General features: G+C 54.9%; 4 protein-coding genes and 1 long non-coding RNA gene across 8 annotated transcripts; 1 reads left to right on the plus strand and 4 right to left on the minus strand.

Moving 5' to 3' along the window:
* Window positions 1-496: 496 nt before the first annotated feature.
* Window positions 497-18211, minus strand: BTBD1 (BTB domain containing 1). 2 transcript variants are annotated; one of them, XM_028502223.2, is made up of 8 exons: window positions 17732-18209; window positions 16549-16705; window positions 12107-12212; window positions 11088-11285; window positions 8386-8578; window positions 3550-3637; window positions 2696-2842; window positions 497-2065 (listed from the first exon to the last, which is right to left on the minus strand). In XM_028502223.2, the coding sequence occupies exons 1-8, from the start codon at window positions 18127-18129 to the stop codon at window positions 1910-1912; spliced, it is 1443 nt and encodes a 480-aa protein (XP_028358024.1). In that variant the 5' UTR covers window positions 18130-18209; the 3' UTR covers window positions 497-1909. The 2 variants fall into 2 exon arrangements, with proteins under 2 accessions (XP_028358024.1, XP_028358025.1); XM_028502224.2 differs by lacking the exons at window positions 497-2065; window positions 3550-3637 and having other exon boundaries at window positions 2740-2842; window positions 17732-18211.
* A 4923-nt stretch (window positions 18212-23134) lies between these two features.
* On the plus strand, window positions 23135-47452 carry TM6SF1 (transmembrane 6 superfamily member 1). Of its 3 annotated transcripts, none has more exons than XM_036013169.1 (10): window positions 23135-23296; window positions 33293-33396; window positions 34135-34232; window positions 35907-36010; window positions 37400-37482; window positions 38206-38327; window positions 40116-40220; window positions 41912-42004; window positions 42548-42667; window positions 46558-47452. In XM_036013169.1, the coding sequence occupies exons 1-10, from the start codon at window positions 23232-23234 to the stop codon at window positions 46747-46749; spliced, it is 1086 nt and encodes a 361-aa protein (XP_035869062.1). In that variant the 5' UTR covers window positions 23135-23231; the 3' UTR covers window positions 46750-47452. The 3 variants fall into 3 exon arrangements, with proteins under 3 accessions (XP_035869062.1, XP_028358028.1, XP_035869063.1); XM_028502227.2 differs by lacking the exon at window positions 23135-23296 and adding an exon at window positions 28266-28588; XM_036013170.1 differs by lacking the exons at window positions 23135-23296; window positions 40116-40220 and adding an exon at window positions 28266-28588.
* Window positions 26932-28277, minus strand: LOC118497736. The gene is made up of 2 exons (XR_004900271.1): window positions 27278-28277; window positions 26932-26998 (listed from the first exon to the last, which is right to left on the minus strand). It is a non-coding gene; the product is annotated as an uncharacterized LOC118497736 (long non-coding RNA).
* Window positions 47453-48155: 703 nt separating the features above from the next.
* HDGFL3 (HDGF like 3) lies at window positions 48156-76135 on the minus strand. The gene is made up of 6 exons (XM_028502233.2): window positions 75906-76135; window positions 58192-58268; window positions 56350-56488; window positions 55856-56014; window positions 52089-52235; window positions 48156-49374 (listed from the first exon to the last, which is right to left on the minus strand). The coding sequence occupies exons 1-6, from the start codon at window positions 75987-75989 to the stop codon at window positions 49369-49371; spliced, it is 612 nt and encodes a 203-aa protein (XP_028358034.1). The 5' UTR covers window positions 75990-76135; the 3' UTR covers window positions 48156-49368.
* A 14961-nt stretch (window positions 76136-91096) lies between these two features.
* On the minus strand, window positions 91097-113915 carry BNC1 (basonuclin 1). Its single transcript, XM_036013172.1, has 5 exons — window positions 113822-113915; window positions 99726-99825; window positions 98471-98706; window positions 94677-96547; window positions 91097-92650 (listed from the first exon to the last, which is right to left on the minus strand). Exons 1-5 carry the CDS (start codon window positions 113828-113830, stop codon window positions 91963-91965), a joined length of 2904 nt encoding a protein of 967 aa, XP_035869065.1. The 5' UTR covers window positions 113831-113915; the 3' UTR covers window positions 91097-91962.
* Between the last annotated feature and the right edge of the window lie 26082 nt (window positions 113916-139997).

Consider the following 139997-nt stretch of genomic DNA (forward strand, 5'->3'; position numbering starts at 1 on the left):
CTGAACCACAGGGGGACGGTCGTCACACTGCCACAGGGTCAACGGCAAGCAGCCCTCACTTTCCCACCTCCTGCCATGACCACGGGGGAGAACAACCGACACCACAAAAGCTGGACCGAGAACAGACACAGCAGATGTTACTGCTGCAGTTCCCCCGACCTCCTTCACGGCAGCGGGAGGCGCTGTTCCTCTGTGTTGCGTTACTGCTCGTAAATGAAGGATAAAAGTTCAACCTCAGGGAACGGGAACCCTCGTTCCAAAACGGCATCTTACTCTCAGCTTTTAGAAGAAAAAGACGAACGACCAAAATAAAATAATAAATGGATAATATTTATTTTTAAAAACTCCAGGGACGCCCCGTGTCAGTGAACAGTTCCGTCTCCGGTGCCGCCCACAGCTGCCCTCAGCGCGCCCCCAGCTCAGTGCAGCACAGCGCAGGCGGCTGCAATGCCCCGAACGCCAGAACCCCGGCCTCCTCCCTCGCACACCGCCCTCCTTAAGGCAGAACGTTCTCCGTAACGGCTAGTGCAGCGTGTCTGCTGGTTAACCGCACCACACATCATCCCACGGAGACTCCAGGGGGCTGAGGGTTACATCCACAAGGTCATGGTACCGGGGACAGAAAAAAGTCCCTTTTCTTCAGCTAAGAGACCTCAGCCACGAGCATAGCACACTGCCTGCTTTGAAATATAAAATGAAATGCTACTGTAAATGAAAAAATTTGATATCCTAAGTGACTATTATTTAGAAAAAATTCTATTTAAGTTGATACTTAAAAGAATTGTGATTTTTTTAACCGTCTTGGACAACTAGTTGATATACCTTAAACTTAATTACACGTTTTATTAGGTATCGCTTTCAAAAGAAAAAAGATGTTTATATAAAAATTTTGTCTTATAAAAAGTGTATAAATGTCATTCTGTCACATGTCCTCCCTAACACAGTGTACCTGTGACATCTGTGAGACCATAAATATTAAACATGTTTTACTGCTGGGATAGAACTGTGTAGGTGACAAGGGATGGCGTCACTTCGGCAGGAGCGATGCTGCTGGACATCTTTAAAATTCTGAAGTCGTTGTTGGGAACGTATTCTATTCTGCCTCTGGCTTGTGCTCACCCATCTCCACCGGCATCACCACGCCCCGCCTGGACCCCAGGGACGCTCGGCAGCGCCCCCTGGACAGAGAGCGGCGACAGTGCACTTTGGTGACAAAGGATCTCGTCTGAGACTACACCTTCAGATCCTTTGTGACTATCACATTATTGCGAATTTGTACAAACGCCATTTGTACTTTAAAGCTGTACTATGTAACACGTTACTATGCTATCACAAAATACCCTTTTCTGTAAATGCATTGGAAATTTTCTTGGGCATTCTATTAGACCTATTTTCTAGCGACATTCCTGATGCTAACAACCAGGTATTTCAAAACTCCAAATTCAAGGTCAGTTTTCTTAACTGTCTGAAATTAGTTACTTGCGTTAACAGGAGCCCACAGGAGTGCCGACCCTGTGTGCCTCCATCGTGTGTCCATCTCATGGAGCCTCCGAAACAGTTCAAACAAAACCAACCAGCCAAGTGACACGAAAACCTTTCCATTATAAAACTGCCGAGAGATCACAAGTCAGCTGATCCACAAAATGATACAGGATAAAGCCGAAATAGCTGTGTTTTTTCCGAACAATTGAACCCAGTTTTCCTTTCCCCTAAGGTTATAAGAAAGTGGAAAATCTGCCTTTAAATTATGCAGAGATTTAAATAAGCATTTATCTATCTCCCCTAAGAAACTAAAATGTTTCTTTTCTTAGAATTATAAACATTCATAACGCTCAACCTCTCCTCTGTGGCCAGTATGTTTTTTATGCCTGCTCGACCCCCTGCAGCCGAGGCGGGCCGCGCCGCCCAGCTATGTGTAGAAGATGATCTCCGGGATCTGCCCGTCTTCTATGGAGGTGCCGTTGTTGTTGCCGGGCGAGCTGAGGAAGAAGAACACGGTCTTGCCGGCGGGCGTCTCGTGCACCACTTTCTTCAGCCCCTTCGTGCCGTAGTGCGAGTCCGGGCCCTGAACGAGAATGGAGGCTCATCGGTCCTTTTCCTTTAACAAACACTCAGTTCCCGGCGGTGTCCTAATTAGATTAACGATCCGGTATGCTGCCTTATAGCTCCTATATAAAATCTGATGCCAGGTCATTTAATGAAAAATGACATTTTTGCTACTCAGCTAACTGGTGACTAAAATCACCGAACAGGGAGCTCAGGTACTAGAGAACAGTGACGGTTTTAAGAAGACGGGTAGGCCCTGGCCGGGCGGCCCAGCGGGCAGAGCACCACCTGGGTACCCCAGGGCTGCGGGTTCGATCTCTGGGGTGGGCACATACAAGAACCAACCAGTGAGTGCACAAGTCAGTCGATGTTGCTCTCTCTCAAAAACCAATGAAATAAAATATTTTACAAAGTTATTTTATCTCTGTCAATCACTCAATCTCGTACTCCAACAAAGAGCTACTTCTTAACGAAGAACCACTGCCTTCAGAGCAGAGCTGTGTCCTTTCCCTGCCCCTCCCGCCCCTCCCCCTGCGGGGCTCCCAGGCGCTGACCCAGGCCCTGCGGGAGACACGCTCCACCACGGAGTGCCGGAGGACGCCACGGGCCCCACCGCGGCCCAAAGTCTGGTGCGTGCAGGACGACTTACCTTGAGGGTCGCGCACGCCGTGTAGCACACGTTGGGCAGGATCTCTATGGGTTCCTTGAACATGACCCTGAACGTGCCGGCGCTCCCATCACAACTAAAGCCAGTGTCGTTCTGGCCCAGGGTTTGTTTCTTTTCATATTCAATGATCTGTAATTTTTAAAAGAGAAGTTACGATTAAGTCAAACCAACTGAAACGAACTTTCATAGAAAATGTAAAGCCCTTGGGATGGCAGAATAGACCGCTGCTTCTCTGTGTGATGATTCCTCTCTACGTATCTCTCACCACCAGCAAGGCGGCTGTGCCCGGGCCGCCAAAAAGCGGCTGTCGCCCATCACCACAGCAAGGGCGGGGAGGCGGGGCCGGGCTGCCGGAGCAGGCAGCGCCCGTCACAGCCGTGTGGCTGGGGCTTTAGAAGGCGTGGGTGTTGGACACCCGAGGGAAATGAGCCTCTGCCCCTTGCTAGCTCATGTCTCATCACTAGGACACTCCAAATGCTATTTTACTGAAATTACAATGGTCTTAAGTGCAGTATTCAGACATGTGGGTATTAAAATGTGAAAACTCTGACTTTTCACCTGAGTTCCAAATCTGTGCCAGGCTCTGAGGAAAGAGAGGGAGAGAGCTCCTTGCATCTTAATGCTTCCACGAAGGGTTCCAAGACTCCAGTTTTCTGAGACCTGGCTTTTGACCAATTGTAAAACAGAACTCTCTAGGCTTAAAATGCTACTTAGAGGCTTTCTGATTCCTTTGATAATTACACTGAAATTTGGGTCTTGTCAAAATGACATCTTATAAAATTACAGGTGTGTTATATTTCAAAATGATATACAGTGTGTGTGTGGGGGGGGTGTACCTGTATATTGACTTGATAATCCATGGGACCGTGAATAGAGCCGTATAAACCAAATCCAACTATAGAGATTCTTCTGTTAACTGTGAACCTGAGAGAACGATCAAATACAAAACAACACACGTAATTCAGTAAGCACTCACATTCTGAAGGCTTATCAAGTTTTTCAAGTGTTACCCAGAATGTCTAATTTTGCTCATAAAAAGGGGAACCACCACAAATGAGACATCTGTGGAAATACCACCTGCTTACCAAAAAAACACAGCTCTTTCAAGTAAATGTTAACTTAATGGTTAAAACCACAAGGAGAGCCTGTTTTCTGCACTATACAATTTTGAGCCACAGGAACTTATTTACACTAAACACCCACTCTTGCTGTAACGGTGACTTCTGTCCAACTTGTCTGCCCATCTCCTCCGCGCACACTGTGCCGGCCGCCAGGCCTGAAGCTCGGCGCCCCGAACCGCGACAGTCCCTCGGCGGGGCAGGCACTCACTGCAGGCACGACACTGGGGAAAGGGCGAGTCCACCCCTCTGGCACTGGCAGCCCACCGGAGGGCACTGCCGACGGACAGATGAAGGAACCGGTCCGTGTGCCCCGTGGTAAGAGCTGTGAGGGACACGGGCCGTGGAGGCGGAACACTGGTGGTGCAGGGCGGGGGGCAGGACCTGACGGTGAGCAGAGTGGGGTTTCACGTCGAACAACGGCAGGTCCAGTGTGGTCGTGACAGTCGCAACCCCCCCCCGCAGAGCACCTCCCGTGCCAGGCACGGAGCCGCCCTTCTTCACACGAGTCACCTCCTTCAGCCATCAGAACAGCTCTACGGTTAGGGGACACAGTGTTCTTTTTACCACTCACAGCTCTTAGAGTTGTAGAGACGGAGGTTTGGAGAAGCCGACCGGCCCTATCGGAAACGGTGGCAGCGCTGGGCCCCGAGTCCAGGTCTCCCCGGGTCAAGACCCCACGTTCCCAGCCCTGTGTGGAGTTCCAGGGCAGCGTGAGCATGACCTCCAACAATTTTTAATGGAGAATTTATGTATTTTTCTTATTATAAAAAAAACAAGATAGTTTCTGCTAAAAAAAAAACCCAGAAAGTTCAGCTAAACAAACGAGGGAAAATTTACAGGATCTCGGAATCCACCACCCAGAGACGACCCCATTCACCCTTCGGTACGTTTCCTGCACAGACTTTTCACTCCAGTTTTTAACCACAGGAAAACAGACTTTTTTTCTTCACGAACATATATTATTTTTAAAATTTTTCAATGTCAGAAAAATTTTTACATCTTCTTTTTCACGCAGAAAAGGCAAAGGATGCGTGCCGACACTGTATTTAAACCACCCGTGCTCGCCAGACCATCTGGGTCCTCCGCGGTTTTCGTTCCCACGCCCCAACACCACGATGCACGGTCGTACAGCTAACGCATCCCGCAGCCCTAGGCACTTCCTGAGGGCGAATTCTGGGAGTGGAATTGCTGGGGAAGACGGAAGGTACGTTCTTAAGGCTTGAGCTGAACATCGAATCGGTAACACTCTACATACACAAGAAATGAAAATCATTTCTCTTTCACTCTCAACAACAAGTATTTTCACTTTTTTGCTGTTGAGAGACAGATGATTAACAAATTCTATTTATACTCCTCTGATCATTAATGAGTGGATGCATGTGTTCACATGCTCCCCGTCCGCTGGATTTTCTCCTTAATGAAACACCCACTCACGTCGTTTCCCCGTGTTTCTCTGAAAGACGACGTTATGTAGTTATTCAGGCTTTCTCAGTGATATCCACCACAAAGAGCTTCCTGTTCGCCACTGATCTTCTGACTCGATGGTGGTTCTGGACATAAAATTTTGAATTCGTTGCAGTCTAACTGTGGTCTATGCCGAGTGTGAAGAGGCCTATCTCACCCTCACAATAAACAGTCTCCCGCTCCAGCGCTTCCCGGCTTCGTTTTTTATGTGAAGATTTCAATTCATACGAGTACTGGCAGAGGGAACCGGTAAGGACCTTTCATGTTCCCTCCCAATGTAAAAGCTCATTCACATTAGGTTCATTTCCGAGCTCTGTAGTATCTTCCGTACGATACTAACCTGTTACAGCTTTACACTCCTTATGTTTGATCCACATCACTCTCTTAAAACATTTGCTCCCTCAGACAGCCTGTGGAACAATTCTGCCGAGCCACGCCCCCAGCAGAAACACGTGACCCCCGAGTGTCAGTGCTGACGGGGACTGGCGGGCGTGGGAAGGCGAGTAGGACCCAGGCCTGGTCCCCGGTTGTTCATGAAAGGACCCCGCTGTGCACGTCCTACAGGATCCAATCCCCATACTTTATGTCACTTGTTACTGTTCTAAGAGGGATCTGTTTTTACCCAATGTTGTCACTGAGAACGTACACTTTTTATTTCTGGATTGCAGCAACACATAAAGGAACGTGCCAGCCTAACCGTCTCAAGCGCCCGGGTCGGGGGCACTCAGTGCATTCGCAGCGCTGAGAACCATCGCGACCGCCCACCTCTGAAACCGGGTCTGATGCCGCGCAGCAGGGTGTCAGAGCCGTCTTCACTGGGGCCAGCCAGCCTCCCGGCTGCCCTCACGGGGCCGAATGTAGTTTCAGGGCTGTATCAATGTAACTGCTCCCTGACGAGGGGCAAGGGGCTCAGCGCTGCCACCGGGCAGAAACAAGGTGCCGGGCCGGACGAAACAAGGCAGAGGGCCGGACCTGGCCCGCGGGCCTGGTGCCATATGGGAACGCCCTTGGCCTCTGCACGTGTGTTTCGTGAGTGGTCCCTTTCCTCTCATTGGTCCTAATACATTCCTGCTGATGCTGAGGTTGTCCCCAGAAGCCACGGGAGGCTTTGTTTTCACAGAGCTCCCGGGGCACCTCGGGCAGGGCGGGGGGCACCGCATGCAGGGCGGAGGACAGCCCCCAGACGAAGTCCCAGCTCTCAGGTGTCCTTCCGACTCCCTCTGGGAAAACACCTGCTCGTGCAGGTGACGGCGAGGCCGGTGTGCTGCGGAGAGCGGCAGGGCGGGCGAGCAGGCGACCCCCCTGCACCCGCCCCCGCGGCCTCCCAGCCAGCCCCTCCCAGCGCCCCTCCAGACCCCGTCATCTGCTCGTGACTGTGCGGGAACGGGAACGGAGGAGGGATCTCACCACAGGTCTTCCTGACAGCTACTAAAATAATCCCGCTGTTTTTCTTCTTTGATCTGCTACCGTGGTGAATGGATTAATGTGTTTCCTAATGCTGAGCCATTCTTTCAATCTACAAATAAATTCTCTTTGCTCGTACGGTATTGTTTTCCCACGGTACTGCCAAGAGCCAATATGCTGGCTAGTATTTTACACAGAATTTCTTCCTGTGTTAGTGCGGCTGAGCTACAAACTTCTTGTCTGGCAGACTCCTGTGCTAAGGGGTACAGTCCTTTCAATAAATAACCGATAGGCACTTTCTTCTTTTACTGCTCAAGGAAAAGATCTGTCCCTGAAGTTTTGATAAAACTCACCTGTAAAAACCACCTTGTGAAGGGACAGTTCTTTGATAACCTTTAATTCCTTCCATGGCAATGGGTCTATTCAGGCTTTCTTCTCCAGTCAATTTTGATTATTTATATGTGCCTATAAAATGATCCATTCCATCAAGACGTTCAATTTATTAACACAGAGTAAACCCAGAATTAAAATAAAACTCTCCTCAGTACATGGTTATACTCCCATTATTTCTAAATGTAAGTTTGTTTTCTTTATTACCTTTCCCAGAGGTTTTTTTATTTTATTGCCTGTTTAAGGAGCCAGCTTATGGATTTATCAATTCTATTATTTTTAATTCATTAATTTCTACATTTACCTATTTCCTTAAAAAAAAAAAGATTTTATTTATTTATTTCTAAACACTGGGGAAGGGAGAAAGAGAGGGAGAGAAACGTCCATATGTGGTGGCCTCTCACACGCCCCCTACTGGGGACCTGGCCCACAACCCAGGCATGTGCCCCAACTGGGAATCGAAACAGCGATCCTTTGGTTCACAAGCCAGCACTCAATCCACTGAGCCACACCAGCCAGGGCTTTTTTTCTTTTTTTTTTGCTGTTTACCTTCTAGCTGCTTGGGTTGATGCTTAAATTATTTCTACTCTAATTTATTTAGTAAAAGTAGTCTAATGATTTTTTTGTGACACTCTGTCCGTCATGAGTTTTCAGACACAGTATTTTCATTGTGAATGATTACTGAATAATCCACAAATGCATTTTTAATTTCCATTTAATTCCAATATTTATAAGGCTCCTCATCCCCTTGGAGTCCCATTTTTGACAAACTTGTTATTATAGTTTCTAGTTTTATACAAAAGTGCTGTTAAATAAGTGGAAACTGACTTTATGAAAACTGGTTCTTATTCTATTTTGACATTTAACCTAAAGAGATACAACAGAACAAAGATAAATTCCTAACAAGATTATACACATGCATCTTTTAAGATGTTTTTTCTAAAAAAAAAAAAAAGATGTTTTTTTCTTTCAGAGCTTTTATGAATGTACCTCCTGAGACAGTTTCCCTGCAATGTCTGCGTAAAGCCACAGCTCACACTGAACGGAGCGAGATCAAGTGCAGTAAATAAACTGCAGCCCTAAGGCTGTGAGAAGAGCATTTGGTCAGTGCAGGTCCCAACCTCGGCTCACCCGCAGCAGCAACCCGCTCAGGATTCGCGGAACGGGAGGCAGGCCCAGCCACCCCCTCCTTCCTTCGCTTGTTTCCTGGGGACTCAGGGAGGAGACCAACGCCCTCCGGGCACAGGAGGACGGAAGCCACCCTGGCCGCCACCAGCCGCGCCCGCCAGGTACCTGATGCGGTCGCTGGTCCCGCTGTAGCCCCAGCGGCTCTCCACCTGCTGGAAGCGGTTGATGCAGCACTCCTTCCCGCGCAGGCAGCACCGCGGCCGGTCGATGTAGTCCACCCGGGGCTTGGGGTTGACGGTGAAGTGGAGGAAGAGGTTCACCACTTCCCGGTCTGACAGAATGCCAGACTGCGCGGGACCTGTAGAAACGAAAGCATAAACCTCAGTAAGAGCCCCTTGATTTCAATTCCTAATTTTATACCGCTCCACAGAATACTGTGAATTCGAATCCGGAAGATGTGAAGCACCAACGAGGCAGACAAGTCTTAGCATGTACAATTTCAGCACATGCAGGGGCCGGCCGGAGAAACGCCCACCTGAGTGTGGCTGGCAGGGTAATAACACGGGTGTCATCACTTACAGTTTTAAGTTGAACGCTCCACCTAAAATGTCATGTGCTGTGCTTGAGTGTGCTATTGTTATGTTGCAGAATTACAGGCTGATGATTTTGTAATAAAAGAGGGGCATTATTTGTGCTGAACCCAGCATTTCAAGATTTTCTAAATCCATTTGAGGTTCATCCAATAAAATCTGAGTGTTGAAATCATTCATTAAAAAATGAAATAAATAATGCCTGGCTGGCGTAGCTCAGTGGATTGAGCGCGGGCTGCGAACCAAAGTGTCGCAGGTTCGATTCCCAGTCAGGGTACATGCCTGGGTTGCAGGCCATGACCCCCAGCAACCTCACATTGATGTTTCTCTCTCTCTCTTTCTCCCTCCCTTCCCTCTCTAAAAATAAATAAATAAAATCTTTTTAAAAAATTAAATAAATAAAATCATTAATAAACCAAAGCTTAGAGGAAAGCCTGGACTTTTCTATCCACTTGCCTACTCCAAGGACCACAGACCTTTGTCACCAGAAACAGGAGAGTCCTCTCCCTTGGCGGGCAAGGTAACGGCAACCAGAGCTGCTGTCACCTCCGTCCCCCACCTAGTACCCGTCTGAGGCTGTGATCTGAACAAGGGCATGTGTGTGGAGGCGGAGATGGACAGGGCAGGGCTTCCCCTGGGTTTAGAAGTCGGCTGAGGCAGGAGCTGACACAGGAGAGCTGTGCAAGACACGTGTGTGTCTCAGAGTCCCCTGTTCGCTGTTTCTGAGCTCAGAAAAATTCCAGCCTGCTTTAACTCATCCAGGAGTAAAGGCTCTTCCTCACAGGAGAGGCCAGGAGAACCCTCCCAATGCTGGTTAAAGACGACCCAAATAAGAGACTGCAAAACTACATTAAAATTTTTTTTTAAAGCTGCAAAATAAACAGCTAATAAGGAAGAAGTTTGGGTTAGGAAGTCATAAAGTTAGAGCTAAATGAAAAACCCTGATTTTTAAACACTAGTGTTCCTGAAGAACAAGCAATGAGAAATAAGATAATGCCACAATTTAAGTCTGTAATAAAATATCCCTCATTGAAAAAAAAGTCTTCAGATCATGAAAAACAGCCTCAGATACACACCGGATACCCGCCTAGGGAAAGCAATCCGAGACACGTCCAGGTGACGGGGTGAACAAACAGAAAGAGGCCAGGGTCTGCCACACTCGGGCGGGCGGCGAGCGCCAGAGCAGCACGGCCGGAGCCACGGCAGCTGCACCCCAGGGGCAGGCAGTGCGCGGGTGCCAATGGGGCCAGCGAGGGGCCCGCAAAGGCGGGGAGAAAGAACACACCATCCTACCACTCCTGTCTTACATGGGCAAGGTCAATAAATATTATTTTAGTATGAAATGGACAACTAAGAAAATAGACGGGGGAAAGGTAAATGCAACATTTATGATTTCCTAATCTCTGGGTAGAAAACAAAGCAAAGAAAACACACACAATACCAAGACAGAGAAAATAAAGGGAACTCTGCATTAGATCACTTTTGGAAATACAGACGTAATTTGGGGGAAAGGATCATTTGACCATAAAAATACGTCTGTAGGCTGGAACAGCCACGTCACAGACCAGCTCTGGACGGAATGCGCACCGCAGCCCAGCCGAGGGAACAGCGGAGGGAAGTGTCGGGGCCAGAGAGGGGAAGCGCTGGAGGCGGGGCCTGTGTCTGCAGGCACCTCCCCCTGGGGGAGGCGCTGCTCTGCCTCACCGGCACGACTGCCCAATGGGAACTGGCGACCGACAAACTGGGGCGGTCCTTGCTTGACTGGGGAGACCCAAACCGGAACTCAAGCCTCCATGGCAGCCAGACAGTGACCCCCAGAAGGGGTGCAGCGGAAAGACAAGGCCAGCGTGCTGGGCACGCTTTCCGTGTCTGCTGATTCCCACGTTCTGCAGGAGCAGGAGCAGGAGGAAACCGAGACCGAGGAACCTAGCAGAGCGGAGCTGCTAAGGGACGAAAGAGTTAAGCAGAAATTCCAGGTGTTTCACAAGGATTACGACCTTGGACAAGGCACTTACCCACGCTCAGGTTCAGTTCCCTGACCCATAGAATACCTACTTTCTGTATATATAAAGCACATTAATTATATAACCTGTAGCATTGTGAAGGACCGTGAGAATTAAACACAATTGAACACACGAACGCACACGCATGTCTCATGTAACTCGGAGAGTCACTGGTTCTCAGTAACGACAGTTTCTCTCCCGGCCTCGTGCAGGGGCCCGGCTGGCGGACCGCTGAAACGGTCCCGGACAGACTCGGGTCCAGCTGGGGCCTTACCCGCCGCGAACTCCTCGATGGTCATCAGCGGGAAGCGGATCAAGGACAGCGCCTTCCCCAGCGCCTTCTGCTTGTTCCCGAAAGTCGCGGGCAACTGCTGCCTCTGGCACTCCGCTTCCGCCCAGCGCACAACCGCTCCGAACAGCCGGCTCTCTCGGATGCTCAGGGTGTCTCTTTCCAGAACCGCGCAGAGTGTGTCTACGGGTGAAATACAGAAAATAAATCAGAAACATCTTGCTCTTTCATGAACAATACCGACAAACTTGCTTGTAGTAAGTTTTCAAACCGTTAAAGTAGGTGAGGTACTTAAAACTACAGACTATCCTTTATTTTTAGAAAATTCTGTGCAGCAACGGCCCACACACTCATAGTACAACCACACATCTCTGTGCCTTGCCCTGCTCTTCCCGTCCCCCACACCCATGTCTTCACGCGGCGCGCCTGCCTCCAAAGCCGGCCCCTCTGCCTCAGCCACTCACGCACCACCAGGGCCTCCTCTGGGATGACCTTCCTAACCCGAGTCCAATCAGAGGCGGCCTCTTCATGTTTTGGATTTGCATAGTAATTATCTTCTAGATATCTAATTCAGAAATGGCAAAAACCACCTTGTCTCCTATGCCGTCTCTTCCGTTAATGTCTTAAATCTTAACTCTCACAATGTGTCCCTTGAGTCTCCAAACAGATGAGCTTTTCTTAAGCTTTCTTAAGAAAAATTTTATCTTACCTTTCTTTGTATTTCTCTTTTTTTATAGGACCCTTGTAAATATATAATGCTGTGCGTATGTGAGCAGTCAATGGATATTTTTAAGACTTGACGTGTTTTAAAAGGCAACGAGGTAGTTAAGACTTTTAGGCGTACCTCACAAAAATAAAGAAAGCCAACATCTTAAAGGGGCAGACGTAGAGCATCTGGAAGACAAACCCCAGGGTGACACCGGCTGGCCCTCCGAGGCCGACGGGCCGGGTGCCCCTGCAGGGACCAGACGGGCCCCGCCTGCGCCCGCCCGCTGGGGACTCACCGATGTCGATGTCGGTGAAGCCCTCGGCGCTGATGGCGTCCGTCGTGCTCTTGTCTATCGTGTCCAGGCAGAGGCTGGCGAGCTGCGGTTCGTCAAACAGCCGAGCCTGAACACGTGAAAAGACCGTGATTTTGTTTCCGCCGCTATGTTACCTGCAGGCTGTGTGCACTCAACGTTAACACTGCAAACAGTAACAATGGCTAATTATGTAAAAACGCCTCCTTAAAATACAGTTATAACATTGAGATAGCCTCACGACTTTTCATCCCACAATCAGAAATAAAAAGCTGAAAATACACGTGCCCCGCCGGCACACCAAATTCGCATCGTCGCCACCGTCTGTGCTTTCACGTGTGTGTATGCACACTGCCCACTTCCTTGCGCATTACTCACTTTAATCATTGACACACACCCTACGTTAGATAAGGGAGACATTGGTATCCAATTTCCTAGACGAGGATGAAGAGGGTCAGAGAGGTGTTCGGACTGGCCTAATATCAAGCTAGTCATGTTGCAAAGCCAGTACGTAAAGCCAGTCTTAGACTGTTTTCACTCAGCACTACCAATTGTCCAGCATACGGGCACAAAAAGATCAGGTTTTCTCTTCCCACTTCCTGTGCTGATTGGTGGGAGAAAATGCAGTAGACTTTTAAAGTAACGAAGGCTCTGGGGACCTCGTAAAAAATTATGCCTAACGACAGAAGAGCAAATAAATAAAGTCATGTGACTTCATGAAGGCGTATTATACAACAATGAGAATGAAAACCTACAACTGTTCACAGCAATATGAGTGAACCCCACAGACTCGTAAGCCAAAGAAGCCACAGTGTGTACCGAGCAGAACGGCACCGGCTCTATGATTCCAGCAGGGCTGATCTGGGCGCTAGGAAACCAGAAGTCAAGGCTGTGTGTGCTGTATCAGAACGCAGGTTATCATTTTTTTTTTTAAGTTAGAAAGCCGCAGGGACCGGGAGTGGCAGCTAAACTCCGACGAGACTTTAAAGAACCGTGACGCTGGAAAGGAAGGCGCGATGACAGGAGTGCGGTCTCTCCCTCCGGCCGAGCGCCAGCTGCGTGAGTCCACAGCACGGACGCACACCAGCTGCCCGGCGGGAGCCACGCGGGGGCGCAGAAACCTGTGCGGGTGCCGCCACTAAGTGGACCAGACCACAGGCGACACCATTGTCTGGTGTGGCTGATGATGACTCTTCGTGTAATTTTAAACTAAAACTCATCTTCAAAGGATTCGATAACTCGGATGCTACTGAACAAGAGATAAACACACCTAAGTTAAAAAGTTATCCGTATCTTATAGAGGAGAGACGAATGCATTAAACACACTGGCTTGTATTTCAAATATACAGATCGAACATACGATTCATAATTATATTTATACACATATAAACACACATATTTTAATCAGTAGAACACCTCTTAAAATTACAGAATATTCAAATATGGTTGTAAATGCTCTTAGATTATATAGCAAGTTTGTTTATACTAATTTGCTTCATTAAGTTTTTCATAAATTTTATTCCTGAAGAGAAACACAAAATCTGTACCACAGAATGGATGACGTGTACAGGTATACACAGGTGGGGTGGTAACGTTTGCCTTACGTAACCTGGAGGGCTCATCAACGATCAAAGCAATGCATTGGAAAACAGGCCATGTGTATTTCATGTTACGTGTGTGTGTGTGTGTGTGCATGGAGGGGGCCTGAGCCATCTGAGAATAAATTACACTCGTTATCACCCTTACCCTTAAACATGTCAATACGTGTTTGCTAAGAGCAAGGACACTCTCCCGTCAGCGTCCACTGTGCTGAGTGACACCACAGCACGGTCATCTGCTCTGCGTGCAGCTCGTCAGCTGACCCAGCCGTGTGTCTGTAACACCCATCCTGCCGGCACAGGATCCCGCCCAGGATCGGAGCTCACGTCTTTTTAAAACGTGAAAAGCAGTGCATTTGTAACAAGTGAAATGCTAATGTGAGCAAACGTTTTAAACAGCCAACTCAACTATCTTTTTGGTTGGTGTTCATGCAAAGATTCACCTTTCACTCCGGGAAAAGTAATTTTTTAAGGAACTGCTTTACTCGGGGCACAAAGGTCACACTTCAGCCGCCCGGGTTACCCAGGCAGTAGGTATCGAGTTCCCGTGGAGCCCACGGCTGCGCCTCAGAGCCCGGCCTCGCCCTGATCACACGGCGCCCCGACTGTATCACTTCTCACTAAGTGCTTTTCCCTGCGCGAGGCAGCTGGCACGGGCGCCGGCCCTTTGTGCGGGGGTGGAGCTGGGTCGTCTCCAGTGAATGAACGGGCTCCTTCCAAACGACTCCCTTGGCAGGAACAAGAGGTTCACATGACAGTCTGTTAACTAATTCACATGACCCTGCCACTGGAAAACGTGGAGGAACGCTGGGAGCTCAGACCAACGAGGCACCGAGACGGGCCTTTCCTGCCTCACAGTGGTCTCTGCTGGCCCTCCCCGTGCGCAGGGTGGTCCGGACATGCCAGCGCCACCCGGAAACGCAGGCTCTCAGGCCCCACCCCCGACCTCCTACACTAGCAAGTGTCTTTTAATTGTCAAACTTTCATTTACTGCTTTCTGAATTCTAAGAACTTTTAAACCTGTATCTTTGGTCTGGTCAGGGCACCTCCCCGTGCCTTGGCCGCCCACCCACATGACGGGAGGAGCGGCGAGAAAGCCCTCACCCAGAACACGCACACCCCTGAAGTCCCCGGGAACGCTGAGAACGCTGAGTACATCGGTGCACGGGAACGGCTCGGAGCAGCGCCCGACACACGCTGCCACGCCGGCAGCAGTGTCACGGCCCCTAGGGAGCTACCGTAGGTGCAAGGGGAGAGACCTGACTTTCACCACTCGCTGTCTGACGTCGCACGGATATGTGCCTAAACTTCCACTTTCTCACCGTTAAGGTGGGGACAGTGACAGGCAGCAACGTAACCGGGCTGTAACTAGGGTCAAGGCGAGCACTCGCACGCAGGCACGAGCTCGGTGTCTGGCACAGTCTGTGCGCGGACGTGGAGTTCAGGGGCCACGTCTAAGAGGAGGCGAGATCAGCTTGGTCTCTGCTCTGTAACTACAAATACTTCTGGACAATCAGATTCTTTCCAAAGCTGCCCTCGCACATTTTCTGTAAGCAGGCTGGACGCGGAACAGGGAAACACGGGCTCTGGGCTCTGGTCCCACCGAGCCTGTGGTGAGGTTTTTGGCAGGTAACTCATTAGGCCAGGTTTTAGTCTTTCCGTCTGGAAAATGGGGACATCGTGATTACTGCCAGTCGTGATATTTGAAAGGATCGTATGTTACCGGCTTAGTTTTCCCCCCTCATTTTAACTTGCTGACTTCTGTGAATAAGGTCTCATTCTGAGGTCCCGGGGACCAGGATGTCACCCCATCAATTCTGGGGGACACAACCAAACCTATAATACATGGTTAGCTGAGAATTTTTTTTTAATTCATACAAGAGTATTATAACAGAGCCTAAAAAGAAAAACAGCAAATTGCTTATTTCTGAAGTATGAAGCTCAGCTTACAGACATTCAACAAATGCTAAACAGTGTATGTTAAGGACTGGTTAACGGCCCCACAGATGTGTTCAGCTGGTAGAAATTCACCAGACTGCACACTTACAGTGTGTGCACTTTCCCTGTACTTAGCCAGAACGTTTTTAAATGTCAGAGAAAGCATATTCCATGTGAGCCTTAAATTTTAACTCCCCCAAGAGTGGGTCAGCAGGCTTACAAGTCCAAAGACAGTAAATTTTGGAACTTCTCGAGACTTGAAATACTCGGTGATTATTTCAGACCCAACAAAAACTGAGAACAGAGATGTTCAGAAAACTTCACGCAGCCCTGGCTGGCATAGCTCAGTGGATTGAGTGCGGGCTGGGAACCAAAGTGTCGCAGGTTCGATTCCCAGCCAGGGTACATTCCTGGGTTGCAGGCCGCAGCCCCCAGCGACCGCACATTGATGTTTCTCTCTCTCTCTCTCTCTGTCTCTCTCTCTCTCCCCCTCCCCCTCCCTTCCCTCCCTAAAAATAAATAAATAAAATCTAAAAACAAACAAACAAACAAACAAAAAAAAAACTTCACGCTACCATTCTCTCGATCGGAGCTGGTACCACGCTGGACCCCGATCCAGCTCCCGCCTTGAACAGCTGCGTACCTCTGAGTCTGAGCACCCTACTCATTGTGCTTCTCCACCTACCTACACGATGGTGTGTGAACTCTAAGTCCTTTCCATTCTAGAGCCCTTTAAATCTGATCCATCTCCCTGAACGGAACTGCGAGGATAATTACCTTTACTTTAAAATCATGATCTGGAACTACTTCAACAGGAGGCAGTAAATGCCCATGTAGCTACGGTCCATTTTTCAAGCTACAATGGCCCAGTCCTTGGGCACACGGACCTACCTGGGTAAGTAGCATGAAGGCGTTGTCCGCCCTCAGGTGTTTGGTGAGAAACTCCACGCAGTGCGCCTCCAAGGCGGGGACCGCGTACTTCTTGGCCGTATAGAGAGTGGTCATGACTGTTTCCGGGCCGATCTGAACCTCATCTGAGTAGAGGAATCTGGAAAGCAATTGGAAACCGCAGAGATGGTCAGCAGTGTTTCAGAGGAGCAAGCAAGCGATCCATCAACGCTCAAGCTCCGGGGAGCAGGTTTACAAGACAAGGGGCAACCTGGAAACCTGAAACGTGCACCAGGACTACGGGGCGCCTGCCCGCACATCAGCCCATTTCATCCTCACCGGACCCCGGCTCCTGGAGAGGCAGGCAGTCTCCCCGGTTGACAAGACCGAAGAGAAAAAGGACGTCCCTTCTAATCTGCACTTTTTAATTCCGAATGAGGTTAAACATTCTTTGTTAACTAGCTGTACATGTTTTCCTTTCCCTCAACCGTCTTTCCTACCCGTGTGAATTTGTACTCAATTCCGCACGGATCTCCCTGATTGAGCTGAGGGCTGTCTGGACTGGCCACCTGTTCTCCTGGCCTACGGGTCTCGGCCTGGGAACCACCCAGGACGCCGCCGCTGTTGCCATAACAACGCAGTGGGCTCCCGAGGCGAAAACCAGGTGATCTGGGATGGGAGTCACCACCTCCAGCCAGTTACTTGCCTTTTCCAGGCCTGGGTCCCCTTTGCTAAAATGTGGAAGTCGATCCCTCTACGTCCCTACCTGGACTTTTGTTAATAAGAGACAATAATGCCAGCCTGGTAGCTCCCTTCCGTTAAATGGAATTAGTCAGGAGTCGGTCTGAGCCCAACGATCCAGAAGCAAAAGCAGCCCGGACCGCAGCGTCCGGGACCTCGTCCGCGGAAACGCAAGGCAGGCGGACCCCACGCTTACTGCGTCGGCACCGACTCTCCCGGGTCCGGACGACGGGGAAAAAAGGGGCCCCCTCCCCGCAAGCAAAACACGGAACTTGGCAAACGGGCCAGCGGGACGACCGCTGTTGGAACGCGACGTGAGGGCGCCTGTCAACGGCAGGACCCCGCTGACCGCACGGGACGGGGCCTGGGGACCCTTGCCGAGCGCCGCCGAGGCTGGCGGGCCGGAGCCCCGGCCAAGGTCACCCCGAGGCCGCGGGCCGCTCACCTCAGCAGCGCCAGGAAGGCGGCGGGCTCCACGTCGGGCAGCTCGATCTCGGCGGACGTGGTGGCCATGCCGCCGTTGAACATGGCGTCGAAGACCGCGCTGCCGGCCGCCAGCACGAAGCGGTGCGCGGGGATGCGCTGCGGGCCCCCGGCGGCGGCGGAGGCGGCGCGGCCCTTGCCCAGCACGAAGCGCACATCGCTCAGCAGCTCCGAGTTGAAGAGGAAGGCGAAGCGCTCCTTCAGCGACGCCTTGGTCGCCTGCCAGTTGTACAGCGGCTCCCGCTGCAGGGGCAGCAGCGGCCCCAGAGGCGACGGCGGCGCTGGCGGCCCCGCGGCGCCCGCCTCCGCCTCGGACCCCGGGGTCTGCTCGCCCGAATCCGCCGGCCCGAGCGAGGCCATCCTCCCGCGGCGCGGCTGCTCGGGCTACGGGGAGCCCGCCCGCCGCACGGCCGCCATCGCCGCCCCGCCCCCCGGCCTTCCGGGAAACGCGCTTCCGGAAGGCCGCGCGCCCCCGCCAGGCGCGGAGCGGGCGCGCGCCCGCGGCCAGGCCCCGCCCCCGCGCCGCCGCGGGTCTGGGGTGCTCGCAGCTCCCTCCTCTTCCGTTCTTTCGGGCTATTAAAAACTGGTCCAGCGCCCCGCGTATCTGGGACCGATCCCTGGGCTGTCTGTCCCTCCGGGAGTTTCTCACCTGGAAGGGGAGAGGGCCGAAGGCCGAGGGCGAGGCCGAGGGAGCTAGCGGGAGGGAGGGAGGGAGACGCGCGCTGACCCTCTGTAATCCAGCGCCTCCCCTTTTCCTCTGTCTTGCTCTCTTGTGCTGCATCCGTGGGGACGCACGGACTCTTTTCTTCTTTTTGTTTAGTGTTATAATCCGTCACCCAGAGCTAACCATATTTTAATTCTCAAAGAAACCATAAATGTACCAAAACAAAAAAAATAGCACAGGCCCCGCTGTACCTGGTATAACCACCTAGCTCTAACAGACATGGGCAGGTCACTCCGCAGGAGCAGCTGCCTGCGGGGGCTACCCAAGGGCAGACGGGGCATTCTCCAGGGTGCACCACATGCTAAGACACACACCAAAGACTCCACAGACTTTAAAAGATAGATATTGTGCCAAGTGTCTTCCCTGATCACAACGGGATGGAGTTAGAAATCAATTTTTTTTTGAAAAAGGAAAACTGGGAAATTCATAAAATTGCGGAAATGAAACAACATACTCTTAAACGACCAAAGGATCAAAGAAGAAATCATAAGGGAAGCTAGAAAATACTTAGAGACGCACAGAAACAAAATCACAGCAGACCAAGCAGACCAAGTAAAACAATGAAAGCAGTGCTGAGGGGTGGGTTTACAGCCACAGACGCTCACCTTGAAAACCCGATGGATCTCAAATCAACAACCCAGCTTTGCCACTTAAGGCAGGAGAAAGAAGAACAAACTGAACCCAAAGCTAGCAGAAGGAAGGAAGTAATAAATATTAGCGCACTGATAAAACCAAGAACAGAAAAACAGTACATAAAATTAATGAAACCAAAAGGTGGTTCTTTCAAAAGGTCGACACAATTGATAAACGTTTAGCTAGCTAAAAGAGAGAGAGAGAGAGAGAGGACTCAAGTTACTAAAATCAGAAAGGAGAGTGGGGATGTTACCACCTATGCAACAGAATAAAAGGGCTACAAGAGAGTACTATGAACTGTACGCCAAAAAATTGAAGAACCGAGATCAAATGGGCAAGTTCCTAGAAACGCGACACAGGGTAACCAAAAGACATGTCAGTAGACTATGAAACACAGAGAGGAACCAAGGGCAGAAAGCACGGAAAAGACTGTATGTCTGTTAATCATATGAGGCAAAGCTGAAAGAACTAGCACATGAGTGACGGAGCACTGGGCAGTGAGGAAGAGCAGGGTTTAAGGAAACGCTGGCTGGAAGTTTCCCAGAGCGAGCATCCCACCAAAACTAGGGGGAGCTGCATAATTTCTTTGGACCTGGCCTTGGAAGTCACATAAGGTCAAAGCCATTGAATCCTATTGGTTATGAATGAGTCACTAAGACCAGCCCAGATTTAAAGTGGGGGTGTGTGGGGGGGGTATATAGACCCCACCTCTTAACAGAGGAGTATCAAAGAATTTGTGAACATGTTTTAAAACTGCCACACCACTAAAGTGGAATACACCCATCTCCTACGGCCCAGCCATTCCACTCCTGGAAGGGCTCCAGCAGGAACCAGCGCTTGTGCCCACACAGAGGGAAGTACATGTGTGTGCAGAGCAGCTTTATCCATACCAAATGGCCAGAGGCTTATCCATAGCATGACGGATAAATGGTGGTGTGTATCCATGCAATGGGTGAAAAAGAGCAAACCCTAATAAGGCAACAATATGGATTTCATAAGTTGGTGGAGCAGAAGAAGCCAGCCCTAAAGAAAACATCCTGACTTCTATGAAACCTCACCGTAGGCAAAACGGATGTGCGGTGCTAGAGGTCAGAAGAGCAGGTCCGCTCTGGGAGGTTGATGGACTGGGAGGGTCTGTCAGGGAAACTTGTAGGATAACAGAAACGTTCTATATCTAGAACTAGTGGGCGTAGTTCTGGTTATTTATTACTGTGTAACAAAGCAGCCCAAAACTCGGAGACTGAAAACAAGAATGATTTGTTTTTCTCATGCATCGCAGCATGGGCAGGGCTTGGCAGGGGAGGCTCTGTTCCACCCAGAGCCCTCTGGGGCGGCTTGACTGGGGGTTAGAGAACTCGCTTCCAAGAAGGCTCGCTCCCGTGGCTGGCACGTTAGTGCTGGGAGTCCCGCTGGCACTGAGGGCCCAGGACCTTGGTCTCTCTTCACATGAGCCCCTCTACATAATGGGGTTCCTTGCAGCACGGGGCAAGCGAGAAGGGAGACGGAGAGCCAGGAAGAGGCTGTATCTCCCTTTGTGATCTAGCCTTGACAGTCACACAGCCTACTGCCTGCACACCGTGATCGGTGAGGTGCTCGCAAAGGCCTGCCAGATTTATAAGGAAGGGGCATAGACTCTCTGTCATTGTGAGGAAGCCACACGACATTGGACGATATGGCTTAAGTCCCCTTTGGGAGAGGCAGTTGGCTGGAGGTGTTTACATACGTACAAATGTTTTAGCTTCATACTTGAGACACATGTCCTTTACTATACATAAGTCATACCTCAAAAGAAACATAAATGCAATGTGAAAAACTGGTAGAGGAATATGCAGAGATAAATGTAGAAAGTGGACGGATGATCCTGGCCCTTTTTTCTTGTTACGGCCGCCCCACAGGAGTCGCCGTGCTTACCTGTGCGATGATCGTTCCCACTTCTTCCCATGCACTGAAGAACCTCATCTATCTGTCTAAACAAATACACCCCTAAACACAATTTTTAAAAGATAAAAATGGTGCCATACTACACAAATATTTCTGAAACTTATTTTTTCCCCTTCACTTAATACAGTGTGGCAATCCTTCCGTGCCGAGTGTTTGGGAGTGGAACGCCGTTACGTGTTCCGAGGATAGATGCTAAATAAATTATTGAGGACATAGATGATGCACTTCCGAGTTCGTAGGACGCCGCTGGCTGAACTCGGAGAGCAAAACCTGACCAAGAGAGACCAAGAGAGCTCACGGAAAGGGAACGATCAGCCGATCAATCACAGGACGGAACAATAAAGGTCTCTGCAAGAACAGCTATTGATGTGAGAAAGGATCGATAGCACTGAGCAAAAGAGCAGGATACAGAACGAGATGCACAGCTCACCCTCCCGACCTGTGCTCTCAGAGAACCCCGTTTTGTTTAAATGTCTGCATTGCACATAGAAAAGACTGAACGTCTGTCACCACTGCTGTGAATTGGGTATACGGCAAAGTGATGGGATCGTGAGTGAGTCCTCCCACGTTTTATTACTTTTTTAATTTGAGGATAGAAAAGAGGTTTCTCAGGGTTCTTCTGAAGTGAAAGTACTGGGAGTGGTTTTTCAGAGGTTTTTTTTCAAGTAAAAATACCGTGAGATTTACCTGTATACAAATGGACTAATGGCGAGCTCCAGCAAGGACACCAGCATGTCTACACCCTAAGACGCAGTTTATTCCTTCAGCTTCCTCTGCAGTGCTGCTGGGCAGCGGCTCTCCTCTGGCTCCACGCAATCTAACTCAGCTGCACACTCGTGCGCACCGAGCCCAGGGCACACGGGGTGGGATTACAAAGACGACCAGAACCCATTTCACGCACCCAAGAAACTAGTAAGGGGGGCGACACCCATTATGACTTGTGCAGCTAGAAATAAAACTTCTTTTTGGATTTGAAAAATATATGCAGCAGCCAGGGCCATTTGCAATGCCCTAAGCTAAATTCAGCTCACCTACGGAGCTCTCGCTCGTTTTTGTGCTTGTCGTCGCTTTTTGGAATTCAGCCTAGGGCAGTCGTATGTGTCACCACGTCTGCTGGTTTATACTTAGAACAAGTGTGAGGACTCATGAGAAACAGACCGAGCTCTTTCCCGTGGCGCCTGGGAGGCAGTCGGCTGCTTCAGGATGAAGCTGAACATCTCTTTCCCAGCCACTGGCTGGCAGAGGAGAGGTTGTGGAGAAAAGGGGACCCTAGTGCACCGTTGGTGGGACTGCAGACTGGTACAACCACTGTGGGAAACAGTTTGGAACTTCCTCAGAGAACTAAAAATGGATCTGCCTTTGGACCCAGCAATTCCACTGCTGGGACTATACCCTAAGAACACTGAAACACCAATACAAAAGAACCTGTGCATCCCAATGTTCATAGCAGCACAATTTACAATAGCCAAGTGCTGGAAGCAACCTAGATGCCCATCAGTCAATGAATGAGTCAAAAAACTGTGGTACATTTACACAATGGAATTCTATGCAGCAGAAAGAAAGAAGGAGCTCCTACCCTTTGCAACAGTGTGGATGGAGCTGGAAAGCATTGTGCTGAGTGAAGTAAGCCAGGTTGTGAGAGACAAATACCATGTGATCTCACCTTTAACAGGACCCTAAACAACAAAACAAACAAACAAGCAAAATATAACCAAAGACACTGAAATAGAGGTCAGGCTGATGGTGACCACAGGGGAGAGAAGAGGGAATTTCAGGGGAGAATGGGAAGGGTTTACAGGAATAAATATAAAGGACACATGGACAAAAACTAGGGGGAGGGTGGTAATGGGAGGGAAGTGGGAAGGATGGGTGGGTGGGCTGGAATGGGGAGTAAAAGGCAGAAAACTGTACTTGAACAATGATTAAAATTTTAAAAAAAGAAACAGATCTATTGGCAAAAAAACCACAAGACATTTAGTAATACTCTCGAAAAGGCAGCGAGGAGAAAGGAGGAGGAAGGGCTCCACTTGGGAAATTATTTTAATGCCGGAGAAAGAGAGGACATTTAAAACAGATAAAAGGCAATTATTACGTCCTTCAGATTTTTATATCTCAGCAGTGCATGAGAATGTAGCTGCTATTGAGTTACCCTCTGTTTGAAAGGATGAGGATTGTAGGTATAAATAGAAGCTACAGGCAGAAAAAGACTCACGTGTCCAGCAGAGACTGGTAAGTGTGTGAAATAATACCCTCTCCTCCCGAGACTGCAGCGATGCCCGCGTGCCAAGTTTAAGCTCCTCCGGGAATAAGGGAAGGGAAAGTCAGGGGAAACCAAGGTTTCCCTTCTTGCACATCTTAAACCAGTCCACACCTTCACCAAACATCGAGGCGATAATACTAACACACGGCAGTCATCTCTCAAAGATGTCTGGGCCCACGGGGTATTTTGTTATCCCCACACTTGACCTATTTCTAGCTGAGCATTAACGACTCTTCAGAGAGGCGTGATTCATCTAAGCCCTAAAAAGACAATATCCCCTTCCCTCTTGAGGGTGCAGTTTCCGAGGAGCCTTTCCCAGGGGCCATGGCTCCAGAAATTAAAAAGCAGCCAGGGAGAGGGCCACCCCTGGTCGGAAGAAGTTGGAAAACTGCTGGGCGCAGGATTAGTTAAGAGCAGAGCTTTGCAGCCAGTGATCTGGTTTTGAATGACAGCTTGGTCAATTACTTTCTTCACGACCTTGGGCAATTTTCTTAACCGCGCTGTGCCCCAGTTTCCTTGTCTGGAAAATGGGATGACGAAGGTGACTCCTTCTGCCTCGGAGGGGTAAGTGAAGATTGGATGAATACACTCGTTAAGACTGGTTGACCTGGAGTAAATGCTCCATAAGTATTCACAGTTACTCAAAGAACTGAACCCGGTTAAATATTCCCCAGCTGTTGTGTATCGCTATTTCCCCACCACCCACCCTGCACAGACTTTGTAGTCTGACTGTATTTTGGATCATTTCATAGATGGCGCCTCATTTCTCAGATTTACATTTCTGAAATTGCTATGGAGGTTAAACAGGTTTCGAATTTTTGTCCCAGTTGCGATGTTTCCTTTTTAATCTATTTTCGCCGTCCAGTTGTACTTTTATTATTAGCCACCTCACCTGCTATCTTGATGCAATCAAGCTTAAGACAAATAACTATAATTAGTCTAGTTTGCTGCACATTGTCAAGGCTGCTGTCCTGTTCATAAAAATGTTACTAGGGCTCCAAGGACACTGAGCTGGAATTATCTGTCCCACGTGTCCTAAATCTTTGAAATAAGCCACGGAAGCCGAGCACAGCTGCTGTGATATAAATATGGCCTTCCACGAAAAAGCGTGTCATGGCCAGAAAGAAATTCAAAGCGGCAGGCTGGGTTTCAGAGCCCACGAGAATGTGCAGCCTCTCCGGTTACCGGGAAGCAAATATAGACCGGGCTGGTTATGTGAACACATTTCGTTTCATTCTGTCCGTCTCTGCTCATTCCCCAGCCCCAGAGACCGGATCAACCCAGTTATAAGTAGGTCGGCTTGCTCTTCTCCCGTCCGCCTCAGAAATGTCCCTTCTTTTTTTTCTTTAAAGATTTTATTTATTTATTTTTAGAGAGGGAAGGGAGGGAGAAAGAGAGAGAGAAAAAAACATCAATGTGTGATTGCTGGGGGCCATGGCCTGCAACCCAGGCATGTGCCCTGACTGGGAATCGAACCTGCGATGCTTTGGTTCACAGCCTGCGCTCAATCCACTGAGCTATGCCAGCCAGGGCAGAAATGTCTCTTCTTTTTAAGGCAAATTTTTTCCATCTTCGGCGGTCTTGAGTTCATCCCCTTGCTGCCTTACAGGACTCTCTTTTGCGTGTGTGTGATTACAACCTCTCCATTTCCACTGGCAACTTTTCCTGGTACCCACACGTATGTAACTATTTCCCCTGACCGAGAAAACATCCTCATCCCAATAGTCTGGCCTCTGCTGCCCCTCCACCGGCACCGGCAATGCCGGTGGTCTCCCAACTGCCCCTCTCTGTCATTCTGCTTGACCTCCTCGGCCGTGATGGTTGACCGCTTGCTGGACATGACGGTGTGTGTGCCAGGAAGGTACTTTCCATCCCCACCCCCAGACACCGTTCACGTGTATCCAGCTTCAGGGAGATGCTCATTTGGATGAAATTCTTTTGACTTCCTGAGTATACCGAGGGGCCCTTGGCACTTAGCCAGACACTTGCGTGGAAGCTGTGCCAAGAGACACCTGCCCGGACTCGGATCCTATATTTGTCGTAGGAAAGGCTGCAGAGGACATGCTGTCTGACACAGTGTTCCTTTCGAGAGGGCCCATGGGAGAATTCTCTGGAGCGCCCGACCTGTTGTTATCTTATGGGCACTGTGAACGTGGTGTGATCACCCATTGTGTTTCCCTTCTTGCTCTGGTTGCTAGGAAACCCGGGACAATGGTGCAGGCCTCACGCAGCAACTGCCCAAGACCTCTTGACACATGTTTTATGGTCTCGCTTCACCTCTCCCTTCGCTTTCTTATCGCTTTCTCGCAGGCTTCCTCCTTTCCCCTCTTTCTGCTGCTCTCCCTTTGTATTTTTTCCTCTTCAGCGAACATCCTTCAGTGAACCCCACCTTCTTTGCTTCCTGCCTTTTTTTATTTTCCTTCTCAGTGAACATCCACGCGCTCCATGCCCGGGCATTGTGCTAAGGGCGGGGCACACAGCCATCGTCACCCCAAAACACCCACGGGAGTACCCGCAGCCCCGGTCGGGTCGCTCCCGGCTCCGGAAGGGAACCTGGTGCTCCATGTAACTTAGTGGTTAGGGTCGCTTAGTGTTTCTCTGAGGACGCTGGTCACTCTGTGGTCCCTGCTCTGGACGGGATCCTAGTGATCCACCTACCCAGGCACACCGCCCTCGTCCCGGTCACCCTCAGGTCATGTGCTGCGTCCCTGTACACCCCACTGATCAGTCAGTTCGCTCACCCCTTGCACCCTCCTCTACAGAAGCAGCAATTTCCCGCCTCTGTGATCACATGGCACACACAAACTGATTACTGAAATTCTACGGTACAGTGGAGAGTACATTCTTTTTGCTGATCTGACAAAAAATAGGTATAATTTTGATGCATTCATACCAGACAGCTAGCTATTCATGTGTTGGCTGTTGTCTTTTTTTTTTTTTTTTAATTTTACAACCTCAGGGAAAACAGGTGGTTGCCCCTGATGAAATAATCAGGCATGGAATACTTTAAAAATTCTTGTAGCACACCGGGTGAAAATCACTGGTCTACAGTGTGCAGCCTTTCATAAGAGCACAAACACAACTTCTTTTTTTTTAAGATTTTATTTATTTATTTACTTTTAGAGAGGAGGAGAGAGGGAGAAAGAGAAGGAGAGAAACATCAATGTGTGGTTGCTTCTCACACGGCCCCCACTGGGGACCCGGCCCACAACCCAGGCGTGTGCCCTGACTGGGAATCGAACCTGCGACCCTTTGGTTCACAGCCCACGCTCAATCCCCTGAGCTGCACCAGCCAGGGCCACAAACACAACTTCTGTTGGAAGAATTAAAACGGGTGACGAGGGAGCGAGAGCAGGCCGTAGGACTGGGGGCTAGACAGCGAAGTGGCGGCCGGCCGGGTGGCTTTCCTTCTCAGTTCCTACTTCCTGGGGACAGTTCCCTCACCTTCCGCTTTCATTCCTCCCCGCGGCGGGCTCAGGCACGGGGACGGGCCCTTCTGCTTCACTCCTGACTCAGCCCGTTATTTTGGGACTGGCATGCCGGAGCACTGTACCTCCCTCGTCAGGGAAGGGACCGCGGGGAGACTGTCCAGGGCTCTATTTTCGCTTCCAGGAAGCCTGGGGTCGAATTTCACAGCTCCGCTAGCCTTCACCCGGCTTACCCGACGAGCGCTGCTCTTGAAAAATCAGACAACAACGCTGTTGTCTGAGTGCCTCGGATTTTAAGTCGTAGCCCACCCTTTTTCAAGCACGTGGGAACTTAACAATGACTGACCGGCCTGGAGCAGAGCTCAGACAGACCACAGCCTCCCGGGCATTGAGCAAGTCAGACGGCCAAGTCTGTAGCACGTCCATCCACCATGTCCAGGTGCCCAACGTGGTGGCCTGTGGCTGGCGGGCTGTGGCGTCGGGGGAATAGTAACGTATCAGAAACCCTGCGTTCACACCCACCCTCTCTCTTCTCTTCCCCTTGACCAGCGATTTTCACCTTGGGCGAGTCTCTCTCCGATAGGCGCCGGGATCTGGGGGGAGAGAGCCGGCTTCAGAGAGGCTGGGTGACCGCTGGAGCAGGTCACAGGTCACAGGTCTCTTTTCTGCGCCTTTTACTCACCGTCTCGTCAGCTCAGGGCAGTTGTAAGGATGCTAAGTACATGTCACATCTCCCTTGGTTGTGGGGAGCTGTTTGCTCTCTGTCTGAAACTCATGTCCCATCTCTTTCCCGGCAGGGAGACCAATCCAGACTCAGTCCCGGGGGCCTTTCTGAGACCACCCCCCAACAAGCTCAAGCAGCCAGGGGAACGCTTGCACTGACTTTTCTCTATGACCAGCAGGCATCTGGCTGACCATGGTCTGTGTGCAGAGATTCGTCTTGGGGTCCGTGTGACCCCAAGGAGGGCCTGGCGGGGAGGCTGGTGGGATAGACAGGAGCGGGGCTGGAGTGTCTTAAGTCACGGCCTTCCTCCCAGTGCCAGTTCCAATACCCAAAATGGGGGTTGCAGGGACCATACAGCGCAGGGTAAGCACCGCGACCCAGTGGGTTCAAAACCGCGCTGACCTGGGCCGTCCCCATTTCAGAGACAAACGAAAAAGATACAAAGTCACTGCACCGAGGTCGACGGCCGGCGACCTTGGGTTTAAAACGGGAATTGGACTCCACTCAGGAGCTGTGCTCGCTGCCCGCTGACGGCTGCTCCGTGGAGTGGTTCCTGGGTTTCGGGGTCATCTGTCCCTTCCTGACTCCAGGGGAAGATTCCCCACGTGCATGCTCTCCAGGGCCCTTCCGGCCACACCCCCAGGGTCTGACTCCACCCCCGCACCCCCGCCCCGCGCTGGCCCGCACCTCAAACCCGGAGTCTCCCCAGGTTGTCCGGGACACGCTACCCGCGGTGACGCAGCCTTCCTGCAGAGCGCGCGTGCGGCTGGAGCACCTGTCCCCAAGCAGGGGGCTGTCACCGCCACTGTCGCCGCCCCTCCGCACGCCCCGAGCTCGCGTCTGAGCCCTGGCGCCCCCTGGGCTGGAGAACAGCGAGGGCGCCACCCCGGTCCGCAGGGCGACCCTGCGCGCTGGCCGGCCGCTCAGAGGATTCGGCCGCGGGGCCCGGGCGCTGCCGGAAGCAGGGGCGGGGTGCGCCCGCGCGGGATGCTGTGAAGGGCGAGCGGGTCGGCAGCAATGAGCGCCTCTGCGGCCACCGGGGTCTTCATGCTGTCCCTCTCGGCCATCCCGGTGACCTATGTCTTCAACCACCTGGCGGCCCAGCAGCAGTGAGTGGGCGCACGGGGCGGGAGCGGCGGGGGGGCGGGCAGCGCCGAGGGACAGCGGGAGCCCCGGCAACTTTTCAGATGGGGCTGAGGCGTCACTGCAGAGCCGTGGGTCCCGGTTGGTTGGGGAGCAGCGTCTGGGCAGGGGAAGGAGGGGAGGCACCCAGGGGGTCGCACCAGCGGGGGGCTTCGCTCAGGCTGGCATTCTTGCCATTCAGCTCCATTCTGGGCCAAGGGCTGGGTACCCGTCCGGTGCCGGCACTGTGCCAGGCACCGGGGTTAGAGGTCTGTGAGGTGACGCCCCTGCCCTGGTGGCCTCAGGGCCGTGCTTGGGGGCCGTGAGACACCTCCGGCTATGGGCCCGCGTGCTGGTTGTGCTCCTGCCTTGTTCGCAGTCTTGCAGGAACGCTTCCATGTTTGGACACACGCACACTTACCATTTCGTAGTAATTTTAGAAACCGCTCAGAATGGGCAGCAGAAACAGCCCTGGACCGGGGGTGAAGAAGACCCGGGTTCCAGCCTGGCTTTGGCCCTGACCAGCGGGCGGCCCAGCCTCCGAGTTCTGGTCTGTCCCATGGCCTGCACTTGCACCTGGGTCAGGACTGGGGGAGACTGGGGGCGCGGCATGGGGTGTGGGGAGGGAGGCTGCGCTGCTGAGGGAGTGGGGGAGGCTGGAGCGCCTCGTTCGGAGCCCTGCCCCTCAGTCCTCAGCGAGGGGCCCCTCAGGCAGGGACCCCCGCGCCAGCAGCGGCCCGGCCCGTGGGGAGGGTGCCAGGCTTGGTGCCTGCCGGCGTCCCCTGCTGTCTGCGGCAGGAGGAAGTCCCCGGCGAGGCTGCCCGCAGCAGCTGGTGCTAAGGAAATTGCGTCAGACCGGAGGCGGCAACCCCCCTCCGGCCTTCAGCCTGCGGAAAGCTAACGGTCTGCCCACAAGGCCCGGACTTCCTCCTCCGTCGCTGCTGGGGTCGCCCCTCGCTGCCTCCTTTGTCCAGGTGGCAGCCACTGGTCCTGACTGATCGCTGGGCACGGGCGGTGGCTGCCCTTGGCGTGACCCGGTCTCGGGCACGTCTCCCGGAGCACCCAAGTCTGGGCCGTGAATGTCACAGGTCTGGGACCGTAGGGCCGTGGGGGACCCTGCCCTCCTCCAGTGGCGTTTTGGGCCACTCAGCAAATATTTACGGAGGGCCCACAGCGTGCCTGGCACTGCTTTACAAGGTGGGGACGTAGCTGTGAACAAGTCAGAGGAGACTGGGGAGGCGTGCGTCGAGACGGAGGTCGACGGATAACATGGGGCCGCATGGGAGAGGGAGCGGGAAGGGAACTGGTAGTCAGGAAGGGCTTCTTGGAGGAGGTGACCCTTGCGCTGCAGGAGGTGGCCACAGGACCATCTGGGGGCAGAGTCTTCCAGGCAGGGGAACAGGGGGCAGTGCGGAGAGAGGGGCGTGGCCGGTGGCGGCGATGTTTCAGGGGGAGCCGCACAGCTCACTGAAGAACTGCGCGACGAGGAGGGGATTTCAGGGTGACCCTGAGGTTTTGGCCTCAGCCACTGGGCGGAGAAGGGCGGCCATTTACTGAGTCCTCGTGTCCCTGAGCACACTGCTGGGCCTTGGGGGTAGGACTAGGCTCCCTCCAACCTTCCCATCCTCCTCCTGCCGCTGGAATCCCAGTTGCCCTGGACCGCTCCCTCTTCTTCCTCCACTCACCGCCGTCCACCGCCCCTTCCCCGCAACGCCCTCCGTGCCGTCTCCCCTGGCTCCGGCCCCCTCTGAACCCGACCACGGCCGAGCCTCCTCCCTCGGGGGCTCCCCTGCCCCGGTGTGCCGCCCCCCATGCTAGAGCTTCGGCCGCACCAGGCTGCGCTGTGCGCCTGGGAGACACTCCTTCACCACCCTGCCCCCTCTGCCGCGCATGCTGGTCCCCCCTCCTCCTCGTCCCCGACGGTTGGAGCCACACTTGCACTTTAGGCCCCAGAGTGACATGCCACCTCTTCCTCTCCCAGACCCTCCCTCCAAGTGGATGTGACCTCTGCCTCCTTCACCAGCCCCCTGCCCACCCCGCCTACGTTGTGTCCCTGCCACAGGTGTTTCTTTCCTGGGCCAGAGCTCTCCTTCCCAGCCATAGCTCGCCTTTGTGTTGTCTAGCTGGGCACGGGGCCTCGTGGTGCATAGTGGGCCTTCGGTGAAGCTGAAATTCATCGAAGCTAATCCCTTCCCATCAGACCTTTCGTGAGAGCCTGAAGGACAGGAAAGGCAGATCAGGTTGAGGAGCCGGGAAAGGGGTGGGGTCTGTCTGACTGTCTCTCTCTGGCACTCACGTGCGCGCGCGCACACACACACACACACACACACGGCTCGCTCTCACCCACACACGTCCCCTCTCTGGTGTCTCTGTTCACAGAGGGGCACCGGTAACCTGTGCCCCCCCACCCCCCACTCCGAGAGGAAGAGCTTTCCCACCCTTGGGGTAGTCAGAGGCCTCCCCCTGCCCCCCCCCTCCAGCCCCTGCTGGCCCCCTTCGTCCCTGTTCTGAGCGGGTCCTGCCCGAGGTGGCCGTCGCCGGGAGACACAGACGGGCCGCCGCCCCAGTTTCTCTCCCATCTCTCTGCCTGCTCTGGAGGGGACGGCGGGAGGGGACGCCAGGAGGGGACGCCATGACCCAGTGACCCGGCTCCTCTGTGGGCTCTGGGTGCTCCTGCTCTGTCTGTGATGCCGCAGCGGTCAGCCGATGTCCTCGGAGGAGCCGGGACGGGGGTCGTCCTGGCCGCCGCCTGCCTCCGGTGGCGGTGAACATGCCTGTCGGCTCACACAGCATGCCGAACCGTCGTCCTCTTCGCGGGACGCCTCAGCTCAGCGTCATGCCCTCAGCCTGCGCCAGCCTCCACGGCCGTCCTCCCCTCCGCGGGCGTCCTCCCCTCCGTGGGCGCACTCACTCCTGCAGGAGGAGCCCGGAGCACCCAGGGGTGTGCACCGCTGGGAGCTTCCTGCCGGTCTCAGTGTCCTACCTGGGTACCGTGGTGGCCACACTCGTTCTTGTCGTTAAATCGTGTCATCCTTGCCTCTGTCCAGCTACCATCCACTGCCCATCCGTCCACCATCCACCATCCATATCCACCCACCCATGCACCCACCACCCATCCCTCCGTACCTCCTTCCTCATCTCCCGTGCCCTCCTCCCCTCCCTCACCTGTCCATCTCTCACACCCTCACGGAGGCCCCAGGCAGACGGTCAGCTCCACGCACCCAGGTATCCTGAAAGAATCCGTGTGTCCCTGTGCCCCACTCCTGCAAGTGCAGGGGACGGCGACCACCCGGGCGCACCCCCCTGCCGTCTGCACGCCGGGAGAGGAGGTTCCCACAGTTGGGGCCCGCCTCCTTGGGGCCCGCCAGCTGCAGGCCGGCTGGGCCACTTCCTGACCGTGACCTTGGGGGCGGGTCTCTGACTGGTGCCTGGCACGCGTCCCAGCTGGAGGTGCGTGGAGCGAACCTCAGCCCGCGTTGGGCCCTCGGCTGTGAGTAGGTGTCGGCGGGCTGTGAGTCCTGTGGCTGGGAAGGGCACTTTCCAGAAGCCCAGGGACGGGGGGTGAAGCTTGTTCCAAGGGCCCGTGTCAAGCTGTGCTGGTGAGGAGGCGTCTCAGCTCAGCAGCGGTGCCTTCGGCCGCTCTCAGGGGCCGTCGTGGGGGCTCTGGTGTGTGCCCTAGGCCGTCGGAGGGGGCCGGGCTGGGCTTCACCTCGAACCGACAGCCCTGCTGGCGTTAGAGGGGGTAGGGGGTGCCTCTGCGGGACCAGAGGTGACCCCCCGGGCGGGTGAGCTCCGAGCCCACTGAGATAGGCCCCCCCCCCCGCCCCGCCCTGTGCAGACAGGGACCGCTCCTGCTCACCCGTGGTGCCCGGCACACAGGGGTGCAGAATATATTTCTCCTTCAACATGTTTTTAAGTGAGTGAAAAAACAGTCTAAAATAAACGTCACGGTGTTCCTAAGGTCACTCTGTGAGGCCGCCAGAGTGCAGGCCTCTTGGCTGCTGTGTCCACCAAGCCTCTGGCCGCCTGCTGCCCACGGCAGAGGGTCCGTGGCCCCTGGTCTGCTTGGCACCCTATCTGCCCCCCAGGAGAAGGCCCAGGGGCTGGGCCCAGCCTCGCCTCCTCGTGGCTGTCTGGGCGTGGGGCAGGGCGCTGGCTCGCTGGCCCCGGGCCTGGGTGGCCGCTTTCATTCCAGCCTCAGGAGTGGCCTGGGCTCTTCCCTCCTCGGACTGGCCCCGGCCACTGGTCCGCTGGATGCCACACGTGGGTGGCCCGTGGCTCTTCTTCCTCGTCCCGGGCCTGGGACGTGCGTGTGTGTGTGTGACTGTGACCCTGGCCTGGGTCCTGGGGCTGGGGCTGGGGGTCCCTGGCTGGCACTGAGGCAGGTGGCCTGGCGGGCACAGGGGCACAGCGGCCGGAGGGGCAGAGGCAGCAGCAGCTTCTTCGACACGTTGTCCATGCAGGGGCTGGCCGACAAGAGTGTGAGGACCCGGTGCCTCCGGCCCCCAGAGTCCCAGTGGGCAGCCCGGAGGGGCCAGGGTGCTGTCAGGAAACGTCACTGACTCCCTGGTGCTTGCTCGGGCTGCAGGCAGGGGCAGAGCGGGCAGTGGCTCTGTCCAACCGCCAGGACCTTCCCGGCACCAGCATGTTTATTCGGATAAGTGACCGCCTCCCCCTTCTGGTCCTCGCAGCTTCTGGACCAGCGTGGCGGTGGCGGCCCTCATCCTGCTCCTGGTGGCCCTGTCGGTTCGGACCCTGGTCAGGAGGAAAGCGCCCCGGGACCCGCTGTTCTACGGTACATCTGTCCCCCGGCGGGACGCTGCCGCGTCCCCGGAGCAGCGCAGCCAGGCGGCCTCCGTCCCTCCACCCCCGAGGCTGTGCGCGACCCGAGCCCAAGGGTGCCGTGGCAGGCGGTGGAGGGGTGCCCCGGGATGATGCGGCCCCCTCCCCCGAGCCAACACCTTTTTCCGGCCTCGGGCCCCGCCCTCTTCCAGCTGGGAGCCCGAGGAGCCGGTGTGGAGCCCAGGTTGGGGGGCAGAGGGGGACAGTGGGTGAGGCGGTGTGATGCCGCCGGACACGCGGTGAGCTGGCCCACTGGGGAGTCGCTGAGGTGAACGAGCTCTCCTGGGTCATCGTTTTAAACCCACCTGGGGGTCACCTCTGTGCTCTGGCCGCGGGTTACAGGTTTTGTCCCGGTGGGGTGCAGGGGTGGCCCTGGGTAGCCAGCCACTCAGGAAGTGTGGGGGATGGGGATGGGAGGGAGTCAGGGGGTGAGTTTGTCACTCTTACCCGCGGCGGGTGTCCCCTGGCTGAGCGCCCTGGGCAGTGTGAGGTCGGAGCCACGGCACGGACCGGGATCCCACGGTGTGTGCCAGCGGCGCGTCCTGTGAGTCCGCATGGTGACGGCGTCCGCAGGGTCCTCTGGGACACACTGAAAGCAACCCCTCGTCGGTGGCCAAACTAGCTCTTGGCCGCCGTCTCCCATCTGCTCGCTGTAAACCGCTGCCCTCTGCCCTCTGCCCTCTGCCCCCAGTGTACGCCGTGTTTGGCTTTACCAGCGTGGTGAACCTCATCACAGGCCTGGAGCAGGACGGCGTCATCGACGGCTTCATGGCACACTACCTGAAAGAGGTAGGCACTGTCCCGCCGGGCCGTGCCTCCCACCCACCCCTGGGCCAGCCACCGGAGCCACTCTGCTTGGGTGGGCTCCGCTCTCTGGGCGTGGGCAGGCGCGGTCGGTGCAGGGCGTGTCTCCGGCTGCCCTGGACGGAGGCCGCTTGTTCGCACGGACAGCGGGGACCAGGTCACGGGATGCGACTCTCTGCCCTCTCACCCCTGGCCCGCTAAACCCTCCTTGTGTGTAGTATAAACGAGGTCCTTTAAGAGAACGCAGGATTAGTGTAGTGTTATTAAAATGTCACCCCATCCGAAAGCCCGAGTGAGTCTTACGTGCGTAAGGGACCAGACGCCGAGGCACTTAATGAAGCCGTTTGACTGTGACGCCCCCCGCTCCCGCCGCCGCAGCATTACAGAGCCTCCCGGGACCGGAGAGCTAGTCCTGCTTCCTTGCTTTACCGGGGGCGGTGAAGCCAGCCCCGGAGAGGTGGGGCGACCTATTCAAGGTCACACGGGAGATAAGGAGCAGAGCTGAGAGTCTTCGTACGTTTCTTTTCTTTTTTTAGATTTTATTTATTTATTTTTAGAGAGGGAAGGGAGAGAGAGAAACATCCATGTGCGGTTGCTGGGGACCATGGCCTGCAACCCAGGCATGTGGCCTGACTGGGAATCGAACCTGTGATGCCTGGTTCGCAGCCCACGCTCAATCCACTGAGCTACGCCAGCCAGGGCCATACATTTCTAATCATGGGGAGCTTCATACGCGAGCTACGGAGTTTGCATTGTATCCCGTGTGCAAAGGAAGGTTTGCAGTCAGGAGACAAGCAGTGGGCCCAGGAAGGAAGGGCTTGCAGGGAAGGGTCAGGGCCAGGAGCTGGGACCAGTCAGGAGGCTTCATGTGGCTGGGAGGGGGAGTTGGGGACAAGCCAGGGGTGACAGGGAGTAACGTCCTGCTTCAGCGAGAGTGCTGGCTGCTGAAGCCGAGAGCAGCACGGTGGGAGGGGGGTTTTGGGGGGAGCTGCAGTTCCGCAGAGGTCGGTTGGAGTGGTCTCTGGGTCCCGAGCTCTGTCCCGGGAGCCCACCAAGTGGGAGCAGGCGGGGGAGGCCTCCGGGTGTGGGTGACACTGCTCTCGCGTTAAAAAAAAAAAAAGGCAACGGCAGCAGACAGCGAACCTGCCTAGGAAGGTGGAGGGCCTTTGGAGGGGAAGGCACGGTTTGGGCAAAAGCTCGGAGATGAGAGAGAGGCCGTGCCTCCCCTCCCTCGGGCCGGGGTGCAGGTCCGCAGCGCTGGTGCCGAGTTCCTCTGGGGACACGTGGGGTCTCAGGTGGTGGAGGCACGCCCTGGCAGGCACCCCAGCGGGCAGGGCTGTGCGAGGGTCAGGAACGGGCCGGGCAGGCGGAGAGACAGGGGCCTCGGGAGCACAGTTGGTGCCTCGGAGCCCGGGAGGCCAGGAGCTCGCCCAGGACAAGGCGGGAAGAGCAAAGGGCCCAGGGCACTGGTGGCCGCAGGGTCAAGTTCTGTTTTCGCCTTCCGGCCAGCTTTGTGGTTTTACAAGGTGAAGTGCACTTTCACTGTAGCGGAGTGCCGCCAGCGAGCTCCGCCTTATTTCACCTGCGACACAGGCCTGGTCCTCCCCGCCGGCGTTGGAGTCGAGAGTAAAGCGGACCCCCTCTCCGTGCTTCCCCTAGGGCGAACCGTACCTGAACACGGCCCACGGGCACATGCTCTGCTACTGGGACGGCTCCGTGCACTACCTCATGTACCTGGTGATGGTGGCGGCCATCGCCTGGGAGTAAGTCACTTCGCCTTCGCCCCCTTAGCCACCGAGATGAGGGTAGGTGGGGAAAACGCCCGTCGAGGCAACCACGTCACCAGGCACCCCTGGACTCGAAGGCACGTGCCGGGCAGAGACGGTCCAAAGCTGCTCTTCCCTCCGTCCGGGTGTAGCCCCGACGCTCAGAGGCCTGTCCTTTGATTCCCTCGCAAACCAGCTGGCTCTGGCTTCTCTGGGAACGTGTGTGCGTGGGGTTAAGAGGAAGGGGGGCAGGGCCTGGGTCTGTGTTGAGGGGCGCACGCGTGGGCTCTCTGGAGACCCCGGCTCGGCCCCTGTCCCGGCAGCGAGCAGCGCTCTCTGGCTGCATTGGTGACGTCCCCGCCCATGCCGGTCCACCCACAGCTGCTTCCTGCTGGGGCCCTGAGGCCAGGATAGCTCAAGGTCAGCACAGCTCGAGGCCAGGACAGCTCAAGGCCGGCTGCCTCCCCAGGACCCCCCTTGGTTCCCGGTTAGGAAAAGTCGAGCCTTCCTCTCTTGCCCCACGCAAGGCTGCCCTTCCATTCGGCCAAATGCACGCCCTGGGCCTCCTCCCCCCGCAGTCGTGAGCTCAAGGGCAGCTCCAGCCAAGTTTTGGACTTTTCTCAGGACTGTGAATGTTCTCTCTCTTCACGAATCTCCCCAGGCTCTGGGCAACCCGGCAGGTGCTTCTGAGAGTGCCCGGGCTCTGCTTGGGTGCTGTCGGGAGTAGCCAGGGTGCCTGCAGCCCAGGGAACACCCACAGGGGCGGCAGGCCTGTGCCCCTGCGGACTGTCCACCACCATGAACGGGCCTCTGGGGGTCTCCGAGTGTGGCGTGGGGCGGGACGCACACAGTGTGCAGCACTCTGTCCCCTGCTGAGACTGTCCTTCCGAGCCTCTCGGAGCCTGTAGGGAGCCGGGCTGTGGGATATCTGTTGAAAGACCTTTTTGTCAACCTTGCCTGTTAAGGAGATCCGGGGTATATGTCACTTCGCATCTTCACCTTTTGGGTTTTGGCCAAAATTCTGTGACCCCAGGGAAAGTCCACTTACCATCCCGTCACGCATGCTTACCACGATTTAGGATATGGGTCCAGTGTTCGTTCTTTGGCTGAGCCTTCTTCTTCGTCCCACACGTAACACGCGGGGCCCCCGTCACAGCGAGGAGCGTGTTGTGGTCCACAGGCAGGACTCCCGGTCACAAGGACACGAAGAGGGCTCTCCAGTGCATCACACGCGGGAATCGTGTCCGCCCGCCAGGGTTCCCTGTGCGTGACTCAGGACTCTCCAGCCAGCTCCGACCCGCGTGCTTTCCCGGTGCGCACACAGACACGGTCGTGGGTCGTCTTTGGCAGACGGTACTGTTCTCAGCCAGGACTCTTGCGTTCCAGGGAGAGTTACAGAACCATCGGCCTGTACTGGGTCGGATCGATCGTGACGAGCATGGTGGTTTTCGTGCCGGGAAACATCGTAGGTAAGGAGCGTGACCTTCCAATTCTCTTCCCTCTCCTGGAACGACGGGGGCTGTCCTTCAGTAGAGAAGCTCTTTCGGTCGTACTAGAACCAAGATGCTGTTTTGCAGAATGATTCCTATTTTTCCTCTTCCAAACGCCTGTGGCCAGTTTTCAGAAGTGTGCCCTCAGCGACCAGGCAGTTTAATTATCTGGTTCCTGCCACGCAGGGGGGCCGAAGGGGATGCATATCGTGTTTGCGTCTGTGTTTAGCGCGTAGGTACTTCTTACAACGGTCGTAATACGCAGGGCGGGTCAAAAGCAGGTTTACACCTGGTGGTACGCGAAGGAGTTTATTCTCGTATTATTATTTATTGTATTATTTTCCCTGCGAACACCCATCAACCCACGGTTGTGCCCACTCTGTACATAACTGGCACCCTGTGGGAACTCGATGAAGGTACTTGAAAATGAAGCCTCTTTCAAGCTGATGTAAACGAGGTGATTTAGGCCTGCGAGAAGTGGAGATATGATCATAAATACGCTTTAGAAGCACAATAGTTAGAGCATGTCTGTTAAACAGCTCACAGAGTTTCGAGTTGACCCTTTTCTGGTTGTTGTTAGAAATAGTGCCTTGTCCATGGCGACAGTTCAGGCGCCTTGAGATGGGGAGGAACCCTGGATGATACTTGTGTTCCTGTCTGCCTTCTGTAAATGTTCGTGTCCTCCTTCTCTCTTTAACACAGGGAAGTACGGGACACGCCTTTGCCCCGCCTTTTTCTTGAGCCTGCTGTATACTTGCCTTCCCGTCTGGGCTGGTTTCAGAATCTATCATCAGCCGTCAGAAAATCACCACTACCCCGCCAAGGTGATGTCCACTGAGTAACCTGTAACCTGTCTTCACACCCTTGGGGCTCGCTCTCAGCTACTGGCTCCCGAGCCTCGCGCCTCCGTGGACTGGGGCGCTCGGGGCACCAACCGGAGGGGAGCTGTGTCGCTTCTGCCGGGTTGGATCTGGGGGCCAAGGCCGTCTGTCTGAATACACCTGCTGCCTGTGCCAGCGGCCACCTCGGCGCTGTGCTGCCCCTCACGTTCCGCACGTGTGCCGATGGGCGGTTTGTCTGGGGCCTGGGGTTTGAGCACCTTTCGGAGGTGCCCGTGCATTTACTGCCATCAGGGGAGGCGGGCGGGATACCGCGTTCAAGGTGGCACACACAGCCACAGGGCCTGACGACCTACGGACCCCGGCCCGTGGGAACCAGCGGAGGATGCCTCTGAGACGGCTCCCTCCCGTTCCAGCCGTGTGGTCGAGGTGAAACACTAGGGTCTTCTTTTCTAAGCTAGAGACATCTTCCTAAGTTTCTCTTCCTTTTAAGGGTAGATCCTTGAGCAAAACCGATACGTGAAAATATGCATTATTAGAGATAATCAGAACATGATTATTCATTTTACAAAAAGAATTACAATAGGGTAGCTGGGTAGCTCGGCTGCTTTGAATGTCATCCCGATACGCCAAGGTTGCGGGTTTGATCCCCGGTCAGGGCTGACACAAGTACCAACCAAACAAATGCATGAGCAAGTGCATCGGTGTTTCTGTGTCTCCCTCTTCCTACACCCCCTCCTCTCTCTAAAAAAATAATAACAAAGATTCACAATAGGATTCATTAAAATACCCTTGGATTTACACGCCTTTCATTTGTTGACGGGCAGGCGGCTGCCATGGAAACTGAGGGTGGCACGCTGACCCCTGGTAACCCTGACGTCCTTCTGAGGAAGGGGGTGCTTGTCAGAAAAAGCAAACAGTCACCTTGGTCCTCGCTCCATGGCTTGTAAGGGCTCCGTGCCCGTGGGCCGACAGCGTTCCTGTCGTAAGACACAGAACTGTTGATGACCGAGTTTTAAAGATGTGAAGACACAGAGATGGCCAGGGAGAGACGGACACTGTCGTGCAGTGCTGACAGGACCGCAATTCGGCTTTGCCCTGCAAAGCAATGTGGCCACATTCTCAACCTTAACAAAGGGAAGGGCCCCGGCCTCAGAGAATCATGAGGGACGCTGTCCGAGATTTAGGGGCCAAGTGGCTCGTCACCACCGTAAGTGTAACAGTGAAAACGACTAAATGTCCAGCAACAGGAGAACAGCTAATACACGGTGCTTCCATTGATATTAAGTTTTAGAAGAGTTTTTTACTGATGTGGGAAAGTAGGTGGAGGTTGAGCATCGAAAGAAAACAAATCATTTATACAATCAGTCCCAATTTTTGTGAAAAATAAAACTACTGGCAGTACAGCGGCAGGTGTGTGGTTTATTGTTTAAAATGAGTGTGCCGTACACTTATAATCACAAAAATGCTATTTCAAGGAAAATTATGGACCCAGAGCCCAGGGGACCCTCCGGGACCACACGACAGCCCCTCCACTCATTTCAGAGATGAGGCAGTATCACACAAGCATCACACAAACAAGCATCAACCAAACAAATGCACGAGCAATTGAAGGGAAAAATGATTTTGCTCAAGTTACCTGGCTGGGGGTTCGCGCTATGAATCGTGGGTCTGCAGAATTCCCTCGCCCGTCGCCGTGGTGCTTGGATGTCAGGCGGACCACCGATTCGCTGGCGCGGTGGGCCTGCTCATCAGCTACAGACTCTGTTTTAGGTCGTGCAAGAAGTGCAAGCGAAGGACCTGCTGAGAAGACCATTTGACCTCGTGCTGGTTGTGTGTCTCCTCCTGGCAGCGGCATTCAGCCTGTTCAGAGGCTTGGTAAGCGTAGTTCCTCCCGGGAACACACGCAGCGACTGACAGATGCCCCTCCCGTTGGATCCCGGGCCTGCCCCCCGCCGCTCTCCCACCTGGGTCCGCGCCAGGTGTCTCCTCTTAAGGGAGTGGGTGGGGCTGCTTCTCACCACTTCCTTCAGGTCCTCAGTTCAGGTTCTACCCAGAACTATGTTCCCTCCTTTATTTGGGGGCACCTGAAGAATCAGCCATTAGATGCTCCTTCTTTTCATTCCTTGATGTGTCTGATTTCAACATCCCGGGAAAGGGTGATAACTCAAGACCGCGATGCGTGTCCTCAGGGGCGGGGCCGTGGGGTTGAGGAAGGGCTACCAGGGCAAGGTGTTCGAGTCCTGGCCACGTAAGGAGCTGCGTGGCCTTGGCAAAACTCCCTAACCCCTTTGCTCCTCAGTTTCTTCTTCTATAAAAAGCGGGCTGAGAGCATTATTTCAAAGATTAAATACTGAACATGAGACACACGAGCACATAGTAGGTGCTCGTTAAATGGCTGGTATTTTCATCGATGGAGGATCCTTCACGATGCCCCCGTTGCTCCAATTATTCTTGGTGGGGACAAATTCGAGCAGCCAGAACTGGATGGTACATTGCGTTCAGTTCCGGTGGCTGTTACTAACCGTCCTCAGGCTGCCGGCATTGCCTAACAGGTGGCCGCAGAGTGGCAAGTGTAAGCTGACGTGGCGGGCTCATTGTTTCGGGGTCAGCTGGCTGAGCCCAGGGTGAGAAGTCGTCTTAAGACGTGTGGTCGGGAACTTCCTGGAGGATAGTTGGCTCATAGGAGAGGCCCCAGGGAGGGAAGTAAAGGAAAAAGCCGGGCCATGGGCTCTGCTCAGACCACAGGGAGGGAAACCCTTCTTGGGTCAGTCCGCTGTGGTGCCCACGGAAAAGAACGGCAGCACAAGGGAGCCCCACCTGGACAGTCTCACGCGGCTGCATCCCCTGCCCAGTGCACGGGAGAATGTGTGTGTGTGGGTGTGTGCACACTGGGTGGGCGGGGCTCTTAGGGTGGGGCCCCTTTTACCAGCTCTGCCACTGGCCCGTGCTCGTGTGTGTCATCCAGGTGGGACACCTATGTCCAAGGACAGGCAGGACCATGCCCAAGGGAGGTGACCTAGTCATGTACCAAAGGGACACTTTGTCTCCTCTGTGGCCTTGAGTCTACTTTGCCGTGACCAAACCCGTGCTGCTCTCGAAGTGGACACAGGAGGCGGCTTCCCATGAGAGCGCCCTGCTTTCAATTCCTTGTCCTTTACTGCCCCCGAAGGCCACCGCCTGTGTGAGGCACTGGACAGAGGACATTACCTTTCAGTCTCGCAAAAGCACGGTGAGCTGACCTCGGTACAGAAATGTGCTCTTCTCCCCGCAGGGAGCGGCAGGCTGGCTCCTCCCTGAGACGGGGGAGCTGGAGACCGGAGGCAGACGGTGCAATGCTACCGAGACCCAGACGGGGGCCCGAGAGCACAGCTCCCCTCTACCCCGTCTCCTCGCAGTGAATCTGCAGAGCGGCCCCCTCCCCCAGTTACTGAGGAGCTCCTACCGTACGATAGTTTTTGTCACGCAGCCAAGCGGCCTGGGACCGACCCTGGCACACGGAGCCTCACCCACAAACAGCAGAACCAGATGTGACTGCGTGGCAGTAATGGCATCATTTTCGTCCCCAGATCGCGCTGGACTGCCCGGCTGAGCTCTGCCGGCTGTACACGCAGTTTCAAGAGCCCTACCTGAAGGACCCTGCTGCTTACCCCAAAATCCAGGTCGAGTAGCTGCAAAGCCTCAGATTTTCCTCATTTCCTCTCTTTAAGAACAGTAACATGTGGCCCTGGCTGGGGTGGCTCAGTGGGGTGGAGCATCGTCCCATAAACTGAAAGGTCATGGGTTTGATTCCTGGTCAGGGTACATGCCTGGGTTGTGGGTTCCATCCCAGTCAGGGCGCGTGTGAGGGGCAGTTTCTCTCCCTCTTTCCCTCCCTTGGCTGAGGATTAAAAAAAAAAAAGGCCCTGGCTGGTGTGGCTCAGTGAATTGAGTGCCAGCCTGCAAACCAAAGGGTTGCTGGTTCGATTCCCAGTCAGGGCACATGCCTGGGTTGCAGGCCAGGTCCCAGTAGGGGGTGCTCAAGAGGCAACCACACACTGATCTTTCTCTTCCTCTCTTTCTCCTCGCTCTAAAAATAAATAAATAGAATCTTAAAAAAAAAAAGGATGGGGAAACGTGGTTCCATGTAGGAAATGACAATGACCATCCATTTCCACCACCGACAACGTTTCCTGCTTCACCGCCGCCCTTTCTGCCCGCTGCAGATGCTGGTGCACCTGTTCTACTCCGTCCCATACTTCGCGGCGGCGCTGTACGGCCTGGTGGTGCCGGGGTGCTCCTGGATGGCCGACGTCACGCTGGTCCACGCTGGAGGCCTGGCCCAGGTACCCAGATGCCCCATGGCCAAAGCTCGCTGGGTGGGGCTTTGCTGTCAGGGCTGCCCGTCTGGAAAAACACCTCTGCTCGGTGTCTTAGGGTAGGGACTCCTGAGTGGACAGGTCCCCTTTCGTTGTGCCTTCCTTGAGAAGCCACTCCCGCACCCCTGTGGTATTTACCTCTCACAGCAACCCCCCGGTAGGTGCTCCACCAGTTTATCCGGATGGCGCCCTGCAAGGTGACGTGACTTGTCCACTGTGCCACAGACCAGAGGACACAGTTGTTTAGCCTTGACCTCTGCGCCCTAGGCTGCTGCTCCTGTGTCCGCCAGGACAGAGGGCCTCCCGCTCTTCCCAGGCCTTTTCTTGAGAGGATGAGATTGCTCAGGGTTCCACAGCGACTGGGCGCACTGTCCAGGGGACCCTCGTGGCCTCGGAGGCAGGAACAGACCCCCCCCTCAGCCGGGCAGTGCGAGACCTTGGGCTCGCGTCCCCTGGCTGTGTGGCCGTGCAGCGCTTTATTGAGAAGGGGCCCAAGGCTGACCTGTGGACGATGGGACTGTCAAGAGTGGACTCTCATGGAGGTGAACTTTATGAGCATGTTCCTTCATGGAAACCTTCCTTCAAGAAATTCCCGGCGGTGAGGGTTCGGGAAGAACAGAGATGGTGGGGATACTTAAGCAAATTCCATGCAAATCAGGTGCTTAGGGCGTAAGCGCTGAGCACCTTTTATTATCAGAAGTAGACTTTGGGTTTAATGTCTCCGTTTCACACACTGATGATTATCCTTTCGTGGAGAAAGACGCAGCCTTGATATTGTCGAAAGGTCAGCAAGGGGAACGAAAAACAAAGCCCGAGTTGTTTTTTTTTTTTTTTTAAACAGAGTCGAGCACAGGATCCTGAGCAGGCACTTGCATTTGTTGTACCTGTGTCTGGGGAAGAGCGTCGTGGGCTTGGCACCGCCCCACGCTCCTCAGAAAACCCACCAAACCCAGCCTCGTTATTCCCTTAAACAGGCGCGGAAGCGAAGGGGTTACTACGAACCTAACGCAAGGTCCGGCTGCTGCTGTGTGGTGGGGCCGGGGCCGGATGCTCCGTCTGCACCCAGGTCCAGGGTCCTTAACCGCTAGCCTGTGCTGCTCCAGAAACCCCACGAAATGACAACACGGTTCTGGGTCCGCTGCTCACTCTGTGTTGCCCCAAGAGCTTGGTTATCGCCCCAGTGTTCACATCCGTTTTGGCCTGTCTTTATGCGGACACCTGAAACTTTTCAGCGCTCTTTTCTGGAACCAGGAACGGGATTTTCAGGCATCAGGTCGTCTCTCTAAGAAAACTCTCTAAGAAAACAGAGCCGTTAAGACTTAACCCTTCTTTGCCTTTATTGTCTTTCTATCCCAACCATCCATTCTTTATATATATAACTTAAGCTGAAAAATGATTTTTTAAAAAGATTTTATTTATTTACTTTTAGAGAAGGAAGGGAGGGAGAAAGAGAGAGAGAGAGAGACAGAGAAACATCAATGTGCAGTTGCTGTGGGTCATGGCCTGCAACCCAGGCATGTACCCTGGCTGGGTATCGAACCTGCGACACTTTGGTTCGCAGCCCACGCTCAATCCACTGAGCTACGCCAGCCAGGGCTGAAAAATTATTTTGAATGAAGTAGAAGACGGATTATCAGGTGCTCAACCTCACACCGCTGAGGTTTGGAGCCACGTCTGGGGTCCAGAACTTGGACCCGCAGCCCCGGGCCACGTGCCGTGCACGGTGCCGACTGCCCTGCACCGCCCGACCCCAGGCTGGCCTCGGGCTGAGCTCTGTGGGCCATCACAGGGAGGGGGACACCGAGCAGCTCCTTGCCGGCTCCATGCTTGGGAAGGAACCCCTCCCCTCCTCAGGCGAGGCTGGGGTTTCTCTGGAGCTTCAGGACGCCGTGTGCTGGATTCCGCAGGCTCAGGGAGGGAGCTCCAGTCGGGTGCCCGCTCGGCTGAGTGGTGCCCCCCACAAACACACCACCAAGACCGTGCGCAGAGCTGGACACTGAAGACCGCTGGCCTCACTCAGGCTGCTTCCCTCACAGACAGACACCCCTTGATTAGAAGCATCACTGGATGTGCCCCTGGTGGAGTCATTCGGAAGGAGAGGGCCCTCCAAGACAGGCGCGACGACAGGAGACACGCTGTGTGGAGGCTCTGGCATTCTGACCGTCCCGAGGCCACGGCTGCAGAGCGTGGGCTGAGTTGTGACGGCACAACAGGCGCCACAGAACACACCGGACACGGTGCCTGCCTGGCGGGCTCCCAGTCTGATCTGAACACAGGGTCAGGCGTGTCCCCACGTCTGCTGGTCTGTGACGCACGCGGGACAAGTGTCTATAAAGACAGAGACACCGCACCCGCCTCTCTGAGATCAGGGCTCAGATGGGGCGTCTAGCGCAGAAGGCAGCATTCGGTTCTGTGTTCAGACAAGCGCTGTCACTCAAAACAGGCTCTCGGGGAAACCGGTGCCCGGGGGCCTGGACCAAGGCCTGGGGCAGCCTCGCCAAGGCCCCCGCTCCCAGGGGCTCTGGCCTTCACAGCCCCGAGGTGGACTGTCTCCCATCACCCGGGTTCTGTTCGGGCCTCCGCCCCGGGGAGGTGTCTGAGGGCAGAGCCCCCGTGGGTGGCCATGCCGAGGCGTCCTGGGCAACGCACCAGCTGGTTCAATGTCTGTCCCCAGAGAGGGGTGAGACTGTCCCCGGGAGGCATCGGTAACTTGTAAAAACTCGGCCCGGTGAAACATCTGTCACCGCCACAAACCTGAACGCACGCTGCTCACGGCGGCTTGTCCCTTCGTAGCAGACACAGTCAGTGCTCGGTGACACCGATGTCTACCAGCCGCTGAGCGGAATAAACCGATCCGAGTGGAAGGAAATGGGAGAGAGCGTGTGTGTGTTTAAAGAAAATGAGTTTTTCGTGGTTACTTCTGACTTCCCTAGGTGGTTACCATCTTTTATGTCTTCTTCACGTTGATCCTGATGAATAACTCGCCACTTACTGCGTTCAAATTCCCAATCCTTTATTCACGTATGCCTCGAATCTCAGAAAGATAGGAAAATGCAGACTCCAGCATCGCTCTTTGTAATGACACAAGGATCCTGAGGAAATCCTCGCACGGGAGGAAGCCTTTTCTAATACAATGTCCCCCCTGTTCTCACGAAAAGGCTCAAAAAAGACCGACCCGTGGGAAGCGCTCGCCTTCCCATCCCCCTGGGGCGGACCAGCGGTTCCGGTACGACTGGGCGTGAAGAGGGGGGCTGCCTGTGTCTCGGCCACGTCGCAGAGAGCAGCCCCGCATTCCCCACCCACGCGGTGGCCACCCGATCTCACAAAACCGCCCTTAGCGTTAAGTTGCATGAGAAAAAAAAATAAAACAAATAAAAACGTATAACCACTGGCTTTGAGTTTTTGCTCCCGGGAGTAGGGGTAAAGACGGATAAACAAAACAGAGGCCCCTGGTACGTGTTTTTAGACAATATGTCAGCTTTCTCAGTCCCCACACTTGCCTCATTTTCACGGGAACACAGCTTGTGAGACACAATCGAGTTTATCTACAGGGTCCCCAAGAGTTTTCAGTCCAGTCGAACTACTACTGTTTGGTATGGGGCCCTGGAGGAGTTGTAAGACAGCTGGTACGATAAAGCCACCCTCTAGAGAAAGTATGCTTTATTCCAACAGGATGTCAGGACCGGCCCTAAACTCAACGAAACAGTCAAGACTAGGGACTGTCTGAAAGCACTAGTTCTTCAGGGGACAGGAACGTGGTCTGAGCGAATCATTCAGAACTCCTTAGGCATCCAACTGAACACAAAACTCATGCTGACCTCCTGCTTTTTTTTTTTTTTTTTTTTTTAATGCAACAGGCTCAGTTTTCTCACATCGGTGCTTCTCTTCACGCTAGAACTGCTTACGTCTACCGAGTCCCCGAAGATGCGAAAATCCTCTTTCTAGCCTTAAACGTGGCCTACGGCGCTCTCCCTCAGCTCCTGGCCTATCGCTGCATCCAGAAGCCAGAATTCTTCGTCAGAACAAAGGCGGACGAAAAGGCCGAGTAAGAATGCAAAGTCACGTCGCTCTTCTCTGGGTTACTGACTGAGGTCATCGTCCGGGTACCGGCACCTCGTCCCATTCCACCCGCTTCCCGGCCAGGACACCCGAGGACAGGTCAACTCTCCTCCTGCGCCGCGTGCGTGAGCTGTCAGTGGGGCTGCGTGGGCCAACGTGTCCTTTAAAAAAATTTTTTTGGGGGGGAAGGAAACAGATGAAGTCGTTGAGAGGCTGTTTAAAGAAATGTATTCAAAATGATCTGTGAATGAACTGGACCACCGATCTCGATATTCTGTTTGCATGTACGAAGTGCAAGTGTGAAGACTGACACTTCGGCTCCTGCCACCGTGAGCACGGACGTGTGACCAGCCGAGAGGGGATATGCTTCCCCCGTGCGGCAAAAATTCCAAAAGGCAAATCGAGTGGAGAGAGAGTTTTACATGTGAGATGCACATGCCCGCCCATTATAAATGACAAGTTATTAGACTGTTTTAAAATGTTATTTGAAAAACGTGTTCCTGAGGAAAGTATAGTATTTGCCGCTGTTTTAAGAACTGCTTTTCCTAAAACTTTTTGAGAGTAGAGAGCTAAGGAGGGATCAGTAGCTTTCTCTTTGTCCTTCACGGAATACTTGTTTTACTGGTGACTGGAGATCTTTCTACTGTATTTCTGTGTGTATTTTTAATAAAATTGTTTGTCTTTTTATGACAACAAATATTAAATTGGACAATCTTTTTTTCAGAAAAGTTGGGTCGTTTGTTTTGAAAGGCCGTCATTCATACGTCCCAGTTCCAAACGCCACCTGCACGCTCCCCCAGGTGGGCCCTGAAGGGGTCTTTCGAGGAGTTAAATGTCACTAGTTTTAAGCTAAAATACTCCAAGTTAAAAAAGACCTTTCAAGGATGAGACCTGCATTGTCACTTCTACTACCTCTTAATGAACTTTCCACGTTTGGAACTGCGAGCGCGTGGAGCGTAATGAAGGGAAGTCAGCGTGTGCGGAAAGGAGAGAAGCCAAGGTCACCGCCGCCGCTGCACTGCCCTGCGGTGGGCGTGGCGTGGCGACTGGGGGGTGTGGCGTAGCGGCGGGGGGCGTGGCGTGGTGGCTGGGGGTTGTGGCGGGTGGCCAGGACTACTGGCACGCTGGTTCCCTTCACTGCGCCGCCACCACCACCACCACGCCTTTCATCAGCTCTTCACCACAAAACAATTGGAAAAAAAAAAAAAAAAAAAAGGGGTCCAGCTCAACCCACGGACAACGTCGGTGTCTGGACTTTGGGGTCCAGCGAGCCGGTCAGTGGATTGGCTGCAGGAGCGACCACAGAGCCGCTCCGTCCCTTCCCCCGCGAGTTCGCACGGCAGCCCTAAGCCCGCAGTGTTCACAAAGGAGACGAAAACCCCCGCCTGCACTGGACTCTCTCGTTAACTTGCTGTTAACAAATTTTGCTTTAATATATGAATTACATTAATACCTCACATTACATATATGAAGCCAAATTACACTAACTTAGCTGTTTACAACCTCAAATCTTACTCCCAGGTACACATTCCAATAAATTTATTCTGTAAAAACAATACATTTTTTTTGTTTTTGATTTTTTTTTTTTACAGTAAACTTTTCAACTACAAACCTCGAGTACGCGAAATATGTTCCAAGGACAAGCATAACAGGATTGAGGAGAAAACCCAAACTGACTAAATGTGTCCTCACAATAGAAGCTGGCATAAAAATAAATAAAATTCTCTATTATCACAAGAGCAACAATAATGTACACAGAATGATGGATCGTGGGTGGAGAGCAACTACTCTAACTCTAACTCCGAAAGAAAACAAGGCCGTCTGGAGAGCCCATGCCTAAAGGCCGACGCTCTGTCTGGTTTCCCGTGGGGCTGCCGCTGAACCCCAGCGCTAGAGGCTGAGGGACGCGCTCCCACCGGGGTGGCAGTGGGGCCGAGGGGAGTGTGGCCTTTAGGTGGGAGGAACACAGAAGGACTCACTGACTTCACATGGAGAAACCGAGTTTGTGGACATGACGACAGGACCTCTGAGAAGGGTAAGCTGTCAACTGGCTATTTCTAATACGGAATAATAGATATTTTACAGTGTGATTAAACTTTACACATGGCCTCAGAAATGAAGAGCGGTTTTCAATTCCATCTTCCATTACGCCAACATCGCCTGTCTAGGGACCGGCTCCCAGGTTCTGCCGCAGAGAGGAGACACACATCGTGTGGAATGGCCACTTTTTTAAAATGCAAATTTGTATTCGTCTGAGTGTCTGGTGCTGGCGGAGTAGAGGCAGGAGAGTTAAGAACATAACTGCCTTGATAAAAGGATCCTAGACACAAGTTTAAGTTTGTGCAAAAATCTTGATAATCCTTAGTGGTTAAGGGCAACCTCATGCAACCAAATAACATGAAATTAAATCAACAACCTTAAAAAAAGGCTAAAACGTCTTTTTCTTCCCTTTCCCTAAACACAGACAGAGGGGACTGTGAGTGACGTGGGCGCCCACGGCGGCTGCGTCGGGGCGACGAGGGCCGTGTCGGCTCACACGGAATCGAGTAGTAGACAAGCAAACGCACGCCCTTTCGGCGGCTTCTCTCAACGCCGCGCCGTGGCGGTGGTTAGGTCTGCAAGAGAAGAGAGAGAACGCGGCTTTAGGTGCCGGGACGTGGGGGCAGTGGAGGCTGTCCGCACCGACGGGGCACAGCTGGGTGTCCTGAGACCGTCGCCCGCACGGCGGCACGGAACTCGCGCAGCGAGAACGGCCTGAGGCTCCGCCTTGTACCTGTCGGTGCGAGAAGCCAGAGGGACCACTAGGGAGTCTTCAGTGTTCCGCTAGAAACAGGGGGAAGGAGAACAAAACCAGTCCGGGCTGCGGGCCGTGGGGCAGGGCGCCACAGGGACACAGCGTCTCACTGGGGACACCGAGGCAGCCGGTCGTTTTGAGGACCGCGGTGCCAGGGAGAAAGGTGAGATGCTTGAAACATAAAAAGCATTTGGAATGGCCCTGGTCGGGCAACTCCGTTGGTTGCAGCATTTGTCCCCACACCCCAAAGAGGTCGCAGGTCTGACCCCCCGTTGGGGCGAAGGCCCCAGGCAACGGATGGGTGTGTCTCTCTCACATCGATGTCTGTTTCTGTGTCTCTCAAAGCAATACAGGCATGTCCTTGGGTGAAGGTTTCGCAAAAAAAGCATATGAAGTGTATGCAAATTATTCTGTGTAATGTTTACAACTTAATTATCGTGACAGATGGCTTACAGAAATACCCGAGTTGGCAAAATCAGGATGGACTGAAAGGAAGGCTACCTTCCTTCCAGAATGCAGATGGCATCTGTGTGAAACAAAGATAAACCGTCTCCATTTGCTAAAACAATGATGTTTTGCCCTGGCTAGTGTGGCTCAGTGGACTGAGTGCTGGCCTAAGAGCCACAGCTTTCCCGGTTCGTTTCCCAGTCAGGGCACATGCCTGGGTTGCAGGCCAGGTCCCCAGTAGGGGGCGCATGAGCACAACTACACATGGATGTTTCTTTCCTGCTCTTTCTCCCTTCTCCTGTGTCTAAAAAGAAAGACACACAATCTTTAAAAAAATATATGATGTCTCCATGTGGGCCCCACTTTAAACTGTGTCAGGCCACACCCCCCACAGGGATCCTATTTCTGTTTTCTTCACCATTCACCCGCATGCATGACGGCACCCAGCAAGGCTCCCCTGGGGCGAACGCAAGAGGGGACTCGGGCCCCAGCTATTTCTTCTCTAACAGCCCTGCTCACGCCCTCCTCCACTGTGCAGAGGGCGGAGCCTGTGAGCACGCATGCTCGCCTGGGGGGTGTCTCTCACTCCAGAGCTGCGCCGGTGCTGCACGGCCCGGGGCGCTGACAATGCCCGGGCCCCCACAGAGGAAAAGCCGCTACACCCACCATCCCCTCAAGGGGCAGAAATACGTTTCTCAGCCTCTGGTCCTACCACACTCAGGAAGACAATCTTCACAGGAAACAAGGATGATACTCGCAGACTTTAAAGGATTTTCTTCCCTTGTGAAGCAGGAAGGTACCCATTTGAACAAAAACTGTTCGTCAACCAAAGAAACTTCTTGAACAATGTCTTTTCATTAAAATTAATGTGACAGGCAACACATTCTGTGTCCACACTAGTAGAAAATTCGTAGGAACAATTCGATCCGAAAGAAGAATATTTTCGAAACAGGTGGTCCCACAGATGCCTCAGAAAATTATCATCGCCCCAAACAACGTGAAGGTGGCCCTGGAATGTGACCACAACGTCAAGGGCATGTTTTGTTGTTTTTTAAAAAAACTATTTGTCTTCATGTCCTGGCTGGTATAGCTCAGTGGATTGAACACAGCCTTGAGAATCAAAGGGTTACTGGTTCGATTCCTAGTCAGGGCACATGCCTGGGTTGCAGGCCTAGTCCCCAGTAGGGGGCGTGCGAGAGGCAACCACACATTGATATTTCTCTCCCTCTCTTTCTCCTTTACTTCCCCACTCTCTAGAAATAAAGAAATAAAATCTTAAAAAAGTTACTTATCTTCCAAATATTTCATTATAAATATACACATTTTAAAAAAGATTTACTTATTTTTAGAGAGGGAAGGGAAAGGGAAAGAGAGAGAGAGACAGAGAGAGAGAGACAGAGAGAGAGACATCAATGTGCGGTTGCTGGGGGCCGTGGCCTGCAACCCAGGCATGTGCCCTGACTGGGAATCAAACCTGCAATGCCTGGTTCGCAGCCCATGCTCAATCCACTGAGCTACGTCAGCCAGGGCAATATACACATTTCATTATAAAATAATTTTAACATTTTTAATATCACTACCAATCTTTTCAGAAAAATCTTTTGAAAAGCCATCAGTCATGGAGGCTTTAAGTTTTTCAGAATTCTAATTTTAACGTAAGAGCTAAAATTGTATCACTGGCAACAAATACTGCCACTTGCTTTCCTTGAAGTAACAGGCTCATTTCATTACTTAAACATTTTTTTATTTTTTATAAAATTCTATTTTTTTAGAGAGAGAGAGGGGAAGGGAGGAGGAAAGAGGGAGGGGTGAAGAAAGAGGGAGGCAGGGAGAGAAACGTTGACTCGAGAGAAACACCCATCAGTTGCCTGTCCTACACTCTCACCTGGGGACCTGGCCCATGACCCAGGAATGTGCCCTGGCTGGGAATCGAACCAGTGACCTTTCGTTTTGCTGGACAGCGCCCAAGCCACTGTGCCACACCAGTCAGGGCTCACTGCACTCACTTTTGACAAGGTGCCACACCCCCAAGTCTGACTGGCCGCAGTCATTGCCAGCATCGTCTCCCGGCCCGCTCGGCGCCCTTACCCCTTCGCTGGTCTTCTGCGAGTCTGAACTTGTGTTTCTCGTGTCATTGCCGGCGTCCCCGCCCTCCGAGCCGCTTTTGTTCTCCTCTTCTTTGCAGTCCTTGTCATCCTCATCTCCTGGAGATTTCCGCGACTGTTTAGAGGATTTCTAAATGTTTAGACAAGTTAAAAATGACAGTCAACGGTAGAAACCCAAGTGCATGAGCTAAGAAACGCAGCAGGGGTCAACTACACCTGGCCCCTCTGGCCTCACACAGGGTCTGCGGCCACCGGCTGCAGGGTGCCGGGCCCGGGCCAGCTGACCTCGGACCGGCCCTTTCGCCCCTCTGGGCCTCCCTCAGTTTAACCGGCTGGAAGCAAGAAGAGGTGGACCAGATGACCTTTCCTCTTCGTTACGCCCCGCAGTGGGATGTTAAAGAGCAGGAAACAGAGGCTCAGGCACCCAGAAAGCCAGTGAACAGTCAGAGCTGGACGGACACCTCGGGAAGGCTCCGGGCGCCCTAGAGGTCGCCTCGTCCTTCCCCAGCTCTCCCCAGCAGCCGCCGCGGTCCAGAGAAGCGAGGTGAGCCCTCCAGGACCGCCAGCGGGCATCGGCGTCGGGAACCCTGCTGAAGCTGTTTGGGCAGCGGCTGGTGTACTCGGGATGCTGTTGACAAACCCTTCGCGTCACCAGGCGATGTGAAATGATTAGTCTTTTAAACTACGGGTAGTTATCTAGGAACCCAAGGCCATGCTGGTGACCCGGCCCTTTCGTCCCCCCTCATCGTCCAGCCTCTGAAATCAAGATGAGCTCTAGGGGAAGGAGAAAACACAGTTCCAGTTCACAGCCAGAACCCCTTTGCAGAGCAGCATTCAGATGACCTTTAGGGGAGCGACACGCAGCGTTCCGCCAGCACTTCCTCTGTGTCGGCGAATTTTAGGAAGCTCTGACCACTGGAAAACGAGGGCCACGGCAGAAGTGACTCAGCCAGCTCCCTCTGGCCTCCCACAAATGGATTAGCAGGTGGGAGCTTCCTCGGACAGTCGGTATTTTAAAATGCAACTTGCAGAGAGAAAATGTACACGGTTACCCTGCTTCCCCTTGACTCTATCGGGACTACCAACTGGGCCCCACGCGTCAGCTTACAAGGAGGCCATTTTCACTTCTCACGTGAAGGGGCAGCAGGGATGAACAATCCAGAGGCGGAGTGTCCGGAGTAAGGGTCAGGACCAAGCGTGACCACGCCCGAGTGGAACACCTTCGTGCCCCGAGGGAGTGCGGGATGACTGCTTGTTCAGCTGCAGGGACTGCTGTATGCAGCAAGTTTCAAATAACAGCCCTTGGCCTGCAATTCTTCCGGGTGACAGTGCACAACTCCCCAAAGTCTGTAACGCCCCGAGGCTGCGAGCAGCCCCGAGTGATCTGTGGGTACCACCGTGGGGTGACGGCGCACGGAGCAGAACCAGGGCGCTGCCCGAGTCTCCCGTCTTGGGGTCACGCTGAGAACTGTGCTCACACTCCGGCTGCCCAGCCGTGTTGGGTGATCCTGCAACGCTCTTCCTGGGCATGCTCTCCGCGACCCCTGACCTCTGGGGAAGGACCCCCTGTCCGTTTCGTCAGCGTGGTCTCGAGCCAGCTGTGTGTCTAGCTGCCGCCATCTTTCTCCTGTAACTCAGTGACCGGTGGTTTGCAGGCAAAGCATTTTTGCCCTGTAACTTCCCAGTCTCTCCGATGGCTCAAGTATGAATCATCCACACCCTGACTGCTACAAGATACATATATAACCTTCCTGAAATCTGTTTGTGCTATAGCTTTTCATCCTGGTTACCAGCTGAGCTTTGCTTTTTCATGGAAAAAAAAAATGGAATGAGGTAGAGGGCGTGTGGGACGACCTTTACCCCTCTGACTGGGATGTAGCCAGAAAGTCTGTGAATCATCGATTTTTAGTGGCCAAGGAACACCATTAAGCTTTAAGAAAAAGATGCAAACAGACATATGAGTTCCATGACTCCTGGTCTTCACGAGGGATGACATGGTGCCATTTAAAGGCCAGGCAGGCACACTACTAAGTGCTTAGGCTGCCTCGGACAATTGAGGGAGGCACAGCATGAGACACAGAAGCTCAACGGGTAGTCAGAAGTCAAATAAAATAAATTCAATTGGGTATTTAAATGAAGTCCAAAAAGCTAAAAGATATTCAGCTTTAAAAAACCACTGCAAGCCCTGGCTGGCATAGCTCAGTGGATTGAGCTCGGGCTGCAAACCAAAGTGTCACAGGTTCGATTCCCAGTCAGGGCACATGCCTGGGTTGCAGGCCACGACCCCCAGCAACTGCACATTGAGGTTTCTCGCTCTCTTTCTCCTTCCTTACCCTCTCTAAAAATAAGTAAAATTTAAAAAAAAACCCACTGCAATGGAAAATACGGCCTGATGGGGAAAATTCTAATTATTTTGTTAGTTGCAAACTTTATCCCCATCCAAAGCAAACACCGTGGTTTTCATTAGGTGTGCAGGAAGTGGTATGTATTTATACAGTTTTACCTGTGTGCAAGCTTGGCAGAGTTTACCGACCATAAAATAAAGTGTTTATAGTCTGATAAACCCTTGGCACTTGATTTTAAGGCATTCCCTTAAGTATATTGAGCCACTAAACACTGGGACCTAAACGGAAGTGATCTATCCAAGCACCCAGTCGGGCGAGAGACCGACTCGCCCCGACTGGGGTAGGACCCGGGCCATCTCGGGTCTCAGAGGCCCAATGGTCTTGCTCCCAGTCTCCAAAAGGTGAGCCGTGTTCACAGCCTCACGGTTTTTCCACTGCATTTCTGAACTGCTGTCTGAAAAACCTGCACTGTCAATTTGTAAATGTAGGACCACGTCACCCCTCTGTTTAAAACCTTCAACAAACTACCGTTACATCTGGAATAAAATCCGAAGTTGTCAGTGGGACACACAGCTGTCCCTGTGACTTAGCCTCTGCCTGCTTTTCCCTTTCCCTCAGAACTCCCAGCCAGCAGAGGCTGCCTCCTTTCAATTCAGCCCTCGCGCCCCCCTTCCCTGCTCCCCCATCACTCCACTGCTCTGGGCAGGGGCTCTCCTCTCATACCCCGCCCCCCATTCTCACCTTTTCACAAAGGCCTGGCTACTTCACCTGAAGTAGGTTCTCTGTCACTTCCTCTCCCATGTCTTCCCTTCTCGGTTTGTATTTATTGCTTGTGCTGGTTTACCCCCCGCCCCCAATCCAGGGAACTCCAACACACGAAGGCAGGGCGAACTGGATTTGCTCACCGCTGCACGCCGAGTGCAGGTGTGGGACACAGGCTCTGTGACCGGGAGACAGGACAAGTGAGCCCAGAAGGGCCATAGCCTGGGCTTTAAGGCCAGGAGACAGGCAAGAGCACGGCTGTGCGTCTGCATCGCCAGCACACCGAGACGGTCCCGCGTCGCGCCGAGTCTCCCGCGCCCCTGACTCTCCAGCACGCTCCTCTGGAGGTCGCCCCAAGACGCACACCTGCCTCCCACCCTCGGCCGAAGGGCCGCCCTCCTCTAGCTGACAAGGCAGCGTTTGGGGGCCCGAATCAGCCCTGGAGTCAGGGGCCAGCGGCCCTCACCTGAAGTTGCCTGTCCGAGTGCCCCCTCCCCCCGACCCCAGCTGCCCCATCTCCACGGCAGAGCCCCCCCCCCCCAGCCAGTGCCCTCCTGTGCCCCCGCGGATGAGTCAGAAGCAACCTAGACCCTCCCACGAACACGCGTCTCATGCAAGGAGAACCGGCGCAGGGCGCAGTGACCTTCGAGGCGTAGGCCTTTTTCCGCTTGGAGCCGGCCTTCTCGTTCTTCCTCTTGCCCTTGCCGTCCTCCTCCACCCGGTCGCCCTCCTCCTCGCTGCTCGCGTCCGCCGTGTTGCCGCCCTCCCCCTCCGTCTCCGAGGAGCTCTGCTGCTGGATGGCCTGCGGAGTAACACATCGGCGGATTACATGCATTTCTGGAAAAATCGCACAGAACACAGACTGTGAAGAGCAGCTTTCTGTTTTAGTTGGAAAGGGTTCGGCTCACTGAAAGGGCCGCCGACCTCCACCTTTTCCCACGACTACTGCACCTGGACCCTCCTGGGTGACGACGGAATTACATTTAACCCAAAACGCCACCGGAGCCCAAGAGAATCCTGGCTTCAGATGGGGGGGGGGGGGCAACTACTGGCCCAAAGGACCCGTCAGAAAGGTCCAGAAAGGAGCTAAGGGCAAAGAAACGAGCTTTGGCACGCAGCGATGAAGCGGACCATTACCTGGTATCCAGTGAACTTGACTCCTGGGTTGTTTTCTATCTCCCACAAGCCTTCATTGAACCCTTTCCGCTTGTTGGACTTCCCGAACTTGTCCTTGTACTCCTTGTACGGGAAGAGGTCCTTGGGGCCGAGAAAGGCGCTGCGGAGACACGGCAGAGACAGGCCGGGCGCTCTGACCTCCACACCTAAGGCGCTTTCAGTATCAGTGCCTCCTCAGGTGCCAGAGCCGGTTTCCGCACGGGAACCAACAATATACGGAAACCCGGGGTCCCTCACGCAGGGTTCCAGGCAGGACACACAGAGAGCTGGGAACGCAGGCCAGCGGCCCGGAGCTGCTTCCCAGCCATCTCTCTCGGAAAGAAAATTTAAGTAGCATAGTCCCCAGTGTCCACTGGGAGAAGCAGAAGAAAATAAAATGGAATAAAATAAAACTAACTTCCAGAAAGAAACAACTCTCTGCTGTGAAGGCCAGAAAGACGTCCTCGGGACCCTTTTCCTGTGAGCTCCCCTCCCCTCCCCTCCCGGGCGAGAGCGAGGAAGACCCGGCAGCGCGCCCCGGCCTCCGCCGAGACTCCGGGGCACACGGGGTGACCCTGCATGTGGAGACGCGTCAGGGCTCGTGGCAGCCTGGTTTTCCCCGACATCTGCAACTCCCGTTTTCCATCCGTGTGCTTGTACTCACCCAGGCATTCCCAGGGTGTCCTGGGGCTCCGCCCCACCCTGCCTTCCCTCCGCGCGCAGATTGCCCCGCCCACCCGCAGGGCCTGCGTTTCCCGGGTGCCCTCACAGCCGGGCGAGCCCCCACGCCCACGGCCCTGCCCGACACTTGCTTGCAAGAAGTAATCCGTTCTTCTCCTCTTCTCCTCTCCCCCTTCCCTCTACCTGCAGAGTGCAGAGGTGCTGCATAGCCAAGTTGTTTTGTTTCGTTTCGTTCTTCAATGAAAATTTTTTTAAAGAAATAAGCGAGCCCTGGCTGGCGTTGCTGAGTGGATTGAGAGCGGGCTGCGAACCAAAGTGTCGCAGGTTCGATTCCCGGTCAGGGCACATGCCTGGGTTGCAGGCCATGTCCACCAGCAGCCGCACATTGATGTTTCTCTCTCTCTCTTCCTCCCTTCCCTTTCTAAAAATAAACAACATCTTAAAAAAAAAAACACAAAAAACTGTTCTGTTAAAAAAAAATAAAAGGAAGGTTCCAAAAAAAAAAAAAAAAAAAAAAAAAAAAAAAGAAGTAAGTGGACAAGGACAAGAGCCCGGAGAGGGGCGGGGCGAACAACAGAGGAGCCCGGACCCCTGGAGCGCGCATTCCACCCGCCCGGTGCCACCCGCCTCTCTCTGGGTTGTGGGTTGTCTCAGCAGACAGAAACGAACGTCCGTGCCGGTAGAAGCACCTGTCTTTTCAGGTTCCTTTACTCAGCGGCTTAGCCTGCACTGAACCAACACAACGGGAAACCCTTAAAAAATTCGTGGTGCGTTTGCTCCCGGATCCAACCGACTGGGGAAGCCTGGGGGGGGGGGGGGCGTGTGAACGGAAGGAGACCCCCGCCCCTCCCCCAAGGGAAGCGTGGGAGCGGTACAGAGGAGATCCCGGGAGTGGGGGGAGGGGTCTCCCGGGACGTCAGCGCCCCACGGGGACTCTGGGCCACGCCCAGCGTGACAGCAGAGACCACGGTGACCTGCGGGAGCAACGCGATGGGAAAAGACCCGCGGTCCGGGTCGGGAGTTTCACGTAACCGACTGCAGCGGTTTTCACAACGCGGCGAGCGTCTCGGACGGTCCGCAACGCTGCAGTCCCGCGGAGGCCCGCCAGAGCTCGGGCGGGCCGGGGCGGCCCTGCCGACTTACGTCTCGTGGGTGCCGAAGAAGAAGATCGGGTACTTGTTCGCCGGAGGCTTCACGGCTCCCTCCGGGAGCTCGTCGATCTGCGGGAGACAGAGCCCAGTCACCAGGCGTGCAGCGGCATCGCGGGAAACCCCGGCCGCACGGCTCCCGCACCGCTTTGAGGGCAGAGTGCTAGTCTCGAAACACAGTTCATCAAAATCCCCATAGTCTTTCTCTTCTTGAACCCCACGGAATGACGCGGAACGCCCGTGGGGCCCCCCGCACGGACAGTGACGCTGTACGCCGCTCAGTCGCCACGGCAACAATGCACGGCCGCAGCCACAACCGCGCGGTCAAACCCCCCCTCCCCAGAAATGTGCACGTCGCAAGACAGAAGCGTTATGGAAAATTGACTTGATGAGACACCATGCAGTCACGGAAAGATGCCACCTCTCGCCTCTGCAAGCCTCCTCCCCCGCCGGCCTGGAATCTCACCTGGAACTACCTGTGGAAACGCACATTGGATTCTGGGCCACCCCCTCGCTTCACGTGGTCTGCAACCTCCCACTGGGGACAGCACTGCCGGCTGGGCACTCAGCCTTTGGGGGGGGGGGTGCCCCCGGAAGACTGGCAGTACCTGAGCCCTTCCCCAGAGACCTACCGACTCCTACGCATAGCGGAGGCGGGGAACCGCGATCAGATTAAGTCCGGGTTCCTGAGAGTGTCTCAAGAAATGGTTTTCGACTCCCAAATCCCCACCTGTGGCTCCCACCTTTCCTCTGGGTTCCAGGCACAGAATCACAAGCGTCTACAAACCACGCCCACCTGCAGGTCGTGCCGGCAGCCGGCCCTGGAGGAGAGAGAGAGGCCCGCCCGTGCCACGTGGATGCTGGAGTGCAGGTCGGGCCCCAAAGACCCCTGCAGGCCACGCCCACTCACACGCGGCTCCGCCTGAGGCGGGTGCAGGGTCCCCAGGGCGACTGCGAACTGCAGGGGCCACGGTCACAGGGCAGGTGCCCAGGCGCATGGAGCGCACCTGGACCCCGAGTCCAGAAACCCGCAGTTGCGTCCCGCTTCTGATCTGCACTGTGATCTCGAAGGTAACATTTAATCACTTAATGTCTGGGGGCCTTGACTTTGACGGCCGTCAGGTAAAGCGAGCCGGCTGCACAAGGCAGCCTCTGGGCTTCCCTCCCGCCCCCGAGTGCCCCGGCGTGGCTCACGCTGAGCCGACTCCCTCGACTCTTTCGTTTCCATGTAATTACGGGGAGGATTTCACTGCTTTACTCAGATCTTTCAAACTCTGCCTCCCACACCAAAAAGATTTAAAGAAAGATAATCACGTAAAACTAAATTCAGACATTTGTGAAGCCGTTTCCCAAGGCGTGTGCCAATGCAGGCATCCCTCTTAATTTTTAATGCCAATTTCGTTGGGTTTTATGTTGTCAACACAAGATGATACGCAGTGCTGCTTTGCCCTCAGTGCTGTTTTGTCTGAGGCACGGCACCGCCGTCTCTCTGTGTTTGTTTTACTCGAGCGGGACACACTGGCATCTCCAACTCGGGGTAGTTTCCGCCTCCGCGTTCTGATCGCTGGTCTGTTATGGACATCACACAGTGGAACGGTGTTGATCCCCATGGAGATCACGTCTGCCTGCAATCTGGCTTTTTACGCCTGCTTTTTTTTTTTCTCTTCAGGCTTACCTTTACTCTATGAATTGTAACTCAAATACCTCATTTTTAATTCCACAAGCACTCCAAATATTTCGAGAACACCCCTCAAACAGAATTTGCGTGATAAGGCTGAGACCGCGTCTGTCTGTTCCAGTCTGAAACAAAGGGTGCCCGAGGCTCCCCTCTCCTCGTCCTCATCGCTCTTCCCCATCCTCCCTCCCCGATGCTCGCTGTTGGGGCTGACATGCCCGGGGCAGCTGCCTGCAGAGGGGTGGGAAGATGGGGGGGGGGGGGGCAGATGCACTGGGGTGTCACCGTGGGGCTTCTCCAGCGTCGGCGGCAGGAGAAGACGTGACACCCCAAGAGGAGGCGAGTGGCCGCCATGCCATGCTCGTCCGGAATGCGGTCGAAACCCCCCGGAAACCTTAGCTCCCCCATAGCGACAACCGCGACCAGAGAGGAGCTGGAGATGAGGAGGGGGCTTATGGTGTGGAGAGAGCCCCCCTCCTCCCAGGACCACTCGGAGAGCTTAAGGCGTCTTCTAGCACGTGGGCGTCACAGATGACGAGTCCGACTCCCGCCTGGGAGGGACACCCTGCTCTGAGGCTCTGACGGCACTGAGGGCGGGGGCTGCTGGCTCGCACCCCCAGAGCCTCCGTGGTGGAGGTGCAAGCCTTCCATGGGCCACAGGTGGAGACAGATGGTAGGGGGCTGTCTTACAACCCGTCAGAAGGCCACCTGGAGGAGGGGGGACCACAGCAGTGGTGGTGGACGGAGATACACCCCGAGATGCTCGGGAAGGGTGGTGTTTTACGCGACTATTTGAGAGAGGTTCACTGGCCTTCATCAAGACAAAGAAGAGATCGACCTAGGAGCACTGGGGTAGAGCATGATGGCCCCCACCGCCCAGTAGTACCCCTCTCCCTGACTGGGGGTGCACGGGAGGGGGTGCCACACCCACCATGCTAGCTTGCACTTGCCGCCTGCCGCCCTGGGGGCGCCCACTGCCGGCGTGGATGGCTGCACGGAGACCACCGGTGGCCAGGAGCCCAGGAGGGCTGCGACCCACAGCAGCTTGTGACCACGTGAGGCCTCCACGCCGGCGGCCTGCCAACTGCAGCTGGGGCGGGCCTGGAAGCCCATCCGCCCCCTGAGATGATCCTGGGAGAGACGTAGAGGCAGCAGGCCCAGGTAAGCTGTACCTGGGCTCCTCGCCCCCAGAAACCTCGAGATAACAAATGTGTGACGCGCACACCCCAGATTAGCATTTTATTTTTAGAAACAACTTACACACACACACACACACACACACACAGTTTGCATACATGGGCTAAGTCACAGACACTGCTTTATCACAGAGACCATTTTTCTTTTGGGGGGTGTTTATTGAGGGGTGGGTGAGTGGAGACACCCCCACACCCTCCCTCAGACTTTCTTACCCCCAGGCCATCACTGTCAATAACTAGGATGCGTTTCTCCAGGTCCATGTACAAGATCACCAGATGCAAGTGTTTTTTATACGCAGGCAGAAGTGCTTTGGGGGAGGGGAGGCTACAATGTTTTATACACACACACACACACACACACACACAAAATAAATCGTATCTTGTCAAATTCTCTGCACTGTGAGGAGTCCTGAAAGTCCACCGGCATAGACCTAACCCATTTATTTTTAACGGAGGCAGATAATCCAGTGATTGGATAACCTGTAGTTTGTTTCCCTGGGGATGGGTATTTGCCTTACTGGCAGTGTTTTTGCCCTTTAAAAAGGCTGTAGTAAAGTTACTTAGATTTTTATATATTGGAGCTTCTCTTTCCACAGGACAGATTGTCAGGAGGGAGACGGGTGGACTACAGATTAGAGCCGTGTTTCACTGTAACAGACACCGCCAGGCTGCTCCGGAAAAGGCCGCGTCACCGGCATTGCCGCGGCAGTGGGCAGCGAGCGGCCTCCGGCCCGGGTTTGACACCACCCAGTAACATCCCCCTTTCAGGTTCGCGTTTCCCTGATTAACGCCGAGATGAAACACCTTTTCACAGGTTTACCGGCCGCTAGGACCTGCCCTTCAGGGCACTGCCTGTTCGTGCCATGTCTGCGTGTCTCTGCAGGGCTCTCCCTCTCCTCACTGCTCACCCTGTAGTACGCTAACCCCGTGCCTGGGATCCCCTTGCACACCCGTGTCTCCGTCACACGGCACGTGCACCGAAACACTGTCATCTCGAGTCCAGCACACGGCGCCTTCCCGCTGCTCCCCCCCCCCCCCGCGGCCTCCACGCCACCCTCGGAGATCTCACCCGGCTCCAAGGCCTCGGATGCCACCCGTGTGTCCCACACTTCTACCCCCGACCCCAGACCCTCCTTCTGAGCCTCGGCCTGGCGTCCGTGGGTGCCCACAGACGTTCCACACTTAAGAGGCTTACACAGGAGCCCTCCGCCTCGTGGCTCCGCCGGTCTGTTACTTTATATTGGGGGGAGGGGAGGAGATGGCAGGCGGTCCGAGCGGACACTCCTGCGAGAAATCTGGACGTTCACGTGGGTTTCTCTCCATAGAGACATCTCCGTCACTGAGCCTTTTCAACGGTGCCCCCAGACACCAACTGACCAGTTCTTTGTACACCCGCTGCCCCCCGCCCTCCGGTCCACACCGAGCATCGCCTCACGCCTCAGCTCCTACAGAAGCCTCCTACCGCCCCCGCCCCCCCCACTGATCAATGCCTCAGGCCCTGCACACAGTCAGACCACACCAGCCCAGGCGAAACTCTCCCTCGGTTTCAGTAATTTTGAAAGTCTCGAACTCGTGTTAACGTAAGACCCCGAGAGGCACGAACTCCGTCTCCCTCCCCGCACTCGGCGCCTGCCCCTCCCCGCAGCCCTGGCTCCTTAGGGATTGGCCCGCGGGGGCGGAGGAAACGCTCCGCGCTTGCTCACGCGGAGGACCGCAGCTGCCCCGCACGGCCTCCGACAGGGGTGGGGGTGGGGACCCGGACCCAGACCGCTGCGAACCCACCGGCGCGGGCGAAAATCCCGGGACCCAGGGGCAAGCGCGACAACGCATCAGGCGCACGGCCAACGCTTAACTCGCAGCAGCAGCAGCACCGACCACCAGCTGCTGGCGCTTCCCATTGTACTCGTCTCTTTTTAAAGATAAAGATGCGATGATCGCTTTGTCTTTCTGCCAAAAGCGACAATTTGAAAATAATAATAATAAAAAAAAGCAAAGAACAAAACCACAAAACTCGTGTTCCCGACGGGATGGCTAAACAAACGTTTATAAATAGCGCGCAGACAGAGGAAGACAACACGGGCGTGCGCCCGGGTTCGGGGAGCAGACAGTGGCGAGGGTTCTGATCGGGGAGCCGGCGCTGACGCTCCCTGTTTCAATGTCGTTGTCAGCGGAGCAAGAAAGGGACGAACCACGGCGAGCCGGCCGCGCAAAGGTCCCGCAGGCAGAGCACAAGACCTGGGTTCTGGCCTAACGCCCGGCGGCCAGAAAACGCGGCCCTTTCTGGGCAATTTTCTCAGAGATCGCTTTATTCCGCTCACGTCTCGGGGATGAAACACATCACATGAACATTCGAAGAACTCCGGGCATAAAGCAAAATTAAACCATATTTATAGCCTCCAACTGGGGCTGTTTTTGACAAGTAGAGCCGGCAGCTTAGCCGAAGCGCACTGGCTGCTGCCCGGGCTGCGCCCCCACTCGGCAGTGCCCGGAGGGGTCGGCGGGGCCGCCGTGCTGGGCGCCGCCTCGCGTTCCGGGCTCTCGGCCCCGCCCACCCAGGGAAGGCCCAGCCTCCGTCTCCTCGTTGGGCAGCTTCCTCTCTGGGGCGATTCCAGGGGTTTGATAGCGCTGCCGAGACCCCGGGGCCCCGTCTCATTGCTCTTGCCTCCCTCACATGTGCTGCACATGAGCAGAGGGAAAAGGCAGCCGGACAGCAGGAGAAAACATACGCACATCGCGTATCCGGTGCTGCGTCAATATCCAGGATATGTCAGCAAGTCCTACAACTCGGCAGCGAAAAACCAACAATCCAGTTTAAGAGCGGACAAAGGGCTTGAACGGCTGTTTCTCCGAAGAAGATACACAGATGGCCGACAGGCACAGAGAAGGTGCTCAGCGTCACTCACCAGCCGGGAAACGCAGACCAAGGGCACTAGGCGTCGCCCCACACCCACCAGGGCGGCAGATATATAAATATATATAAATACATCTCTCCCAGAAAGTGGTGACCACCGACGGCGACACAGAGAAACCGGAACTCCTGCGCGCAGCTGGTGGGGACGCGAGACGCCGCATCCCCATGAAGAACAGCATGGCTTTTCCTCCGAAGATCGGGGGCAGAACCGTGTGGCCCAGCGGCTCCATTTCTGGGCACACGCTGCCGCCCCTCCCCGCCTACCACCCTTCCACCACCCGCACGGCCCCGTGGCCCTGACACGGCCAGGGTGAGACTCCAGGGCGGTCGGCTCCCCAGTCTCCCACTGTGGGCTGTTCTGAGCAGCGCGCCCGTTTCTCCCCTCCCTGCAGACGGCTCTGACGTCTTTGGGGGGAAGTTAAACACCAGCACCTCCTGAGACTTGAGATTTAAGACAAGGTCCGGCGTCAAGACTGTTTTGGGTGTACGGGCGAGGAAACTAAAATGCACTGATGTTTTGACTAAGGGACCGGCCCGAGTTGAAGAGCATGTCAGAAACGGTGGCACTGAAGGCCCCTCCACCACCCACGGGACCAGAGGGAAAGGGGCTGGGGGACACAGAACCCCCACCAGCCAGTCTGACAGCCAGACAGGCATCTCGACATCACCTGTAGAGCTCAGGTAAGAAGAGGAATAAACCACTCTTGTGTGGGCGGCAATTCATGTGCTCGTTGTAATTTTTGTCCTTTTTCACTGGAGCTCAAGTACACAGAACAAAACACTGACTGCCCTGACCCCTTCCTTCTAAGGGCCCCCGTTCAGGAGAATCAACAACAGGACCCAGGGCAGGAGAAGGGGCCGGTGAGCCGCGTGCGGCCAGCCCTGTGATTCCGTCAGGCGGGTCTCGGTAGACGGGCTGCTTGGGCAGGAAGACAGATTCCAAGGGTGACCCAGGAGGGGGTTAGCGGGGTGGGTGCATCAACATGAAAAGGAGACCAGGGGAGAGCTGCACCAAGAGGAATGCACAGCCCACCGGCTGGCCCAGGGTCTGCCCCGGCCTCGAAGGAGCAGCGGTTTCAGTGGGGCAGAGGGGGTGGTCTTCAACCGCCCCGACTGCACGTCGCCTCAACAGACTTCGCCGACTGTCCACTCCGGCCGAACCGCTCCATTCCTGTAACCTGCTTTCACAGCAACACGTCAACGAGGGGCACGTTCGTTCTCGCTTTGCCCCAAACAAGGCGCTCATTAAAAATGAGCACCGGAGACCATTACGTCTCATCACTCTCCCAAACGCCCTGCCCTGCCCCTGCACCCCCTGCACACACACACAGGCCGGGGCCGGCGAGCCAGAACCCGGCCGCACACCAGCCAGAGGGCCTGAACACCTGCCCTGCACCGCGGTCCATCGGTCTGACGTGGCCCCCTGGTTCCCAGGTAGAGCGGGTCGGTACAACGCGGCTGTTTTCTAGGAGGAGTGCACCCACGTCGCGTGAGCCAGCCAGCCAGACGGGAGACACGAAACGCGTGTGCTCTGACTCTTCGGAAACCGGAGAGTCCCTTACTGTCATCAGTGTTGGGTTCTCTCTCCTGGCATCGCTGCATCGAATGATGGCAAGGAAATCTCTTAAAAATTTTTTTCCCTTTTCCTTTGGATTTAATCTTTAGTGTATTTTTTTTCCTGGAAATTTCTTTTTGCTTGGAGAAAAAGTGATTTAAAAGGAAATGCATGACCGCTAGAAATGTGTTCGGCCCATGACCTGACACCCCCCTCCCAGGGCACCACGAACGTGTCCCACTGGGAAGTCCTCTGGTTTAAAAGCCCCTTGTCCTCAGTCACAGAGCCCGGCACTCCCACCGCCTGGGCCCACACACCCCAGCCAGAGCCTCGGCCGCACCAGCCGGGGAGCGCCGGGCCGGCAGACAGTTGCCTTCATTATCGAATGTGTGGAGCTCACCACCCCTCTAAAGACACACACACACACACGCACACGCACACGCACACCCCTGCAGACTCAACCAAGCGGGAGGCACACCAGCAGTTCAAAGACGACGAGGAGGACGGGAGTGCGCGGACTTGCCCTGTGCACTGAGCCCTCTGAGGTCACGAGAGAAACACCGGCCTGAGTGGTTCCATGACCTAACGTAGTACAATGTTCGCCTGTTCAAGTTCACAGTGTCTCAGGCGCGGCTGTGACGGCAGCGGGTCAAGCTCAGGACTGTTGGTTCCTTCCCCAAACCCAACCCCTGTTCTGTATCGACGGACAGAACTCGTTCATGCACGACCCCCCCTTGGCTCAACCGGCAGACCGGCCAATGCTTTTCGGCCTCAGGTGGGCAGACTGTTGCAACAGGTTGCAACCTGATGTTACACAAAATGCAACATAAACATGTAAGAAGGAATCACGTATGATTTGGTGAAAAGACTTTGCTGGTGTGTGTGTGTGTGTGTGACATTAGTATTTATTTCCTACTGCGAGTTTAAGTTAAAAGAAGAAGAAGAAGAAGAAGAAGAAGCAGCAGCAGCCTAAAAGCCACTAACCCAGACCGTATTGGAATCCCCCAGCAACGCTGACCCATTTCCGGGGGGTGACAGCGGGAAGCCCCCAGCGCCGGGAAGCCCCCCAGCGCCCGGAGTCCGGGGCCAGCGCACGGCTGCAAAGCCACAAGGAAGCAGCGGGAGGGCACACCAGCCAGACCACAGATGCGTTTACCGAGACTTTACATGCTTCTCAGCATTTTATAATCAGGAGTTCGGTGTTCCTGGGAGGTAATTATTGGCACTCAATGAGCAAACACTGCTTTTCATGCACCTCTTCGGAAAAAAGAGAAAAACAAGAACGATCATCCTCCCTGTCTTGGGGAGGCTGTAGCCGAGACAGAAGCCCAGCTCTAATGAGCCACAGCGGCGGCGGAACGAGACCCTGGTCTCCAGCTCCTGGTCCAGCCGGCGGCCTTTCCCTGCGGCGCAGGACACCTCGGGGGAAGCCTGGACAGTGTCCCCCTGAAGGCAAGGGCTCCCGGTCACCAGGTCACTTCATTCTCCCCACCTCTCTGTGGCTCTCTGGGATCACCTGAACGGTTACCCACCCGACTGACAGCAGCAAATCCTTATCTAGGTGAGAATTAGGCAGAACAAGGATCCAGTCACCACTTCTATCTATTTGACTGGGACAGGAGATGATGCATATGAATGGCAGTGAGATGACACACAGGAAAAGGCCCTCACAGGAGCTGAGGATGCAGTGCACTGAGAGAAGCCACAGACGTCCCGGCTCTGCTGAGCCAGCAGATCTCAGCCCTGCCTGCCTGCCGCTCGGGCGTGTGCTCCCCCACCAGGACGGCGGTGGGACCAGCACCCAGCCCACAGCCAGTGCGTGTGCCCCTCGCTCAGACCGACCTCTGCTTTCTCTGCGTGCACCACGTACGTGTTGTTGAACCGCCTGCTGTCAGAGAGCTTCCAAACAGACAGAGACGAGAGAAATAACATTGATGTCACAGCTAAGATGGCTGGATTCACGGCAACTCGTGAAACGTGTGTACGTGTAGGTAGAAGATACTATTTGCACACCACTGCCGAACGCTTCTCCAGGCCTTTCCCTCAATCCAGTAACACATTCCTTAGGTTCCTGCAGCATCCTCAACAGTCGGGGATTAAGACACGGATTAAGCGTGACCTTAGTTGGAATTTCTTAAGCTACATCATAGTTCTCTTATGGGGACACCTACCCCTCCCCACACTGCTACCTACATCCAAGCCTGTGATCAAGACACATAGCGATGTGATTCAATATATATCCTACATGATATATTCAGCCTAACTTGCAAATAAAACATTTAATTAAGTATTGTTTTTTTTTAAAAGATTTTATTTATTTATTTATTTTTAGGGAGGGAAGGAACGGGGGGAGAGAGAGAGAGACAGAGAGAGAGAGAGAGACATCAATGTGCGGTTGCTGGGGGTTATGGCCTGCAACCCAGGAATGTACCCTGGCTGGGAATCGAACCTGGGACACTTTGGTTCCCAGCCCGCGCTCAATCCACTGAGCTACGCCAGCCAGGTAAGTATTGGTTTATTAAAATGACAAAGATTTTTTAAAAATCCGAATCATCTACTTTTAATAAATATGGAAGAAAACAGACATTTTCTTATTCTTCTAGAGGGTAAAGATAGTCAAAATTTTCCCTGGCCGGGTAGCTGAGTCGATTGGAGCGTCGTCCCGATGTGCCAAGGCCGCGGGTTCGATCCCCGGTCGGGGCACGTACAAGAAGCAACCACTGAATGCACAAGTGGAACAACAAACTCGATGTTTCTTTCTCTAAAAAAAAAAATCAATCAATAAATTTTTTTTAAAAAGTCAAAAAACTTTTCTGGAGGACTCTGGTAACAACACAAACCCAAAGCTTCAACACACACGCCTGCCTCCTGACTCAAAAATAGGATTTCCAGACACCTGTGTGAAGGAGACAATTAATGACGGACTTAGCCCGGCGATCCTCACCCTTGCCCGTCCCACGGCACATAATCACCGCAATCCTGCAGCACACCGAAAAGTACGTATTTTTCCTGACTTGACAAAAAAAAAAGTACAGTTTTGCTTCATTCACACCGGACGGCTGTTGCTGTGTTGGCCGTTGCCATTTTTCTCTCTCACACTCTGTGGGAAGAGGGGTCAGCACCCCCGGCCACACAGCCGCACACTGCACGTTTTAAACGTTCCTGTGGCTCATCGGTTGGAAGTCACTGAAAGAAAGAAATTTTCAGAATACTACTTTACAGTAAAAAAAAAAAAAGGAAATAACCTAAATGTCCTATAACAGGAAGTGGTTACTATGTATAATAGGTCCATATCGTAAATTACCAGAAGACTATTACAAATAATGTTATAGAAAGAGACTCATTACAGTGAAAGACTTCTAAGATAGCGTTTAATTGGGGGAAAGTGATGCAAAACTGAACCTACTACAAAAACTACGCACCTACAGGCCCATATTCACGAGGCTCAGAACAAGGGTTAGGGATGTTAATCTCTCAACAGAGAACATCATTATGTGTGTAACAGACGTTTTAACACGGGCGAAACTTAGCGTTTACGACGGGAAGGTCGCTCCGTTCTCCCCGAATGAGGACGGTGTGAGCGCTGCACAGCACACGCCCATTACTCTAGGGGCGAGGACCGCTGCTGACCCCCGAGGGTCCTTCCCAGTGGGCACTGCTCCGCGGCACAGGGCCGGCTTTTATCTGTACATTTCTAACTTGTCCTGGACTGCCATTCTTATAGAATATATTAAAGATGAATTACTGGAAAACTAAAATTAGAAGACATACAAAATTCAGGCCTTGTGTTTTAAATTACTAGACTCACAAAGCTACTCTACCAAATCGCTAAAAAAAAAAAAAAAAAAAAAAAAAGCCTTGCCTCTTCTTCTCCACTTCTGCACCTCCCCTGTCGCCGGCAGGTGACAGCTGGCCCCAGACCTGGCTGTCAGGGGTGCTGCTGCACCTGGGTGTTCCAGGGCCTTTGCGCGGCGAACGAGCTACTGCATCGAGTGGGCGAGGTCGTGACCTGACACCCGGGGACTCGCCCCCAACAGAAGACAACGTTCTCCAACATCGAGTCATACTTGGGGTCTTCCTTACTAAACTTACTAGACTTACTAGTTTATAGCGGTTTTCTAATGCTTGTTAGGGCATTTTCAATCAAGTCATGTATCATTTTAAACCATCAGTCATTATTATTATTTTTTTCCAAAGGAATCACACGCAATCTCCGACGGCGGAAACCTGACTCAGAGAACGAGCGTGTCCCCGAGCGCAGGGCAGCAGCAGCCCTCAGGGCCGTCCAGCAGGGAAGTGCCGGGGACACAGACCCGCCCTCTGACGTGGGGGCGGTGCGGGAAGCTCGTGTGGGCACACAGAGTTCAGGCTGCCTGTGTGCTCCCAGGATGAAGCAGCAGAAGACGAGACGCGTCCCCAGCTCCTTGGCAACGTAAGTAAACGGGAGGTCGCTGGGGCAAAGGCCGAGCGAGCCCCTGTCACTCAACCGGAGGGACGAACCGGAGGGACGAGCCGCTGATGGGCTTCCCTGGACTCAGGCCACAGCGGGGAAGATGACCAACGTCTCACTGTACGTGAAGATTACGAAGAACCTAAGCCCCAAGCGATTTCCCGAGAATATGGAGCCTGACCCCCAGGAGTACAGCCTCACGGTCTAGTAGTTCATCGTCAAAGGCCAAAAAATAAAAAATAAAATCACGGTGCTACGGATCATAAATTGAAGATTCCCAACTAGCATTTATGTCAATAAAGGATATGAAAACACTTTAATTTAAATCATGCTATTTAAAATTGCTGGTAGAAAATGAAAAAAACTGTACCCAGCACAGTGCCTAACACACAGTAGGTGCTCAGTAAAAGCTCAGCCCTTCAAGCTGTCACGAGTGGTAGGTCAACTGCTTTCTTCTTGTTGTGCCCAGCGAGGGGCTGCAGCCGGATCAAACACACGACGAGCCCCGGCTGGGTGGCTCAGCTGGTTCCAGCATCATCCCCCACACCAAAGGCTGGAGGTTCGATTCCGATCAGGACACGTAACCTGGGTTGCAGGTTCGACCCCCCCAGCTGCAGTGCCTGTGGGAGGCCACCAACGGACATTTCTCCCTCAGCCCCCACCCTCACCCCCTCTATAAAATAAATAAACATATAAAAAAATATACGATGAGCAGCAGCCTGGCAGGACTGAGGCCTTAAGAAAAATTTCTCATTGAAAGCTAAGGATGGTGAAGGCCAGCCGGTACATGGAGACGCTTGGAGTTTTAGATTCTCCTTTCCCCGCCTCTCGCAGAGTGTGTGTTTTGTAAACGGCGGCACTAAGAGTCTTATTAACTGTGCAGCCCGATGAGCGTTCACGCCTCCACACACCCACGCGATCACCACCCAGCTCCAAGACACAGAACGCCTCCAGCGAGCGCCCCCTCCCGGCGGTCCCCCACCCTTCCGCAGCCCGCCCTGCCCTGCCCTCCGCTGACCCGTCTCGCCCGTTTCTGAACGTCACAGAATTGTACAGAACGTCCTGTTTCGTGTCTGGCTTTTTTCTCCCAACCCTGTATTGTTGATCCTTGTCAGCACTGAGTCACAGGCCGCTGCACGAACAGACTTCCAATGTGAGCATCCGCTCTCCTGCGGACAGGACAGACCTCGGGGCAGCCCCCGGCCGCCTGCAACGGGGACGCTGCCCTGTAGACGCGTCTCGCACACGCCTTCGGGGCCGAGCGACCGCCTTCCCGTGGGCGCCGGCCTCCAGCAGCCTGCTAAGCCACCAGGTAGCTGTGGGTTTAGCTACAGTGGGTCAGGCCAGTCTTCTAAAGGGACTGTATCGCCCGAGGGTTCTCATGCACAGTTTTAAATTTAAAAAAGCTCTTCAGTAGAAACCCAAGAGTTCTGGGACTTTCGGTTCTTCCACCTTTCAAAAAAAGCAGGGGTCATGCAAGCCGAGTGCTCCCACCTCAGGGACACGCAAGCCCGTGTGGGGGTTGTGAGAGGAACATAGTACAGCTTCTACTTTAGTTTCTTACTCTTTTACCTAGAAAGTAAAATTTACTAATATTTACTACATAAAGTGACACTCGCGTCCTTACTGAGATGGTTAGATTTATTCGCTTTGGGCCTTGTGATCCACTGCCACCCTGTGTGGGGCTGCTGAGCAGAATTAGGGAATTTTTCTTCTGCGGAACTCTCGCCAGATGAACCAGTGGCCGAAAGGAGTCCTACAGACACGACTCTAGCAAGGCACGCACAAGCAGACACTGGCCGGCGCACCGTCCTCCGGCAGGAAATCCCTTTGGAAGAGAAAAACCGGGACCGTGTGGCCAGATCTCACAAGAAGCGGGCGAAAAACATTCCAAAAACCAACACTTCAAGAAACATGGACTTCATCGACGGTATTAATGCCGTTCTGCCAATGAGCATTTTAAAACATAAAATACTATTTGTATCATGTCGTCCCTCTTAGTGATTTATAACGCATATAACAACACTGGATGCAGCTAGCTACATGTAGTTTTAAAGGAAATTCACACCTATTGGAATGCCCGCTCAAAGTTTTTTTTTTTTTTTTACCAACAGGACCTACAATCAGGAGGGTTCACGCTCTCATTTTAGCGTAAGTGTTTCGCCAGGCAACCCTTATGGGTAAGTGAACTACTTTTTGAAGTCGTATACCGTCAAGTACGCTGTATTCAAAACAGCTAGCGGCTACTTCGTGTGAAAGTAAGAACTCTCGAGCAGAGAGGAGCCCAGGAAGCCCCCCCACCACCCCGGGGAGAGGCGTGGGGGTGGGGGGGTCTCCGCGGGGCACCGGTGCTGCCCCGTGCCCAGGCAGGGGTTTGTTACACCCACTTACACACTTGTCAAGCTCAGTGAGTGGCACATTTCAGGTGTGTTTCAGTCTAGGTAAATCTTACCTCACAAGGAAAAAAAAAAAAGGATCTATAAAAGATATTGACCGCTCGCTAATGATATGCGTTCCGAAGTGTCCTGGAGTAAATTACAGTGATGCCTGCAACGTACTCTGAGACGCATTAAAATAAGATGAACCACCACGCGGACAGAGGAACAAACGCGACGGAGCACGTGTCACACAACGTTGGTGACCGAGCCCAGGTGGTAGATACATGAGCGTTCACTGCACACTTAGCTTTTCTACGTGGTGGAGATTTTTCGTGATAAAATGTTAGGAAACAATAAACCCACTCAAGAGCTGAAAACTGTATGAGTGGAGGTGGTACGGGGTATACGAGGGATAGATGGTAATGAGAAAAAAAATAAGCTATTAAAAAAAAGGAGCTGACGATTTAAAAAAGTATAGCGACACCGGAGAAAAGTTAGGAACGCACAAGGAAAGAAGGGAAGAACACTTCAGGACCACTGCTCGCTGCGTTTACAGGCACTAGTGAGTCTGCAAGGTGGGGATGACCCCACTGGGGAGTGAACCGAAACTCGACTGGATTACAGACTGTGCTGGGGTCCTGGAGCCGGAAGCCCAGCTAAGAGCTGAATGTGACCAAAGTCCAGGAGACACACAGCTCTCCAGGGGCTGTCCAGGACCCAACGTTTTTCTGACAGCAGGAAAGTCACCTCCCCATTCCAGCTCGGTTACGAAGCTGCAGTGTCTGGCCCTGGCTGGTGTAGTTCAGTGGATTGAGCACCAGCCTGAGAACCAAAGGGTCGCCGGTTCGATTCCCAGTCAGGGCACATGGCTGGGTTGTGGGCCAGGTCCCCAGTAGGGGGCGTTGTAAGGAGTAGGGAAAAACTTAGACCATGAAAAAATAGGAACCTAGCTAGCTAGAGCCAGGAGATTACTAGGTTACTGAACAAACATCCTGCCTTCCCGCCTTGTACAAGAATGCTTGGTTTGAAATTCCCGCGCGAGGTCTTTGTAAGCGGATTGCTAACTGCCACGTCTGCTTCTGTATAACGCTTGCTTGCCTGCCCCTATATAAGGACGTAGTTATAAGCGCTCGGCGCGGCTCTCGTTTGCAGCTCCTTGTGGGTACCGTGTCTCTGGACACTCTGAGAGTTCGCTCCTGCACAGGTTAAACTTGGCCAATAAAGTAACATCCTTGATTCCCTGAAAGTCTCCGACATTTGTTCTCGCGTTTGCTGGATGCAACAGGCGTGTGAGAGGCAACCACACACTGATGTTTTTCTCCTTTCCTTCCCCTCTCTAAAAAAATGAATAAAACCTTTTTTTTTTTAAAGAGAGCTGCAATGCCTAGCTCATGCCTTCCCTCGTAGGTTCGACTTCTTGGGGCCATACAGAATCCACACACGACTGGCCTTCCTAACAAGGGACGGCATTTGAGATCTTCCCCCCACTAGTTAGCGTTTTATAATGTTGTCTACGAAGCTACAGCCCGGCATGAAGGAGGGAAAAGTCCCACAGGGTTGGGATGAAAAGAAAATGCGGGCGTGTGTCAAAACACACCACATTGCAGCTACCCAAGGGCAGGGACTACTCCGGCATCACTTTCTCTTTCTAACCTTGACCTTTCCTTGGAGATTGCAACCTACCACTTGCTGTAAAACAATACGCTTAAGGAAAACCTACATCCTTTCCTCAAGGGCCTCTCGTTAGATGTGAGCAGAGAGTGATTTTTTTTCTTTCCTGTATTTATTGCATCTTATCTAACAACCTAGTTCATTTCATTTCCTCATGTTCTGTTCCAGTTTGTCCTGGTTGGGAATCATGACTTCCGGCAATTTTATGTTCCATTAGCTATACAACTAGGACCACTTCCGCAGCACTTTTTCTTTTCTTTAGTAATTTTTAAAAATATGACTACAGGTAGTCAAACAATGCAAACAACCCTAATGAAAATTTTAAGACTATTTTTTGACTCTTGAGAACACTTGTCTAAGATTAAAGAAAACCCACTGCGTTACGAGGAAACAACTGACTACTGATAGCCTTTACTTCACTTTGGACTGTCCATAAACACAGGCACCCTATCAGCTCTTTATTTCTCACTTGACACATACATCCAGGGACTCCCTAAGAGTCTCCTAAAGTCACAAATCTTGCCCTCCAAGCAGGACGGCTCTGGAGTACGAAAATAACCAGTTGTTCCACCCTACAAAGTGTGGCTTCTTTAAGGACAACCTCCAGGTCGGATGTGGAGAAAAGTCACTGGCCCAGCCTAACGGTAGGCGGAAGAGACTTCTTCCCACTGGGCATCCGAGGCTGTGACAAGGGGCAAGGAACCCTAGGGGGGACCATTTCTGTGTGCAGAAATGGACATGCGGACAGCTGAGATGAGCCCGGATCAGAGGCCAGGCCTTCCAACTCTTGCCCCAGTACCCTTGCCATTTTACAATCAAACTGAACTAAGTGCCAAAAAAAAAGAAAGAAAAAAAAAAAAAAAGAAAAGACCAGCCCAAACACACAGAACACAAACACACCCACACACACAATGTGATTAAGTCCATCCATGACTCCAACTTCACTAAACTGCAGTCCGGTCACCCATGATGTCACTTCCTTTTTTGAATGGGTGTATTTTTTTTTTTTTTTGGTTTTGCTCTCCTATCGTTTGACTACCAGACAGCGTTGTAGAGCCCACCCTCCCATGCATGCCAATATCCCCCCGTGCCCCGTTCTGTTCCTCAAGGGCACCAACACAGCCTCCAAGATGCCCCGACCCTCCTTTCCACGCTACGTCTTATTTCAAGGCATGAACTGCCAACTGTTACAAAATTAAGGGGGCTGTAGTTTAAAGCACAAAGCACACACGGTAGTATCGCGGCTCCTCCCCACGCAAAGGGCCTCCTAAAAAGATGTCCATGCCGTGTCTGTAGGACAGGCAGATGTTCCGGGGGACGGGAGAGCCCTTGCGCGCTGGAGCGCAGGCCAAGGATCAGGTAGGTCTGGGATGGACCTAAAACAAACATGGAGGTGAAGAGGCGCGAGGGGCGTCCCGGTGCCACCAGCCCGCGCTCTCGGGCGTCGGTTCGCCGGAACGAGGCGAGCCGGGAGGCACGCACCCGGGACGAGGATGGGCTGGCGGGGGCCCCGGAATCGCGCTCGGGGAAGACTCAACAAGTCTGGATGGCGGAGGATGCTCCGAGCGATGGGTGAACGGGTGCCAGCGGGCTCCCGCTGGCCTCCCAGTGACACCGCCCGGCCTTGCCAGGATGCGCCGCCGCCGCCCGCCCGCCCGCTCGCGGACGGCCATTTGCAGCGCGCGCCCCGACGACCCTGCCCGGCCGCCGCCGGCGCCCCAGGCCGCGGGCTCCGTCAGCGCCGGGCTCCCGGGGCGGCGGCGGCGGCCTGCGGGGCCCGGGAGGCGAGGGGAAGGGGAAGGGGGCGGGCGCGCCATCATGAAGGGAAGATGGTGGGCGGGCGGGCGGGCCCGCGCGCGGCCGCCGTACTCACCCGGGCCGGCCAGTGCGGGTAGCCCTTCATCTTGGCGAACACCAGGTCGCCCGCCTTGTACTCGCGGGGCCGCGGGCGCGCCATCCCGGCCGCTCCCCTTCCCGATCGTCCTTGATCGCCGCGAAGACGCCGGCAGGCCGCCCCCCCCACCCCGCGGCCTCGGACGGGCGGGCGGCCGCTCCGACGAGGGGAAGCGGCGAACGGCGGCGGGGGCGCGGGGTGGGCGGGGGGCGCGGCGGGCCTGCAAATCACGGCCCGGCGGCGGGGAGGGGCGCCCGGCCTCGGCTCGGCCCGCCGCGCGCTCACGGACGCCGCGCAGCCTGCCTCATGCCGCCGCCGGCCTCTCTCCGGTTCCGGGCGCGGCGGGCCGGGCCTCGCGCCGCCTCCGAGCCCCTCCTCGGGCAGCAGCCGCAGCCGCGATCGGATTATTGTTCTCGCACGCTCAGCCCCCGCCCCCTTCCCGCGCCGGCCGCTTAATTCCTAGGCTCACGGCCGGCTTCCGCCCAGAAACGGAGCGCGCCGGCCGCTGCGCGGAGAACGGGCGGGCGGTGGGCGCGTCCTCCCCAGCACCGAGCCCGCGCCGGGCGGGCGGGAGCGCCGACTCCGGGGCCGCCCGCCGCCGCGCTCTTTTGTTCTCGGCCCCGAGCTGCCCGCACGGCCCAGCCAATCGCTACCCGGCCACCCCTCCCCGCGTCCGCGCCGCGCGGGGCGCCCCCCAGCCCCACGACCCCCGCCCGGCTCCCCGTGGACGGGCACGGCGGCCCCGCCGGCCCGGGGATCCTCAGGCCTCCGGAGAGGCCACCGCTGTGGACTCGGCGGCGACCTTGGGTTCTCGCCCCAGGTCTGCCCTTGCAACGGCAGTGCGACCCACCCAGGGGGGCACTGTCGGGATTCGAACTTGGATCTCCGGGGCTCCAAAGCCCGTGAGTGGTTGTGCGTCCTTATTTCTGTGGCTTAACAGGCCGGTCGTTTTGCGAAAGGGACTTACTCGGGCAGGTCACTCGTTTCCGATCCTGGCAACCTTTTGGACGAGATGAGTTTGAATCTGCCCAGTGGATGAATGCTGCCTGCCTCCTTCATCACCCCGGAGCCCGCCTTGAAGAGCGCGGCCGGCGCAGCTCCTCAGTGTAACTGACTTTGTGGCCCTCGCCTTGCCCCGGGACAGTCCTCCTGTGTGTGTCCCCTCTTCTAGGCTCGCCTGCCCTCTCTCCTTTGTAGAAGTTTCTCCCAGCATCTGCCTTCCTCACGTGCCCTGTATTGTTGTGTGTGTGTGTGTGTGTGTGTGTGTGCGCCATGTGCGGGTACCCCTGCTCCCATGCCTTGAAGCTGGACTCCCAATAGTGGGGCCTGAAAGTCCCTAGCCTTCCCGGGGACTGTTTGTTTTGTGAATCGTGCTGGCGGTGACCCACTGATGCATTTCCTTACGACTCGATCTGGTGATTTTCCTTTGTAAACATTCACCCTTCTCACCAATCCTGCGAGTTCCCCGTCCCCTCTTTTCTCGACATTGGAGAGCAGTCTTAGGTCCTTCTGCCGCAGTTGGAATAGCTCGTGCCTCGTCCCCTTAGACAACACAATTCAACCGAGCAAACCTTAAAGATCTTATTGGTTTTTCTCATCGATTGGTGAGTGGGCAGCATCCCGTCGGAGAGAAAGGAGCTGTACTCAGTGAAAGACTTAGGAGCGGACCGGGGCAGGACAGGTGGTTACTAGACAGGAGCAGATTGTTTCGGTCAAGGTCAAGTTTCTTTGGGCAGCTCCAGGGGTCTGCCAGGCAGATGGCCCAGCTGGTGCAGGCCTAAGACTTCACTCTGGGAGCAGTTGTGACCGTGATGAAGTCAGGGAGTCTAAGTCTCAGTTTGGTGACGTGGGTTAGGCACAAGTGACTACATTTTGGGCCTGTTTTCTCTTTTTTAATAGTCCCTTTGGGTCTCGACAGTGAAACACCATGGGCTAGGGGATGTGTAAACACTGGAAATTGGCTTCTCACAGTTCTGGGGGTTTGGGGGTCCGAGAACAAGCCCCGGGACATTCTGTCACCCGGTGTGGGCTGGCGTCCTGGCTCACAGATGACGGCTGTTTCTGCAGTAGTTTCCGACAGCAGGGGGGAGGGGGCGGGGCCCGGAAACTCTGGGGTCTCTCTTCCCAGGGCATGACTCCCACTCCTGAGGGCCCAGTCCTCGTGAATCAACTCCCCAAGAGGCCCCATTTCCAAGGACACTGGGCACTGGCGTCTCCCGTGGATTGGGGCAGTGCACGTGCGGTCTGCAGCTATCTGAGAGTGTGTCTCCTGCTTGTAGGACCCGTCCTGTGCCCCTGTCACCCTGCCACCGTGCCTGGCTCAGGACCCTGCGCATGGTCCCCACGTCCTCTTCCATCAGACCCCAGTGGCTCTCTGACTAGCTGCCCGAGGCCTGGCTGCTGGCTGCTTGTCCCCTGTGGCATGGCCTCCCAGTTAGAAGCCATAGGAAGGGTTTCAGCAGGGGAGGGTCACAACCACCTACTTTGGACAGGTGACTCTGGATTCCAGGGTGAGAGGCAGGGGCTCACCGCAGGGACTCTCACCAAAAGGAAGAAGACAAGGGCTTAGACGGGGCTTGCCCACTCACTCACGGTGGCTCATGGGTAGGAAAAAGGGAACATCAGAAACCATCCCCTGGTTTCTGGCTCACGCAACGGGATGACTACTCCTGACCCTCCCCGAGGCGAGGACGCCGCAAAGAACGGGCAGTTTGGGGGTGAGATCCTGCGTGGTTCTGTGTGTCGAGCTTTCCAGGGGGCTCCCGGAGAGAGAGAGAGAGTTCATGGACAGTTGAATGTACAGCTTGGAGGAAGCGGTCCGGACAGAACGTAGAGATCTGAGTGACATCCACACGGAGGTGGTGGCCGAACCCAGGAGGGAGGTTCCCAGGAGATGGTGCAGAATGAGACGAGGAGTGGCCGAGAATGGAGCCAGGTCACACCCCCATTGAAGGGTCAGGCAGACAAGGAAAGAGCAAGCCCTCTTTTGGCAGGAACTGAGGATTAAAGAATCTCCTGAAGGAGGCATGGGGGCAGACAGGTGCCATGGAGAGAGAGGTCCAGTAAGAGAAGGAGGCAGACGGCCCGCTTGTTGGGAACCGCCCTGCCTGGTATCAGAAGCTGAAACCCCCGCCTAGGCTAAGGCTAAGGGAACGCCCTTGGAACCATAAGCCAGTAAGGAGACAAAAGCTTATCTCCCTGGCAGGAGCGCTGCTTCTGCTGCTTCATCCGTAACTGAACCCCAAAGCTTGGTCGGTTAGCCAAAGACGGGTAAGATTCCCCAAGGGGGGAACGACCTAAGACAGACACGATCACGTGAGAGGCCCCCAAAAGAAGGACTTTGGGGGCTACAGCAAAAGGGGGTGATGGACCCTCGCTCCTCGGCTTTGACGTAGCCTGAGTCCTCATCGGCTGGGAGAAAATCTCCTTATCTCTTGGTTGCCTTAGTTCCCGTGCTCCACCTAAGCCTGAAACAATGACAGGGTGGTGCAGCTCTGTGCTGGAAAGGGCGGGTTCCCCGGGTGATCAGGCCTAAGAAAGAACATGTAAATTCCTGTGAAACCTTCTTTGTTTAGAATGCTCTCAGTTGAATGAGAAGGGTCCAAGGAGGAAGTTAGTTTGTTCCTTAAAAGTCTTACAGCTCTTTGACCCTGACTCAAAATAGGCCCTCAGACTTCTTTGTTATCTATTGTTTGATCCTTATTTCCTCGCAATGAGTTCTTATGCAAATGAAACCAATAAAAAGCCTCTCTGGAAGGGGAACGGCATGCTCTCCCCACGAGGGAGGGTGGCCAAGGTGCTCCCCACTAGAGGGGGTAGCAATCCCATCCCTACTTCCCCACAGAAACTAGTCTGTCTCTGTGCATGTTTTTTCTCGCGTGTTTTCGACGAGCCATCCACAGTGTTCCGTGATCACTGCTGGCTGGTGACCCACACATCACCCGCTGGCGCTGGTGGTTGGGAAGTTGCCAGGGACGCTGTTGGAACCCGCTGACTGGAATGGTGCCGGGAAGAACTGGAGACATGGACGACGGGTGGCCCTGTGGAGGCGGGACGGGCAGATAGCTCGTTCCCAGCGGTGGAGAAGGAGCAACCCGAGAGCACGGAGGAAGGGTTGTTCTGGCTGTTTAGGTGGTTTTAAAGGCCGGATAAACAGGAGCTGGTCGTGAGGAGAAAGGGGGAGCCGGCAGAGTGGGTGCAGACAGAGGCCAAAGGGGGTCATCGACGGGGGTTGGTCGTTTCGAGAACGTGGGGACTCCTCGCCGTCCTGGCTGCAGTGTGAGGCTTCCTGGCGAGCCCGGTCCGACTGCCCAGCATGCGCCCCTTGCCCACCTCTCTTGCCCTGCACCGTGTCCGACTCCTGAACACACGCACGTGGGCCCCCCTTCCTGGGCCCCCTCTGCCCCGCCATCAGGCCTCTCCCATCTCCCAATCTGCACGGCTATGAGACCATCTGTCCCTGTGGCGCCAGGCTGGGCGAGGACCACCCCGTTGACACCAGGGGCGAAGCACTGCCCGGTGTCCGTCAGGGCAGACAGAGCTTCCAGACTGGTCCCTCCGCTGTGATGCAGAGGGCCGGTCCTGTGGCTGTTCCACCGGAATGCTGTACTCGAATCGGTGACAAAGAACCAGTAACCCCTTCAGAGGGATCACTGAGACCATTCAAAGAGTCTGACGTGTTTCATTTTCGTCAACGTGCCCCCCGAGAGCTGGTCTGTTTGCTGTGTCAAAAGAGAACACTGATCGTTGTACCTCTGAACCTTGGGAAGACTGCCGTGCGCACGCGGCGGTCACTCCGGCTTCCTTCGCTCCCTGCTGACCTCCGCGTGCTCGGGTCCCTACGGGCCGCGACCTCTCGTGCCCTCGGCCCTTTGATCTGTTTCCCGCCAGCCTTCTTCCCACTCACCCCCGCCCACGCAGCATTTTGTTGGCCCCGTTCTGTTCTCACCTTCCCCTTTCATGCCATCCTGACTCAGCTTCCGAGTCAAACTCTCAACAGTCCCTTCAAAGCTTCCCCCCCGTCCCCCCGCGCCATCCACCCATCCCATGATGCTCCGAGGGCCGGCATCCACTCCTCCACCCCAGACTGTGGAGGACACATGAAAACACCAAGAACGCTGCCTGGCACAGAGTGGGTACTCACTAAATGTCGGTTGGTGGTGTCACCTTTGCTGGGGGTGTTCACGTGGCGTCATGAAGAGAGCTGTGGAAAGGGAGTCAGGGGAATTTGGTATTAATCTCTCTCTCACACGCACGCACACACACACACACAGAGCACATCAGTTGTGGCTCCCCGGACTTTGCATGGGAGCGCATCTGCACTGCCTTTGCCGCGAGAGGGATCTCTCAAACAACCTCTGTCCCAGCCCCAGGGGACACGGACTCACGCTCCTCGAACCAGAAAGGGCGATAAGCTATGGGTGCCCTCTCGCAAGTCAAATAGAAGAACTCTCACGTGCTGCCTGTGCCGAGAGAGGACTCCCACCTCCGTGTGAGCGTCGGGGCAGGTCTAGGTTGCGAGGGCACCGCACCACGACGGGACAGGGCGGGCACCAAAGGGGGGTCCGAGTCGCTGGAGGGAGGGCGGGGAACAGCAGCACCCGCACTCAGGCCGCCACCCAGAGAGGCAGAGGGTGCCCACCAGCGTGACCTCAGAAGCACAGTCATGGTCCCTGAAGGCGTTACTGGGGCCTTCTGGGATCTCGTCGGGGAGGAAAAGGGGGGTTGTTTCGGGTCCCGAGAATTCTCCTCCCTGAGAGTCAGAGTCCAAAGGCCGGTTTCATGGAGGTGGTCCCTGCACTCGCTCCTTCCCTGTCGTGCCCCAGGCCAAGGCGCACAGTGGAGGCCCGCCGGGAGTCCCCAGCTCTCCGGGGGGAGATGGTCCAAGACGGAGAAGATGCTGAAGTCTGGACGGGATTGCAGATTTGGCTGCCATTGTGCCAGTTCATCCTGGTGTTACTGTACGGACCGCTGCAGGGGGCGTTGGGTCACACAGGCATCATTGCTTCCTCCTTTCATTGTGAAGGAAAACGTGCTGAGTACCTTTAGGCACCTGTCGTTGCTCTAGGTCTAGGGGCCAGGGAGACGCAGAGGGGATCAAAACCTCGCTGGACAAAGTCGTGCTGCCTGCCAGAGTCCCAGGAGGCTGGGGGATTGAAGCCCAGCCCTCTGCAGGGCTACTGCACGGAGCGGGTGGGAGAGACGGTGCTTTGCCGGCTCTGGGCCTCGGCGACAAGAGGCATAGCAGCTTCTGTTTTCACCTTTTTTTGAGAGTGGGAGGGAGAAAGAGAGGGAGAGGAACATGCATGGGTTGCCTGTCCTTTTGTAGTCACCCCGACTGAGACCAAATCCACAAGCCAGGCATGTGCCCCCACCGAGAATCAAACCTGCGACTTTCCAGTTTGCGGGACGACGCACAATCCGCTGCGCCACACCAGCCAGGGCAGAAACACTGACTGTTTAAAATGAAGTAATGATAACGTCCTCGGGTTATATAAGGGAGAACTGAAAATTCACAGAAAGTGACATCGAGGTGCATGGAATCAAAAGGCCTCAGGTCCTAAGATGATAAAGTGGAGAAGGGACTGACATTATATTTTAATAAGTTAAAGATATTTGTGGTCTCTAAATAAATAATAAAAGAATGCTCAAGTAATGGGAATGACAGAACAGTAACATAGTACATAACTCAAAATCAGCCAAAATAGAGGTTAGGGCACACAGCATTATTTACAGATCAGTGGCTGTCAACCCGGAGTGCCGTTGCTCCGCCCTGGGCAGTGGGCAGTGGGCAGTGGGCAGTGTCTGGAGGTGTTTTTGATTGTCATGGCTGGCAGTGGGGATGGTGCTGCCTCTGGTGGGCTGAGAACCGGGACACTGGTCAGCATCGCCCGGAGCACAGGGCTGGGCCTTCCACACACCCAGCAGAGCACGGTCCCCCCCAGCAGGTCAGCAGTGCCGCAGTTGAGAGGTTCTGCTGTGAACACGCAGGACATAAAAGAGTCCATTCACCAAAAAGAAATCAAGTGCTTAATCTTGAGACCCTAATAACATGGCCTCGAAAAGGTATATGGCCAAGAAACAGACAAAACTGAAAGAGAAGAGACGAAGTCACAATTGGGGTGGGACATTTCAACGTAGTTCTCTTGGGGACTGATGGGACGAGGAGACAGAATCAGGTAAGGGTCCAGAGGACTTGAATAACACGAGTAATAAACGTAATCTTACTGATATCTTGAGAACACAGCACCAAATGTCTACAGATACGTCACCTGATTTTCAAATATACATGGAGTGTTCACCCGAAGTGGCCACTGGCTGGCTGTGGAGTGAGTCCCGCCGGCTTCGCACGTTCCCTGGCCACACTGGAGTCAGGCTCCGAAATCCATCACAAAACAAAACTAGGATGTTCCCAAACATTGGGGAATATTTTTATGGCCTAATTTTAAATAACCCAGGAGGCAAGGAAGAAACCACCCTGGAAGTCAAATTATATCATAGTTTGAACGGAATAATATTGGAAGCCCAACAGATCTAAGCTTGCAAGGTGATGCTGACGCTGTCTAATGAGTCTGAAGGATACCTACTGGGGGGGAAAGGACGGGGGGCAAAGATCTATGCAGCCCATCCCAGGGACTTGGGGAAAGAACAGAAAGGTACACCGGAAGAGGAGAAGGAAGGAAATGGCACAGAGGAGAAATGAATGAACTACAGAAATACGCCACAGAGAGGGTCGGCAATGCCGAAACCTCGTTCTCTGAAAGGACTCGTGGAACGGAGACGCGGCTGTCAGAACTATACAAACAGACAAGCACAGACCACAAGTATGGGGCGTGGTGAGGGGGCATGTGCGGGGGGCGTTTCACGTTCTGCAGACACCGAGAGTAACGGAAACGGCGTGCACGACTCCGGGCCATTGTGTTTGAAAATGTACAAGAAACTGACAAGGCGGTGGGAAAACACCTCCTCCCGAAAGTGACCCAAGGAGATGGGGCCGGTCCTAAATGTACTCAAGAGGGAGACGTGGTCTGTGATGGAAATCTTCCCCTAAAGATGCCCAGATGCCTCGCTGGCGCATCGGGCCGGATGTTTTAGGGAGAAATCGTGCTGAGCTCAAGCCAGCTCTTTCGGAGAACGGGACAAGAGAAGCCCAGTCTTCACACCCAAAACCTGGCCAGTGCGGCACAAGAAAGGAAAACCACATACCAATCTCTCTATAACAGAGATTAAAAAAAAATCAACCAAAATGTCACTATAGCAAATCCTGGGGTACATGAAAAGAATAACACAGAACAAGAAATTTGAAGCTAATCCAGAGTGCATGTTGATTAACAAGTGAAAAATCAATCCATGTCATTCACAACATTAATATATTAAAGGGGAAAAATCACATGATCCTTTCCAAAAATGCAGAAAAACTGATACAGTCCTGTATACACGAAAAAAAAAAAAAACCCAGTAAATTTGGAATAGAGAGATATTTTCTTTTTTTAAAAAAGATTTTATTTATTTATTTTTAGGGAGGGAAGGGAGGGAGGGAGAGAGAGAGAGAGAGAGAGAGAGAGAGGGAGAGAAACATCAACGTGCGGTTGCTGGGGGTTATGGCCTGCAACCCAGGCATGTACCCTGGCTGGGAATCGAACCTGGGACACTTGGGTTCCCAGCCCACGCTCAATCCACTGAGCTACGCCAGCCAGGGCTAAGAGATATTTTCTTAATAGAATAAATGGTACCTACAAAAAAATCCACCAACAAACAATAGTGAAACACTGGAATTTTTTTTCTAGGATTATGAAGAAGGCAAGGATACATATGTACCATTACTTCCTCTGTTCAAGGCTGTATTACATTGTTAGCCTGTGAAGTAAGGTAGGGAAAAAAAAAGTACAAGAATTGGAAACAGCCCTGGCTGGTGTGGCTCAAGTGGATTGAGCACCGGCCTATGAACTGAAGGGTTGTGGGTTCAGTTCCCAGTCAGGGCATGTGCCTGGGTTGTGGGCCAGGTCCCCAGTAGGGGACATGTGAGAGGCAACCACACACTGATGTTTCTCTCCCTCTCTTTCTCCCTCACTTCCCTTCTCTCTAAAAGTAAATAAATACAATCTTAAAAAAAAAGACTTAGAAACAATTTTGTCAGGTGTGTCCCCGTTTGTTACCTTCTCTAACACATTCAAGGCTCTAAGAATCCCCCGTCCAGGTGGCTCCACGGGGCTTCAACCTAGCACCCGCCCAGCTTATGTGGCTCCAAAGTGGTTTTGTCCCACACTTCCGGCTGAACCGGTCCCAGTCCCGGCCAGAGGCGTCCTGGCCCTGGCCCTATGTCTCCATCGAAAATGCTGCTCGGGACTCTAGAACCAAAGGGGACCCTGTCAAAACACCATGAGGGTTTGGGGGTGGCCTGGTGGCCGGCAAGACGGTCAGTGGGGGCTGGGCACCTGGAGGTCTGAGCAGAAGAGGACTTAGGGGAGGGTAGAGAACAATGACCTCCTTCTTCCTCTGATGGCTTGAATACAACGCATTTTTGCATAACAAAATATTTTTTTCCAGGTGAGGCTGATTTTTTTTGTATTTCAACTCATCATTCTGGCAGGAATTAACAAGGTGCCAGCCAACAGTAGCACAGGGTGGCTGAAGGACATGCTGTAATACTAAACAATTAAAACTAATCTTATTGTGTATATATCTACATTTGTCTAGATGTACCAATTCTTTCCCTTGGGGGGAAAAATGGACATTTTATGTTTGAATAGAAAATACATTTTTCATGACACCGTTTTATAAAGTTTAAAGTTAAAATGAAAACTTTCGGTTTTATGTAAATAATGTCTTATATACGTAAAGTCAAAAAATTGTCAAGGGCTACTTTTCCCCAGAAGATACACAAATGGCCAACAGCTGTATGAAAAGGTGCTCAGTATCCCTAATTATCAGGGAAAGGCAAGTAAAAGTCGCAATCAGCTATCATACCTCCAGGGAGCGGGCTTAAGAACACTCCAGAAGCATGCTCTTTTTCAGGCCGGCCTTGGGTGGCACAGGGACTTTCCAGGCACATTTCTTCGCTCTGACATAAGAGAAATGCACTGCATCCGTTACAATAGCCAAGACCGTCCAGCAGAGGGCACCCTCCACTAGCAATCCGAAATGCGAATTCACCAACTTGTTTAAGAATCCGAGATCTCAGTAAAGAGACCCGCGCTTCCCGCAAAAGTCAAACCTAGTTACCCGATCACCCAGCGCTGGCACCCCTAGGTGTGTACCCAAGTGAAGTGAAAACAACTTGTACACGAATCTTCATGGGAGCATGACTCTTAACCGTCAAAAAGTGGAAGCCGACCCGTGGGTGGGAAGCCAGCATAAAATGGGTGTGGTACGTCCAGATGACAGAAATAATGTTCGTGACAGTGTGGATGCACCTCGAAAACACTATGTGAGTGAAGGAAGCCGGGTGCGGAAGGCCACACACTGTACGATTCCACGTGCGTGACCACGGCAAGCAAAGCCCCAGGGGTAGGGAGTGGACACGTGGTTGGGAGGGCAGAGTGGGCAGTGGCTGCCTCACGGGGACCGGGTTTCATGGGGGTAGGGCGGGGGGATGAAGATGTTCTGAAACTAGACAGAGGTCGCACAGCCTTGAGAATATGCAGAATTATCCACTGGCTTATACTCTTTAAAATGGTTAAAGTGGTAAAACTTTATGTGAGTTTTATTTCAATAAAGGAAAAAAAAAAACCCTATAAATCTTCCTAGAGGTAGATTTTAAATAATCAGGCGAACTCCAGGCGCTGGGGTGGGAGTGAATGGTCTCTGAGGGCGTCCTGGGAGCAGTGGGTACATTGTCAAGTCCCCACGTGTGAGGGCCCAGGAGCTCGTCCTCATTTGCCGGCTGCAGGTCCGCTGCTTAGAAAGCCCGCTCTCAGGGTCTGGGAGGGTCGCGCTTTCCTTCTGTGCAAAGGCTGGAAGTCCCTGCTGGGATCAGTTTTCTTAAAGTGCAGGGCGGAGGCTCAGGCTAATCCGGATGTCAAACGGGGGGGGGGGGGGGGGGGGAACCCCTCCCGGCGGAAGGTTTAGGGTGCATTAGCCATGGACAGTTCAGTTCTATTTGTAGCCACACACCTGGGAGGGGAGGCTGAGTACCTGGGGCACCCTGACGGGGAGAGAGGTCACGACCCCACGCCCTCAGGCCGATGGGCCTAGCCAGAAGAAACGCTAGCAAGAGGAAGTTAGAGACCCCCCTTCTGGAAATTTCAGCAGGCATAATCTATCTATCTATCTATTTATTTATTTATTTTAAAAAGATTTTATTTATGTATTTTTAGAGAGGGAAGGGAGGGAGAAAGAGAGAGAGAGAGACATCAATGTGCGGTTGCTGGGGGTCATGGCCTGCAACCCAGGCATGTACCCTGATTGGGAATCGAACCTGCGACACTTTGGTTTGCAGCCCGCGCTCAATCCACTGAGCTACGCCAGCCAAGGAGACATAATTTATTTTTACGTTTCGGTTTCCTATCAGTCTCCCTGGAGGGTCTCTCAGTTCCACCAGAGGAGGGACCGTGGGTACTGAACTCACCACGGTCTATTCAGCAGTGCTCGGTACACAGTAGGTGCGTTTTCAATACAGGTCTGTGGACTGACAGCCGAGGCCACCAAGAAAGCCCCCAGATGGGGGGTGAGTGCAGACAGTGGAACTGCCCAGGGAGGCGCCGGGGTGGGGCCAGATGACGCTGTGCGCAAACCTTGCCAGCACATGCGCACCAAGAGCGGGCTCCCTCCACTCACCTCCGAGAGGGAAGGGGAGGACCCTCACCTGGAGTGTCTGGAAGAGACACCTGAGTCGCATCTCCAAGGAGGGCCAAGGGTTCCTGCGTCAGAGGCTGGAGAGGCAGACCCCACAGCGAAAGCAGCCCGCGGGGCCGCGGGGGCGGACCAGCCCTGGGACTGTGGGGCGCCCGCAGGGGGTCCGCCGGGCAGCGGCCGCCTGGCTGGGGGCGCTCTACCCCAAGAACAGCGGGAAGCCCTTGCAGGCAGGGGCCACCTGCAGGCGCACCTGGGAGACGCTGCGGGTGTGGTCCCGAACGACCAGAGTCAACATCACAATCCAGCCGGTTGCACGAATTTTCCCGTTTCCCGGCGCCTGTAACCATGGCGTGTACGCTATCCTGTAATCTACTAAGCGTGCAATGATCACGACTGAAAAACGACGTACCCACGTTAATTAAAACATACTTTATTGCTGAGAACATGCTAGCCATCCGCTGAGTCTTCGGCGAGTCGGCGTCTTCTTGCTGAGAGAGACTCCCGCCCCCGTGCGGATGGAGACGCGGACTCGGCGGAGCGCCGTGACGCCGGGGCTGCCCGCGGTCCCGCCTGGCCCCGGGTCCCGGCCCCTGTCCTTCAGGCTGTCACCCGCAGGGTGGACGTGGGGCAGCAGCGAGAGGCGGCGGCGGCAGAAACACCCTCAGAGGAGGAGGAAAGGGACGTAGAGGACGTGACAAAGAGGGGGAGGGTCCGGAGCAGCGTTGGGGGGTGAGGGTCATGCGTTTGGCTTGGTGACTGAGTGTCCCTGCCGGGGGGGAGCTGGGAGGAAAAGTCCAAAATACGGAGAGCCAGGTGGATGAGACAGCCTAGAGAGAGGTGAGGGACCAGGGCACCAAAGAACCCCATGTCGTTTGGACACGGACGTCCAGGAGTCACGGGGAACCGTGGGGACAGTGGGGCTGTCACCCGGGCGAAGGAAGCAATGGGAGTGCAGCGATCTGGGGACATCGGGCAAAACCCGCTGTTCCAAGCGCCTCAGCTGTACCAGGAGGAAGGAGGAAGGGTCGCTTACGAGGGGTCGGGGGGCCCAGAAAGCCATTTTTTTAATTGTTTTCATCATTACGGTAAGAAAGGTCCACAAGTACAACAGGCCCGAGAAGCGGAAGCAGCAGAAAGGAGGCGTTAGGTGATGAGCCACCGAGGGGAGAAGGGAGGTGGTGGCCTTCCAGGCTGCCGGCGGGGGGAGGCGGACCACCAGCCTTCGAAGAGAAGAGGCATACTTGAGAGTCCAGCGAAGACATCGGTGTAAGCCTGCCCTGAAGCGGACACGGGGGCTTGAGAAAGGTAAGGCTTAGCTACGGACTCCGCTCCGGACCCGTCTGCGCTCACGGGCCACACTCCCCGTGGGCTGTCGCTGCCGAGGGCCGGGGGGCCGAGAGCCGGTTCCCAGGGGGCCCCTCCCGGAGAGCAGGGCTGCTCTGGGGGTGGACCTGGGCCTGAGGACTCCCCAGCAGCCTGGGATGATGTCACTCCTCCGTCCCCCCTTCCTGCCTTCGCGTGGGGTCAGACCCACATGGCCTCCGCCAGCTCCCCCAGCCCCCTCCCCCTTTTCCCTCCATCAGCTATGGGCTCCTTCTGTCCCTTGGGACACCCAGACTCACACGGCCACCCACAGGCGCCAGGGGACAGGACGAGAAAGGCTGAGCTGGGAAACCCGGGCCCCTGATTGGGTGGTGGGGAGACTGAGGAGACCATGATGGGTCTCAGAAGAATAGAAAAATGGGTGGGGGGCGTGCAGGGGGACCCTGCTCGCCTTCTCACAGCGACTGCCCACCTGGCACATGGCAGGTCCAGGCAACGTGACCACATGGGGGCAGGTGTGAATACAGACAAAGGTGGGGGTGGGGGTGGGCTCGGGCCATGGGGCAGAAGCTGAAGGGGATCCCCACGCAGTTCTCTGGGAGCGGGAAGTGAGGTCACTCCTGGGGGGGTCTTGCACAGGTGGGTGGAGGTGCTGCTGTGGGTGACAAGAGGGACAGCTGGCCCAGGCTGTAATGGGGGGGGAGGGGGGGAGGGGGGTGGCGAAGGAATGGGGGCGGGACAATGGCCAGGGCCTTGCAGGCCGTGGGAGGCTGCGTGGATCTCACACTGGGAAGGGGCTGCACAGAAGTGGTCACTCAGAGGGGACCGGGGTGGGCAGGCGGCGTCAGGCCTCTATCGATAGATTGGGAGGGTGCAAAAAAAGGGGGGGGAGAAGTAAAAAGAGGTCAAAGGTGTTATCAAAACTTCCTTTTAAAACCTGCATGTTTCAGAGTGAAAAGAGGCCTCAGTCCTGCATCGCCCTGTGAGCTCGGGGTATCGGGAGCCCCCGTGAAAGCACAGTCTTTCTGGAGAGTCACTTAATTTCGACAACACATCGATCCTCCTCAGGCCTCCTGCCAGGGAAGCCGCCGCGTCATTTCTGGGGCCCTCGCAGCCGGCGCGCCGCGGTTCCCGTCTTGCTGTGACGGCAGCACCGATCCCAGTGTCGGCCTCCCGTGCTCTCCTGGGGTTTCAGCTCTGCACGATCCATTCTTTCTGTGTGTGTGTGTGTGTGTGTGCGTGTGTGACCACAAGCCCTCGCACAACCTGCAGCCCACGTGACAAAAACCGGCGCTACTACTACAAAACGTGGGCCTTCGCAAACCAGACGTATGCCATACACTTTTATTAAATCATAGAAAACTCATACACATTTTTTCGATTTGGGGGGCAACTGGGACACCAGACAGCTGGGTAACACCACCAGAGATGAATGGTACGTCCCACTGGGAGCAGAGACGAGTTTTCGGTTGTCACATTTCTTTCTTTCTTTTTTTTTTTTTTTTTTTATTAAGGTGGAATAATCAGTACCAGGTTCTCAGCTTCCCTCACCTTTTGGCCACAGGAGTCTCTCTCTCTCTCACGGCCCCCGATTCTCTCTAAGGATGTTTTTCATTACTGAAACCAACTGTGACTTTCAAAGATGGCTCACTTGACATCTTAATATGCAATCGATTTCTCCCTCCCCAGCATGGAGCTCTGTGAGCACCGCATTTCAGGGGACGGCTGTGCCCCGCAGGACGGGGCGGGCCCCCCATCCACCACCGCAGATGTGTGCGGGGACGTGGAACGTATTTCAGAATAAGTTACATACTGAGACACAGAGCGTGGCAGGAACACCCTCGTTTCCTTTCCCCCGGGTACACCCGGCGTGCACCCCCATCTCCCACTGTTACAAAGGGTGGAGGCCGAGGGGCCCAGCGGTACTGAGGGTGGACGGCAGCCCTCAGAACCGCGCCACCGTCTCCATGTGTGGGCCGGATACGCACGGACGGGCCCCTCCACAGTCATGCCCGTGTTGGTCCCCCCCGCTGCCCCCCCCCGGGGGTGGGGGAGACGGACTCTGAACTCCCCCAGAGGCCACACGGGCAGCAGTTTTAGTTATAGGCTGTCACTCGTGCTGCTTGTGAGCAAGGCCCAGAAGGTCACCCGGTGACCCGTCTGCCCTCACCCCAAATTCTCACACTATGAACACAAATTAAATAGCATCAACGTTATTTTAAATTAAATCGAAAACCACTCTTCCTAAGTGCACGGTCTTCCCCCGCCGGCTTCTGGCCTACGAGGCCCAGGGCGAGCGAGCACACGCTCAGCAACGCTTGCTTGTCTGTGGGGCCGGGAGCCTGCATCCTGCTTCCTCTGAGCCCCCCCTGGTGCACCGCATGAGACCTTCAGGCCGGCGGGGGAAGCAACTTTGCACCCCACAGGGGGGACAGTCTCCAATGGCCACGCCCCCAGACTGAGTCTGCGTTTCAGAGTCGTTCAAGCAGGAACAACACGAGGGGTTCTTGGGGCTGGCTCCTCCCCCTGGGCGGCCGCCTGCTCCCCCCCACCCAGGACACTCAGCGGACCTTCCTCCTGCAAGCCTCATGCCAAGTGAGACAGCCCCCAGGGCCGGGGGCCCTCTATGGACCAGCAGGCCCGGCCCCCAGGCCCAGAGGATATACTGCATTTCTGCAAGTTCTTATTGTGTCACTGAAAAACTCCTTTGGGTTAAGAAACACAGTCGGAGAGGCCGCCCCACCCGCGGGTCAGCGTCCCACAGGGCTTGTCTCGTGCCTGCCCTGCGGGGGAAGACCAGAGCATCCCCTCAAACGCCTGTGGCCCGGCTCGGCCCACAGGGCATTAAACAAAGCTAGCAACGTGACCCGTGGGCTGCCTGTCCCTGCCCCGAACCCCGACTGGGGCGCCCCCACCCGTGTCACTGCAGGGCACCGGGGGAGGACGCCAGGCTCCTGTGCAGGTTGGGGTTCTGGCTGTGCCGGTTCCGGCTGCGCACGGACGAGAACATGGTGTTGCAGCCCGGGACCTTGCACTTGTGCAGCTGGCGGAGGTGCACGGTTTTGTAGTGTGCCCTGAAGGTCCCTCGGTTGCTGTACGTCTTTTGGCAGAGGTGGCAGGTGATGGGCAGCCCGGGGGGCAGGCTGGCCAGGCCCTGGTCGGCCCTGTCCATCAGGACACAGATGGGGTACTCGTCATCCCCGCCAGGGACGAGGCTCGAGCCGTCGCAGGTCCCGTCGCTGTCCTCCATGAGCACCGCACCCTCCTCGCTGGCCCCGTCCGAGTCCCACGAGGAGTGGCTGCTGCTCTCTGACCTCATGCTCGAGGTCGTGCTCAAGTCCAGGACGGTGCCCTCACCGGGCGGCCCCGAGCTGTAGCTCTCCAGGCCGGCGCCGCGCCCGGGGGCCATCGGGTAGACCAGGCTGCCCATCCGGCTGGTGCCCTTGAAGATGACGGATGTCTGGGCGGCCTGCGGTGCGAAGGCCACGTCCTGGTAGGCGTCCTTGGCCGTGTCTTTGAGGAGGTATGTGGCCCGGAAGTGCTCCTCGCCACTCTCCGCGGGGTCTGGGGCCAGGACTTTCTGGTGGAGGCTCAGGTTCGAGCTGTGCCTGCAAGAGGGAAAAGATGGTTAGCCGCGGGTCGGGCTGCGGTGGCAGATAGAGAGTCGTCATTCGGAGCAGAGACGCGAGGCCGACACCAGAGGAAACGTGTGGCCCGTGTGACGCGCTGGGAAGGGCCACGGGGCACCAGGCTGCGTGTTCCTCGGCCACTGGCTCACTGCTGTTCTCGCCAGGAATGAGCTTTCCCAGGGAAGTCGGCGGTCTGGACACCGGGAGGGTGTCCTCTGTCTGATGGACACGCAACTTCCCGGGCCTCATCTAACGAGAACGGCTAGAAGATTTCAACGAGGCCAACTGCACTGGGACCCTGGAACTAGTGGGGGGGGGGGTGTCCCGGGGACATACCTGCTCACCAACAGTAAGGAACTGAACAGAGGACTTCATGTCAGTGAAATCAGGAGGTACTACCTTCTAGAGCCGCACTGTGCGATCGGCAGCCAATCCTATGTGGCTACGGAGCGCCTGAGAGACGGCTTGTGGCCGCAATCATATGTTGAAAGGTTAGTATTTTGGATAGACTGAAAGAGCGTTATTAACACTTACTTCACCTGTCTCTTTCTACTTCATCTTGGGAGGCTACTAGAAAACTGAAAATGTCTTCCGTGGCTCGCATCGGGAGCTGGGGCATTTGCACGCGCATCGCCCCAGAAGGTCCATGGGTATGGGCATCAGACTGGCTGGGAACAGCAGTGAGAGCAGTGTGGGTTGGGGGAAGGGAGAGTAAGTGCACACTCTGAGCTCAGTCCCCGTTCGCCACGTTTCCCGGGATTCCAGACAGGGGTTCTGCACGGGCAGCACTGGGAGCCACTCACCAGCCTCCCACCCGGTGATTACCCTGCAGGGCAGCGATGCGCGCCCATAATGACACACGCCGTAGACTCGCACGGTATCATTTGGAGGCAACTTGTCAATCCACGCGGGCCTTGCTGCGTGACCCCGCTGCCCTGACCAGCAAACATAGCGCCTACCCAGGGCCGCCGTCTCCCAGCGGACAAGAGGATGACTCCCAATGGCTCAGTATGCATGCCCAGGTCACATGGGGAGAAACAGCCTCCCCAAAATGAACAGGGACTGAACTTTCTCTTCTAAATCGCCGAGGACCTAGGAGGAGAGGCGGGAGGCGGGAGATGGGGGGAGTGTAATCCTATTTCAAAGTTTCTATTCGACTTCTCTCCCCTCACGCATTCTTTTTTCTGGACGTCATCAGAATCACGCTCCCAGATCACCCACTTCGCCTTAACTGCAGCTCTGACCTGTGATTATGTCAGCGTTCTGGGTAGAAGGGGCAGGAATGTGTCAGCAGAAAACCAGACACCAGGTTGACATACAGGTTCCAGTGCATACGAGTGATTTACAAAAAGAAAGGGGAAAAAAAAAAAAGACACACTCCCTGGAACCGTGTGCAGAAAGGTCCCAGCAGCGACAGAGCCAAGCGCTGGGCCCCACGCTCCGCTCTGGAATGTCCCATCCAAACCGAGAGCTGCAGGGACTGTGTTAAAAACACCTCCCTTCTTCCTCCAACGTGAGCACGATCTCACGGCCCCTTACGCCACACCCTTGGGGCCCAGCGTGTCTCCGAATTCAGAATCTCTCAGGCGCCAGGAGAAGCAGGGTGATGCATGGACTGTGATACCGTGTGAAAGCCCCCACGATAAATCCATGCATATTTCTGCCTCGAATAGATTAAAAAAAAAAAGAAAAAAACCACCCAGACGGTGGTTTTAAAAATGATGACAAAGAGCCTTGCACCATCTCAGGTCACGTCTTGCGGCCAAATGGGTGCGGATTTTGGGACGGAACCCCCAGGAGGGTGGCGCTGGGTATGGGACGCTGGGCTCTCAGAGCGTGTGCCGGGCCCAGCCACAGTGTAGCTCCGGGGGCACTTAGGAATGCAAGCTCTCGGCCCCATGCAGCCCACCCCCCAGGCAGTGGGGGCGGGCAGGGCTCAGAAACACAATCCCATGGCCCTCGGGGTGAGGAAGCGCCACCCCCTCCGGACGCCCGGTCGCCTTACCTGTCCCTGCTCCTGCGGGAGGGGAAGGTGGCCGAGCAGCCCTCCACCGTGCATGCGTGTGTCTCCTTGCCGTGCATGTTCTTGTGGTGCATCTTCACGCCGCAGGCGTTCTTGAAGGTCTTCTGGCAGACATCGCACTGGTGGCGGCCCTCCTCCTTCTGCCTCGCCGCCGACGCGTGCGGGCCCGGGGGCTCCAGTGCCTTAGTGTCCTCGAAGCCAGGGAAGGCCGCCCCCCGGGTGGACAGGGCGCCGAGGAGCCCGCCGGCCAGCAGACGCTGCTGCAGGCTGATGAAGTCTGGGAAGGAGACACAGGGCTCCATCCCGGGGGGGAGGTGGAGGTCCCGGCCACTGTCCTCCGCCTCCCTGGGCACCGTGGGCAGCTCCGGCTTCTGCTCCGTCTCCCTCTCCGAGTCCTGTGCAGCCCGCTCAGGGGTCCTGCTGATGGCTCCCCTGGGCTCGATCACCGATGGGAGGCGGCAGCCCCTCTGCCCGTCGGGGAGGGGCTTCCCGGAGCGTCCGCACGGTGCGTGCCGCTCCCCCAGCGCCCTGTCCGACCGAGGGCTGCAGGCCTCCGGCTCATCCTCGCTGACCACCTGCAGGGGCGTGTCCTCGTCCGAGCTGAGAGCGTGCCTCCTCTCCCCAGCGATCTCCACGGCCTCCTTCTCTATTTTGATGGGCATGCTGGACTTGCGGGATTTCTTCTTGGGCAGGGCGTCGAACGGCGCTTCGCTGGAAGCCAGCTGTTCGGAGATGGAGGAAGACAGCAGGGGGAGAGAGGGCAGCAGCCCGGGCGTGTTGGCCAGCTCTGCCGGAGTGGCCGGACTGCGGTAGAAGGGAAGCACCGGCTGGACCGTCTTCAGGTTGGGAAAGAGTACGCCGTTCTGCCCGACGCCCGGGAAGGCACCTGCTGGGCTCCTGGCGTCCTCGCCTGAACCGGGGCAGCCGGGGAGCGGCCTGCAGCCCGGAGACGTCATGGCCGAGAACCCGGCGCGCTTGCAGCTCTCTGAGGTGGCCAGGCTCAGGCTGCCCCTCAGGTCCTTGTCCCTGTTGTTCCGGTTCATGGGCATGTGCAGCCGGGGGTTAGGGTTGGCACTGTGGCGGTTCCGGCTCCGCAGGGAGCTGAACACCATGTTGCAGCCCTCGATGGTGCACTTGTGCTTGATCTTCAGGTGCACGGCGTTGTAGTGGATCTTGAGCGTGCCCTTGTCGTAGAAGGTCTTCTCGCAGGCCGTGCAGAACACCCGGCCCTTCTTGGCGCCCAGGCTGTTCCGCTCGGGCTTCCCTTTGGCCTCGGGGGACAGCGGCGGCCGTTCCAGCTTGGGGACCGCGTGGTAGGAGCCAGAGTCGCTCGCATGGGCGCTGTCCTCCCTGCTGGAGACGGCCTCGGGACAGCTCAGACACGGCTCCTTCTCCACCTGGAAGGGTGGGGCGGAGCTGGAAGCCAGGAAGCCGCCCTCGGGGAAGGCTCCGTGGACCTCCGGCCTGGGGTCCTGACCCGGGTCCTGACCCGGCGGCTCCAGCACGTACTGTTCCGGCAGGGACCCCAGTAGCGTGGGCGGCACTGGGTTGAAGAACTGGAAGGGCAGCATGAACGTCATGTTGTTGATGAGGCTCTCGAAGGGGTGCACGCCGCCGCCGGGGCCGCCCTTATCCCCGGAGCCCCTGTGGCCGCAGCTCTCGAGGAACGCCCTGATGTCCACGTTGGCGGCGGGGGGCGGGACGAGAGCCGCCGATGGCTCCTCCTTCTCCTGCACCGCCATGAGCTCCACGATGGACTTGGTCTCCCCGAAACGCAGGAACTGCTGCAGGGTGGCCACCTCCTCCTCGCCGGTCATGATGCTCCAGTGATCCAGCACCTTCCCCGACGCGTCCTAAACCCAAACACGCATGATCAGTTCCCCATGCTGCACCCTCTTCTCTAAGAGAGGGCCCCATGGTCAGCCCCCCCACCCCCGGCCCCCACTGGCACCCCGGGGCACCTCTGCGCAGGTTCGAAGAAGACACCCCCTCTGGATGAGCATGGGGCCCATTCAGCTCAGCCCCCCAACCCCATGGCCCCCTCCAAGGCCAGAAACTTGGTGCAGAAAACAGATCTCAGAAACGTAAGCGGCGGTCCAGAAGGGAGACGTGAAATGCATGTCACTCGCGCCTCAGGGAACTTTGGGGAGTGTTTCCATCATCTTTCAAACCAGCGGGTCATCCCGCGTGAGCTCGATCATCTCCCCCACTCACCTCTCCCCCGGAAATTAAAATGCGTATCTTCTGAAAAGAGTCCCTTCTTTGCCTACGGACTCTAGGTGGAGCCGTCAGACCTCGATATGGCTCCAGGATTTATTCGCTGCGTGTGAATGGTCTTCCCGAGCCACTAGCACCGGGAAACAAATGAGCCTGTATCGATCCGCGGCCGGGCTTGCAACGCGGAGCTGTAATTACACGGGCGTGCTGGAGACCTCTCCAACTCTAGCGAGGCCTAACTTTTCCCAAAACTATGATAAATATTTTATCACAGAACATGTATTTGATGGCCTACTGAGATTTTTCACGGTGCACGTAAGGGTTCTGAAGACGAGGAGGAGGAATGTAACATCATAAATTTTTCATGCGCTGGAGGTTCAAGGTAATTGATTCCATATTTTTAATCCCAACGCTAGAAAGCAAGATTATTAGGATCATTAAATATTGATCGATGTCATAATGTAAGGCCGTAAGGCTGCTCTGCATGAAAGGTGGTTTGTAGCCCGCTGGGGGTCCCGCGCTCGAGGTGACCAACCCTGTTTCCAGAGGAAGAGCGTGGCTTTTAGACTCAGGCGCGGGTTCGAATTCCGGTCTGCCACGGGGGCGTCGTTGGGGGACCTCAGCAAGACTGAGAAGCACTCTGACTTTTTCAGCTGAAAAATGGAGATCATCTACCTACTTCATACGATTCCTTATGGGTCCAGGGCCGTACACGGTGGTGCGTGTGCATTCCCGTGGTACGGCCCATCGGAGAAAACCTGGCGTGTGCGTTAATCTTGGAAATGCATTCACACCCCGTTTCGCTGAAATTTTTAACTAAGTCGGCTGACACGGTCTAGTGCAGCGGCAAGAAAAAAATGCCCCGCCTGGTTCGTATGTCAGAGGCATGATGTCACTCACATCGGGAAATAAGTCCTTTGCCCGCGAAAACACCTCGGTGACCTAGCCCGCGACAGAGAGACCGGAGCGCCCCCCTGCGGCAGCGTGGAGAGGGGAGAGCTGCCGCCTCTCCCGCACGGCGGGGCCGGGGCAGAGCGCGCGGAGGCCGGGGAGAAGAGGAGGGAGAGAGAGGCACAAGGGCGCGCACTCGGAAATGCCGCGAGGCCACGGGTTCTAGGAAGGACAGTCAGCGGAGGGGCGGCAGGCGGCGTTAGGGAGCGGAAACTGCGGTTGCTCGCTTGTGGCTCTGCAGGGAACGATCCCTTTCCCACCCTCAAACCCTCGGCGAACTCGGGCAGAGCCGGAGGCGTCTGGGTCCCTGGGTGCAGTCTGCAGAGAATCGGAGAGACACAGGCAGCCCCCGGGGCGGGGCGAGCGGTGCGCTGGGGAAGAGCTGCTCAGTGAAGCCCACGTAGGGGGCGTGAGGTGCTGCTCCCACACCCCGACCTTCACAGAAACCTCGAGGAGAGCCCGGGAGTCCTCCCAGAACCCGAGGGCGGGCTTCCGCTGTCAGAGACAGCATCAGAGGGCAGGGTGACCCCACCAGTCGGTGAGCAGGTTACGCCCGTTGCACGGCCAGGGGGTGCGGGAAGGCGTTCGAGGGGGAGGGCGCCCCCTACCTGCAGCACGTAGCCGCGGACGTAGTCCTGCAGCGTCCAGTCCAGGGCGTGCAGGATCCGCAGGACCTCGTCCTGCGTCAGCACGCTGAAGAGCCGGTCCAGCAGGATTTTCAGGCGGACGGGGATGGCCTGGGTGCCGTAGAGCATGAGGCTGCTGATGTCGAACACCACGCTGGACTGGACGATCTCCACCTGGCTCGTCGGGTACACGGGGGGGATCCTCAGCTTGCTTAGGGCTGAAAAACCGAGTGGAAGAAACAACGTCTTTTTTTAAAAAAAAGACCCTCCTCGCAGGAGAAGCACAGTGCCAGAAGGAGGCTGGTGCTAACTCTCGGTGGTCCGTTCCGACGGACAGAACACGGCTGCTCCAATGACTAGTTATCCTGACAGCTGTCACAGGACCTTACAAAGTGGACTGGCCCAAGACTCTTGTTTTTTTTTTCCCTTTCCTGTGGCACCCCTGAGGTGTAAAATGGCCACAAGCAGGGGGAGTACAGACACACGGGGTAAAAACAACAGTGGCAGGTTCCTGACCAAGAAGATGGGGAAATCAGGAAGCAGCAGGTGAAGACCCCGGATGCGGGGGCCCAGCGGGCCCAGGTTCAGCCCAGTCTGGCACCCTGAAGGCATCCGGCTTGGCAAATTGGACCACCACCGTCGATGCCCCCTGATGCAGCAGATATCGGCCGTACGTGGCTACTTCAGCTTAGATTTACATTCATTGCCACTTAAGAAAATGAGAAGTTCAACTCTGCACTCATGCTAGTGGTACTTCCATCCCTTGGTGGCCACATGGGGCCAGCGTGGGGTCAGGGTCAGGGTCAGGGTCCACCAATAAAAACCCAGCATGCTTGGCTACACCTGAATGTAAGCCTCAGACACAAACACCAACGATGTGAGCGATACTCAGGCTCAAACGTCATCAATTGTTTACATGAAATTCAAAGGGAACTGGGCACTCCGCATGGTGTCTGGGCTCGAGCTGCTGCCCCGGCCCCCACGGGACATTCCGTCATCACGGAGTCACGGTGCTGGGCGCCGCCAGAACGGGGCTAACAAAACACTCCCCGTGAGGAGCTGTTCAGATGCACTGCGATAACACATCTATTAAAACTGGTAGCCGGTTACCTGGCACGCAGCAGCAACTTACAAATGTTCGCTGTCATTCTCGGGCATGGCATCCGTTCCTGAAAAACTGTCAGTTATTGAGAGGGGAGCACCACCAGCCAAGAGAAGTGGGGGGGGAAATAGTTACCGTGGGCCACCCAGCCATGTCTGCACTGCTCACACTGTCGGTGGTTTATTTTCCCCGGCTTGAAACTTTGGCAACTGCAGTTCAGAGTACAGCCAATAGCCTGCCAGAGAGAACACAGGTATGCGTAGCCTGTTAGTGGTGTGTGGGACACACACTGCATTTACAGAACAAAACCTCCATTCAGCAGCGCTCATTGAGCAATGCGTGCCCACTCCGTGCCGGGCCCAGACATGCTCCCCGGACCCCCGGAAAGCGGAGCCGCTGGCCCAGGCCCTGGACACGGAGGGCACGTCACAGCTACTCTTCTGCATGGGAGAGCAGGCTGGAAACGCCAGAACGTTTTATAAGGTGACGGACTGGAAATAAACGCCTTGCTCACTGTTATTAAGGAGAGTGAGGACTCCCGTTTTCACCAAATCCCTGCACTGACCGCAGCGGCGGCAAGGCTGAAGCGCACACAGGGGCGGCCCTGGAACAAGTGAGAGGGAACCGATCGGGATGGAGGGTGTCCACACTCGGACTCTGCTGCCCATCAAGATGCGGCGGAAGCTGGAGAGCAGAGCGGACCAGAGGCCCCTGAGGGCGGCCCCCGACTCCCCGTCTCACGGGACCGTGTGCCTGGCGGAGACAGACACGGGCTGCGCCGGCCCTGCGTGGGGGCGCCCGGCTGCACGGGAACGTGCGGTGTGTGGTGTGTGGGTGTGGGGTGTGCTGACATACGGCAGAAATTAAAAAAAAAAAAAGAGTGATGTCCGTGCCAACAAAAGTCTCGTGTTAGCAACAAATCTTCACGGATATTTTTACGATGAATTCCTCAAACGGGGATGGAGGCCTGGAGAATGTGATCTATTATTAAAGAGAAGAAGCTCTTACAGAGCTCTGGCGGGGGTGGGGGCTCTCGGGGAGGGCTGCTGGTGGAATCCGTATGACCCAAGAGAGCCTTGAACCCGGGGAGTGTGTGTGTTGCAGGGGGGATGAAAAAGCCCCACGATTACCGGTTTAAACCTCCTTCCGCCAGTGAAGGCACTGTGTGGCCTTGTGTGGGGACAGGACGGGGAGGATCTGGCCTAGGACGCAGGAAACTCACTGGAAGGGGGTCTCGCACAAGCTTTCACTGACGTGTCGGTTGCTGGTGGGACTGTAAACGGTGCGGTTTGGAAAGCCGTCCGGCCGAGTCACCGTACGATCCGGCCATTCCACTCCTCGGGATGTGCCCAGGACGATGGAAAACGTCTGCCCACGCACAAACCTGTCCCCCGAAGGGGAAACAACCCCAATGCCCTTCGACTGATACACAGATGAACAAAGAGCATGGTGCAGCCGCACGGCGGAACATGACGAGGCAGCGAGAAAGAATGAGGTCCTGGTACATGCTGTCGCGTGCATGAATCTTGAAAACGTCTGGCTGCGGAAAGACGTACACAACAAACGACAGTAGTATGGAAAGCCGGAGGTCCTGTGACTGCATTCCCATGAAACGTCAGGAATGGGTCAATCTGTAGATTCCGAAAGCCGAGCAGCGGTTCCCCGGGGGGTTGCGGGCAGTGGGGAGGGACTGCTGATGCGGTGGTGAGGGGAGAGAGGTCTTCTTTTTTGTTGTTGGTTTTCATCTTCAAACCAACAGCTTTACATGGAGATATCATGCACATCTACAATTCACCCCCTTCGGGTGTACGGCGGAACGATTCCTAGCATATTCGCAGAGCGGTGCATCACCACAACGCAATTTTCATCGCCCCCAAAGGAACCCTGGTCCAAGTTTACGGTGTTCACGTGCCTTCACTGCCGTTGGGTATATTCTCAGGAGTGGCGCTGCAGGGTCGTGCAGTTACTCCACGTGTCGCTGTCTGAGAAAACCGCCACACTGTGTGTCCCGCGGGGGCTGCACCGTCTTGCACGCCCACCAGCGACCTGTGAGGTTCCCGTCTCCCCACATCTGCACCGCCACTTCCCGAGCAGGTGGACTGCAGGTGACTTTGTGGCAGGGGATACACTCCCCAGGATGCCACAGCAATGGCTCCGTGTCACTCTACATTTGTCACGCCCGCGGGATGCACGAACACCGAGCGCGACCTCTAACGTAACCACACAACAGACTCCAGGTGGCTCCCAGGAGTCCGTGCGGGCTCGTCCTGGTAACGAATGCGCCCCCTGCTGGAGGGCGATGGCTGTGCAGGGCGTGACGCATGGGGGTCTCTGCCCACGCATGCTATTTCTCTGCGAATCTAAAAAGTCACGAAAACCACTCGGTGCCCTCGCTTACACACTGCTTAAAATCCGCATGATTTAACTGTCATCCACCACTCTTTTCGGATGGCAATGGGCCTGACCTGAGCGACCGTCTGGACAAGGGACATTCAGGTGACGGAACAGGGCCGTTCATCAGGGAGGCGTGTGGCAGGGGGCAGCAGTGTGTCCGAATCCCCGGGAAACACGGGAGGAAAGCTTTTCCTCTCGGCCAGTCTTACGAGACGGTACGAAGGACTCCAGATAATCCCGACGCCGTCTTCCTCGTAATGACGCACGCTTCCCCACAGGGGGCGGTGCCACCCCAGGGGCGTGCGTTTCATTATGGGGTGAAAATGACCCCTCTTTTTATGTATAAAACACAGGTACACATACATCAGTGTATGGTGTCATAAAGTTCCACTGGGGGAAGCACCACTAGGCCTCCTGAGACGTGGGGGTGTGGGGAGAAATGAGAAAAAGGTTGAGAAACGCTGGTGGAATGCCAGAATTTTCTTTTTTTTTTACCTTGTGGTTATAGTTTCTACTTATACAACATACATTTTACGAATGTGTTTAATACAGGAACACACCTATCTATACACCTATATGCATAATTACATAGTTATGGTAAAGTGGAAGTTAAAGGATAAAAATGAGTAATAATTTAATTTGTATTATTGTGAAAACAAACCATGTCAGGGGCACGGTTATTAGTCGGTGGCACACCTGATACGCTCTCCAGCTTCTCAAACTTCTCTGCAACTCGGAATATTGGCTCCCAGAGGAACTCATCTGAATTCTCAATAGCTACCAGCACACTCAGCGTGAGCTCTCTGAAATATTTCATTACCTATGCTCTATGACTGTTTTAAACAATACTTTTAAAAAGATTTTTATTTATTTATTTTTAGAGGGAGGGGAAGGGAAGGAGAAAGAGAGGGGGGAAAAACATCAGTGTGTGGTTGCCTCTCACACGCCCCCTACTGGGGACCTGGCCTGCAACCCAGCCATGTACCCTGACTGGGAATCAAACCCGTGACCTTCTGGTTCACAGGCTGGTGCTCAATCCACTGAGCCTCACCAGCCAGGGCTTAAAACAAAATTTTAAAAATGAGAAAAGTTCTTATTTTGGATGATGTCCCCGAAAATGCCACTCCCTCTTTAAAAAGAAGGTGATCCTCCTTGGATTCACGCTGAGCCCAGGACTTGCTGGGTGAGTGCTCAGGGCCCCGAGCGGCAGAAGGGTGTGGGGAGCTGTTCCCGGTGCATCTTACAGCCTTGGATGAAACTCATTTCTGCCGCATCTCTTGATACCTAACTCCAAGGTTCTCAACTTCAGCCTTATAATCATTTTGAGTCGGATAGTTCTTGGTGGCGACTGGGGGGCTGTCCTGGGCATCGTAGGAGGTCTCATAGCCTCTCCAGCTTCTATTCACCAGATGCCACAATAACACTTCCCTCCCCCAGGTGCGAAAACCAAAAAAGTCTTCAGACACGGCCATGTGCCCCGGGCAGCAAAACCACCTGGAGTTGAAACCCGCCGACCGCACCTGATTATTTAGTTCTAGCAGTTTCTGGTTTGGCGACAGAATTTTAAGTAATTTAAGGTACAATTCCAATGCATGCACGCTGCTTTAGAAGAACCATTCGCATGGTTCTAGATGAACCTATTTGACTAAGGCTGAATAAAGCCCGTTAGGCATCTGTTGAACTAAATCTCAGGGGAATTATTTATGAACTGAAAAAGCTGATTATGCCGTCTTGGAGAACTTCTAATACAAGGCCCTTGCGTTGTCCCGCCCACCTCAGGATTCTACAACGCAGTCAAATTATAGCACCGTTATCTCAAGACAGATGAAAACTTCTGAAATGAAGTCAAATGATAAAAGCTGTCCTTACAGGACAGAAAGTACTCATGTGAATCACAGTGGAGAACTCTTAAAACCTACGTCTCTCCCTTTGGACTCCTGGTAGGTGTTCCCTTCCCCAGAAACACAAAGCAGGTGTTCACAACATGCCGGACCCATCAGCACACGGTTATGGCCTTTTGCGCACTCATTTTAATCAGACTATTTCAGAATTTTTAAAAAGCCTTTATTTATTTTAGAGAAGGGAAGGGAGGGAGAAAGAAAGGGAGAGAAACATCAGTGTGTGGTTGCCTCTCACACGCCCCCTACTGGGGACCTGGCCCGCAACCCAGGCATGTGCCCTGCCTGGGAATCTAACCAGTGACCCTCTGGCTCTCAGGCCAGTGCTCAATCCACTGAGCCCCACCAGCCAGGGCCTGAGTTGTTCTTAGTCACTCTGCGGTGCTACAAATCAACACTCAAAATTCTGGTTTGCTCTTTTGGTAACTGCCCTTTGCTCACTGGTGCATCCAGGCGTCCCTGACGCCCCCAGTGTGCGATGGGTGATCCAGTTATTTGCAATCTCGCGATGGGGAGTTATCACTTGGTGTTGAGCTGGGCCGGAGGGTCCTATTTCCACACCTGGACACCTCGGAGCTACCTGCAGCTTGGGGAGACGCTGCCTCGAACTCCAGACACACAGCGGGGCAGACACACAGACACCCACAGCTGGACGTGCGTTATTGAGCCTGAGAATAAGAACTGTCCACTTCCAAGCTGCTGTCATCTTCGGCTCATGCAAATATATTCCTATCATGGAAGATAGACTCAGGGAGGTGTTCTTGGGGGACTAGATGGGAGAGAGGAGAAGAAAAAGCACAGAAGACCTTTGGGGTCTCCGGATTCCTGGCACGGGCCCCTTCAAGGGGGATCGTCTTCGGTCCGGCTGAGGCGCAGGACCCAAGTGCGTGCCAGCCCGGCTGCTCTGCAGGTTCCGGCTACTTCACCTGCCCTGTCCAGTACAGTGGCCCTTTACTCACATGGGCTATTTAAATTAAAAATAATGAAAATCAAATAAAATGTAAAAGTTCAGTCCTTGGGTCGCGCTAGCCGCATTTCGAGTGCGCAGCGGCCACGCGTGGCCGGTGGCTGCTCTCCTGGGCGGTGCAGAGGAGAACACTCTGCCATCGGGATGGTTCCACTGGACAGTTCTGAGTCCCATGGCGAGACCAGTGGCCCTTCCGGCATCTGTCCACCCACACGGTGGCATTCGTGTTAAAGTGATCTTGTTTAGTCCTCCCTACGTGGCTGTCAGAGGAGGGGACTGTCCCCAGGAAATGCAGATGTGCGGAAGATGTGCGCTGTGCCCGAGGTCAAGGTCATGCGGTCGGTGAGCTTTACCGAGCGTGTGCTATGCGTGCAGCACGGCAGTAAACAGAGCCCGTGGCTGACCCCCTTTCCTACACGCACTCTGGAGGTAGGAGTTACTATTCCCATTTCACAGACAAGGAAACTGAGGAACTGACAGCCCACCAGGGTGGCCTCAAATCTGGACACTGGGAGCAGATTCTGAAATACCAGTCTTCGGTGCTAACCGCACTTCCATTTATGGGTTTGTTCAGTCCCTACAGCCACTCTGAGAGTCAGGCATTATCATCCACATATTCACTGAGCTGTCCTAAGCCAGACATCCTAAACACTGAGGGTTCACGCGCTGAACGGGACCGGTGGGGTTTCTGCCTTCAGGGAGCTTATATTCTAGAGGAGGGAGAACATAAACAAGTAATTGAACCACACCCTTTCGGAAGGAGGTTAAATGCCGTGAAAGAACTAAGCAGAAACCTCTGCTAGCAATTGTACTGGCTGGCATGGCGGGACTGAGGCAGGCGTAAGGGCCCCATGAGAGGGTCACCGTCAAAGGCTTTGCAGGAGGTGACATTGAAGCGGAGCCCCAGAGGATGGCGAGGCGGCACTGAGGAACTGGAGACGGAGCGAACGTTTTAGGTCGCGGGCACAGCGAGTGCAAAGGCCCTGAGGCACCGAACAGGCAGGAGCTTTCTCATCACCAAAAAGGGGCCCGAGGAGCTGGAGCGGACTAGGGAAGGTGAACGGTAGGAAATGGGGGTCACTCAGGGAGGGGACAGAGACCACTCTGCCTAGGAGGGTGGGGGCAAGCCGAGGAACACGGAGTTTATTCCCCGTCTGACAATGAGCCTCGGAAAAGGGTATACAATTACTAGCTGTTTGCTTGTGGATTAAAAGGACACCTCTGGGTGTGGGGCTGCCTGGGGAGCCCGAGGTCCTTCCCCTCCAGCCCAGAGCGTGCTTCACGGGGAGGCGGTAAAACCTGCGACAAGCCTCAGGCAACTCACGTCTCACTTCCTGCCGAGTAAGCGTTAGCGCCAGGACTCGGAGCCTCAGACTATAAAATGGGCCGGAGAGCCGCTCTTGCCCCCCTCCGCGGCTCATTAGACACCTTAATGAGAAAACGCCGGCGGAGAGCTGAAAAGGCCAATTAGCACAGCATGCCTGCCGTTACTGCCAGACCTACAGCGAGCAGGTTCTCAGCTCCTCCGGGCTCGGGGGGTCTGCCTCTGCACAGACAGAGCTACCGAAAACACTGACGACAAAAACCTCCGTGCAAGTTGCTCCGCGATGAATCATTCCCAAAAGAGGCAACAGAACGGAAACTCAAAACCAACACCTGGCGGCCGACCCTCGGCCTGATGACCCGGGCTGCCTTTCGCTGGTATTATTTAAGAGAATAATTTATGGATCCACAAGAGAGCTGTGCCATGCTTACTAATTATAGATGCCCACCCAGGATCCTTTTGCCCAATCTGCCTTGGTAAAAGAATCTTAATTTCCATATCTCCTTTAGTGGCTAGGTAACTTAAGTACTGGCTAGTGGCATAGAGGTAGAAGTTGTTAGGTGGAACTTGACAGAAAGCTCCTTGTAAATGGGAGGTGGCTCAGCTGAGGGACTTCTTAGCCCTTCCTCCTTCCTGGAACAAGAATGTGATGGCTGGACTTCAGAGGCCATTTTGCAACCATGAGGCAACCTTGACGTAATATACCAAGAACTGCTGAGCAGACAGGATGGTGTCTTATGTAGGAGAATCTTCCACTAGCAGCCAAATGCAGTTCCTAAGGTACATACTGATCTTCTTGTGGAGCGTGGAGGGGGCCACCCAAAAACCACATGAAAAATGGCTAACTGGTATAGATTACTAAGGCCACACTTAGTGTGTGGTCCTCTCTTAAGTCTGAGATTCTAAGGCTGCGCCAGGTACTCCCAGGTAAGAATCATAATTTCCCAACTTGAAATCCAAGGACCAGCTCACTAAGTCACAGATTACTTTTTAAAACGTCACCCAGCTTTACAATAAAAATGCTCCAGGTTTCCCCAAGTTGTATTTTTAACTACTAAATATAGACAATTGCTGTTAATATGTTTTGAGTGTTGGGGAAAAGAAACTGCCGATGTATAATGCAAGGGATCTCCCAACGCTGCCGGACCACCTCAGCTTGCGGGGAGAGGGCTTGGTCTCTCCTCGCCGACAGTGAACCACCCTGCCCGCTCTCTCTCTGGCTGCAGAGCCGGCCTCTCTGGCTCAGGAACCCGCATCACTCCAGGGTGGGAGGTCTCCACCCGACTGCTCTCGTGGCTGCTCTGCCCCTCTGCCCCTCACACGCAACATGGTCTTCACACAACGTATCTTTCTAGAACCAGATTTTTTTTTTTTACTCCCTCCCTTCCTTCCTTTCCTTTTCCTCTAACTTCTCTCAGGTTTTATTTTTTAAGGTGTCATTTTCCTTACACATGGAAACCCACAGAGGTACAATGAGGAACCTGCGAACAGGAGCACCGTCTGCCAGATGTGTGGGGACCCCGGGGACGAGGAGGGGAGGACACTGTGAGGCCCCTCCGTGCGCGGCAGCCTGCCTGCTGCAGGCGCCCATCTCCTTAGAGTAGCTTAGCAAAAACGATACCAACTTATTTAACAAACCGGCTTTTTCTGGCTGTCGCCTGCTTGTGGATAAGGCATCTACCATGAACTAACTGGGGATTGTGAGGAGCCTGGTGGGGACCCAGAGGGGAGGCACTCCCAGTGTCTGCTCCAGGGGGGCCCGGGGGGAAGAAGAGTCACACAGCCCGACTGGTCAGCAGCTGGACAGACAACATGACCCACCAATCATTGCTGTGAGCCACGCACAGTTACTGAAATCTAGCAATTTCGAAGATGCTGAAAACAAATGCGAAACTCATCGGCCACCCTGAGAGATGCCAGGGAGCCAGTGGGTCATTCCCCAAATTCTCTTTACGTACGTTTTCCAGGTGAAGAACTGGAATGTCAGTGTACCCTGACCTCCTCATTAAAGAGAGGACAACCAGGCCGCTGGCCTCTGGATGGAAGGACACACACTATAACACACGGGGCGTTCTTGCCCCCCAGAAGCTCACGCCTGCATTAGATGAAGCCGCCTGGTCAACTCCAGCTCACAGGAAGTACAGGGGGCGGAGGAGCGTTCACACCACCACCACCACCACCACCACCACCACGCGGCCACGTGCAGGCTGGGGAGCCTGCCACAGGACGAGCCACCCGACTTTTCAACAGATAAACCGCAAGGAAAGAAAACTGAAGTGTCAACCTAAAGATGAAGAGACCTTCTTTGGAGCTGGACTTGAACCAGCGAAGTGGCAACGTGAATACTGACATTTAACGTCACGGAAGAGTTGTTCATGTTTCTAGGTGTTGTATGGTATATTGCTTTTGCCTTTTTTTTGAAAGACTTCCCTTTTAGAGCGACTCCTATTTATGAATGAAAACACGCCATGTCCAGGACTGGCTCCGACAGGCGCCGGTGCTGGCAACGGTCAGGGAAGGAATGGGTCAGGGGTGCAGGTGAAATGGGGTCGGCCCAGAGCAGACCACTGCCCAACTCCCAAGCACACACGTTGCGAAGGTACGTGAAACTAGTCTCATTTTGCATGGAGCGCTCTGTAGTAACACGTGGAAGAAAAATCAGTTATATCAGCCTTCCCCATCGGACCAACATTTTCTTTTTTTGGCGTGGGGCAGCAAACTGGAGGCAGGACACGGTGCTCCATAGAGAGGCCGCGGAGGCTCCCTGCGGCAGGCGGCAGGCGCATGCGCGCCCCGTGTGCGGGGACCACCCAGACCTGGGCCTAGAGAAGGCGGCCCCTGCACCTGTGTGTCGAGCCCGGGGGGCTGGGCCCCAGGGCGCGGACCGGTCGTGGGCAGCGAGAGCCGGACTACACAGGGTGGGGCAGGGGGTGGGGCTGGGGCATCCCGGGGGGCAGCCAGCAGCCTCCCTGCGGGGTCCACGACGCCGGCAGCATTCTGAACAGCGTGGGGAGACACCGCAGGCCCTGAGCGCGGTTGAAAGGCTGGATTGGGGAGCCTCGGACCCCGGGCAGGCAGCGTTGCAACCTGAACGTGTCGTGGAGAGGGAACTGGCAGGTTCTGGGTTCTCTCTGCAGGCACGGGGATGAACACACAGACCAGCCCCCGGCCCCGGGAAGCAGGGTCCGGCGGAGGAAGGGCGGGCGCCCAGGGGCCAGACGCCGGCCGAGTCCACCTGCGGGGAGACGCGCGCGCACAGCGCTCTCTCGCTGCGCAGTTCAAAGAAGGTGACGGGGAAAACACCCGTCCTTTGATCTCTATAAATCAAAGTCTGCGCGGTGCGCCAAAGCAACTGAACAGCTGGGCCTTTCCCCTTAAAGTCATGAGTCCTAAAACCAAAAAAAAATACAAGAAGTAGAAAAAGATGCAAATGTTATCTTAGAAACCAAACCAAGTGTTTGTTTAAAACAACAACAAAACTATAGAGAAATATAAGCGACACAAATATATTATTTTTCTTTATAACCTTCGTTGGGGGGGGGGTGTCAGTGGTAATCTTCAGAAACACGTGATGACAAGAAACCAGAAGGACGCTAGGTGCACATGGAGGGAGTTTCTGAACGCAACAGCTGCACGGGTTGACGGGGAACAAAAATAGAAACAAAGAAACAAAAGAAGACATTTACACCTCGGGATAATTTTAAGTAAGGTGGCCGGCGACCCAAGCAATGCACCTTTACTGTCGCCACTGATGCAAAATAATGATGAAATCGTGAACATGTCTAAGGACTCTTTCGCAAACATTTCTTTTAGGGATATAATGAGAACTAGATTTTAAAAACACAATGTAAAAAAAACCCCAAAACAAACGCCACCCTAGATTTTCAAAAAGGAAAAAAATCAGACCGTTAATTCCGCCATTCTGATCCCTGTCTTAAAACTCAGCCTGGTGTCTCGTGAAACATGAGTGTGGCCAGCATAAAAATGCTGCCTCCGTGAGGAGCAATGCAAGAAACCATCGGAGGGCCGCAGAACAAGGCCAACGCTTCCAGAAGCCGGTGTAGAGCCGGAGAATAATTTGCAGGGTTGTTAAGAGGGCCGTGGACCCACCACAGAAATTACCTGCGAGAGGAGACGAACTCACACCACTCCGAGGAAAAAACAAGTTTAGCTGCCGGAAGGAGAGCTGCCCTGAGACAACTCTCTCCCCTGGCCGAGGCCACCCGGACCCGGCCTCCCTGTTTTATTTCCCCGTCTCTCTTGTCCCTCACGTGAGCTGAGGGAGAGGGTCGTCCCCCGAGGCAGAGGCCTCCCGTGACTCATCAGGCAGGGTCGTAACGAGCCCATGTGTGGACGGCAGCAGCAGCGATCGCCTGTTTGCCTCCCACCCGGGGACCTTGGAGGAGGCGGCAAATTGGATCCCGGTGAGGCAGGTCCGCCCTTTTCAATGCTTCACTTACCACGAGACACCCGACTGCCCCTCCAACCCGGTCTTGGTACGCAAAACAGGCGTCTGTCTGCGTGGAGATGGGGGGGGGCGGGGGCCACGCTGGGAATCTGGGAATTTCCAGAATTAGGAAAAAAAGGGCTTCAAAGAATGACAAGATAAGAGGAAATAAGGTTTTCAGGTGGAAACGGAGTTGCAGGGGCAGAAACCAAAAAGCTTTCCAGATGCCTGTTCTTGTAGAGAAAACCCCGTTTATCTTTACCATCTCCTAGATAAACCACGAAAAACAGAATATCTCCAGGAAGTAAAATTAAAAACCTGTAGCAGCATACTTGGGATAAGGTAACTTAAAAAAAATGCAGTGACCCCCTCCCCCTTACACACTGACCTTACACACCTAAAGGCGAGGGTGGCTCAGCCCTGAGCGCTCCCCTTTGGGGCACGTCTAATTCTTCTCCGGCACGGCTGTTTCTGAGAAAAGCTACGCCCTCTCAGTCACATCTGCAGAGGTGAAAACTCACCCCGGGGTACAACACGCTCCTCCTGCAAGTAATTTACCTCGTGGAACCTCCGGGGCACCTCTTTAACGGCCACTGTCAAAATAACTCCGAAACACCGCGCGCCAAAGCTACAAGACACTTGGGCCCCTCACCCCCTACGCTGCCGTTTAATTTCACCGGCAGACTGAACTTCTAAATTGTTTTCCCATGTAGAGTTCTCCCCGCACATTCGTACACGGTAAGTGTGTGCTTAAGGGACACTGATTGTTCATCCCACGGGAGAATCTGTATGGCTTTTCTCACCCAATAGGTGGGATCGCCCTTCTTTCCACGCTGATGCCCGGGATGCGGGCCTGGGCCTGGGGTGCGGGATGAACCACGGCACGGGAGCCACGTCCAATAAAAACCACAAATAAAAAGAGCCCTCCAGGCCAGCCTGACGCCTTCATGGCAATTACTCCATGTCGGTTAATATTCCTTACGTGAATCCTAACCGGAGCAAACAGATCATTTTTTTTTTTCACGTCCTAGTATCTGGCAGTGGCCAAACACACACTCCAAAGCAACCGCTTTCTCTCCCACTGAAGGGAGAGCGTGTGGCCAAACCCTTCTCCACCGGGGAGAAACTGCAGGTCCAAAGGGCATTCCTGCAGGTCCAGAGGGCATTCCACGTTAAATCCCGCAGGTGTCTGAACACCATCATGAGCTCCCAAAGCACGAGCAGCACTTGGGCGCCGGGAAGACTCCTCCACCTCTTCCCGGCACGCACCTCTCCCACCGGCCCATGTCCAACCGAGAGAGGGGCTGAACGAGCCGTCACCCTCTTCTGGGTGAAATGAAAGTTGGCAAACTCACTGGAAGAGAAATCAGACGATGACTCACACTCTCCTCCTCTTAGGTACGCCAAAAAGGCTGAAATTATTTATCAAAATGCACCCTCACAGACGCGGTGGCCACCTCCCCACCGTTACTGAACACACAAACTGAATCCCAGACAAGGCATAACATCGGAAGTCATTTTCTTTTACATCCTGTGCGAAAATTTCATTGTGACCTATGCCACTGCAACGGTGTTTTAAGAACACCCAGCAAACCGAAATGGGAACAGACCCTGGAGAAGCCAGTCTATTTATCACTGCACCAAAATGTTAACAGGTACGACGGGAGGTGCCTGCAAAGGAAGAGCCCAAGACACCCCATGAAAAGATCCCACAGAATCCATCGGCGGTTTAAGACAATAACCAAGGCATGAAAGGACCCCCAAGGAAAAAAAAAAAAAGACTTGTTAAAGGCCGTTTTCCAATTCACTTACGGTTAAGCCAAAATCTCGGTCGCTTTGATGAGAAGAAATCCATATTTTAAAAAAAAAATTGTTGCTAGATGTGCTCCGTGGACCCAGAGCTGTAGGAACACATGTTTCCCCCTCACACACCCGTGCACACGCGCGCGCACACACACATACACACTCACACCCTCTGACAGGGATTCCCAGGACACCAGCGGGGCCTCTTTCGGGCCCCTTAAGTGTTAACAGCAGAGGCCTGGCTGCGACCGGGCGTCTGGCCCGCGTTAAAGGCCTTGTCTTCAGAGGAGCGCGGCGAGCGCGGCCATAAAACCAGGGGACATTACGGAACCTTGGAGTGTCTGATCCTCCCCCCTCCGCCCCCGGCCCCCCCAGCACACACACAATCTCACTCCCACAATTAAGGCTGCTCGCTGGCATTCCATTGAACTGTCAAAGTCGGGCCGGTGGCAGCCGCACCGCCACAAAGAGATGCCTTAAATGAGAAGAACATGTTCGTACACCGCGTTTGAGAAAGTTTGGCTCGGAGCTATGCGCTGATTAATATCAGATCTCCTCCTTCCCTCTCGCCTCGCCGCGATCTTGTCACATCTGGCTGACAAATCCAGAGCCTCTCGGGGCAAAGCCGGGGGGCCGCAGGGACGGGCAGCGGCTCCCTCCGCCCGCCCGCCCGACCGCCCGCGCGCGCGGCCGGGCCCGCCGGCCACGGGGAACCGACGCGGCGCTCCGGAGGGGAGTCGACCTGGGGACCCGGCGCCGGCGGTCCCCGCGCTTCCAGGCACCGCCCAGCCCCCTCGGTCACTGCAGGTGTCCCGTCGCGAAGCTGCAGGAGACGCGCGTCCGGCTTTTCTGCGCCCCCCTCCCGTCCCCCGCGGCGTCGGGGTCTCCGTCCCCGGCGACGCCGTGCGCCGCGCCGTTTGCGACACGGCACGCGGGTCGTGCGCCGTCAGCGCCGCTCGGACGCCCCCGCCCCGCCCGCCGGCACCTGGCTCCGCGGTTTCGCACAAAAGATGCGTCCCCGCCCGCGGCCCGGGGCCCGCTCACTGCCCCCAGGCAGTCCCCGCGGTTCCCGCAGGGGCCGACGGCCGCCGCGCGCCGCACTCTCCGCAGAAAGCAAACCCGGGTAGAAGCGGCCGCTGCCCACGCGAGCCGCTGGCTGAGCGGGTCCCGGGGCGAAAGCGGCGGGACGGGAGGCGGGCACGCTCGGACGCAGCCGCCGCGCGCCGCCCGGGCCGCACTCCCGGTGCGCGACGCTGTCCCGCGGCCGCGGGGACCCCCTCGGCCGGCGCCGCCGCGCAGGTGGCCTGGGAGGCGGCCAGGGCGCCCCCCCCACCGTGCGGACGGGACCGGTCGGAGCGTCGTCCCGGCCGCTCCGCGCGCGCAGAGCGCCCCCCTTACCTCAGCCATCCTGCGGCCGCCGCGGAGCCCGGCTCCCCGCGCGTGTCCCCGGCCCGCGTCCGCCCCGGCTCGGCGGGCGCCGCCGCATCTAAACTCCGGCCGTCGGGGCGACGCGGCGAAGTGGGCGGCTCCCCGCACGCCCGCCCCCTGCGCCCGGGTGGGGGCCTCCTCCTGCGCTGTCCCCTCCCCGCCCCTCCCCCTCCGCCGGCCGCCAGTCCCCCGCCCGGGAAGCCCGCCGCCCTCCGGGGCCGCCCGCGGACGCCCTGAGCCCGTGGAGACCTCGCCGGCGGCCGGCGCGGAGGTGTCTGCCCCGCCGGGCTTGAAGGCACTTGTTGGGAGACACAGACGTGTCCGCGTCTGCCTCCCCGGGAGGCCAGACGCTCTGAAGTTCGCTGGCTCCCGTCTCGCTCGGCGAGGCCGCCGCCTGCCTTCCCCCGGGCGCCCTCGGGGTCCCGCGGCGCGCGCCACCGCGGGTTTATTTCCAGACGCCGCGTGGGGACGGCCCCTGACCAGGGCATGGGGTCGCCCCCTCTGCTAAGAACGCAAACAAGCCCCTTCCCTTCTGTGGCTGCGGAAGGCGCGGCCCCAGCTGTCCCGCGTTCCCAGGACAAGGGGCTGTCTTTCTGGACCTCCCTGGCTTCGGTTGTAAATGGGATCTGATTCACACTTCTCTTATGGGGTGCCAAGGGGAAAGTGAAAATAAATGTCCTCCAACACCCAGCCGGAGCGGAGCCCCGCGAGCACGGCGGGGGTGGGGGTGGGGAGGACCTGCCCGAGAAGCGGCTCCCCTGACCCCTGGGAGCCGACAGAGATGGGCCGCAGCTGCTCGCGGGACCCTGGCTGCGGGCAGACCTGCACGAGAAGGGGTTGTTCTCTCTGGAGGCTGGACTGGGGGGGGGGGGGTTCCTGCTGCCTCCTCCCCAGGTCAGTCCACCCACCCACCTTACGCTGGTGGAGGTGCTTGGGTGGGGGACCAAAGCCTTCTACAATCGGAGATTGCGGGGAGATGGGAGATGGAAAGGCAGAAATGGGAGTTGCAGTCAGAGACAGAGGGGGCCTGGTTCTGACTCTGAGAGGTGCAGGCCCGGGAGAGGAAGAGGAGGGACAGGAGAGAAGAGGGGTCCCGTGGGAAAGTGTGGGTATCAGGGGGGGCTTCATGGGGTCCAGAGGGCCCTGCTGCCCACCACCCCCCCCAACCTGCCCCAGGTGGGACGCACACAGGGCATGCCGGCCAGGTGACTGGTCCGCAGCTGGGGCGACTGTGCCCTTTCCCCACAGGCCTGGTGGGATGGAGTCGGCCCTGCCGCCCAGGTGCTGGTAGGACTTATTTTTTTCACATGGCTGAAGGCGTGCTGACGCTTGGCTTCGTGGATTCCCAGCCCCAACCGCTTCTCTTCCATTTAGCCGCTGCCATACCCCCCGGGCTCCTCCCCTTTTCTCTGCCTGTTGGAACACCAGGCATCCTGCAAGGTCTTTCTCAAACGCCACTGCCTCCCTGAAGCCTTCCCTGATCTCCTACCCACTCTCCACTCCATGTGCTTTTTAAAAGAATGTTTATTGATTTTGTTTTTTTTTTTTAGAGAGAGAAAGGGAAACATTGATTTGTATTTCCATCCACTCACTCGTTCACTGGCTAACTCCCGCCTGTGCCTCGACCAGGACGGAACCTGCAGCCTCGGTGCGTCCGGATGAGGCTCCTGCCGGCTGAGCCGCCGCGTCAGCGCCACTCCACGGGCTCCGACCCTCTTCTGACACCCTGAGAGCTTGTGTCTGCCTCTCTGGCGGCACTTACTGCACTCTCTGGCCTGCTTCCGACGTGTCCTTGTCCTCACGTCTTCGGTCACCACCCGTCTCAGGGGCTTCCGTGCGGCGGGCTGTAGCCGACAAAGCACAGGTTTCGGAGGGAGGTGGGATGGCCTGGGTGTAGCCGGCTCCTAGCCATCGATTGGAAAGTGGCTGAGCAAGTCCGCTTTCTTGGCCTTACGGTCCAGTCTGTCAGAGCAGGTGTGAAACTCCGTCCCTGCACAGGCTGGTAGGACGGAACAAGACCGTCTCCACCTGCCGACACCGCTGTGCTCTCTTCTTTCCTGCCACACGTAGAGCTGATTTTTGGATTAATTTGAATTTGTTACAGAGGGGTTCTGGGTCCCGGTATTATTGAATGGCCCCCAAATGGCTCATTAGAAATACACCAAGAAATGTCTGCATTCTCATAAATACCTTTACTCTGTCCTTGGTGGGGGGGGGGGGTTTGGTCAGCACCTTCGTGTGGGTTGCAAGGGAATTACGTTTGTTCTAGTAAAACTTCCCACCAGCAACAAAGGTCGGGACCCACCTTTTTATTTACTCTGTTGCCAGTTACAAACACGAGGGAGATTTTGGCAATGCATACTTTGAAAACTTGAAAATGGACTTTCTTTCCCAATGTGCTCTGTTGTGGGGTGGACATTTCTTCAAACACGGCAACTTTGACCCCCCAGAGAGAGGATCCATAGGTTTGGATGAACGTCAACGCACCTTCGGCAGGTTCGGGTAGAACTGGGTGCTTGGTGTCCCTGAAGGCAGCCCTTGCATTTGCTCCCAGGTCTGATGGACTCCTCTGTCCGTCCTCGGACACGTGTCATCGGGCGACGGGGCGGAGAGGGCGGAGAGACCACGGCTGCGTGTGGAAGAGAATGTGCTGCCAGCCACGAGGAGACCGTCAGGAGCACGCTTCTGTTCTCAATAACGGGACCGGGGCACGGCATTTCCCTGCTCCGGGCCTCAGAGTGTCCATCTGGCCAATGGGGGCATCCCTGTGTGCCCCCCGACATCCCCAGCTCCCTCCTTGCTGCTGCACCTCCGGCCTCGCTGCGTCCCTTTGTGTCAAGTTCCTCGTGCCAGTGAGCACTGACACCGGGATGTCTTCTCTAACTGGACACTATCAAGGACTAAAAAAAAAAAATCCTTATTAAAAAGGGGAAGAGTTTTTTTTTTTAAGAAGTGTAATTTTTATTTAAGGGTTAAAGGAAAACCTTTTTAAGAATTTTTTTAAAGATTTTATTTATTTATTTCTAGAGACGGAAGGGAGGGAGAAAGAGAGAGACAGAGAGAAATATCAATGTGCGGTTGTTGGGGGTCATGGCCTGCAACCCAGGCTTGTGCCCTGACTGGGAATCGAACCTAGGAGAAAGGGGAAGAGTTGAGAAGACACAAAATCAGAAAACCACTGTGAGCCATTCTTAGGGCGGCAAGAAGCAGCTCTTCGGAGATGGGAGGCCTGGCTGGGTGGCCACGTCCCCGAGCGAGGCCCTTCCCGGGCTGGGCGTGCGGGGACGGCCCGTCCCCAGGACCCGGCACCTGCCGGGGGGCCGGGCAGTGGGGGCCGTGCACGCTGAGCCCCGGCGGGGCCTGTCTGAAGTGGGCAGTTGTTGCTCTGCCTGTCATCGGCCGGGAATGCGGGCTCAGTTTTGCCAGGTTTCCTGAGTTTTCGAGAGAAGCTAGAAACAGATCCTTAAAAGTTGGCAACTCCTTCAAAATTTTTGATAAATAGGGGGTGAGTCAAATGAAATGTGTTTGCGAGCGGAATCTGGCCAGGGTGCTGGTCGTGTGTGTGCCCTGTGCTGTGTGCAGCGATGCCTTCCTGGGGCCTGGGCTCCGAGTGCACAGAGGGTGTGCAGGGCATGTTTGCAGGGCGAATATCCTCACTCTCGGTGGAGAATGGGTCGTAGCCGGCCTGAGCTCTCAAATGAGCTTATGGAGTAGTCACAGAAATATAAGTTAGGGCACAGGGAACATAGTCAATACCACCATAATAACTTTGTGTGGGGCCAGGTGAGGCCTTGAAATATCGGGGTGCGGGGAACCCGTGGTTACCTACACGCTTGTCCGGCCACCGTGCTGTAACTAATACAGAAACTGATCTGAAACTAATACAGAATACTGACGGCCAACTGTAATTGAAAAATAAAAAAAAAATTAAACAACAAATGAATTCTCAAAAGCCACGCAGAGATTGGTGACCCACTTTTTGCGTTGGACCCGGAGCCCGCTGATGGGCTGGTGAACTTTTCTCCAGTATTGGCACCCTGAGGAGACTCCCTGGAGTCGTTAGTAATTCTGTTCATGATCGAAAAGCCTCTCCCTGGGACACGAACTCTCAAGAGAGCTTTCCCCAGTGGGGACCAAGCAGCTTATTAAAAATTTCTTTTAAATAAAAAAAGGTATTTTTGAACATGGGGTCACTGTGTTAAAAAGAGAAAGATACCTTTAGCTGTGGAGGTTTGGGCACTAGTGGTGGGAGGGACGTTCTCTGGTGGGGCAGGTGGGTAGCGGCCGCTCACCTGACCCCCCCAGTGGCCTGGGGGAGGAGCCTGCCCTGGGGCTGTTGGCTGGAAGCCGGTGAGAGCCGTTGAGAGCCAGCGGGGCAGGGGTGGTGCCCTGGGACGGGACAGGGTGGGTCGACAGCAGCCGCCCTGTCAGAGGCCTTCTGAGGTGGCCTCACCTGAGTCCTCCACATTCCTCCGAGGACAGTGTCGGGAAACACCAGGAGACAAGAGTCACATTTGCTCCGTCACCTCCCAGCCCAGACGCAGACACCTGGTGGGGGCAGGTCCGGGCACATCTGCAGCTCCGCCAGGCAGTGGAGCCTGACTAAGCAGCATTCGGGCCAAGCGGCAACCCCCCCCCCCCCACAGCTGCCTACAGGGGGACCAGCCGCCGCCACAGGCCTGGCCCAGGTGTCCCGGCTTCCGGCCGCAGGCCCCGGGGCTGCTCCCTGTTGAGAGAGAGAGGAGAGGGGAGAGGAGGCCGTTCCAAAGGTAGCGCAGGGTTTTGCTGTCAGAAAACTGTTCCTGTTCCTCTACCTCTGACACCAAGCCAGGGGTTAGAGAGACAGAAATGCCGGTAGACCCCGCCCCGCGGCGGGGAACGCACCGTGCCTGGCCGGGTGGGTCTTGCCAGCCAAGGCCACCAGAACCAGGGAGGGGCTGCCTGAGGAAGAGGGGTCGCCACAGCCGTCAGTCCCAAACCGGAGACAGACCCAGGCCTGGTTCTGCACACCTTCCCTGGGCACGTCTGCGGGCGAAGCGACATGTGAGCCTCAGAAGCAGGTACCCTCTGCCGTCGGAAAAGAATGCCCGTTTCCAACGTGGACAGGTTGAAAGCTTAGGATGGTTCTTCCAAAGGTCGTGCTGGGAGGACCCGTGGCCGGTCCGGCTGCCATCGTTTCGATGCGTCTGAGGCGTGTGAAGTTGGCAGCTTCTCCCCCGGACCCCATCCTCCGTGGCCTGCAGACAGGCAGCAACAGCGATTGTTGGAAAAGAGCTGTGTCCCGCCTTCCTAATAGCTCCTTCTCTCGTCACCGAGGCAGTGGGAGGACAGTGTGACAGGCGGACACCTCCCTGGACACTGTCTGTCGAACAATGACACCTCTGAACCCCAAGAAGCTGCATTTCTAACTGAAGTATGGGAGAAGTGCTTCGTGGCTGAAAGTCTCTCAGACCGGCACTTTGCATCTCGAGTGGAGTTTTATGAGGACAGGACAGGCTCTGCTTTGATACATTTGGGGAGTCTGGGGAGCACACATCGGAAGAAAACTTTGAAGGTTCATATATTGGACCATGGTGTCTTCTGCAAAGTTAGTGACCCGTTATCCAAGTTGAAGGGGAAACTATTTGGGGTTCTGTAATTCTGCACTAGATCAGGTTGTTTTTGGAAATTGGGAAGAAAGGGTTAGGGAAGATGGGAAATAGGATGGATTTTAAATCATTCTCAGTAACTGATATTAAACTTTAGAAGCCTTTCTTGGGATGGGGGTTTCGCTACATTCTTAGGAAAAAAGAGGACTATGAAAAAAAAACTTAAAGGTACCCATTTTACTTTTTTTATTTTTTAAAGATTTTATTTATTTTTAGAGAGAGTGAAAGGGAAGGAGAAAGAGAGAGAACCATCCATGTGTGGTTCCCCACTGGGGATCTGGCCCACAACCCAGGCATGTGCCCTGACTGGGAATCGAACCGGCGACCCTTTGGTGCACAGCCTGCACTCTCAATCCAGTGAGCTATACCAGCCAGGGCCCGTTTTACATTTTTGAATGAGTAAAACCATCTTGACATGTCTGACTAAGCAAATTTAGAGGAACAGAGGAAATAGATTCCTCTTCCCAAGTTTATCTCTGACCTTGAATAAAAATTACCCAGGAGTCCAGAGTTTATGAATGGAGAAGGGTTAGGGCAGACACTGTACTCTGACCACATCCTCAATGCCCACTCAGTCCTTCCCCAGCACGTAGCAGCCACCTCTCCTGGGAGGGTGACCAACCCCAGTCCTTCATGTGATTGGTCGAGGTAACCTGTACTCAGACCAATCAACACCAAGATGTTTTTGTGGCCGTAGGGATTGGTTCCCGGCTGCTCCAATCAGCTCAGAGCTCAGGATTTGTATCTGATTGTTTGACTTCTCAAAACAACGGTTCTGAAAAGTTAAGCTCTTCTCCCATCGTTGTGAAGAAGAAATATAATCGCTGGTGGCTGTTTGTGAACAACAAGGGAGAATGGGCAGGGGGACAGGGAACAGAACGGATACGTCAGGATGAGTCGAGTTGCGAGAACCACAGGGAAATTCAGAGCTGAAGCTCTGAAAACCTGACACCTTCGGCCTCTCTAGGTTTGTAAACGATTCAATCATGTTTGTCATTTATACCCACCTGAGATTTTTCTCCCTTATTTTCAATAGAAAGTGTCTCCATGGATATAGAAATGTACATTCGGTTTTACTGGAGGGTTATTCTGGGTTGAGGGTTACGTGAAATACCACGTGCCCCCAGCCATAAGAGTCTTGGTTCATCCATCCAATTTTAGGTGACGTTGGTGACGGGAGATTAGGAGAGAGCCTGACCGGCCCTCCGTCCCCAAACCCTGGGCAGAGTGAGGAGGGTCTTCCAGCCCAAGCACGTTCATGCTTTAGTCGTGGTTTTCTTCTTGATCTGGAGTAAAATCGTGTCCACAAGTGCCCTGGCCACACACTTGGATCTTCGAAGAGATTTTCTTCATTGGCTTTGGAGATTTCGGAGGGAAGGGACTATTGATTCGGACTGAATTAGGCACAGCCCTCTTCTCTGTACACAGCAGGAAATTCATAAACATGGGCATCCCCCGTGAACGAGGAGATTTAAAAACACGTTTTTGACTCGTAGCTTCTTAAAAGTCAACTTCTTGTAAATGGCATAATTGAAGACTTCAAAAAAAGATGTAATTGCTAACTGCACTTGGAAACCCACTGTCGAACGGTGGCTTCTCACACCTTCTCTCCACCACCACCACCACCTCGGCCTCGGCACCCGCGTTTCCAGAGGTGTGGCTTTTCATCTTCAAATTGCAGCACAAGTTTTAACAGGCCGCCGTTGCCTGTCACCGGGAGTTGAGCAATTAACCAAATGCCCAGCACTAATGGTTTAAAGCAAGCGAGAGGCCTTACGCAGGAAACAGGCGTGAAGGAGCTCAGTGGAGGAGCCCCATGGCTCCCCGTTCCGCTCCGCTGCAGCCCCATCCCTGAACTCCAACCCCAGAGGCCAACTTGAGGCCGAAAATGCAAGCCCTGGGCACAAACCCTATATGTGAACAAAATCTGGCGACCTCCCTGATGATATGCATTCTGGGGTCACGCACCTCCGAATGACTCCCCCAGCTGTGAGCATCTTGCAGCAGCATGCTTTCCGAAAAGCCAGTGGGTTGTCCTTGGGAGCCCGACACAGGGCACCGAACAGCCCAGGAGTGGCCTGCGAGCCGGGCCCGTGGCGACCACTTTGTTTTGTGGGAGCGTGAGGAGCCGAGTTGGGACACGGTGGGGGGGGGGTTGCTCTCCGAGAGCGTTGGGAGAGGAAGGTCCGCACATTCAGAGAGGAGAGAGGAGAGTGTTCTCTTTATCCGCGGTGGCTGCCAAGTCTTAAACAGGACAGCGTGGCGGTGTGCTGGAGCAGAGGGAAGGCACTGGCGTTTTGAAGATAACAGGACCGAAGGGAAGAAAATAAAAGGGGGACCGGGTGTTTGGTGGAGACATACGTTCACCCCTGGAGAGGCAGCCTTTCCCAGAGCCCCGGGGTCCCCGGGCCCTGACGGCAGGGCCGGCACACAGCCCCACACTCAGCCCCACACTCGCGCGTCTGCGGAGCGGGCCTTTGGCCGGGCCCCTCCGCTCTCACTTTCCCTCTCTCTCCGGGACGCCCCTAATGGATCGCAGATGTCGCGCTGGGTTCGGAGCACGTTTCGGATACATCTGCCCTCCTGGCTTTGGTGCAGAAAACACCTGCAAATCTTTATCTCTGGTCAGATTTACCCCACGTGGGAGGCTTTGAAATCCCGGCCCCAGTGGGAACCAGGAGCATGTCAGCACCCTCCCCGTTCAGGCGGATTCCACCGCGGACCACGGCCTTCGGGGGAGATGGTTTCATTTTTCTTTTCGGGGTAATAGCCAGGGAGGCTCAGACCTGCTCTGCTGAAGGCTAATTAATTTCTTTAATCCTGTGGTGTCTGTGGAAAAAAAAAATCGATGGTGACTATGGGTGGACAGCTCCGGTGCCCGTGTGTGTGTGTGTGTGTGTGTGTGTGTGTTCCTGGTTTCCTGAGGTTTAACAAAGAAGAGGAGACGCCCTGGCTGGCATAGCTCAGTGGATTGAGCACAGGCTGGAAAACAAAGTGTCGCAGGTTCGATTCCCAGTCAGGGCACATGCCTGGGTTGCAGGCCAGAACCCCCAGCAACCGCACATTGATGTTTCTCTCTCTCTCTCTCTCTCTCTCTCTCTCTCTCCCTCCCTCCCTTCCCTCTCTAAAAATAAATAAATAAAATCTTTAAAAAAAAAAAAAAAAGAAGAGGAGACCATGGCACCAGGAGGCAGACGACACTGAAACGCTGGCAGCCTGGCGAGGGTATAGTTTCCGGACCGGCCTCCTCGGATACACCTTGAACATATATCTGATGTATTTCCCATAAGTGAGTAAACTCCCGCAGGCTAAAGAGATTTTTTTTTTTGTCTCAACCACTCCCTCTATTCATTCAACTTTGGGCCATTCCTCCCCAGCACAATGGGATGACAAATGCCATTTCAATCGTTTTTGAGATCATGGGATCATGAAATGGCCCGTCCCCTCCGGGGAGGCTGGGGAGGAAAGGTGCGCCCTGTGTGGTTTTGTGCGGCGGCGGGAGGCTCGGGCTCGCCGGCACCCAGCGCTGGGTGTTGAGCTGTCACCTTGGACAATGCATTTCGAGTTTGGGAGCCTCAGTGTCCTCATCCGTGAAGTGAGGGAGATGGATTGAAGTCATCTGTTCAGTCCATGGGTCATTGTTCATGCGGAGTGCTCTCTGTGAGCCGGGCAGGCCCGGTCTCCGTCCTGGCGAGCTGCCACTCGGCACTCCCCTCACGCCCTGGCCGTGTCCCCGCCGCTCACTGCTGACAGTGGAGGTTGGCCGAGGACTTCCCACCCTGCCTGGATCTTCGTTAAGCCCTGGATTGAAATGAGCGCGTGGTCCGCCCATCCGATGACGTGGTCACACAATCCTCGTACCTCATCGGGCATCGCCGTCTCCTCCCTTTCTCACACCTTGACCCTACGGGGACCTCCAGGTTCCCAGCCCCTCTGTTCCTCTCTCGGGCCCCGCCTGGCCTCTCTCTCCTACCTGTGGGGTCAGAACCCCGTTTCTACTATTCAGTTAACTCTCTGTCACCCGTGACTCCCTGGCAACCCCATCCTTCTGTGGCACCCGATGACCAGTTCCGAACCTGGACCAACGTGGAAACCAGCCTCCTCGGCCTCGACGTGCGGACCGAGGGTTGGCAGAGAAGCAGAGTGACGAAGGAGTTGGTTGGGGTGGCCACTAACTCCAGGTCTCTCCCTGAGTGCCACATTTCCAGGGTTGTCTCTTCCTTTTATGTCCCTCAGTGCTTGAACCAAAATACATGCACCCCCAGTTTTAACCTCTCTTCCTCCAGTCTCAGAGGAGGGTGCTCCCCCTCCCCCCATCGATCACACCCTCTGGGACCCTGTTACTAATTAATCATCTCCCTTTATTGTACCTTCCAGGTCTCTTGTCGAGTTCTTTGGGGCTCAGTCTATAATCATTTTTAACTCTCTCCTACATTGAGGTGGGGGAGGGAAACATCCTTACAGTGGACTGTTACATTACATTTTTTAATTTATTGATTCTGGAGAGAGAGAGAGGAAGGGAGAAACATTGATTTGTTGTTCCACTAATTGATGCATTCATTCGTTGCTTCTTACATGTGCCCTGACGGGGGATTGAACCTGCAACCTTGGCATGTTGGGATGACGCTCTAACCAACTGAGCTACCTGACATCATAGGTTTTTCTAAGCCCGCTGGCTTCCATTTGCCCGCTCCCATCTCCTCTGTCCGATCAGCCTCACCCATGGCGGTGGACCACGGCTCCCACACCTCCCTTTGGCTGATTCCTACTCTTTCTAGACCCGATTGAGGCATACCACCTGCCCAGACGTCTTCGCTGGGAGCAGCATGTTTCCCCTTTCCACGCCGGGCTCCATGTCCCCACTCCTCGCTGTGCCCTGAGAATCAGTGTCCTTCTCATATAACTTGGACGTGCGCCCTCCCTGTCCAACTCTGAGCTCCGTGGTGGCGAGGGCCACATCCGCTCGTTCAGCCTCTCCCAGCGTTTCCACGGAGCCGGGGGCACCCTCCGTGCCCGGTGCCAGGTGTTCCGTGAAGGGCGGTTGAGGGGCTGCATCAGTGGCACGGTCCATGTCCTTTGGAGCTGGGACTTTGCCCGTCTGCATTCACCAGGGCCGCTGGCCTGTGGCTGTGTGCGTGTCAGGCAGAGAAGGCTGGGGTCCGGGGCACGTTTGTTTTGTACAGTCACTTGGTAGGTTCCTGTGTGCCCCACGGCCATGGAGAAGTTTCTCTAACGTGGAAATGATCTGTTTCTCTTAAGATGGGACAGCATTCACCCGTATGGTCACTTTTTCCTAAGGCCTGGTAGGGGCAGAGTTTTTATTTCTTTTTTCTTTTTAAAAGATTTTATTTATTTATTTTTAGAGAGGGAAGGGAGGGAGAGAGAGAGAGAGAGAGAGAGAAACATCAATGTGCGGTTGCTGGGGGTCATGGTCTGCAACCCAGGCATGTGCCCTGACTGGGAATCGAACTGGGGACACTTTGGTTCACAGCCCGCGCTCAGTCCACTGAGCTACGCCAGCCAGGGCCAGAGTTTTTATTTCTATGATTTTCCTGGGTTCATTTTCTTCAATTACTCTCTTCAGGTTTTCTGTTTCTTCTACTTTTAATTTTTAAATTTGTTTTTAGGGAGAAATGTCCATCTAATTGCTCTTTTAAAGTTCAATAACATAATTGTGCTATTCCTATGCCAATTTTTTCCATTCTGACTTCTCTGAACTGGATTTGCTACATACTGTATAGTTTATTTTGTTTGTTCCTTCGGTGAGCCAACTTCCTTTACCTTTATTATCTTCTTACTTTCATTTTCCTTAGGGTTTCTTTTGTGGTCTGTTTCTAGAAATTTAAGTTGAGTGCTAAGTTATTTTCGGAAAATTATTTCAGGCTATAAATTCAACTCTGAGTGTATCCCTAACCACATTTTCTGTGATTTCTCATGTAATATTTCCATAACCATTTTTCGAAACCATCTCTGATTACATTACTGTTTTGTCTTTGAGCCAGATGTTGTATAAGGCTTTCCAATATATTAATGACTTCTTTTGTCTTAAACTAGATGATTTCTCACTTTACTTCACCGTGAACAGAGATTGTAGCCAATATAATTTCTACTGGTTTGAATTTATTGAATGGGTCTTACAGTAAAATGATATGTGTTTCTGCTTATGCAGTCTCCTCTACTAATTCCACCTTAAAATGGTAGTGTCCGTATTCTCTAAGTATGTTTTGGGGTGCATGCTCTGTTTAATCTGTCACAAGCTGATAAGAGTGAATTAAACATCTTCTCCGCAGTCCTGTGTGTGTCGGAGGGGAGAGGGGGTTAGGGCTTGGCGATCTTGGGGGGCTGCTTGGAGGCTGGCGCTGCTACGTGGACAGCCCAACACAGAAGAGCCGAAACACAGGAAGGCAGACAAAGGGGCCTCAATCAACCTTTCTTCTGCCCTGGACTCTCTTCCTTGTTGCGCTGACTGTCCTGCGTTGTGATTGCTTGTCAGTGTTCAGCGTCAGATTGAGCCAACCCTGCTCACCAGGAGTGCCGGGAGATAGCCAAGACATACCTGTTTACCTGGTAAGTAAATACGGCTGGCTTCTCTTTTTAAAATCACCCCGACGGCCCTTGTTCCCTGAAGTGGTGCCTGATCGAATCCCGCACTTGCAGTGGCTTTAGAGATTTCACGACACGCTTTCTCAGTCCCTCTTTTCTATTTTCGTGCTGACGTGTGGCCTATGTTCTGTTGACTTTCGGCTGTTTGGAAGCCAATATTGTTAATCCATATTGTTAATCCTAGTAATAATATCCTAAAACATTTTATAATTTTTTTTGTCCTGTACTTAATCAAAGGTGGTATTTTCTAACTCCATTTTCATGGAAAAAAAAAAGAAATATTATCTCCTTCTTTCTCTTCCTTTTTCCATTTTTCTGAAACCTAAAATATAACTAGGCAATAGGCATATCAATTATGTATTGCCAAGTGACAAAGTATCCTAAAACGTAGTGGCTTCAAGCAACCACCATTATCGCCTTCCAGGATGGAACCTAGCTGGGCCCCTCGGCTCAGGGTCTCTAGTAAGACCGCGTCTGAGGTGTCGGCTGGGGCTGCCGTCATCACAGGGCTTCGCCAAGGGAGGATTTGCTTCCAAGCTCCCCATGTGGCTGTTGGCAGGTGTCGGATCCCAGCTGGCTGTTTGCCAGAGCTGTCAGTGTCTTGCCACGTGGGTTTCTCCACAAGGCAGTTCGCAGCACGGCAGTGCCGGGCTCAGAGCAAGCAAGGGAGAAAGCGCGAGGGAACGAGAGATAACAAGCAAGATGGAAGCCGGCCTCTTTTGGTGACCTGCTCTCGAAGGTGGCATGCCATCGCCTCTGCCGTGCTTCGTTGGAAGAGTGTCCCTGGGGGCAGCTCACACGGCAGGGACCTGAACCCTACTAGTTCTTTCGCTGATTCCGACCGTGATGATGCGAACACTTTGAAGACGATCTGTATAAGCCGCGCTGAGCTTGGGAGTGCTGTTCGGTCTCTCCAACCCTGAGAACATCCTCCCGTTTCCTCCGCGATGGACTGCCGGTGGCCGGGACTGAACCTCTCGTGTGTCACATCTGCGCTGCGGTGGGGCCAGGAGTTTCTCCTTTCTCTGTTAACACGGACTGTTTTCATTTCTTTTTTTTATTCTTTCATTGCTTTTACAGAGCAGGGGAGGGGGTAAGAGATGAAGGAGAGAAAAGGGGGTGGGAAATATCAACGTGAGAGAGAAACATCAATCAGTTGCCTTCCCATATGCTCCCCGACTAGGGATCGAACCCACAAAGGGAGTAACGTGCCCTGACCGGGGGGCAGAACTCACAACCTCTGGTCTATGGGATGACGCTCCAGCCCACTGACCCGCACTGGCCAGGGTGAACCCTGACTGTTTTAGAAGAGGTGTATGAAGCAAACTTGATGTTAACTCCTTTAATATGACCTTTCCCCTGTCCCCAACTGATTATCATGTAGTAATTGTATGTTCCCTGGAGGTTTAAGATCACATCAGGATATCGTTTCCTTTTTATTGATTTTTTTTCTGGGATAAGGTAGGTCTTCCTGACTGACAATTTTGGTTCCCTCCCCCTCAGATTCTGGGAACTGTAGTAGTTAATTCTTTTTTTTAAAAATATTTTATTTATTTATTTTTAGAGAGGGAAGGGAGGGAGAAAGAAAGAGAGAGAGAAACATCAATGTGCACTTGATGGGGCCTGTGGCCTGCAAACTAGGCATGTGCCCTGACTGGGAATCGAACCTGCGATGCTTTGGTTTGCAGCCCGAGCTCAATCCACTAAGCTACACCAGACAGGGCATGTAGTAGTTAATTCTTAACCCCATGTTCCTCCTTTATCAGGACTCTGACAGTCACAGGTGGGCTGTCAGGCTAGCATCCTGTTCCTCATGTCTGTTGTCTTCTCTTGCTTCATCTGAAACATTTCATATGGATTTGTTTGGCATTTGGTGCACCATTCTCCCCATTATCATGTATTTGGCTAAACCCATCACTGCTTTTAATGAAGACCTGATTTCCACTCTTCTGGGGGTAGTATTCATGGAGTCACACAATGAATTTCTTTGTCTCCTTGGAAATAGAAAGCGGCTTTATCTTCTGGTTAACCTCCTTGAGGAGGAAGTTCTTCCTCTGGGATCTTACGTAGTCTTGAGTGCTGCAGAATTTTTTCATAGGCCCTGTGCTCCTTTCTCCGTTAAGTTTTCCTTGTCTGTGAGTCTCTGCTGTGTTTGCCCGGGAGACTCGAGGGACTGGATTTCTTAAAAAAAAAAAACAACAACCCACATCCCATGATTCACTCGAACACGGAGAGCTCTCCCTGGGACTAGTGCCAAAGGTGCAATCAAGAGCTTGCCAACGACTCCCTTAGGAAGTTTCTGGATCTGAAAAGGAAGGCGAGTCCAGGAATAGCTAACCTAAATCTTTCTTGGAATACCCTGTTGAGTGTAAATCAATCAGAAGATGCAGGTCCCTCACCCCTCCTCTGCTGAGTGGCTGAGCAAACACAATGGCCAGCGGATTGAGGACTTCCATATTACAGTTGGTGAATCCTTTCTTTTTTTTTTTTTTTTTGCCCATGTTTCCATAGTTCCTTTTTGCCTTATGCATCTTCAGGGAACTTTGGGCTCACATTTACCCAGCACAGGTATAACCTACCAATACACCTTTCCCTCCGCTGGGCCGTCTTTGCACCCATTTCCCCCCTTGGGGTTCACTTGTCTTTTTGCTGAAGTGAATCCTGCAGTAGTCTTCTCAGTGAGGATCTGTGGATGGAAAATGCCCATGCAGCCTGCAAATCTGGAAAAGGCTTGCTCTCTCTCTCCCTCATGAACAGCCGTGGGAGGATCCTGGACTGACGATTTTCCCCTTCAGCACATTGATGAGGTTATTCTACTACAACAACCCTTTGGCTTTTAATCTTATTGATGAGTGATGTGATTATCATTTTGTAGCAGGCGACCTGTCTTTCGCTTTCATTTTTTTTCTCTCTTTACCCTTGATTTCTCTGCAGTTGCATAAGGATGTGTCTAAGGAGAATTTATTTCCAGTCGTCCCGCTCAGTATGTGGCACGTTCATTCAGTGTGAACAAAAACGCCGCCAACGTTTCCCCCTCTGGTACGCTCCCCCCTGTTCCCTCTGTCCCCTCCCTCGAAACTATGACCGGACACGTGTCAGGGACTCTCGGCCCGTCACCCGCCGTTCGGAGCTGCTCTTTCTTATTCGTCTTCTTCTGTCTGCGCTCCGTTCTGGGTGTATTCCTGGCTCCCTCTCTCTCTCTGTTTTCTCCTTTTCTTTCTGTGTCCAATACAGAGGAGTCTTATTTTTTTTTAAGATTTTATTTATTTTTTTTTTAGAGAGGTAAGGGAGGGAGATAGAGAGAGAGAGAGAAACATCCATGTGTGGTTGCTGGGGGTCATGGCCTGCAACCTAGGCATGTACCTTGACTGGGAATCGAACCTGCAACACTTTGGTTCGCAGCCCGCGCTCAATCCACTGAGCTACACCAGCCAGGGCAGAGGAGTCTTATTTACATGAACAAATACGTTGTTCAATTCTAGGTTTTATGGTAAGTTCTTTTTCCTATTCCCGTCCCTATTTCATTCCTGCCTATTTTGCTTCATAGCTTTATATTCTTGTCTAGATGTTATTCATTCGTTTACCTCTTGAACATGCTGAAGCCATCATTTTAAAGTCATTTTCATCCGGCTGTGTTATTGTCATTTCACCTGGAAGGAATGTATCTACTCACTGTTGATTTAAAACCTCACGCCAGAGTGGGGACCAGGTCTAGGGTCACCGTATCAAACGTAGACCAAGTCAGGACACCCCTATTCTTGAAAGAAGCCTGAAAAGAGATGCTAAGACTGCCACCTGGACCCACAGCTCTTAAGAACGTCACGGAGCCGTGCAGGTGGGGGGATGCCACCCGGCATCCTGGACCTGAGCGCGGCCCTCTCACTGTTCGGGGTTTGGAACTCTGTCCTGCACTGGTGCCGGCGTCGGTGCTGCCTCTCTCGCAGGGTACCTTGGACACACAGGCTCTGCTCACCACGCGTGAGCTTGTGGTCCTGATAGATCTATGGCCCCCGGAGGGGCTGGTCCTCCTTTTGAGCACGGCTGTATGTGCTTCGTGTTTTGTTTTTACATCGTATCTATCATGGTCGTGTCGTGAGGGTTGGAGAGGGGCTGAATGTAGGAGCTGCACTTAATTGTGACTAAAACTTTCCTGTTAAAAAATGTGTAGTTGATATGGGAGAGAGAGAGATTCGTTGTTTCGCTTCTTTACGCGTTCATTGGTTGCATCTTGTGTGTGTTCTCACCGACGTTGAACCTGCAAGCACGGTGTATCGGAAGAGCACTTTACCCAGCTGAGCTACCCGGCCAGGGCACTGAGACCTCTTACATGTATGCATTTGGCCCTTGGACAAGCCGGGGTGCAGGGCACCAGCCCCACGCAGTCAAAACTCCACACGTAACTTGGACACCTCCGTAACTTGGTGGTCCCTCAGCATCCCCGGACCCCGAAGCTCACAGATGCATAAAATCGTGTGGAGTGTAGACCAGTGCAAACAGTCCCCGCTCTGCACCTGCCGGATTCCACCCAGATGGAAAACAGGACAGATATTTATTGAAAAAAAATATGCATGTAAGTGGGCCCATACAGTCTCAACCCGTGTTGTCCAAGGGTCCACAGTAATTTATATCAGAAGTCCTGTATCAATTTTATGTCTCCACTGTCTCTATGTCGCCGTAACGTGTTCCAATTTCCAAGAACAATGTTAAAGTTCACTTGCCACAAGCAAGTGTTCGAGAGGATTCTTTGATTTGAATTTCCATTTTATTACCTGTATTGAAAGTCAGCGTCATCCTATGACACAGTACCCTCCGAACGGCAGCTTCTCTCGGAGTGTAAATACATGCCTTACGGATCTTCGAGCTGTGGGTGGAGGTCAAGAGATGAGGCCCTTGGGTTGAAGGACGACCGGCATGATTTATTTCCGGCCCACGGTTCCTGTTGACGGAGGTTTGGTCGATTCTCTCGATTCTCTCGGGCGGAGGTGCTCGCGGATGACTCCGCCCCAGCCCAGCGCCAGCACCGCGGCCTGGGAGCCAGCCAGCGCGCTAGACGCGGGTCAGCCGAGCCCCCCGCCCCCGCCCCCGCCCTGGGGGCTCTGGGCCTCAGTGCACATAGCCCGGACAAAGCAATAACGCGGGCAGAGGAGAGCTGAAGTCCCAGCCAACGACTCGGGGAAGGCTCTGTGGACCCTTGGACAACACGGGTTGAGACTGTTCCGGCCCACTTAGGTGCATATTTTTTTCAATAAGTACCTGTCCTGTTTTCTATCTGGGTGGAGTCCTGCAGGTGCAGAGCGGGGACGGTTGGCACTGATCTCGAGGTGATGGTCACTCATGCAACCTCTGCTTTCCGTCCCCCAGGCACCAACGAGAATTGCAGCCTCTCCTCTCTCCTTCCTTGGCCGCGGGGAGTGTGTCTGTGTGTGTGTGCGTGTGCACATGCGTGTCCTCCCACACCTGTCTGGACCTGTAGCTGCAAGGTGATAACTTTTCGGAGGACGGTCTTTTAGCCATTGCCCTGCTCTCAAGGAAGGACTCCTGCCCAGCGTGTGTGCCAGGAGGAGCAGGGGGTCCAGAACCGAACGGCCGAGAGAGAGAGAGAGGCGGGGGCGGGGGAGCCTCTGGGGCTCCGGTTAGGAGCTACACGCAGACTCCAGTGGCCGGTGAGGCTGAGCAACAGACAGTTGCATCCGGGTTTTGCGAGAGCCTCTAGGGTCGTGCAGCCGAGGGCACTGACCGGTCCCTCACAGCCAGCCGATGCTGCGTATTCTGAGACCGATGACACCGCAGAGGATGCTGGGAAAACGCGGCCGGCAGACAGAGCGCCTTCTCACTCCTCACCCACTCAGCTGGGGATTTAAAGTGGGAGGAGTCAGATAGATAAAGTCTTCAGTGCCCAGCTTCACACGTGCACTCCATGCACACAGTAGGGCAGGGGTTGGTGGGTTCGTGCTCCTCGATTCGAGGGACGTGACAATAAGGCTGTTTCCTGTGTTGCTAACCTCACTGTATTGGAGTTCTTCTGACGAGTGACTCTCCCTCTCCGTACTTACCCCCGTGACAAGAACGCACTCCGGTGTTTTTATTGCGTCTGTTCTATCAGAGTCCTTTTACTTATTTATTGTTTAAGTCTGCAAGTGGTCGTCCACAGAGGAATGGATAGACAGACACACTATGACCTTACATTTATGTTATGTCTGCATAAAAATGGTGTATTCTCTCACCTTACAAAGGATGGAAATGTGGTCACATGCTACCACACGGATGACCCTTGAGGACACTGTGCTCAAGTGACACAGTCACGAAAAGACAAACACCGTATGATTCCATTTATTATACAAAGCACCTAAGAGTGGTTGCATTTATAGGGACAGGAAGTGGAATGGTCGTTGCCAGGGGCGGGGGCAGGGGGGATGGGCAGTTACTGTGTCATGGGGAGAAAGCTTTGGTTTTTTGCAAGATGAAAGAGTTCTGGAGGGGGGTGGCGGTGATGGGGGCACAAAAATGCCAACACACCTAACGCTTCTGAGCTGTAGGCTTAGACATGGTTAAGATGCTAAATTTTACACTATGTTTGGCCCTCTCCTCCCTAACCACCATGAGGTAATCACGCCAAAGCAAGTGGGAACGTGTAGCAGGGGGACCCTGCCTCATCTGGGGTCAGTCCGGGAGGTCTCCCTGGAGGAGGCAGCATGGACGCCAGGACCCCAGATCTGAGTGAAGTTAACTGTGAAGGGGTGTGTGTGTGGGGGGGGTAGGGGCTGAAGAGGGCTCTGGACTCTGGATAGGGGAAGCAGCCGCCCCCCCAGCCCTCATCAAATCCCATGGAGGTCACTGCAGTCAGCAGGCTTCCTGCTTTCAGTCCCTTCCCACCTGCACACCAATGCCAGGTTAACTTTTCCCTCCCACCTCCTCCGTGAACCCTCCCGGAACGCCTCGTTTCTCGGGCTGAATGCGCGCTCCGCCTCGCAGTCAAGGCTGTCTCTGCCCGGCCCCGCCCGGCCCTCCGGCCTCCTTCTTCCTTCCGCCGCCAGTGAACTCTGGCACCAGGCCGGTGCCCCTGTCATTGTCGGTGAGCACATTCGTTCCCTCCTCAGCACATCTGCTGGTGGCACTTCTGTCCTGTTCCCCCCCCCCCCCCCGCCCGGCCTGGCCCCTGTGGTTCCTTCAGTGACTGCCTCAACCCCTTCCAGTCCTGAGGGACCCATCCCCTCTCAGGGTTCTGCACCGTGTCGTTTTGCATTGGCTCCCCTGCCCTTTAACCTCCCCTCCCCTCCCCCGCTCCGCACACATTCCCGGGGGATGGAGTCGTACGCATGTCCCTGGCGCTCGCTGCCCTGGCCAGGGAGCCCACCACAACCCCTGGTGTGCAAACAGTCCTCCGCTAATAATTAGTCCTCGTGGTCAGCAGCTTATCGCCGGCCGGCGGGAGCCGGCCGATCCGGGGCTGATGCCGACCAGGGCGGCGGCCTGGTTTCCCTCAGCGCCGCGCCAGGAGCCCACCTCCAGCACCGTTCCGTCTACTCCTGACATTCTTGAGCTGCACATCTCCTGACCAGGCCCTCCAGATGCTTAACAGGATTATCTGCCCGGCAGCGCAGCCCTCCCAGGCGAGTGACTTCACCCGGGGGGAGGTGGGGGGTGGGGTGGGGTGCAGGGCCAGGAATAGGGCACAGACGCATTTTTGGGAGAGGCCAGGGGACACGCCGGCAGGGGCGATGGTGGGGAGGGTGCGGGAATCAGGTGTGGCCCTGTGCTCGTTAGAAGCCAAGTGAACGTTTGAGCTCAAGGAGAGCAGAGCCTCCTTTGCAGACCGGACTCTTTGCACAGCAACTCACTGCCTAACTATTCAATTGGCAAATGCAACCACCAGCGTCATGGGCCGGGGAGGAGGAGCGGGGGCGGGGAGGGAGGAGGCGCGAGGGTTGGGAAATCCACCTGGATGCCATCAGTCTTGCCAGAGTAAACAGGGCTGACAGCAGTGCTTGCCTGCAGCCTGGTACAGGTTAGGGGGGGAGGGTCGCGGAAACGGCCCGGTGACCCGCCTGCCTTGAGGTGCAGACGCTCTGGAATCTGTCACAAAGGACAGGGCTGAAAGCTCCCTCCGTGCAGAGGGAGCTCGGTTCCTGGCATCCCACGCAGTGGGGAGGGCACGCCCTCTTCACGTGCTTTAAGTGTAAGTCTGAGCCGGGATCAAATGCACACGTTTAAAGCAAAACAAACTGCAAAGATCCCCCCCTGACCCCCCGTGGGGGGACCCGTTGTTAGAGACGCCACTAGCAATAAAAGAAAACAATTGTTCGGAGCTCTTTCCCAGTTTTTTGGGGGGGTTTAGAGAGAATCGCCAGATTTATAGGGAGAACCTGCCACACGATTATTTAGAATTCTCCCACCCCATCAGCAGATGCTGGTGTGAGCAGTTCGTAAAATCCTATTTAACAGGAGATGAAAATCTCTCTTCGGGAGAACAAAAACCCAGCCCTGGTCAGGTGGTCCAGTGGGAAGTGCCGTCCCGTAGCCTCAAAGGTCGCAGGTTCGATCCCCGGCCGGGGTGCGTACGAGAGGCCATCGATCGATGTTTTTCTTTCACATCCATGTTTCTCCCTCTTTCTCTCACTCTCTCTCTCAAATCAATAAACAGATCCTCAGGTGGGGATTCAAAACAGCAATACTATATGGAAAAAGGAACAAGCCCCCCAAGCACTGAGTTCTCTTTAGGGAGCACACAGGGCACCGCACAGCAGGGGCCAAGCGGCACGCGTCCCAAGCCCCTCCTCCACGCCGCCCGAAGTGGCAAAGGCGTTGGGAATAGAAAGAGTTTGAGAAACCAACAAGGAATCTTCGGATGGGAAGTTTGCCCTTCCCCCCAGCAGGCCCGAGGGGCTGGGATGAGCCCAGAATGTGCCCCCGTGGACGGGGAGGTGGGGGCCACCCAGACAGTCAAAGTCACGGCCGCGGCCCTGTGGCTCGAAAGGCATACCCACACGGCTCCCCCGCGTGAGGCTGAAGAGAAACAGCCGCCAGCCTGAACCTGCCGGCGCCTCCCCCACCCCCCAGGTGTCCCGCTGATGTGTCCTGTGACCTTGGGCATGTCCCTCCGCCGGCCTGTGTCTTATTTCTTCACCCATGAGACAGAGACAGTAAAACCCTGCTTGCCGCCTTCGGGGGATTCCTGGCCCTAATGAAGGCTCGTAAAGCGCCTTGAGATCCTCGAGATAAAAGCGCCTTCAGAGGGGCGAAGGCTGGTGGTTGCGCATCGGCCACGGTGTTCCCACCGACACCGACACCGCGGCCAGGCTCCCTGCCCTACCTCGCGGCGGAGGTTTAATAGCGGAGGGCTGTCGTAAGTTCTCAAAGGACAGAGGCCTCCATTACCGGCACAGAATACGTTGCAGCGAACTAATGTATTAAGGGCTATTATCATGAATAATTAAGGCCAGGTTCTGCTTACAGATTAATGAGCCTCGCAAGCGTCTGTTGTGATGTCGTGAGCTTTCTCTGTGGCTCCCCCCTGTGCTCCCCACCCCCCATGGCCGGCTCACGTCACAAGCTGTATTGATTCTCGGGTGGTCCTCCGGTTTGCACGGGTTCGCTTCACGCAGGGGGCGGGTGATGTGGACGTCTGGGGGGGTCCTTCTCTGTCTGCGGCAGGAAGTACACCCGGTGAGAGGTCTCTCCTTGGGGACAAAGGAAGACAGTTCACTCACTGGTGAGAAGGGAGGGTGGAGTGACACAAGGCCCCTACATTGGGGGTCAACCTGGAACACGTCTTCCGTGGGCTTAAAAGTATTGAGGAGCGTCCCAGTCCCATCCCTGGCTCCAGGCCCCCCGCCCCCCATGGGCCCATGGAGAGGGGAAGGCGGGCTCACACAGGCGTCTGGGCTGACCTCAGATGACGCTGCTCCTCCCGGTGACGTGTCCACTTCGGAAGGTGGCCCACAATGAGGTCAAATAAAAAAGCCTTTGGATAACTTACTACGTTTGAATACTAAAAATTCGTCATGTCTAAATTCAACGGCATTAAAAGAGATGTCCAGAGGAAGGGGCAAAGGGTGGATTTTTTAAAAAGATTTTTATTTATTTCTTTTTAGAGAGGGAAGGGAGGGAGATAGAGAGAAAGAGAGAAACATCAATGTGTGGTTGCTGGGGGCCATGGCCTGCAACCCAGGCATGTGCCCTGACTGGGAATCGAACCTGCGACACTTTGGTTCCCAGCCCGCACTCAACCCACTGAGCTATGCCAGCCAGGGAGCAAAGTGTGGATTTTAAAAAGACATGGCACCATGGCAAGGCAGCTGGCTGGGCGAGAGCATCATCCTGGCACTGAAACGTGGGTTCCATCCCCAGCCGGGGTTCTGTGGGAGCCAACCTACTGATGTGTCTCTCCTCCCTGCCCCCTCTAAAAATCAGTGAACATGTCCTTGGGTGAAGATTAAAAAAATAAAAATAGACAAACCCCATGGCTAAGAGGAAGTACGGACACTAGTGTGTCTATACTAACTGGTGGGATGACTTAGGTTATAACCGTCCCAAGACGACTTTAAGCCAATATCCAAAGTATTCGTGTTTCCGTTGTATGGGACCGTAGTCTGTTCTTCATAATTTTTAAAAATATTTTTGAAGTAATGCTGCCATTGGAATTAGCACATGGAAGGTAGCCAGCAACACCAGGGTGCCCGGGACTGTAGGACATTGTGTATGTAGGACATTAAAAATCAATTTAAAAAAATGAAACGATCATTAAGGCTGTTTCGGAATATAGCCCCCCACAGGCTGCATAACAGGTGCTGGATGGTCGTCGAAATAAATTCAGCTGCAGCCTGAGTTACAACATGGGGCTTCACCTGGAGCCAGGTGCCGCCATCCTCCCGCCTGTGAAAGGGGAGGGGACACCCCCTTCGTGGTGCTGCTAGGAACAGAAGGCGAGGAATCACGCGAGAGAAGGCGCCCCGTGCCCAGTACGAGTCCACTGAGTCTGAATGTGTCTGCGGCGAAGTCACCGGCTACTAGAAGCCCTAGAACAGCGTTCTAGAAGTCATCGTTTCTAAAGGGACCGTGATGTCCCACGTCATCAGGGATCCCCTTGGGGAGTCTGGCCTGGAGCCCCTTCAGGGGAGGTCAGATGCGATGCTTCACGTGACCCAGAGGCCCAGCCTCTGTTAAAACTGCTGCCTGCCCGGCACTGCAGCAGAACTCTGTGGACAGGACCCAGACACGGGTGGTTTTGAAAACTCCCTGGGATTATCCCACTGGGCAGCCACGTTTGAGAACCACAGACCGAGACGGCCACCGAAGCCTGGCAGGTCACAGGGACCAGCCAGAGGAAGACAGTTGGGAGTAGTGGGGACTGTGGAAAACTGGAAAGCACGTGTTATATTTCCTGATTTCCAGCTTTTCCAAAATGAACCCTCGGCTCCAGCCAAATGAAACACAGCTGTGAGCCGGCTCTGGCCCACGGGACACGGGCCTGCCAACCCCGCCTGCCCTCCCGACCCATGAGAGGCCGCCGGGGCTTCTCAGAACAGGTCACAGCCAGGCCTCAGGAAGTGCCGCCGCCGCGCCCTTCCCTCGGACTCCCCCTCCTCCCCCTCCCTCCTCCCCCCTCCCCAGGCAGCCTCTCCCCAGATGCGACGATGACGGCGGTTAATTGGCTTTTGTTTATTTTACATGCGTTTGCGTCTCCGGCGCCTAGAAATATGTTTTAAGATGCCGCCGCAGCACACGCCTGGGAGGGTCGCGTGTCGTTATCCCGGCAGAAAGCGTCCCGCCGTGACTACCGCCGACACGGCTCTCACTGAAGTGATTATACGCGTTCTTCTGTTCGACGGGGAGGAAACGGGTCGGGTCAGCTGCGTGAAGTTTTTATTTTATTTTTTAAATTTTTTCCAGCACAATGGATGGGTGTTCTCCGTGACAGGTCTCCCTTTCTAGGCCGTCCTTGCCGCGGGACACCGTGTCTTTCCCGGTAGAGGAGGACCGGGCTGGGTGTCCCGGCAGCGACGGCGGGGATGACACTCTTACTCCGAAGGCCCGGGCACAGCCTCCGCGGTGTTCCTGTAACGTCCTTAGGGTTCCGGACGGGCTGACTCAGCCGGGTGTGGCCCGGGCAAGGCCCGACAGGTCCCGTGACATTCTCCTCCCAGGTCGTCCCCACCCGTTATTAGCAAGTAATTCCCTTACCACTGCGCAGCCACGGCACAGAAGGGGCAGCCTGGGCTGGGGGGGCCCCGCTGAGCAGAGGTGGACCCCCGGGGAGGACGCCCCTGCCCCGGGCCCTCCCGCAGGAGGTGTCAGTGGTAGCCGCAGAGGGGACGGACAGCGGGGGCTGTTGCGTCTAATCTGTGGTGTCCGAGCGGTCTTTCGAGAAGCTCACCTATTGTGTACTGACTGCCCCTCCATCCTCCGTGCACGGAGTGTCTTTCACAAACGGAACTGCTCCGATCAGGGACGGGAGAGGAAAACAATCACCCGCATCATGATAACGAGGGGAGGCTAAACGAGCGTCGTGCCTGGAATGAATGAACGACTGACCGATGAGTGAGTGAGTGAGTGAATGAGTGAGTGAGTGAGTGAATGAATGAATGGGCGGCGGTCGCCCTGGACCGAAGTTCTCAGGGACGGGCAGCAGGACACGTTCCGCCGGGGGAAACACGAACACCGTGCGCAACCACCTCCATGGCCGGGCTCTGTGCTCTGTGTCACCGCCTGCGTCAGAGCCAGGGAACAGGGACGGACACGCCGGTCCCTGCCCTCGGGGAGCTCCCTGGAGGGGGGTGACGGGGGAGGCCCCGGTGTGCCGGCTGCTCCGAGGAGGGGCGGACGGTGCCGCGGCAGGAGCCGGGGAGGAAGTGACTAGTTCTGCCCTGGGGCCCAGGGAACGTCTCGTCTCGGAGCAGCCGGGACCGAGGGCCGGGTCCCCGCCACGCCCTTTCCCAGCAGGAGCCCCGCTGCGAGTTGGGGACCCGGGCTGGCCTCTGGGAAGAGCCGCCTTGGCCCCAGGCCCGGTTTCCCATCTGCTCCTCTCCAGCCTCCTTCCTGGGGCGAGGGGAGGGCGGACACAGCCTGTCAAGGCCTCTTCTCCCTCTCCCTCCTCCTCAGTAAGCCTCTCACCCTGCTCATCCATCACTCGGGGCACCGAGCACCCCGGCGGAGAGGGAGGGGAGGGCGTGGGGCCTCGACGGCCAGACTCACTCGGAAGACGGTGGGGCGTGAGAAAAGGCAGGCGTGGGAGCTGGGGCGTAGCGAGGCTTGCTGTCAGGGTGAGCGGGAGTGGTCCGGGGCGTGGTGCCGTTTGCCAGGTGGGGGTCTTTCATCGCCGACCTTGTTGGGAATTGTTGGCACATGGAGGTAATACAAAGCAGGTAGAGGTTCCGTGAGTGAGTTCTGGTGCTGTTTTAAAAGCCTCGGCAGAAAACGTGCCCCCTTGTTCTGCACACCCCAGGCGGACCCTTCCTTCCCCTGCTCCCCCCGCCCCCGCTTGTCACGGAATCAAACAGCTTTCTGAAAATTCAGAGAACTGAACGTTCAAGACCATTCCCAGTGTCTTGGGATTCCAACCAGGGTGTGGCTCTCCACGTGCCCAGCACGCAGGTGGGAGACACTAGGGATTTGATCTTTGAGCTCTGAACCTGCCCCGTCCCAGGACGCGATGTGACGAGGGGCCGTCACACCCTGTTCTCACCCAGAGACACCACTGGTGGAGGGGAGGGCATGGCTTTCTGGATCTTTTGTATCTCATACACACCTTAAATTTTTTTTTTAATTTATTGATTTTAGTGGGGGGAGGAGAGAAAAAAACATTGATCTGTCATTTCATTTATCTGTGCATTCATTGGTGGCTTCTTGTGTGCGCCCTGACCGGGGATCGAACCCGCAACCTTGGTGGATTGGGGACG

Source organism: Phyllostomus discolor, chromosome 12 (assembly GCF_004126475.2).
Source record: "Phyllostomus discolor isolate MPI-MPIP mPhyDis1 chromosome 12, mPhyDis1.pri.v3, whole genome shotgun sequence".
In the NCBI taxonomy this organism is placed as follows: Eukaryota; Metazoa; Chordata; class Mammalia; order Chiroptera; family Phyllostomidae; genus Phyllostomus; species Phyllostomus discolor.

Coding starts and splice junctions, on each gene's coding strand:
- BTBD1 (XM_028502223.2), bottom strand. CDS start 18,129: ATGGCCTCGCTCGGGCCGGCGGATTCGGGCGAGCAGACCCCGGGGTCC. Junction 12,213..16,548: donor CCTTCATGCTACTTACCCAG/GTAGGTCCGTGT, acceptor TCACGTGTTCAG/GCTCGGCTGTTTGACGAACC. Junction 8,579..11,087: donor CATCGAGGAGTTCGCGGCGG/GTAAGGCCCCAG, acceptor TCGTTTCTACAG/GTCCCGCGCAGTCTGGCATT.
- TM6SF1 (XM_028502227.2), top strand. CDS start 28,497: ATGAGCGCCTCTGCGGCCACCGGGGTCTTCATGCTGTCCCTCTCGGCC. Junction 36,011..37,399: donor GTGGCGGCCATCGCCTGGGA/GTAAGTCACTTC, acceptor CTTGCGTTCCAG/GGAGAGTTACAGAACCATCG. Junction 42,668..46,557: donor ACGCTGGAGGCCTGGCCCAG/GTACCCAGATGC, acceptor TTAATGCAACAG/GCTCAGTTTTCTCACATCGG.
- HDGFL3 (XM_028502233.2), bottom strand. CDS start 75,989: ATGGCGCGCCCGCGGCCCCGCGAGTACAAGGCGGGCGACCTGGTGTTC. Junction 56,015..56,349: donor TCAAGTTCACTGGATACCAG/GTAATGGTCCGC, acceptor GTTACTCCGCAG/GCCATCCAGCAGCAGAGCTC. Junction 52,236..55,855: donor AAAAGGCCTACGCCTCGAAG/GTCACTGCGCCC, acceptor CTAAACATTTAG/AAATCCTCTAAACAGTCGCG.
- BNC1 (XM_036013172.1), bottom strand. Junction 96,548..98,470: donor TCCGCGGCTACGTGCTGCAG/GTAGGGGGCGCC, acceptor GTTTGGGTTTAG/GACGCGTCGGGGAAGGTGCT. Junction 92,651..94,676: donor TCCCGCAGGAGCAGGGACAG/GTAAGGCGACCG, acceptor TCCCTCTTGCAG/GCACAGCTCGAACCTGAGCC.